The sequence below is a fragment of the Pinus tabuliformis genome, chromosome Q (genome assembly GCF_031772625.1).
Source record: "Pinus tabuliformis cultivar Carrire ecotype Pingquan chromosome Q, CPIR1, whole genome shotgun sequence".
NCBI lineage: Eukaryota > Viridiplantae > Streptophyta > Pinopsida > Pinales > Pinaceae > Pinus > Pinus tabuliformis.
In genome coordinates, this window is record NC_142296.1 from 1,048,333,998 (window position 1) to 1,048,478,176 (window position 144,179).

A 144,179-nucleotide genomic window follows, 5' to 3' on the forward strand; every position below is an offset into this window, starting at 1 on the left:
GTCCAGATTATAGGGAGCTCAACAAGCTTACTATTAAAGATAAATTTCCCATTCCTGTCATTGATGAATTATTGGATGAATTACATGGAACAATTTACTTCACCAAGTTGGATCTTCGTTCAAGATATCATTCAATCAGAATGAAGACTCGAGACATTCCAAAAACAACAGTTAGAACTCATGAGGGTCATTATGAATTTTTGGTCATGCCTTTTGGCCTTACCAATGCACCTTCTACATTTCAAGGTTTGATGAATTCCATTTTCAAACCCTTCCTTAGAAAATTTTTGTTAGTCTTTTTTGATGATATACTAATCTATGACAAGTCTTGGAAGGATCATGTTCAACATGTTGATAGGGTGCTCAAACTATTGGAGGAGGTTCCAATGGATTTTATCACAGATTTACCCAAGTCCGAAGGAAAGAGTGTCATCATGGTGGTAGTTGATAGACTTACCAAGTATGCACACTTTTGTGCATTATCTCATCCATTTAAAGCCAGTACAGTCGCTACTGCATTTATGGAAACAATTCAAAAGCTACATGGAAACCCAAAGATTATTTTAAGAGACAAAGATCCCATTTTCATTGGAAATTTTTGGATAGAATTATTTTCTTGTCTGGGTACTCAGTTAGCTCATAGCTCATCTTATCATCCTCAATCTGATGGCAAAACTGAGATAGTGAAGAAATGTTTGGAAGGATATATACGTTTCTTTGTATATGATAAACATACACAATGGGTCAAGTGGTTGTCTCTGGCTGAATGGTGTTATAACTCTTCCTTCATACTGCAGCAAAAATGGCCCCATTTACGGCACTTTATGGATATCATCCACCATCCACCACATCATCTTTAAAAGAAAATTCTAAGGTTTAAGCAGTGGAAGACCATATCGAGCATCAACAACAATTTCTCAAACTCTTAAAGGATAACCTCACTTTGGCGCAAAATAGAATCAAACGACAGGAAGATCAACATCACAACAAAAGAAGTTTTGAAGTAGGTGACTGGGTATTTCTACGACTACAACCATACAAACAAATGTCCCTCAAGCAAGCTAAGAAGAATAATAAATTATCACCAAAGTATTATGGTTTGTACGAGGTGTTACAAAAGATTGGTACTATGGCATACAAATTGGAGCTTACTGCATCTTCACGAGTGCACCCAATTTTCCATGTTTCATGCATAAAGAAGATTATAGGTGAGAAGATCCCAGTTCAAACAATATTTCCAGAACTTGACGAGGAAGGAAAAATCATATTGGAACCTGAAGCATTCACAGAAACAAGAAATTGATAACTACGAAATCGATCAATTTCAGAGTATCTCATAAAGTGGAAGAACTTACTCGCTGAAGATTCCCAATGGGAGGATGAGAATTTTATACAGAAGCACCTAGAACTACTCAAGCATTGAGGACAACACTTTTTTAAAGAGAGGGGCATGTTAGGTCCCTATACTACTAGTGTAACCCCTTATTATTATTAGTGCAACCCCCTTATTGTATTATTGTGCCCATATAGTCCCCATGTTGTTATTATTACGCCCCATAGAAGAACACTATTGTTATTGTTGTGCTCCTACAATATTATTGTTATGTAGGCTCTGATTGTATTGGGACCCCTTAGACTCCTATATATAGAAAGGAGGTATTGTCATTTGTGTCATCCAAGAGTTGTTCATTTGTGTAATGTAAAGGAGCTTTCTCCCTCAAAGAGGTTGATTTTGAAGTCATTGATCTATCTTTTCTATCTTTTTGTGAGCAGGTTTCATAACAGTTTCATGCTTGGGTCATCACTATATTAGTCAAAGTCCCCATTGTAGACTCCTAAGATTAATATTGAGTTTATAGAGTCATTGTACATTCGAAGACACCCTTCTTGGGATTTCAGGTCATGTAAAAAGGTTTTGTATCAAGTCAAATATGAATTATGTGTCCTCCACATCATGTCAACCTAAGGACCCCCATTCGACCCACAAGAAGCCTATATATTGAAGGAGGTCGAAGTCATTGGGAGTACTCACTCTCTCAAGCAATTAGATATCTCTAGAAGAGTTGGGAAGTGCGAAGTCTACTGTCAGAAGGTGGAAATAAGTGCGAGTTTATACGAGTCTCTAGAGAAGAGGAAAATTGAACTTTTAGTGCCTCTCTCTCTCTCTGTTTCCTGGTCTAGCTTAGGATATCGAAGACTCCTAGGGTTTTGTTGCTGCTGGAAGCTGCATGTTGTTGGCAATTGTTGCCTTGTCAAAGTTGTTGGAAGGGGTCAAAGATCTTGGAGGCTGACATGGTGTGGAGGGAAAGTCTGGTCTTGGTCTAGGCTGAAGAGTCTCAAATAATACTATTGAAAGGAAGAATTACTTTGATTGGGTTTTCCCCTTGAAGGGGGTTTTCCCTGGCATGTGCCTGTATCTTGTGTCTCTTGTTTTGTGAGCTTCATGTATGTATAATTGCTTGATCAAAGATAAGATAATATAGAAGTAAAAGAAGCCAACACAGTCACAAGTAATTATCAAGAAAGGAGAATCAAACCCTAATATAATATCTTTGATTTTCCAACATGGTATTAGAGCTAAGGTCAAGAGAAGTCGAAGATCACTTTGTTGGCATGGATTCTCCCTCTATGGTGAACTACATAAGATTGGGTTTCAACTCTGCTAGAAGATGGATCAAGAAGATCATATTCTACCTATTCAAGAAAGTCAAGAGTCATGGATTCTTGGCTGCCCTTACATGATCTCTTACTGATGATAATGCATGGATCATTGATAGTGGAGCATCGAGACACGTGGTAAGTGAAAGTATGCAACTACACAAACTATCAAAGGAGTCATCCTCCCATGTAGTGGAATTGGGTGACAACAAAAACTATGTTGTAAGAGGCCTGAGATCTACATCATTAAAGCTAGACAATGGATTGAACCTGCATCTCAACAACATTCTCTATGTTCCAGGTTTGAAAAAGAATTTACTTTCTATTTCTTGTTTAGAAGATAAATGGTAAAGGATTGCTTTTGCTGATGGAAAAGTATTGGTTTGGGGAAAGAACTCTAGTATTGACAAATCTAGGGTTATTGGAGTCCGCGAAGGAAGTCTTTACCGAGTTATCACTCCATCTCCTCAAGCTCTTATTCATATGGAAATAAGTCCCATTGAACTATGGCATCGAAGATATGGTCATATTCATTATAGGGTCATCCCTACTCTTAGTAAATTGGTTAATGATATTCTTGATATGAAGCTAGACCATGAAGGTGTGTGCAAGGGCTTTTCTTTGGGGAAGCATACTAGAAATCCATTTTATCATAGTGAATCTAGATCTAAAGAAATTTTAGATCTTGTCCATTCTGATGTGTGTGGGCCCATGTCTGACAAGACACTTGGAGGTCATCTCTACTATGTAACATTCATTAATGACCATTCAAGGAAGACATGGCTCTACCTACTCAAAACTAAAGATGAAGTATTTGATAAGTTCAAGGAGTTTAGGGCTGAGGTGGAAACCCTAACCGAAAAGAAGATAAAGACTCTAAGGTCTGACAATGGTGGGGAATACACCTTTAAAGAGTTATTGAATATTATAAGGATGCAGGAACTAAGAGGGAGCTCATTGTTCCCTACTATCCCGAACAAAATGGATTGTCCAAAAGAAAGAATAGGTCAATTGAAGGCGGCATTAGAACTATACTTCTTGATCAATATCTACCGAAGTTCCTATGGGGTGAAGCAACAACAATTGTCATATATGTTCAAAATAGAAGTCCTCATAAGAGTCTTGATAATACTACACCTAAAGAAGTATTCACAAGAAAGAAGCCGAGTGTGGATCATTTCCACATATTTGGAAGTCCAACATATGTCCATGTTCTGAAGGACAAGCGAAAGAAGTTGGACTCGACAAGCATAAAGGGAATATTTGTTGGTTGTAGTCTTTCCTCAAGCATATAGAATATACATAAAGGAGGGGAGATACATTGAAGTAAGCAGGGATGTCATATTTGATGAGAATCAAGCTTATAAGAAATCAAAGGATATCCCTATTGATTCTGATGACAAAGAAGTTCCTGTATTTGAAGAAGATGAAGTTCATGAGAACTCTACTACAAAATATGAAGAAGAAGGACCAAGTGAGCCTATTCAATCAGTGGTTATCCCAACCACAAGGAAGAGGCCATATTGGTTGAGAGCTACATTAGAAGATGTTGAAGGACATGAAGCTGTGAAAGGGTCCTCCAGGGAAAGTAAGAAACCGAAAAGGTATTCTGGTTATGTTGCATATATGACAAAGTTGATTGAAGTCGAGCCATCTACATTCCAGGAAGATAAGCATGAAGAGGTTTGGAAGAAAGCTATGCAAGAAGAATATCAATCCATCATGAAGAATGGGGTTTGGGAAATCATTCCTAGACCTAGTGACAAATCAGTTGCCACATCAAAGTGGATCTATAAGATCAAACATGTTATTGATGGAAGTATAGACAAGTACAAAGCAAGGTTCATTGCAAGGGGTTTCTCTCAAAAGGAAGGCATTGACTATGAAGAAACATTTGCACCTACTGCAAGGTACACTACCATTAGATCATTGGTTTCACTGATTGCTACAATGGGGTGGAATATCCATCAAATGGATGTTAAGACCACATTTCTGAATGGGACCATTGATGAGGAAGTATGCATCAAACAACCTGAAGGATTTGAAGTGAATGGCAGGGATTCTCATGTTTGTAGACTCAAAAAGGCTCTATATGGCTTGAAGCAAGCACTAAGAGCATGGTATGCAAGAATGGATGCATATCTTCTCAGGATTGGGTTCGTGAAGAGTACTACCTATTCAAATCTATATATTAAGGCTGTGAATAATGAACCAGTCATTATTCTACTGTATGTGGATGATCTATTCATCACCGGTGTAGAACGAAGAATTCAAGAATGCAAGAAAATGTTGGCAGTTGAATTTGAGATGAAGGATCTGGGACAGATGCATTACTACTTAGGTATAGAAGTATGGCAGAGACCTGGGGAGGTATACTTGGGGCAAGGAAAGTACATCATCAAGTTATTTCAAAAAATTGGGATGATGGAATCCAAGCTGATTGTTACTCCTATGGTCACCAACCTCAAGAAGTTGAGGAGCTCCAACTCGAGTCTCGTGGATCCTACCTTCGGTTCCCTGATGTATCTAGTAAATACCAGGCCAGATATATGTTTTGTAGTGAACATTCTTAGTCAGTTTCAGTTGGAGTCTTGTCGTGATCACTGGATAACTGCCAAAAATATATTGAGGTATCTTCGTGGCACTATACATCACTGCCTAAAGTATGATAGTAAGGAATTCAAGCTAATTGGCTTCTCAGACTCTGATTAGGGTGGCAATGAGACTAATGGAAGGAGCACTACCAGAGGATGCTTTAGTCTGGGAGCTATTATGATCTCATGGATGAGTAGGAAGTAAGATCCCATTGCATTGAGTAGTGCCGAGGCAGAATATGTGGCTGCACACGAAGTAGGAAAAGAGGTTGTTTGGTTAAGGAAGCTCCTAACAGACTTGTTTGAAAAGTCTCTGAGTCCTACTGTGATTAACTGTGATAGTCAAAGTTGTATCAAGATGTCTGGAGATCACACGTTTCATTCGAGGATGAAACATATCAATAATAAGTTCCACTTTATTAAGAACTTGATGCAGGATGGGATCATGAAGCTAGAATATGTTCTGACAGACGAACATGTAGCAGACATTCTGACAAAGGCTCTTCCTAATAAGAAGTTCAAATATGTAAGGAACCTGCTAGGTTTGGTAGAGATTGGTAATTGTATTGATGATAAAGGAATGGAAGAGCTTTGTTGAGGCTTTGTGAGTGAAGGATTTCGTAGGGAGACATCAGGTCAACACTATGTGTTGATGTCAGTAATCCCAAAATTGAAAAGGTGGTGTTGTTTATTAAGCTCAGTTTTGGATACACAACTGTATGTTTGGGTTGGTGGTTAGCAAGTAAGCCTAATGGTACCTAGAGGGGATGAAAGCTTGAGTCCACCTTAGTCCCACCTGGATAGATTTCCCTGGTCAGGAATCTAGTCCATGGCATTACAGTGCCTAAATTGTTGAGTGACTGGTTGGATAAATTGCTCTAGTCAGGAATCTAGCCCATGGCATTGCAGTGCCAAAATTGTATAGTGACTGGTTGGATAGATTGATCTAGTCAGGAATCTAGTCCATGGCATTGCGGTGCCTAAAGGTTCTTCATGTTTTCATATAGTTTTAGATCTTCCATTGTATTTGTATATTATGAATACCTCCCTAGTTAAGATGGAGTATTGGAAAATGTAACTATGTTCGGTCTTCAATAATGTACTTGAATCATTATGTAAATGTACTTGTCAAAAAGAAGAAAGAAAAGACTTTTTATTATTGTAACAATAACTTATTAAAGCATGGGTTTCATGTTTGGGTCATCATTATATTAGTCAAAGTCCCCATTGTGGACTCTTGGGATTAATATTGAGTTTATAGAGTCAGTGTACATTCGAAGAGACCCTTCTTGGGCTTTCGGATCATGTAAAAAGGTTTGTATCAAGTCAAATATGAATTATTTGTCCTCCACATCATATCGGCCTAAGGACCCCCATTCGACCCACATGAAGCCTATATATTGAAGAAGGTCGAAGTCATTTGGAGTACTCACTATCTCAAGCAATTAAATATCTCTAGAAGAGATGGGAAGTGCGAAGTCTGCTGCTGAAAGGAGGAAATAAGTGCGAGTTTGGGGGAGTATCTAAAGAAGAGGAAAATTGAACTTTTGGTGCCACTCTCTCTCTCTGTTTCATGGTCTGGTTTAGGAGATCGAAGTCTCATAGGGTTTTGCTGCTGTCGGAAGCTGCATGTTGCTGGGAACTGCTGCCTAGTCAAAGTTGCTGGAAGGGGCTGAAGATCTTGGAGGCTGACATGGTGTGGAGGGAAAGTCTGGTCTTGGTATAGGGTGAAGAGTCTCAAAGAATACTATTAAAAGGAATAATTACTTTGACTGGGTTTTCCCCTCGAGGGGAGTTTTGCCCTGGCATGTGCCTATATCTTCTGTCTCTTGTTTTGTGATCTTCATGTATGTATAATTGCTTGATAATGTAGGTTTTAACCCTGTACAGAAATTACCTGCATACGAATTCTTAAACAAAGAAAATAAACAATGCGAGAGCATAACCCATAAAACACATATGCACAGAGATTTTTCCCTAGATCCCAAAACCGGGACTACCAGCTTGATCTTTCATTATGTTCCTTTCAATGTTATAATACATATTTATACATGCTGAAGCATCCAATACCATGGACCGAAAACCATCGCGTCCAATACCATGGACCGAAAACCATCGCGTCCAAAAAACATGTGCGAAAATCATGCACAAAACCATAGGTGGGTCCGCCCAACCTAACATATGGTCCAAAACCAAAATTTTCCAGGGCAGCGGGTGCCCTTTAAACCCCCTATTAACTACGTGGAAATAATATAACACAACCCAACAAACAAAAGAAAGATAATATAGAAGTAAAAGAAGCCAACACACTCACAAGTAATTATCAAGAAAGGAGAATCAAACCATAATATAATATCTTTGATTTTCCAACATCCTGGAGCCACCTGGATCAATAAGTTAACTTAGGAATTTTTATTTTTTCTTAAGTCTAACTTTAGGAAATAGTTAAATAAATTAATATTCTGCTAAAGTGGTAGTCTTTTAGGTTCTTTTGCTAGTCTTAGCACTTGGATAAGAAAAACCCTTACTTTTCTACTCTAATCAACACATCAAGGTGTGGGACTTCCTACCTCTTCCTTATGATGGAGAAGTCAATTATGACAATAACCCTAAACCCACACCAGGCTTGGGAAGGAAGTTTTCTGAAGAAGGGCTTCCAAGAAGAGAATTCAAGATAGATTTAAGATTGTATGGGTGAGAGCCTCCTGGGGTTGGTGTCGATACAAAGGGGAGAAAGGATAAATGTCCCATAGGCGAGGGAAAACTCAAGGAAGGGATAGTCAGGGAGGATGGAGAAAGGGAGATGTTAATGAGTTCCACAAGGTTGCAATTTATCAGTGAGAAGTTAATTGGGGGAGGAACATCAAATACAGATGGTTCATCTGTAATATTGAAAAGGAAACAAGGGGAAGAACCAAAGACATAGCCAAAGAAGAAGCAACATTCTCCATATTGGCCATATCGAAATCCTCCATCAACTGTGTCACTGGGGCAACTTGTTCATTATGTTGCACAATTGGATGGTCCTCTCTATTGAATGGGCCCAAGGATGAAGAGGGTTCTTTCTTCTCAATACCCATGTCGTCTTCTGCCAAGTTTTGTGATGGGACATTATCTAGATTTGAGCTCGATTAGGGATTTTTTGTCTAGATTTTCTTAACTTTCCTTGGAGGGTATTCCCTCCCAAGTGTCTATCAGAATGACACCTTACACAACGAAAGGGGATACCCTGATAATCCAAGGTTTATTTATGCACTTTGAAGCTCACCTGAATCGATGTGGACTCCAGGAGTCCAACGGACAAGTTGAGTCCAACAAGAATCCTTGCCATTGCCATGTATCTAGTTTGCCTATATGATATATTTGCTTCGTAGAAGAACCCAAGAATGTTACCTATTCCTTTAAATACTTATTGAGTCTAGAAGGGTCAAGAGTCTTACCCAGATAGGGACAACTATGAGTTGCTCTGAATGGGTGTCAAAATTTACGGTCCATCTCTTCAAGAATAATAGTTGTAAGCCCCGAGTCCATCTATGTTGTAAAATCCTTTCCCCATCCTCTTTTGAGTTCAACAACCACCCTAACCATTCTTTAGCCAATATTAAGTAATTTGGGTTATAGCCCAGTAATGGGCCAACTTTTTTTTGTAGTCCATCGCCACAAGATTGCCATCACCTTATGCTTACTTGCAAACCTTCCAACCACTGTCATTTCCTCCATTTTGGAGATGTCATTTAGCTTTACCTCATCCCCCAGGACTAAATTTGTCTTAATGGCCTTACATTTCATAATTTTTTTACTATGCCTAGCTGGCTACTTTCTTGCTAGTTGAGAAAATGGCCCCTGACTCGAGAAAGATGCATTCCCATATAACATTTATTTCATTAAATGTTTTCCAAGGAAATCGTAGGGTGAGGGGGGGATGTTGAGGTTAGAACCTGACCCAAAAATAGGAAGAGCAACAAGGTCTTGTGGTAGGAAAGACTTGTAATTGTGACCTGCGAAAGGCACCATGACAGGGTTTTGTGCATTGGAGTGCGTGACTGTCATACCAATATAATCTGCAAAATGAGAAAGGGGAGTTGGTATGGAGGCGAGAGGAGGGAAAGGCCTCACGACATTCAAAGGGATAAAACCCAAGTCTATCACGCGATTTTTAGATGTGGAGGGAGAACAAAGTATTGTACCTGACGAGGGTGTTAAGTCAACCTTTGGCAACATTTGCAATGGATAGGAGAGATGTGCCCTGACCTCCTCTAACAAGGCCCATATTTGTATGCCCACTAGTGGGTCGTTCGAGTAGTCGACAATGTTAATTTCCATTTGATAGATCTCCCACAAACACCATGCTGCTGATCATGATTGGGGACCCGCCAAGCAAGTCCCAGAGCTAGCAAAAGATAAGAACCTAGATCACATTGGTGCTGCGGGACAAATAAATTTGTTTATAGTATTATATATTTGTCTAATTATACTTGATGCTTTGTTTTTGCATAAAATCTTGTGTTTCTTACTGTGTTTTAAGACACATAATGATTCTATATGTTTTTATTTTCTTACCACAAATTTTGATTTTATTTACATAGTTTATCCACTCTCAACATACCTATACCCTTCTATGCATCACATAATCTTTGAAGATGCGAAACCCCATTGGTAATTTGCCACCTTAGCTTTTTTACCTTATAAGAAAATTTGTAAAGTTTTCATGTTTTTTTTCTTACATAGCTCATACATAGAGCTTATTAGGGCTTCTACAAAATGTGTAATCATCTTATACTTCCTCCACTTTGTCTACCTTGATATTAGAAAAGAGTTGCATGTCGTGCTATATTTGTTTCGTTGCAAACCCACACGTCCCTCTTGAAACTCTCAACATATGTTTTGGTCATAATCTTTATTATGTTATTTATCTTCACAAATTAGCATCAAAATAAACACACATTAATACCAATTTTTTTGTTTTGTTTTGAAATGATGAAGATTTTGAATCAACGTTTTTCATACTTACCAAGTGTAGACCATATGGTTGTTGACAAAGTGCATTATTAAAACACTCCAACCATGTTAAAGGTTGGTGTGACCCAAACTAAGTGCAATTATGAGTGATTTCAATAGCTTACATGTCACAAATAAATTAACAACAACAATTTTTATTTATTTTTAATCAACACTTTTCACTTTAATAACTTAATTTATAGCTTCCATAACATTTTTTCTTTTTCTTTGAAAAAAATTGTTACACATAAACATTCTTCATTTTCCAAAATTCCAAAGCTCATAACTTTCATAATATTATTTTCCCTTTTTCTTTGGGAAAAAGTGGTTACACATAACCATTCTTCATCTTCCGTAAATCTAATGGTTGGTTTTCTTTCTTTTCCATAAATTCAATGGTTGATTCTAAGTTTAAACATTAAACAAAAAATATTGCACCAAGAAGTGTTTTCCAACTTATTATGGAAGAGATGTTGTAGTATTATGTAAACATTAGCTGTTTTTAGACTCTGGATTTTGACAACCCATGGTTTTTCCCACAATATTCTTCTTAAATGTGGCCTATTTAAAAGCACAACATTAACATAAACATAAACATAAACATAAAAAGAAAATAAAATAAAAAATTAAGGTCATAGAGTCAATTTAGTGCTGGCAGTGTTTGGGCTCCAAGTTTTGACAACCCACGGTTTTGCTAATGGTGTATATATATAAATTAAAGTCAATTTATAACATTGGCTGTTTTTAGGCTCCAAATCTTGACAACCCACGGTTTTGCTAATCCAAAAACACTTGATCATGAGCAAGTTCAAAATCAAAAGTTCGGTACCTTATGAGATAATGTTGAGTAAAACAGGAGCAACTTCCATTGAAGCAATTGCTATGGTGCGCTCATAAGATACCTAAAAAGAATTGAACAAATGAGAGTAGGTAGATAGCCTAATGTTATCTTCAATGAAGGCATTAGTGAAAGAAAGAAAACTTGGATGAAACAAAACTACACATGGATGAAAAAATGGAATATCTACCTCAATACCTGTCCCACAAATAGCAAGGAGCTAAAGGATTTTGTTATGGAGAAGTTTCGTAAAAAGGTATGGGGAAAAGAGTTGGGTAGAAAGAAGAAATATTACATTAAGGAATTCAACCCTACGTGTGATTTACAACAAAAAGAGTTCATTGGAGCTAGCATTTTGTGGAGGGCAAAGGTTCTTATTGCTCAATTAAGGACCAACTCACATCAACTTCAGTGTGAAACAGGACGGTGGAAAAGACCTAAAGAAGCTTGGGAAGAAAGGGTGTGTACATTTTGCACGTCTGGGGTTGTGGAATCAGAAAAACATTTCATTTTGGAATGTGTTGCATTCAAAGACATCAGAGAAAGTTATGAGGACATGTTAGCATCAATTTCTTGGCATTGTCTTTTTAGCGAGGGGATTGTTGGAAGGTTGGGTGAGTTCATCATCAATTTGAATTGGAAAAGGACTGAATTGCAAAGAGCAAAAAACAAGAAACTAATGATCTCATAGACTATTTTTAGTCTCGTAAACCTTAAAATATCATTTCATTTCATAATGATAGATATATATATAGACAGATCTACCATAGGGAATCACATCTCATTATCAATAAGAAAAATTGACCCGTCACTTGTTATTAGTGAGGGACCATAGTGAAGTGCCTAAATGATGAACTCCACCAATATATAATAAACCAGCATAGAGTCATCATAATTTCAGAGTTATCATCATAATTTCAGAGTTATCAAAAATTGAGGAATAAACCAGCCTAGAGTCATCATAATTTCAGAGTTATCATCATAATTTCAGAGTTATCGAAAATTGAGGAGGTGGTTATGGTAATGTTGTGATTTTTTTTCAAAGGGGTACGACTTCAAAGCTAAGTTACTCATACCGACGGACGACTTTTAACTCGAAATACAAATATATGTAAAGAATGTCGCTTCTTCCTCTTATTTGTATCAAATCAGACGACTTTTAACTCGAAATACAAATATATGTAAAGAATGTCGCTTCTTCCTCCTATTTGTATCAGATGTGCCAGCGATTCGCACAAAATGCATTAGAGCAGTAAAGATAGAAGTGCCAAAAGTAATTTGAAGCTTCAACAAATTTAAGCGTACAGAGAAATCGGAATCTCCGCGACCAGGTACAGGAAGATTCGTGCATTTTGGGTGCGATCGGCCAATATTTATCCTGCTCCATACAAAATGGTGAGTCTCGCGTCTTACTCCACTTCTGTTCTAAATACCTCAAGATCCTGGGCAATTAAGTTATGGAGTTTACAAGAATATGAAATTTCATGATAATTAAGGTCAGTGCCTGAATCCTTTATGACATATGGCCGCAGCTTACAAATTTGAGGTAGACAAGGAGAAACGTATTTTTCCCAAATTTGAAGAAATATCTTCAAAACCAGATTTGTTCCTTCTCAAATTACAATAGTCTTGTAATTTTGCTAGGATACTGCATGTTATTCTTTCTTTTGGGTCTGATTTATTTTATAGTTATATGCTACAATAAAGTGGCTTATTTAAGAGAAGCCAAAAATCTGGTTGACACCACCAAGTTTTGTGAAATAGAAAAATTGGCATATCATAACTAGGCGGGTAGATTAAACGAGGATACAAAATAGGACACCTAACGAGCGCTTGTTCAACAGCAGAGAACAGTCAAAGCCCCAGCTTTTTGTAAAAGTAACTGTAAGAAATCTAAGCAAGGTCAAGATCTAAATTATGCACGTTTCAACCGAAACGCAGAAGATATCTGGCCCGGTTTAGGGAATGATGAATCTTCGAGAAAACCTATATATAGCTATACTATCATATAAATTCCCTTGCAACTGTGGCTGTGAAGGGATAGGTCTCTTGAAAATGGTGAACCCGGAAGAAAATTAATTGAAACAAATCGTATCTTCAGAAAGTAACTTTTGGATTATAAATGAAATCATGTTCACACGGTCAATTTGAGCAATACAATAATGGATGTGTCTGTCTCTGTTTTTTTAACACTATGTTTCTCCCCCTTTTTCAAAAACGAAGACGGAAAGTCGTAAACGAAAACGAGGGCTCCTGCTAACCCAGAAGAAATGGAATCAAAAGGTGTACCTGCCTTCTCCCGAGAATGCCAGGTCAATAACTAGCTCTGATACTATTTTTGCTCCAAATGATTGCAACGGGCATAAAGCCATATTCAAAGGCACCCTGCAATGAAAATAGAGTTGAATGTTTGAAACAAAAAGATCAGTTTTGCAATACATAGTAGAACCGGGAGTTAATTAAGAACATTCCTGCTATATGCTTCCTCTTGCTTAGGCCAGGAATTGGGTTGGGGGTGGAGGCTGAGGATCTTGATCCAGTTCATCCTATTCCCCAGGCATCTGTAGCACTATTCTTCTTCCTTCTTTTCATCTTCCTTGGAACCAATAGACATTTTGTTATTTGAAGTGGCTGGCTGTGGACTCATAGTCAAACTGGCCACCTGATGGCGCAACGCTTCACATTTGGCTTCGAAACTTTCAATCTGTCTATTTTGATTGAGCTCTCTGAGGAGTTTGTCACCTCGATAAGTAAAAGTTGACATTCTCCCTTATCTTACTTTTTTTTTTCCTTTTGCTTAAATTTTTAACATTACCATTAATTGTTTTAGGATATTTGGGAGTAGTCCCAACATCATTGGACTTCATATGGAAAAAGGCAGAAATTCATATTTCATTCAGAATTCATCAGAGACAATAGTTTTCAGGATTTCTGGGTTGGCAGGATTGTAGTGTTTCCACTAGATTATATTGAGTATGAAGGTATGGGTTTGGCATTAGTAAAGACCACCAATCTATGGGATTTTGCATCAAGTAATCATGGGTTTCCTTCTAAAATGTCATTTATGTTTATCATTCTTATTTTTTTGCTTATTTTCTTGCAAGATAATGTGTTATTAAAAATATTATATATCTATATTTTTTGTATTTTTTATATATTGCATTTCCCTTGCATAGTCGTTTTGGGGGTTCACGTTCCCAAGCATTCCCATTTTGGAAACTTGTACATGTTTTTGGATTTTGTGCATCTTAGGTCTAAACTAAAGAAAATGTTAAACGTGGTGAATGCATGTGCCTCAATCATAGACACCTCCTATAACTGTTAGGACACCAAACTAAGTGCCTCCTTCACCCTTGCAATTGACACAAGGGTCCAATGGTTCTACAGGACCTGCTAAAGTGCAATGTTGTTGAGGAGAACATATCATTGTTGAAGGGAGAATATCTTTGGACCTAACAACAATTCCCTTTTCATATGGAAAAACACTATGTTGCAAGAAATGGCCCCCAACCTATATTGGAAATGCCTGAAAAAATCAAAATGCCACGGAAACACCTGTATAGTTTTTCTTTATTTGGAAATGCTAAAGTTTATTAGTGAAGAGGTGCTCCTGCATAGGTTAGGTGTCAAGCATGCAGGAGTCATCCAAAGTCTCACTTAAGAAAGTTGCTTAATTTATTGAGTAAGGTGGTTTTTATGATTTTCCCAAGTCTTACTTAGGAAAACCACATTAATAAAGTAAATTAATTAATGTTGGCTATTGGGCTAGGAAAATCTAAGGAAATTTAATTTAATTACATTAGTGATTTAGATTTAATTTCAACGATTGATTTCGAGTGAGGTGAGATATAATCTCAATCATCAATCACTTTGGAGATCAGGTTTAGGGATTTAGCTCAATGAAGAATTATAAAAGACAGCTTAAGGAGAGAAGAAGAGACAGATTTCAGAAGAGCATTTTCTCAAGTGAAAGATCTCATTAAAATGTGAGGGAGGAATTTCATCTAGAGGTCAAGGCCAAGGGAGGAAAATATCAAGAGAGATTTCAGCAACAAGAGATCATTCCCAGCAAGACCGTACAACAATTTTAGCATATTAGCGAGGAGCAGCCACATGTGTGAGGCTGTATTCAGCTAGAGATGTCACATGCGTCACACGGGGAAGGTTTAACTGGTACAAGTGCCCAGTGTTAGAAAATCAGAAAGGCAGAAAGATTTTCTTATATAGATAATTACTTGTGATTCTTTTATCTATATGTTCATTTTTTATCTTTTAGTTCATCAAGCAATTACCAAAACAATAGCAAAAGGACAACGGATGTAGGCGGGCAGCCAGGGCAAAACCCCTATCTGGGGGAAAACCCAGTCAACAATTCTTCTTTCAATAGTTTCTCTAGATAATCCAAGATTCTTGACTAGACAAAGACTTTCTCCACACCAAGTCAGCCCTCAATCCTTCTTGTAGATGATAACCCTTCAAAAGCAACTTCGATGTAGCAGCATCAACTTGTAATTGCAGCGTTGACCCAACAACTGGTAGCAATAGTAGCTTCCACTAGACAAAGAAAAACTTCGATCTCCCTAGATACTCCTCTGATGTGAGAGATAGATGGCTGAAAATTTTGATCTTGATGTCCTCTTTCTTCCTTCCAAAACTTTGCACCTTTTTTCAACCCTTTTCCAGCGCTTTTTCAACTTTGCACTTCCTAGCTTCTTGCTTCTAGATATCGAACTTATGAGAGAGAGAATGAATGCTTCAAATGAATTCGAATTGCCTTGTATATATAACCTTCTAGTGAGGTCGAATTGCCCTTCTTGTAGTTGACTTGGTTTGGAGGGGACAAATAGTATATTTGACTCAATATTAATTCTTTTTACATGATTCAAAAGCCAAAGAAGGGTCTCTTTCAATGGACAATGACTCTAATGACTCAGAATAAATCCTAGAAGTTGTTATGCGCTTGACCTGCGAGAAATTCCAGAATACCAAATATGCGAAGAAATACAACCCAGACCACAGAATAAAATGAGAAAAACAACGAGTATTTTGTCATTTAGAGATAAAAGCAATGTTCACTTGCCTCTCTGAGGGGGCAACCTCCAGCAAAGCAGAGCTCGATTACAAAATAAGACTCGATGATCTTTCCCTTCTAGCTACGATTATTTATAGCTAAATGACCTTCAACAACTTAACGACTAGTGGTCCTTTGCATAACATGGGTTAACCACTTTATTTATTAATTATGGCCCGTTTGCAACTAATTGTGGTCCCTTTCTTAAATGCAGGTCAACCACTTACAATTATTAATACGGGCTTTATTGACTCTTTAACTAACTATGACTATGAATCGACCCTATTGGGTTTATTACATAAATAAAGGGGTTAGGGTTGGACCCTAACATGCCCTCCCCCATCAAAAGCAGCCTTGTCCTCAAGGTTGAAGCTGCGGAAACTATTGAAGAATAGTGGCTGGTTCCCAGGTCGCATCTTCTGGAGAGGTGTCTTTCCACTTGACGAGGACTTCCTTGATCGTGCGGCCACGCAGATGTCTTTCACGAGTATTGAGGGCCTGTTAAGGTTGGAGTGAAAGTGAACCTTCCTCATCCAATTCGAGTAGATGGGTTTGAATTCTGCAATTGTTCCCCACCACTTTCTTGAGGCATGATACATGGAACACTGGATGGATTTTTGAAGTTGGTGGCAAGGTCAGCTTGTAGGCTACTGTTTCAATGCGCTGAAGTATTTGATAAGGTCCGTAGAATTTTGGAGCTGCTTTCTGGCAGCCCTTTTCTTTGAGCGATGTTTGCTTATATGGTTGCAGCCACAGAAATACCTGATCCCCTTCTTGAAATGTGTGCTTGGAACGATGTTGGTTTGCCTGTTGCTTCATTCGATTCTGAGCTTGATGGAGATTATCTTTGAGACGAACTAGCATGACGACACAGTTTTGTAGGAGTTGATCAACTGCTTGCACCTTAGAGCATCTAGGGATATAAGAAATAGGTGAAGGTGGGAGTTGGCCATACACTGCTTCATATGCACTGCTTCATATGGAGTCATCTTGGTGGCTTCATGATAGTTAGTATTATGCCACCATTCAGCTAAAGGTAGCCACTATACCCATTGATGCTGCTTTTCTGAAGTGAAGCACCTTAGGTATGTCTCCAAACATTTGTTGACTACTTCAGTTTGACCATCAGTTTGGGGATGATAGGCAGTACTTAGTTGGAGTTGGGTGCCTTGTATCTTGAAAAGTTCTTGCCAAAATTTGTTGGTGAAAGTCGGGTCACGATCAGACACAATGGAAGTTGGCATGCCATGCAGTTTGAAGATCTGGTCCATGAAAGCTTGAGCCACCAAAGTGGGGGTAAATGGGTGGGGTAGAGCACAAAAATGAGCATATTTAGAAAGTCTGTCCACAACCACCATGATGACGGATTTGTTGCCCAACTTCGGGAGACTAGTAATGAAATCCATAGAAACATCCGTCCAGACGGAGGTAGGGATTGGCAATGGTTGTAAGGTTCTTGGTAACTTGACTGTTTCTCCTTTGTGGCATTGACACACATCACATTCAGCTACAAAAGTAAGAATGTCAGTTTTCATGCCCGTCCAAAACTGCATGCACTACAGTGGGAGATGAGTGCAATTCTGCCAAAATGCGAGTTTTGAGGGTGGATGTCGGCGATATAACTACTCGATCCTTGTAGCAAAGAATCTCATCCTTCCAAGAGTAGCCAACTGAGGAATTAGGATCTGCTCTCAAGTTATTAATGAGTTGGGAGAGAGAGGGGTGTGAAAACCATTCCTTGCGGGCTTCTTCAATCCAATTTGGTATGGGAAGAGAGATTGATAGCAGGGTGCTTTCATCCTCAAATTGGCGTGATAAAGCATCAACTACTACATTGTCATGCCCTTTCTTGTAAATTATCTCATAATCATATCCCAACATTTTGGCCAACCATTTATTTTGCTGTGGTGAGGATAGACATTGCTCCAAAAAATATTTGAGGCTTTGATGGTTTGTGTGGATTTGGAAACGCTGCCCCAATAAGTATGGTCGCTAGGTATCTACTGCATGTAAGATGGCCATCATCTCTTTCTCATAGGTAGATTGTCCCAGATGTTTCCCACTTAGTTGTTGGCTGGTGAAAGCCAAGGGTCGACCTTCGTGCATTAATACAGCACCAATACCAGTACCTGAAGCATCACATTCAATCACAAAAGGTTTGGTGAAGTCGGGTAGTGCCAATACTGGAGTGGAACACATGGCTTGTTTGAGAGCCACAAACGCCTATTGTGCTGCATCGGTCCAGAGGAATGAATTTTTTCTTGAGAAGGTTAGTGAGGGTTCTAGCAATGCGACCATAATTGTGGACAAATTTGTGATAGTAGCTGGTGAGACCCAAGAATCGCCTCAAACTCTTCAAGGTTTTTGGTTGGGGCCAATCTTGCATTGCCTGTATATTTTGGGATCAACCTTGACACCTTCATGTCCCACAATGTGTTCCAAATACTCGACTTCTTCCATGCCAAAAGAGCACTTGGACAATTTGACAAATAACTTGTGATTCCGGAGCAGTTGCAAGACCAGGTCTACATGATGAAGATGTTTTTCCCAGGTTAGGTTGTAGATGAGAATGTCATAAAAAAAACCGAGGACAAATTTTCGGAGATATGGTTTCAGTAGGTGATTCGCGAGGCATTGAAAAGTAGATGGAGCATTACAGAGACCAAATGGCATGACCAAGAATTCATAATGGCCTTCATGAGTTTGAAAGCAGTCTTGGGAATGTCTACTTCTTTCATGCGTATTTGGTGATAGCCAGAGCAAAGATCTAGCTTGGTAAAGAATTGAGCACCATGTAGTTCATCAAGCAGATCATCAACAACCAGAATAGGAAATTTGTCTTTGACAGTGAGCTTGTTGAGGGCCTGAAAGTCCGGACACATGCGCCATTCCCCATCTTTCTTTAGCACCATGACCACTGGTGATGAATAAGGACTGATGCTAGGATGAATAACACCTGCTTCAAGGAGTTCCTTGATGATTTTTTCAATTTCATTCTTTTGGGTGAAAGGATATCGATATGGGTGCACATTCGACGGTTGGGCCCCTGGGACCAAAGTGATGCTATGATCATGTTCCCCTCTAGAGGGTGGAAGCTCTTTAGGTTTGTCAAATACCTGCTGGTGGCGGTTTAAGACCTGTTGCATCTCAGGATGAATATGAAGAGTAGTGGATTTTATGGCCTGGATGGCATTAAACTGGGTGATGACTCCATGATGGCCCTTTTTCAACAACTTTTCCATTCGATGCGAGCTAATGATAGAAGGAGCACCTGCCTGGAGTCCACGGAGTGTATGAATGTGGTCATTCTGCTTAAAGCTCATATATAACTCCTGGAAATCCATTGTGATTGGGCCTAGTGTGCGAAGCCATTCAGCACCCAAGACAATGTCACAACCACCCATATTAATTGCAAACATGTGGGTCTTTAGGTGGTAGTCTCCCATCTAAAGTTTAATATTTTCCAGTGTTCCACGGGGACGCGTCCCCCAGGGTCGGGTGCGCGCACCCCTCGCACCCCACGCACCCGGGACGGGGAGTCTCTTGGGGGTGCGTTTCCCCACGCACCCTTTTTGGGGAGTCTTGGGGAGACGCAAGGGGGTGCGTTTCCCCAGTGTGGGAGTCTAGACTCCCCAAGACTCCCCAAAAAGGGTGCTTCTGGGCGTCCCCCTTCAGTATGGGAGTCTAGACTCCCCAAAAAGGGTGCGCCTGGGCGTCCCCCTTTAAATTTGTCTAATAAGACTTAAAAATTCAAAATTCAAAATCAAAAATTCAAAACTCAAAACCATTAAATTTTATTTTTTTTAAACTAAATAACTAAAACTTAAAAGTCTAAAAATAAAATTAATATTAAAACTAAATAGCTAAAACTTAAAAGCCTAAACCTTAAAGTTAAAAGCTCATTTCATTTCAACCCAAAGTCATTTCCATTTCACTCTTAACTATTTTTGAGTTTGAACTTTGAAACTTTGAGTTATATAGATTTAGTGTTCAAACTTTGAAAATATACAAATATGAATGATGGATGATGAATTTAGTTTTTAAATCAATGTAGATTGTAGAATGATGAACCATTGAATGATGAATGATATCGATCAATGTATTTGAATATTTTATTATTGATTTTTTTTTTTTTTTTCGAATCTCATGGTATGTATGAATAATAATTAATTCAATAATGAGACTTGTCACTTGAGTATGTCATATGAATGATGTATGTATCAAAATGAATGATGAGGATGGATCAATGATTCAGATTTCAATTGTCTATTTAATATTTTTATGCTTTCATTATTGAACAGTGAACAATGAATATGAACTTGAATTATATATATATATATATATATATATACACCTCGACGACTCCCCGCACCCCCGAAATTTCCCTAAAATTTGAGGTTACTCCCACACGTCCCCCCTGTGCGTCTCCCCGCACCCGCGTCTCCCCGCACCGGAGTCTTGGTGGAACATTGATATTTTCGTAGCGGCCTTCACATTTCATTGCCCCTCCATCAACAATAAGGACCTGAAAATTATAGACTGCCCTGAAAAAACAATGAATAGCTTCGACGACTCGCTTATGGATAAAGTTATGAGTGTTGCCACTATCAATCAATACTACTACAGGGCAATGTTTAAGAAAGCCTCTGATTTTGAGAGTTTGGGGCGCAGAAATGCCCGCCAAAGCATGTAGCAAGATAACTGGTTCATTTGGCGTAGCTGTGAGATCATTGTCTTGCTGGGTTTCCTCAACTTCGTCCTCTGGTCCCCCAAGGGGTGGGGCTTCCTCAGATGAGCTGTGATCAGTAACATCAATTTGAAAGAATTTTGGTTCCTTGCATTTATGCCCCGGGGAGTATTTGTCATCATAGTAGTAGCACAATCCTTGTTTTCTTCTTTCAGCCATTTCTGTTGGAGACACCTTTTGAACCTTAAGTGTTTGGGTAGGGCCCTGAGCCTAGGTGGAACGCCCCTTGGCTATGAAATTTGGACGAGTAGACTGGGCAGCTAAAGCAAGTTCTACTTCGACAGCCTTTGTGCAAGCGTCTATCCATGTAGGTGGGTGGTGCATCCGGACATGTGCTTGGATGGCTTCTTTGAGACCACTGATGAAACACTCCAAGTAGAATTCATCTCCTAGACCTTCTGTTCGGATGGCCAATGTCTCAAAGGCTGCAATGTAGTCTTTTACTGTGCCTGTCTGTCGGAGCTTAGTAAGATGACCCAAAAAATTAGATTCTCTGTCAAAGCAGTCACAAAGGGATTTTGAGAACACCTGCCAAGTTATGTTCCTGGGATAACATTTCACATGCCACTGCCACCATTGCCATCTCTCTTGGTCCAAGTAAAGGGCTCCCACACGTAGTTTAGTTGGATCATCGCGGATATCATTCAGAATGAAATATTGTTCCATTTGTGCTACCCATACTGCCGGATTAGAGCCATCAAATTTATACATGTCCAGCTTGGGTGGCTGAGGGTGGGAATGTTGGTGATTTCCATGGAAGTGAATATGATGGCTAGATTCTCCTTCAAGGTGTTCATCAATACTATGTGCCTCCTGATGCAACCCCAACATGCTCTTAGTGAGGTGTTCAATGAATGTTGAAATTTTCTCCAGGTGTTCTTGGAGAGTATCCAACCTTGTTTCAAGGCACTCGATCTTCTCATTGGCCATGACTTGAGCTCTGGTTTCTACCATACATAGATCTCGGTCACTTGACGTCACTTCGAAAAAATTTGGGACCGCCAGAAAATTGAAGCTGACAAGTGAATGGTACCACGACGATCAATTTTTTTTTTGATTACTTTGAACGGAGTTTTACTCCCCGCTGATCAATACTGCAGTGGCCAAATTCCAAAAAACTTGATCCTGCCCAATGTCCTGTGAAAATCGGGCCCAAACTATAACAGCAACAAGCCTCACGGCGCAGAGGGTTAGATCTGCATGCGAAACCCCCAATCGCTGAATGTGAGTTGTACTACGACGGCAAAACCCCAACTGGTGGATCTGATTGGTGCGGTTGCGACAAAACCCCAACTGCTAGATCTGAATTGTACTGCGGCGATAGAACCCCAACTAGTGGATTTGATTGGTGCGGCGGCGACAGAACCCCAACTGCTAGATCTAAATCGTACTGCGGCAGTAGAACCCCAACTGGTGGATCTGATTTGGCAAATAAGATAATGGGTGATCTTCAGAGAGTCGAGGGAACTATGGTCACAAAGGAGTGTCAGGTGCTACAGATTGCAATATACATAAGGGTCCAACAATAGTACTCGACCCAATCTTTCAGGGCACTAACTAAGGAGGATCAACCATACCCTTAGCCGTACTACCCAACTACCTTATCGTACACGCGAGTAATCTCCCTGAGTGCTGTTCTCAGTGTACTGTAGCAGCAAGACGACCAACGGCTTATCTAAGGCTTAGGGGGCTTCCCATATACCCATATGGTACGTAGAAGTGCAGTCCGTGCGCGGTTCTGTCTAATGTGCCACTACTCGAAGGGGTACCCACAGGGGTTACAAGGGAGTCCAACAAGCGTGACCACCTCTTGTATTTCTTGCGTGCATGCCTCCCCAAATCCGCAGGTTTATGCGCTCAACGATAGATCCCGTGGTTTAAAGATGCCGAAACACGTCTCTAGCCTAAAAAAAATTTCTTCTAAAAAAGGAGGTACCACCGGCCTTGGAAAGTGCTATGATACCACTTGTTATGCACTTGACTTGCGGGAAATTCCAGAATACCAAATATGCAAAGAAATACAACCCAAAACACAGAATAAAATGAGAAAAACAACACGTATTTTATTATTCAGAGATAAAAGCAATGTTCACTTGCTTCTTCGAGGGGGCAACCTCAAGCAGAGCAGAGCTTGATTACAAAATAATTCTCGATGATCTTTCCCTTCTAACTACGACTATTTATAGCTAAATGACCTTCAACAACTTGACAACTAGCGGTCCTTTGCATAACATGGGTTAACCACTTTATTTATTAATTATGGCCCGTTTGCAACTAACTGTGGTCCCTTTCTTAAATGCGGGTCAACCACTTACAATTATTAGTACGCGCTTTATTGACTCTTTAACTACTTATGACTATGTCTCGACCCTATTGGGTTTATTACATTAATAAAGGGGTTAGGGTTGGACCCTAACAGAAGTCCTCACTAGGGACTTTGACTTAAAACAAAATGACCCAAGCATGAAACCCATGCTTTAATAAGTCATAATAATAATAATAATAAAATATTTTCTTCATTCTTTTAATAAATACATTTCATTGTGACTCAGATACATTTATGAAGACCGAACCTAGTTACATATTTCAACACTCCCTCTTAACTAGGGAGGTATTCATAAGTACAAGTACAAGGAAGATCTCAAAACACATGAACCATGACGAATTTAGGCATTGCAATGCCATGGACTAGATTCTTGACCACGACAATCTATCCAAGGTCCTCCAATAGTTTAGGCACTCACAATGCCATGGACTAGATTCCTAACTAGGGCAATCTATCCAGGTGGGACTAAGATGGGCTTTCAGCCTCTCTAGGTACCATCAGGCTTATTCGGTAACCATCAACTTGTTGAAGAAAAGGGTAACTAGGTTCGGTATTTGTCAATGTAATTTTGATCTTTGTACTTGTCAAGAAAAATAATTATTATTTTTATAAATTATATGATTAGTTTCTTGCTCATTCTATAGATCTAGGAAAGTCAAAGAGTCAAAATTATATTGAAGAGCTCTTCTTGAGCATTTATGTAATGAACATGAGTCAACCTAGTGTTAAGCAGCCCTCCAAGACAAGCACCATCCTTCAAAGAAGAAGCTTGCAAACAAAGCGATGAAAAGACATCATGTCGGCTTGCAAAAATATATTAAATAACTAAAGGATGACATGTCGGTTCTCCTGGATAAGTCGGCTCAAACTAGAGACATAACCTCTATATATACCTAGTTGGGGTATCCGCAAAAGACATAGGAAAAATCTTGGATATCTCTGAAGTTTTCAGAGGTATAGTTCAGGGCTTCGGATGGCACGTGAGACAAAAAATCTCGGATAGCTTAGTGAAGACAGTATCTTAAACTTGTCTGAGATATCTCATAGGATCTTGGAAATGATGACAGGGTCTCCTCCTTGATGGCACAATCTCGGTGAAGGAGAAGATTTCGTTGAATTAAACCACAGTGGCATAAACAATCTTGGCATAAACATGATGGGAAGATACTCTGTCTCAAGAGTGCAGTGATATGTTCTCAATGAAGACTCAGTCATAAGACTATAATCTTAGTTAAGGGTGCAACCATGAGATAGTCATGATCTTGGTGAAGTTAATGACAGACATCGGTCATATATGTGGAAGCCTTGTTGAAGATTTCGATAAAGGAGCATTCCTGAAGCAGCTATGATGATGATCTCAGTAGTAACAAAGGAAGAGGATTGGTGTCTTGGTCTTGGAGTGGCATAGGGGGTTAAGTGTAATGGTCTTGGTGTTCGTCAATTAGAATCTCTATAAGAAGAATTATGTGCGGATTTTCCTCTCCAAGAGGGAGAGGTTTTGGCCCTGGTAGAATGCCAACTTCTTGTGTTCTTGTCTCTTTGTTTTGGTAGCAGTTTGATGAAGTAAACACACACACTCATAATAAGAAGATCAAGATAAGATAAATAGTAAAAGCATTTCACAAATTGTTATCAAGTATAGAAGAATCTATCTAATGCTAACTGCCCTAGATTCTTCAACATGGTATCAGAGCTAAGGTGCTGAAGTCAAATGAAGGGCAACAAAAGAGACATACAAGGATCTGTCTTCAAGGACATCAAAGCAGGGTGAAAGAATTAAAGGAGCAAGTATACAACAAGCAAGTCTACAACAGTCATGGAGTATCAACTTCAGTAATTACAGTCATGCACTCAACTCATGCTCAGTTTGATGGAGTATATCAGTGATCCTCACTTCTTGATCATTGAACTTTCTCCATGCCATAAAAGATAGTCTCAGGTATATATATATATATATATATATATATATATTGCAGAAGTAATCCAAGGAATACCTCTCACAATCCATGATTACATCACTGTCTCAGTATAGTTATTACATCAAGGCAGTTTCAGTGATGAGACAGTCTATCTATACAATGCCACCCACAGTTTAGTTATGTTATTCATTGACAAGTTTGGGCTCTCAATACATTGCCTCTCTACACAATGCACATAGACATCACTGTGCAGTGCCATATCAATATACTTGTCACAGTCTCGAATTCTGTCTATGATTATGATCTCAATAGCATGGTGCTCAGATTAGAACATAGTATCACTAACATGTCAACAATATGTTGAAGTCAAAAGTACCTTAAAAATGAACTAGGAAGGTTGTGAAGCAGTGTCGGTGATGTCAAGACCACAAATGTCATGGTGTTAGAAGGTCTCCAAGGAAGTCATGATGAAAGGATACTAATGATGGGTAGCTCAAGCAAAAGAAGCATCAAGGTGAAGATCTCCTCTTCACACACCAAGTAAGTATCTTTCAATTTTATAATCAGATTTGGTTAAATGATTTCATGATTGCAAGGGGATTTATAAATCGGTTAGATAATCGAAAGTCCTTGCATAGAATAAGGAGGATTGTCATAATCCTCATAGAAAAAAGAAATCATTGATATCTATGAAAAGGTTTATGAAGGTCAAGCATTGTTTGAATCCATCAAGAGATTCATAGGATTCATATGATATCACTCAAAAGTCCTCTCATACCTAAATAGCAGAAGATGAGACATAAAGAGAGATATATGAAATGCTAGATATACTCTTGGAAATTAAAGTAAAGAAGGTCACTTAGACCTACACAATAGTAAAGGTATCAAAGAATGAAGGAATAACTTCATGAAGATCTAGGAAAGATGATAAGAAGGTAGTCATCATTGATGAGCAAGGTAACAAATATCAATGAACAAAGAAGGTTACCTCACTCGACAATTTGTGGTCTCTATGCTAGATAGAGAAAGACAAGTTGCAGTCTATAGTATTAAAGGATAAAAGAATTCAACCATGTGCAAAAAGGAAAGGCAAGGTTGGTCCTCAAGCAAAGACAAAAATAAGTATAGTTAAGATTCAATGCTATAGAAAGATTTTGGAAGCTCATATCACTGAAAGATGGAGGAAGCTAAAGAAAAGGGCCAAGGAAAGAGGGAGTATCAAATCTCTCCTATGAGTAAGATAGTATCCCTCACAAAAGGATCCTATCATAAGCTCCTATATCTTGTGTTATAAGATATGACAATGATAATAAGATGCATCATGGCATCATGAAAGCATTAGAAGCAAGAGCTCATGACATCACCATGGGAATCATGAAGGACAAAAAGGACAAAATCCATGGCAGTCAAAGGATATAGCTCTTGGGAATCTCATTGAACATTAAAGGAAAGAAAGATGTCATCCAAGACAAAGCTCATCAGACATCAAGAAACATCTGCCAGATAGGGATATGTAAGATCCTCAAGATTCTTTGAAGGAATCCTCATCAGAGGGTTCACTAATCTAGAGAGGGAGCAAGTGTTTCATTGGGAAGTCCAACTTATGGAATTCATCATATGATGGTGTGATGACATGAAGCAAATCAAGGGATTGAAGATCTTTTCAATCAAGGGAGCTGCTGGAAGAAGCCTAGATGACCTAAAGGTAAAATGAGGTATGTATGCTTGTATATTATAATGTCATGTCATATGGTTGCAGGTAACATGAATCATTATTTCTATCTTGAGAAGCATGATCAAGAGATCTTCTCCTCTGAAAGAATGCAAGAAGGCATAGTCACACTAGATGAAATCAACATAATATGTCCTCATATGAAGTATGAGGTAGTTGACTAAGAAACTCTGATTAAAAGCTCCAGGAAATGGAATGTGTGAGGAAGGAAGAGATTGTGAGATATGCAACCATGATGAAGGCCATCAACATCTAAAAGACCAAGAAGATTTGACTAGGAAATTTCCTAGAAAGATATAAAGAGGGTATAGAGTTATTGGGGGCACAAAGGGTAATCTATATGTGTTGAAGGCTCAACCAACACATGCCTTGGTTCATGATAGTGACAACCTGTGTGAGCTTTGGCACAGGAGGATGGGTCACTTGCATCACTGAACATTGTCCATACTGAGGGCGATTGTCACTGGTCTTCCAGAGTTCAGTGTGGAGTAGCATGGAGCGTGCAAGGGGCGTGCTTTTGGAAAGTATGCCAAGGTTGCTTTTTTGAGTGGCTAGAGGAGCAAACAGATGTGTGGTCCGATGTCAATAACTTTAGTGAGGGGTTCTAACTATTATGTGACCTTCATTGATGATTTCTCTAGGAAGATGTGGATTTTCTTCATGATGACCAAGGATGAAGTCATCAGTGATTTACGAGAATTTACGACTCTCGTGGAGAATCAAACAGACAAAAGTATCAGACTCTTGAAGTCGAATAGTGAGGGTGAGTACATCTCAAATGACTTCAAATATTTTTTAAAGGATGCAGGGATCAAGATGGAGCTAATGGTGCCTTACAACCCACAACAAAACAAGGTTGTTGAAAGGAAGAATCAATCCATAGTTGGAGTTGCTAAGGCAATGATTCATGACGGTATTTTCTCATGTTCCTTTGTGTTGAAGCATGTAGTAGGATAGAGTATGTTCAAAACAGGAGTCCTCATATAAAATCTTGGGGGACAAGACTCTAGATGAGGCTTTCTTTGGAGTGAAGCCGAAGATTGACCACTTTCACATTTTCAACTGCACAAGTATATCCATGTACCAACGGAGAAGAGGATGATGTTGGAGCTATTAGGAGAGAAGGGCACTTTTTTGGGCTATAGTGAGAGCTCAAAGGCGTATAGGGTCTTCATTCTAGTGCATAGGAAGACCATGATGAACCAAGATGTTAAGTATGAGGAAGGCTTGGCATTCAAGAAGTCTCATGAGCCCATTTTAGTGACAAAAGACAATGAGCAACAAGCTCCGAAGATTGAGGAGAGTTCATAGTCTACCCACAACAAGGACTCAATCTTTAGGTCAGGAGGGGGAGTTGGAGGCTCCTTCTAGTTTTGTGAGGAGGAGGAGTTGGAGGCTCCTTCTAGTTTTGTCAGGAAGAGGCCTTGATGGCTAGAACAAACATTAAGGGATGCTTAGGAGCGCGTGGAGACTTCTAGAGCACATTCAAGGACAGTGGATCTCCAAGGAAATTTTCCAGTTGAGCCTACCAATTTTAAGGAGATAATAGACAAGTAAGTTTGGAGGGATGCCATGATTGAGGAGTATCACTCCATTATGAAGAATTATGTGTGGAACATTGTTCCAAGACTAGAGGGAAAATAGTGGTGAGCTTCAAGTGGATCTTCAAGCTCAAGCATGTTGTGGATGACAACATAGAAAAATACAAAGCGAGGTTTGTGGCGAGAGGGTTCTCTGAGAAGGGGGGGTGGACTATGAGGAGACGTTTGCTCCAGTTGCTAGGTATACTTCCATTTGGGTTGTCATATCTATTGCCTCGGTAATGGGGTGGAAGATACATCAGATGGATGTGAAGACAACATTCCTCAATGGAGTTATTGAGGAAGAGGTGTACATTGAGTAACCCCAGGGCTTTGAGATTCATGGAAGGGATTCTCATGTATGTAGGCTTCGGAAGGCCTTATACAAACTTAAGTAGGCACTTGCCACTGAGGGCATGGTGTGCTTGGATTGACGGGTACTTGTTGAGCATGAGCTTCACCAATAGTGAGGTAGATCCCAACTTGTACTTTATGATTTTTGGAGATGATCCACTCATTTTGGTGCTGTATGTTGATGACTTGTTTCTCACCAGTGTAGAGAAGCTCATCATTATGTGCAAACAAGATTTGGCTTCGTAGTTCGAGATAAATGACATTGGGTTGATGCATTACTTCTTGGGGTTGGAGGTGTGGCAACAACTAGGTGAGATCTTCCTTGGACAAGGGAGGTGTGTAGTTGATATTTTGAAGATATTTGAGATGGTGAACTGCAGGCCTATGACTACATCTATGATCACCAATTTGAAAAAGCTAAGTGCTTTGGATTCAAAATTGGTGGATCCCACGTTGTATAGGTAGCTGATTGGTTGCTTGATGTATTAGGTCAACACTAGGCCGATATCTGCCTTGCTGTAAACACCTTGGTCTAGTTCATGGTGGAACTGAGGCGGGTGAATTTGATTGCAGCAGAGCATGCACTCAGGTACTTGCATGGTACGATGGGGTATGGATTGAGATATGTTGGGAGTGATGGAGTGAGGTTGTAGGGTGTGCAAACTTAGATTGGGCTGGGAGTGTAGTGGATAGGAAAAGCACCTCAGGGTGTTGCTTGAGCTTGGGATTAGTAGTGATTTCATGTTTCAAAAGGAAGCAAGCTTTTGTGGCACTTAGTTCAGTAGAGGCAAAGTATTGGCAGCGAGTTTGGCGAGTTGTGAGGCTTTTTGGCTTTGCAAGTTGTTCATAGGATTATTTGGTCAACAGTTGGATCCTACAATGATACACTGTGATAATCAGAGTTGCACCAAACTTTTGGAGAATCCATTGTTCCATGACAAGTTCGAGCATATTGAGATCATAGATCACTTCATTAGAGATAGGGTCTAGAGAGGAGTAGTGAAGCTTTAGTAGATCTCCACAGATGAACAGGTTGCTGATATTCTAATCAAGTCCTTGGTAAAGAGAAGTTTGTCTTCTACAGAGATAAGCTCATATACCTTCCTCACTAAGAGGGAGTGTTGAAGTTTAGCAACAAACAAGTTCTTTTGCATAGGTTAGGTGTCAAGCATGCATGAATTGTCTAAAGTCTCACTTAGGAAACTTGCTTGATTTATTAAGCTGTTTTTTATGATTTTCCTAAGTTATGAAAAGCACATTAATTAAGTTAATTAATTATTGTTGGCTATTGAGCTAGGAAAATCTAAGGAAATGTAATTTAATTCCATTGGTGACTTAGATTTAATCTCAACCATAGATCTCAAGTGAGGTGAGACCTAATCTCATCCATCAATCACTTTAGAGATTATGGTTAGAGATTTAGCTCAATGAATTTTTTTAAAAGATAGCCTAAAGAGAGAAGAATGTTGATATTTTTAGGGCACAAGCTAGAATAAGTTTTCTTCAACATGATAACTACTTCTAATGATCAGTTAGCATCAATTACATATCCAATATCATTAAGCAATTATATAGAAGAAAATCTTAACCAATAGACATGAAAGAGTAGTAAAATAATCATGAGACAATGAGACAAGGGACACAAAAATTAAGCCCAAGGCCAAGGCAAAACCCACAAGGGGAAAACCCATAAAATTTCTTTCCTTATGAGAGAGAGAGAGAGAGTTCAATTCATCAATACATCCAGAAAACCGAAAACATAATAGTTGACCAGAAACAAGTGCCAAGTCTCTTGAGATTTTCGGCCCCCTCCTTCCTTCCTTTCTTTGTTGGAACGAAGCTCATCATAAGATAGATTGATGTGCCAAATGGGGAGAGGTGGTCTCTCCTTTATATAGTCTTCAAAGGGGCTCCAATGGGTGCCTCTTAGAGGCCCAACTGACTTAAACAATAGGAGGCCGACATGATTAAATTAGGAGGAATAAATTCAAATTTAAATTTTCCTTTTCTTTTCATGATGAAAATACCGACCATGGCTACCATATTTCCAACACCCCTTCTTAACTAGGAAGGTACTTTTCATTTTCTCTCTCAAGATCAAATTCCTCGACCAATCCATAAGTCTTACAGCCACAACCTAAGGCAAAGATCACAAGTACAAGTCTCTCTCTTTGTCAAGATCAATCTCCTCGACCTAATACATAGGTCTCTCGGCCCACAGCCTAAGGGAGAGATCATCAGTCTCATCATAAGGAAAGATACATAGCATCCAACACATCCCATAAGCCAAAATCTGATGGCATCCAGGTCAGTACCCAACTGACCAATGGGATCACAAACCAATCATATGCACAGGGTACATCTCCCTGACCACAAATAAGGTCTCCCGGTCAACAACCTAAGGGAGGAGTCCCTATCTCAATCCCTGACTAAATAGTCTCATGGTCCACGACCTAAGGGAAAAAACTGGTGATCAATCTCCCCGACCAATCCGTAGGTCTCACAACGATTTCCTAAGGGAGAGATCACAAACTCAGTGTCCCCGACCAAATTGGTATCATAGTTATCATGACCTAAGGGATCATTCTATGCCTTAGAATCAATCTCCTCAACTAGGCTCACTGGTCTCACGACCAACTAAACTAAGGGAGTGACAATCTTCCTGACCAATCCATTGGTCTCATAGTGACAACCTAAGGAAGATTCATGATGCTAAATAATCAATGATTCCTCTCCAAGAGGAATTCTTAGCCATTCCAGGCTTCTCAAAAGCAAACATCAACATCCTACTCAACAACATAAAAGTAGCCATGGTGGAATCTAGCAAACAATAAGTGGCTTCTCACAGAAGCAAACATCAACAACCTGCTCAATAGCAGAAAAGTATACCATTGTCGAATCCAACAGACAATAAGTGGCTTCTCACTGAAGCAAACATCAACAACCTTCTCATCAACAGAAAAGTGTGCCATGGTCGAATCTAGCAGACAACGACATCCAACTATTCATTCCGTTTCAGACGAGGCTTCTTATAGAAGCAAACATCATCAACCTGCTTATCAGCAAACATGTATACCATGATCGATTCCAACACAAGATCAAATAGATCGGCAGATAGCTTCCAAAGCCAAATTGCTTCATAAATTAGCTATATTTCCAACTTCAATCGTTCTAAATGCAATAGAAATATCTGTATCATTCAACACAACACCCAAAAGTGCTTTTTCTTTCTTTAATACATCCGGTCCAAATAGAGTCAGCGATCAGGGGGTTCAACGAGCCAAACAAAATGATCAATTAAGTTAGCAACAAAGTCTTGCAGCGTCATCAAATTTTCTTTATGGAGATATTAAAGAACTCATAGTCCATTATGCCAAATTGCAACAACAATTTCATCAGGCTCATGCCTTTACAAAAACAACTCCGTCTTACACTGGACACAAAAGTCCTCGGCGCTTGTCAAAAACATATCACCAATACATAGCAGAAAAATCGCGGGCTAAAATATTGCTCTTCAAAAATTCTAGCCATCTTCATCTCGTAACATATTTCTTTTCGTCATAGTTTAAAACATGCTTCAATCACGCTGATCTTGTCTACTCTCTTTGAGTACATATCTCATCCAACAACGAGTCTTCTTGTCACATTGTTCTTCCATCCATTTCCAATGATATTCCTCACTAGGGGGCCATGGAAGAACAATTACAACCAAGCAAGATATACAAAGACAAGAGACTCATAATGAAACAACAAACAATAAAGTACTTATCTCTTGAGAAAGTGTCAACTCCCTCTTGATCTTAGCCTTCTCAGATCCAGTAAACCTCATCCACATCATCAAGGAGTTGACCTCATTCACATCATCAAGGAGTTGACCTCGTTCACATCATCATCAAGGAGTTGACCTCATCCACATCATCACCAAGGAGTCCACAGCATCAAGGAGACCATATCATCATCATCATCATCATCATCATCAAGGAGTCGACATCATTAAGAGTCCATATCATCATCAAGGAGTCTCATCCACATCATTAGTAACTCCCTCGTAATCTTTAGCCTTCTTGCATGCAACTTGCAAATCAACCTCATCATCAAGATGTCAAATCTTCTAGAAGCTAGGGTTTCTTCTTCTTTTAAGTGTAAGCAATCAATCCATAAGCCCAAGGCTTTCTTCTCCAACCCTTTTTGACCTAACAGGGTTTACAATATGATTAGCTAGGGTTTTGACTCCAAACCCTAATAATTCTTTTAAGTTTAATCTAGGGTTTCATTCATCCTTGCATTCTTTTCCAACTTCATCATTCTCGCTATCAGTCCTAGGGTTTTGCGTAACATACATCCTTGCATTCTTTGAATCAAGAAACCCTTTATTCATAGTAGAAGTATTTTCCTCTTCATAGTGCAATAGACTTTATTATTGTGGTTTTGTCCATATAAGCAAGTCCTTCAGATTATAATGTCTTTAGTCATTTATGACTTGGGTCTTTGATATTCAAAACTTGAACTCAACTTTCATAATCTAATTTCAAATCCTTCAACAAGTCCTTTATAATGCGAAAAAAATCGGTTACCCGATTCCTACTACATCAAACTGATAATATTTCACCTACTTGTTAAATTGATTGAACGAGTTATTTGCAGTTTTTTACGATAAACACTGAAATACATACACTGCAACCTACACCAAGATAAACTGTGGAAACTAAATACAACACGAGAGAAATAATAAGCACACACATCTACACAGTTATTTTTGGAGAAATGTCCCCGGAAAAACCCAATGCGGGAAAACCAGTGCAGCAGCTCTGAGGGTTTTATTATTATGCAGTAGTAAATTCTGAGTACAATTCGTTGGATGCCCAACTGGCTATCCGATACAGAGAGAAACTGGACAAAACAAATGATGAGATGATCTCACCCTGTCACTGGAAGAATCTAACCCTGATCTCGCTAGAAAGAAGCTCTGCGTCAGCCTCTGCGCAGAACTGTGTTAGCCCTACGCAGTTTCTGCATCACCTCTGTTGGGGACTGCGCTGCTCTTCCTCTGGATCCTCTGCTACCCAGAAACTTCGATTTCCAACCTCCCGGTCTCACACCCCGACTCTTGGCTTCTAAAACTCGATTTCCTCAGTAGGAATTCGATCTCCCTCTAGGCTCTGTGTTGCCATTGCCTCAGCCTCTCTCTGGACATCGTTCTACCCTCTCTGCCTTGTACTCTCCGGCCCAGGAAAACTTCCCTCTTCCGGATACTATCTCTGCCCCTCACTGCAAAAGCTCACTTCGAATTTCTCACCGGCAGCTGCTCTGCTTCAGAAATTCGATCTTCTGAACTCTCTGTGTGTGTTCTCCAAGTGCCCATCAAGCCTTCTCTTATAATCCTCTCGCTGATCAATCAACGACCCAAATTAGATTCTAATCAATGGCTAGGATCATATTGACTTGATCTCCGCCTTCTTCTAGAAGTTTCACCCACAGTTTAGATTAATACCCATTAATTATTTTAATTTCCTACGTTTAGACTTAGGGTCCTATTAAAAATAATTAATTATTTTAATAAAACTGTCTTCGGGTGGAATTTCCAAAAACGATTTCTGAGTATTAGAGAATGCATGTGTCTAAGCCTCCCTGCAAATTTTGAGACTTAGAGAACATCCGATCCTACCATAAATCATCACTCCCTCTTAGCGTGGAATGTGCTCTAGCAATGCAACCTACTGAAGCATCACTCTGTTCTGTAACATCTGCTTCTGCGCTGTTTATCTCTGACATCCTGTCCACCAACTACTGCGCAAACGCTGCATCTGTACTGATGCTGACCCTGCCACTGTCAACACTGCCTCCGTACTGCAACTCCCTCTCAATTTTGCATCCATGCTGCGGCTGGCACTGGCAGTGCCAGCTGCATCTGCATTGCAACCTTTTCCAATTGCTGCTGCTACTGCATTAACAATGGAAAAGCATCCCAAATTACTGAACTGGTGTTCAATATGATGCATCTCGCTACTGGAGTCTAACTACTGCTAGTTTCTACACTGACCCTCTGAATCCTCTGCGCTAACCCTCTGAATCCTCTGTGTTGTTGCTAACCTCTCCTCTGTGCCATTTGTGGTCTCCCTAGTTATGTTCATGGGAACACTCGTCTAACCTTCTTGTGGCTATAGTTTGTCATGAGAATTCTTGGTTTATCTCTTCCATAGCTTTAGAAATTCTTCTGCAGCTGCAAATGAGACATGATCCATTGGAAAGGTCCTGCTGTCCAGTCTTGCTTCACACCTCCAAACGGCTGTTTCGAAACTAAGCTATCATAAATCCTTACTAACCTAAGGAATAAGACCCACAGATGGAGCCCTAGACGGATACTTTGCTTTTCCAGGACTAGAAACCCACGCTTGATTGCCTCAAAGTGGTCTAGGCTTCACTCTGCCACAAGGATATCTACTGATTTGTTACGCACAGGATTGGAGAAGGGCTGCTGTTGAAAAAATAGAGCAATGGATACAAGGCTCAAGCACTATTTCTGAACTATGGTATTTACTTTTGAATATATATATATATATATATATATATTCACATGTAATTACCATAGTTAGTTCTTTTATCTTCATCAAGCAAACACACTTCAAAAATTCAACCAATAACCATGAAAGGAAAGTAGAGATCACAATGGTGAAAACTTAGGCCGTCTTAAAAATTTAGCTGCTTAGAAACTTTGGCCTCTTTCCTAGATTGCTTGCCACGTGTGTGAGAGAGAGAAATATATGAGTGATAAGTGAGTGAAAAAATGAAAAGTTCAAGTGTATTTTTATAGTGATTTTAGGGTGCCCAAAAGGCATGCCTCTTTGCAAATTAAATCACATCTCTTTGCAAATTAAATTTTGGTGGGTAGTAACCACTAGTAAGTCTGCACATTTACATTTTTACTCATATTTGTTAAAGTATTGAAAAACATGTAAATAATGGTGGGCAGTAACTCTTGGTAAGTATATTTATTTACAATGTACATCTTGTTCCTTATCACATCTTTTATACGCATACTTGCTTAAATTATGATGGGTGAATATGTTATTTACGTGAGTATGAACTATTTTCAAGGATTTTGATTTTAGGTGGTTTTGTTGATTTTCTTTCTTCTAAATTAAAATATACTTTTCTTTTGCATTTTTACATAGTATTATAAATACATCAATAATTATGAAGATCGACCATAGCTACATTCTTCAACACTCCTTAGCTAGGGAGGTATTCATATTGTCTAACAAGATGTCAAAAAGTTGAAGAGTTTTCTATCAACATTAATAAAATCAAGACTAGATTAACATCATTATCAAATTAATAACAACATTGGCAACATAATCAAACAACCAGTACCTCACAATCATGGTACTCATACATAGTCTACCAAAAGAGACATCAATCAAACAAGTTCCTCTAGAAAGAGATCTGAGCATGATGTTGGGAGGCTACAACTCAGCCTCTAGAACCATTTTCCTAATTCTGGTCAATGTACTTGACACAAGGACAACATCCCTAATTCTGGTCACAGTACATGACACAGGATAACGTTTATCCATTGGACCATGCTTCCTAGTTCTGGTCAATGTGATTGACACAGGGATAACATCCCTAATTCTGTTCATAATACAGGACAAAGGAGGAATATTTGTCCATGAAACCATTCTTCCTAATTTCAAATTGACACAGAGGTAATACCCCTAATTTTGGTCAAGTGACACGGGAAGAATAAAGATGCTGTCTAATCTGTCAAACTGTTCTTCCTAATTCTGGTCAACTTGACACAGGGATAATATCCCTAATTTTGGTCAAGTGACATAGGAAGAACATCATCTCTCAAACCATTCTTCCTAATTCTGGTCAACTTGACACAGGGATGATATCCCTAATTCTGGTCAAGTGACACAGGAAGAATATCATGATGCAGGCAAAATCACTGCTCCCTCTCAGCTAGAGAGGCATGCTCCACAAGTCCCAACTTATCTTTGAAAAACACAAATCTCCCTTTGGAAAGAGGCATAGTCAGGACATCAACTGTCTGCTCATCAGTGGAGATGTACTGAAGCTTTCTTTCTCCCTTCTGCACCATGTCACGAATGTAGTGGTACTTGATACCAATTTGCTTCGACCTGCCATGCAACTTTGACTGTCACAAAATATCATGGTCGATTCCAACACCTGCTCAAATATTCCAACAAGGAATTTCCGAAGCCAAACTGCTTCACAACAAACTGCGCAGGTTACGATATATTCAGCTTCAACAGTACTAATTGCCACGGAAGTCTGTTTCCTGCTCATCCAAGAAACCATTGCTGATCCCAATCAAAAACATATGCTAGATGTACTCTTTCCATCGACAACACTTTCAGCCCAATCAGAGTCAGAGTATCCCAACAGCCTAAGCTCATTTCCTGCCACATACTTCAAACAATAATTAGCAGTACCACAAGAGTATCCAGTGATCATAATTTGGCTTCATTTGATTTAATGTATTCACTGTAAAGCAAATATTCAGACCAAGTTCATTAAAGAACCAATCAATTGCCTATCATCATCAAACTTTTGCAAAGAAGATTTCATCAGGCTTCATCAATTCAAGATCACATTCAGTGGCCAACTCCCTCTTAATCTGAGACATATTCTACTGTGATCATTTCAAGCTCCCTCTGAAGCTAACATAAGTTTTTTTATTTGCCCCTTCTTTGGTACAACATATCATAGTTGCTCCACATGAGTCCTTAAGGGCCTTCTTAAATTATGAGACTTCTTCAAAGTCTTGACAACTGGAGCAAAACCATGATCTCCCTCTTACTTGGAGAATCTTCTATTCTCTCATCTCTAGTCACAGACAAGCATATTTCAAATTTGCTTATCTTCCTGCTCCCTCTTAAGCTCAGATCTTCAAATCTCGATTCTGGGACAGATCCTTTTGTCACAAGCTTTGCTTCACTACCAATTCAAGAATTTGCTGCTTGCTAGGGTTTACAAACATAGATTTTCAATTTCATAATCAAATGTCAGAATCCTAGAATCGACATGCCCTTCACATATCCAACATTGTCAACAATCAATCAAGAGAGTCCAATGATGATCTGCTTTCTCTAAATCATTGTAGCAGTAGTATTTTGTTTAATGTCTTTAGTCATTTGTGTCCTTGACCTGTCATAGTTCAGGGTTTGCAAATGACTTTATCAAGAAAGCCTTAGAACTTCTAAGCTTGAAGAGGGCCCCAACCTTTCCTTCTGAACTCAAGATATTTGAGCCAACTAAGTGACCTTAAAAGAATCATCTTTAGATTTTGTAGGGATAATTTCCAGGCTTCTTCAATTCAATAATTTGATATTTTGGGCTCAGGTAATCTTATGATAACTTCTCCCTCTGTTTCCAAATATATCATCATGATTCTTAAGAGACAATTCAACATCTTTTTCACTGTAAGCAATCTTTCTTCAAAGGTATACTTCAAATATACTTTCAACAATCATTTGCAACGTAGGGTTTATGACATAGTAACATTTTTCAAAGAAAGCATATGTTCAATACTTCAATCTGAGCAAAGGTCACAAACTTTCCTTATGTGGCTATGATCTGATCCACAACTTGCATAATAGAGGTGTCATTACTCTAAAGCATTAGCTTTACGGTTCTTCTTGTAGGTTTGAATTCCCATGACTAATTCAACACTGTGTAGCATCAATTCTTCCTTTAGACATGTACTGGTCATGAGGTTCATAAGGATACTTCAGGCTGATATATCAGTCCAAACTGAGACATTTTCTTAATGCCTTCCAGAACTTCACAAAGGATGACTTTGCTAGCATTTTCAGAGTGACATCATTTCGGATCCTTATGAGATTAAGGGACTCGATTCCAGACCTTCAAAGATCATTGTTGTAGATGGATTTTTACAATGGAATGATAGAAATACAATCACAAGATTGTGCTAGGACCATTTCTTGTAGACAAGGTATGCTATGCATGGAAACCTTTATCAAGCTTGAGTTCATTGCAAATGCATCTAGGATTTTGATTACAAGAAAGTATCCAAGCATCTCCAAGACCTTTATAGACAACTTCAATGATGTTCAAGATTCTTCCATGTTATGATCTCCTCATGGTCACTTTAAGTCAAGATCCTTGGCCTTGGATAGAGAAATCATTATGCTTAGGACTGAGAACAATCTGCTCCAATGACTCTGCCTTTTGAGACATTAATCAAATCACAACAATATTAGTCACCAAAACAAATAGTATTCTAAGGTTATTTTAGAAGACTCTCGGCCTTTGGATAGACTGAGATTTGCTTTGAGGCTAAGGTTCAATCTGAGGTTACTCGACATCTATAGTAGGTCTTCAGACTTCAAACTTTTATTATTGTTGTAGTGTGCTCACAAACACTTCCAAATTTGCCATAATTCTGAGATCGAAGAAAATATTGCTTGTTGACAGAGATTTCTTCTTCTTAGGGCTGCTCTTTCAAAAAATACATGAAATATCCAGGAGATTAAGGCTTCTAAACTTCCTGATGATAGACCTTTCGGCTTCTTGAAATTGCTTGACACTTTCTGAGGCTTTTGGTCCTCTGAGATAGATCTGAGGTCTTAGAAGAACTTTGATTTCACACCACAGATGCACAGATGTTCAGTCTCATTCCTAAGGTTTCTCGGACTCTAGCAGAGATTGATTTAAGGGATTGACCTTGATCTATCTTCTTTGATCCTGAAGCCAACAATTCAGATTAGGGCTTTCTACAGAGCTGCTTACTCATATATTCACAATTCTCGAGCATAGAGAATTCTTTAGTGCGTTGATCAATGTCCAACTTCTTGTGAACTTGTGCCCTAGGCATATCACAGACCACAAGTAATTGTAAGCTGGCCCCTTATTATCACCATTCTAGATTTTGAGGCCATAACTTTTGGAATAAAAATAACTTGTTTATGCTAGATCTGAGCCCTAATCTAAGGTGCCTCGATCTTTAGCTTTGCTAGCAGACAAAGATCAACTCATTTCCTTGCATATGCTTAGATGTGATCTTCAACTTCCTTGCTTCACCAAAGCTCTGATACCATGTTGAAAAAATACTAAATAGAGTGCAAAAGATACAAGCACTATTTCTGAACTATGGTAATTACTTGTTAATATATATATTAAGTTTTTTTTATCTTCATCAAGCAATCACACTTCAGAAATTCAACCAATAACCATGGAAGGAAAGTAGAGATCACAATGTTGAAAACTTAGGCTGTCTCAAAAATTTAACTCCTTAGAAACTTTGGCCTCTTTCTTAGATTGCTTCCCATGTGTGAGAGAGATATATATATGAGTGATAAGTGAGTGAAAAATGAAAAGTTTAAGTATATTTTTATAATGATTTTAGGGTGCCCAAAAGGCATGCCTCTATGCAAATTAAATCACGTCTCTTTGCAAATTAAATTTTGGTGGGTAGTAACCACTAGTAAGTCTACATATTTACATTTTTACTCATATTGTTAAAGTATTGAAGAACACGTAAATAATGGTGGGCAGTAACTCTTGGTAAGTATATTTATTTACATTTGTTTCTTATCCCATATTTTACACTTATACTTAAATTATGGTGGGTAATAACTGATGATAAATATGTTATTTATATGAGTATGAGCTATTTTCAAGGATTTTAATTTTAGGTGGTATGAGCTCATTTTCAAGGATTTTAATTTTAGGTGGTATGAGCTCATTTTCAAGGATTATCTACGTGAGTATGAGCTCATTTTGAAGAGGAAAAGTAGGCAATTGAGAGCAAAGGGCTTAATTACCTTTTCTCGTAAAAAGTGTAGAGAGTGGGGGTTTCTTTAGATCATTTAAAAAAATTAAAAATGAAAAAAAATAGCATTTTAGTATTTTTTATTTTTTCAAGTTTGTCGATATTTTCTCCAATATTTCCAATAAGTTTTTCATTGGACCCTTGGCGATATATTTGTCGACAAAATTTGCAACATTGAAAATTAGCCACGCTTGGCTTTTAGTATTCATAAATAATGAAAAGAATATAAATTTTTCACTAAAACGAAAATAATTTTCTACAATGGCACATTATCTTGCTAATTTTATATAATGATCAAGAAATTTAGTGTGTTCTTAAGAATCATTCTAGACTTAAATATATCATTGGTTTTCTATCTTTAGGCATTTATGTGGTTGTTATACGTCCCATGCACCTTTTGTGGGCTTGAAACACTCCTTGTTTAGGCTAAAAGATGGGTTGTTTGAGTTCAAATGTGTTGGAAACATGGGTTTGCATTTTGAGGACGCAATTCCAAATCCTAAAATGCCCCTAAAGCATTTCAAGATAGTTTTGGCAGTTTCAAAGCACGTTTTCGAGTTTCCCTGTGTTCTCAACTTGAAAATGATGTTGGGATGAAGTTTTGCAACTTAGTTACAAACATTTCACATGGCTTCAATAGAAATTATCTCTCTTTCTCTCTCTCTCTCTCATATTCTCTCTCTTTTTTCTTGTGCTAACTATCTAATATTGAGTTGTTTGCATAGATGGAAGAGTTTCTACATGTTAGTCATTCAAAATAGGCTTCATAATAATCTTATAGGTAGTAAGGGGTGATTTATAGTCACATAGGACATATCCTTGCCCTTTGGGGACTCATGTTTTGACCTCTCCCATCCCAAGGTACTTCAAGACACCTTAAGGATGTCTATGATTGTGGGGGACATCCTCACATCCCTGGGTTGTCCTTGTTGAAAATTGTGGATGGTTTTGTGATGCCCTAGATGTCCTTGATAAAGTTAGGGACATTTAGGCATCCCCATGTATGACAACACAAAGATGGTGCCAAAACAAGTTTATTTTGATGCACAATTGATTAAACATGGTCACTGTGGCCCAACTTGACCAAAAATATTTATAAAAAATGAATTCACAAAAAAAGAGGAATTTCCCTAACTGGACAAAGCAATGCTAACATAATATAGAAAATTTAATTCATGATATGCATATCTGATTCCCAAGATCCAAAAACTAATTGTGAAACAAAAAAACCTTTGAACCAGTGTTGCACGAAGTGGGGATGTTTTTACGAAGTGACGTGTCAGAAGCGTTATTTTCCAAAAATCTTTGGAAACGAAGTTTCTTGGAAGCGTCTATTATTTTTCATTTATATTCGGAAAAAAACATCAAGAATACCAAATTAGTTGCAGAAGATATGAAAATATGAATATTTGATATTAATACATAAATCAAGATAGATATGGCATCCATGGACCATAGTACATCAATGATTAATTATTCAAGCATCAACCATCTAGATTCTAGCAATTACAAACAAACATCAAATTTTTAAGCATATCACAGATAGTAGAAGGTAGAAAGTATCAAATTTTTAGGGCTTGTTGGGAGCAAATTCTAAGGTTTTTTTTTTATAACCCTGCATTTGTTACTTGCCTTTTTCCAAACAATTGTCATTTTAACCTATCTTGGCCAATCCATGATTAAAAAAACAATCTATATCATAAAACATACAATTGTATCCAAAAGTACAAGACTTATGACATGGCCATGATGGTTCAACTTTCAATAATAAAAACAACTATACTGAAAAGTTTGGTAATTACCCTAATGGAAGGAATCACATGAATCTTGTGCATGGTAGTGATTCGTCAGCCAACCTCATAATGGTCACAAAAACCCATGTTACTACTTAGCATCGTTCACAAGGAACAATGCCTTCTACCACATCTAAGGTGAGGAAGACAAGGCAACTCTTTGAAACATTCCAAGGCGCTTAACTAGCCCAATTCCAACATCAAAGATAGGTTGTGTGTAGTAGTTCAAAAATTAATTCTTATATTGCTTGCAACAACTATGAGATTAAATATCCATGGAATTTGTTTAAATTTGTTCACTACCATTTCAGGAAAAGTTTTGATATATTCAAGGAATTCTATAGTCTTGTGTGAAAGACTCAATGACAAGTTGGTGTGAATGACTGAAGATGAGATATTTAGAATGTTCTACATTTCATGTTCGCAGTTACCAATGAACAAATTATGTAGCCCACATTTTAAAAACTTGCCATGTATGGTTAAAGAGAGTAGTTTGTAGATGGTCTGTAATGATTAAAAAATAAAAAGTACTAAGCTTATGCTATCCTCTTACACCAATTGCTGAATGCATTTAAATGTTCCACTCGAGAAGCGTGACAAAACCGCTGGAGAAGCTTGACCAAACCATGCACGGAACCATGGTTCGGCTTGTGGAACTGTGCATGAAACCGTCATAGTTCCCACAGGTCTAGGAATCGTGAAATTAAAGATGAAGCTCGGTTTTGAATTTAAGAAGTGTGGTACCGAATTTAAGAAGCATGGTTCCATTTGCGGTTCTTGCATGGATCCACATGGTTTGCGGTTCTGGCCTATGAGCTCGGCAGGGTGGGCGTTCTTGCAACACTGATTTGAACACAAATAATGTTTGTTTCTTTTCTAAAATAGAAACCACAGGATGATACATCAGAGAAAGACGCACCAAATTTGAATTTTAGAACCGATTCACCAAGTATTTAGTCATATATTTGAGTTTTATACTTGCTAAAAACACAAAAGAAATAACACATAAGATTGCTGGCCAAGCACTCATAAATCAATATTAGCAGAAGGCATTAATTAATTTGAATGAACGCCAAAGGTTACATTTATAGGCTGGGTACGAGGATGAACACATCATCCATGATATCACCCACCACCAAGTAAACCAACAACCCACTAAGCATGTGGATCACTTAAGCCATCTGACCATGACTAAGACAATACAAATCCACGTCTCTTAGTGCACGCAAGACAACTCATGACCCACCAACCCACTAAGCCACCTTGACTTTACTACAAGTGGATTCTCATCCAACAACCCTCTAACTCATCTAACTAAGACATTTATTCACTCACGTGCTCTCATAGGTCAATTAGAAGCAACAGCATGAGCTAATAGGTCACAAATAAAGACATGCATAAAGATGATCACTGATGATTAATCACCACTCTTAAAATAGAAACTCCTGTTGGAATCACATGAGACATGGAGAGAGAAATGATCGAATCGATCCACCAACAAATCCTTAACTTACAATAAAAGAGAGAGAGAAATGCTGAATAGACACTTGAAATGAGTGTGTTATAGCTGTAGTAGAGGTGTGTTAGGGATATGCCAAATACAAGATGTGGGTACTTGTAGGCTAAAAGAATTAATTCCTTAATGGTTGAATATGATGTTATGATTGACTCATGAGATGTGTATAACTATATATCCACAAATTATAAGGTGGGCACCTTCCCCTATGAGGAGGTTATGGGCCCACATAAACGCCTAGGTTAGTCTTTGCCCCCTAGAATAATATAAAATAAAGTTGACTAGGTTGGTTATTAAACATAACCTATTAATACGATAGTGATTGAGCATGAGGTCATGAAGAAAGATAATAAAATAAAAAGGAGTGGGCATGCACAACTCAGTAGAGAGACATCCATAGATATAATAAGAGAATGTGTTCGTGATGACCCAACTCAATACAAATGTGGAAGGTCTTATGAATACCCAACCATAATCAACATGGAACAACTCAACTTTTGAAGAAATGACACCATTAAACTGCTCAGCATTTGGGGAAATGATCTGGATTTGTCCATCTAACAAACAAGTGTTCTAAAGAGGCATAAATATAAGAGAGAATGTATAAAAGTGAGTGAGCATACCCAACACAATGAAATGTCTACTGTAGTTGGAAGAAGAGACGGTGGCTTTGTGATGACCCAACTCAATACAAGAGTGGACCTACTAATTTGTTGGAATAGTGCTGCGAAATTGTCCATCATCTAGGAGACTATGATACTGAAGTCTTGCAAGAAACATCTTTTATAGGAATCAGCTCTGAGTTGCTCCTCCCTTGAAGGGAAGTGACTGGACTCATCTGCTGAAAGAATGTTGCCACCAAATTGCTCATTTTTTGGAAAATATTGTCATTGACTTGCTCATCCTATGTATGCCGGAAGGCACATACCAACCATATTGTGCATCTAATGGAACAATAGCCACTGATTTTCCCATTTGAAGGAGTGTTAGAAGGAACATCCTGTAAAAGAGAAGAGATGGGAGTACTTAACTGTACTAAAATTAATTGTAGCTGAAATGAGAGTAGGAAGACCCAACCCCATATATCTGAAAGAGATTAAACACAATTGAGAGTGCTGAAAAATAACACAATGATCCAAACTTAGATCCTCTTCATTCTTGCATCAAAAACTTGACTCGATGCCTCAGCAGGTCCAACACCATTGTTCATATCCTATGGTGGTGGAAGTGGTTGCAGTTCATCCAATGTAAGCCCATCCATGATAGAGGGGGTGCATCACTAGATGATAATAAGGTTTTGGGGTAGTTGTAGGATTTCTTTTTTTGGTTTTTTCGGGCATGGAGATGCATTAGTAAAAATTGGTCAAATTGACAGCTTTTGATTCGTTTTGTCTTAAACTGGCTAGTTTTGATTGGTTCAGGATTTGTCGAGGACAAAACTTAGTCCAAACTTGTTTGAGTCACCAGCTTAAACTAGAAACCCTGAAAACCAGATGAAACCGACCAGTTTCGATCCGGTGCAATTGGTTTTGATAACATTGATCCAGACATCACAATCTGGCATGGTATAAAAGTCATAAATAACAATTTTTTTTTTGGTACATAACTTGTCAAATGATTAATGATCATATATGATGTAATAATTAAAATAATAAAACAAGGAGCAAGGCACAAACCAAGTACTACATAGCTTGTGCTTAGTTGTATGCAATGACTACAATAATTTTTAGCATCATTAGGCATGCCACCATCACTATCGTTGTCTGACTTTGTCTCCTTAGAGACAATCAATCATCAATGACACACCAACCAATCCTGACCACAACTCTCCACCCTCCTCATTTGAGGCTTCATTTTGATTGACATCCCATAATGTCATTAGTTCCTTTTGATCCTCGTGTGTCTTCCAATATTAAAGTCTTAAAGCACTATGAAATGCATCTAGTTTTTCTGTTGTCCTAGAGGAAGTTTTAAGTGTACTAGTTCCTCTTGTCTGCAAAGGAACTAGCAATCTTATATAGTGGTCAAACAATAGTTAAAGTAGCTTTACATTCCTATTGCTATGCATTGTCCACCACCCAATTGTATCCTGTGGGGCTGTAGTAAGTTGATCTTCCCTTATCTTTGCTTTCTTAAAGGGCTCATTGTGTTCTACAAATAAATGAAATTGTTGCCCAAGTCCTACGCTCTTCAATCATGAACATCTCGGCAATAGTTGTTTGAACCCCTTCTTCACTTCCAAGTCATCATTAAGAGGTACTCTCTTAGGCCATTTGACATACTATATAGGATTGGGTGCATAGGTTGCCATTTGTAGTGGGGTGCTCATGCAGTCACACCTCCATTGAATGATGGTCTGAATTTGTTGTGTGGAACTCTATTGAAGGGTCCCTCTTACGAATGGCAGATCTATCTTAGCCTAATAAGATGTCTAATGTCTCAAATATTTCTCCCATGCTCGAAGAATCCATGTTTTTTTATTGAATTAATTTTACAGTAGGGGCAGTTAATGTTGCGCATTACCTCAAATTTATATGCTTGAGGAGACATGTTTTCAAGAAATATGTTCCTTGAGTTTTTGGTGCCAATTGCAACCTAACTATTTCAACATTTTTTGTAGGGTTTAATTAATTGCATATAACAACTCCTTTTTAGAGATGCGCAAAAGGTGTTGATTGACCCTTGCTATAATTCCCATTAAAATCATCGCTATACCTATTTTTGTGACCTACTATTATTTTTGTCACATATTATACGAGGGGTTTCTGTGGGTTGTATGGGCCCTTTGTTGTTGAGATTGTAGCTTGGAAGGTGATTCTACATGGATCAGGTGCCATTACATGCAACGAGTCACCTTAATTATCTCTTACTGTAGTTTATTAATGAATTTCCTAAGTCAAGACTTCAGTTGACAATTTAATTTAATTGCTGGGTACTTTTTTGTAAAAAGGGAAAATAAGTCAATGACAGATTAAGTCCTAGCCATTGATCTCAATAAAGTGAGATCTAATCTCAAATGTTGAGATTAGGGATTCTGCTTGAGATTAGGGTTCGATTTTTTTAATAAGAGGTTCAAGACAAAGGAGATGCACATTCAATTTGGCACAAGTTGGGATTCAGTGGAGCACAATATTTGGCAGCGAGAGCAAGAAAAGGCTAGATCGAGCTAGCTAAAGCGAGCTCATGGAAAGCGAGATCAATAGAGAGGCCGAACTTTCTTTTTGGCTAAAAGGACGAGTTTCTTTGCACACAAAAGTTTTCTGCTGGGCCGCGCGTGTGGGTCGTAAACGAGTTGGGTTAGAGAAAGAGGGCTAAGATATTTTGTTGGTTATTTGTCGGAGCAAATTCTTGTGTAAATGCTGTAAGAAAATATTTTTCCTGAAGCTGAATAAGAAACCCAACATTTGCTGGTTTTCCCCACACTGGGGTTTTTAGTGTATATTTGTGTTATTTTCTGTTGCATGTGATTGGTTTCAAGTATTTTTTAGTGTATATCTGTGTTATTTTCTATTGCATGTGATTGGTTTCAAGTATTTTTGCTTATGTTGTTTATTTGGTTAAAAACCTAGAATATTTATTGTTACAAATCAGATTAGAAAGCATTGTTTATTTTAGATCTGTGATTATTTGTTGAGACAATAAATTTGTAACTGGGTTTAAAGAAATTAACATGGTATCAGAGCTCTAAACTCTAAATACGAAGCCAAGGATATTTGACACAAGTTTCAGGACAAAAATATTTAGATTACAATTTTCAATCTCTTCGAGGGTTTTATTCTACAATGGTTACCAATGTTCGATATGAGGACAAGCTTGAGGGTTCTTCAAATTGTCTATAGTGGAAGGGTTGAGGCTCAATTGTTCACAAGGAGAACAAGCTGTGGAATTTTGTTAATACAACAGTGGTTCCACCAACAAATGATCCAATTGCTCTTGATTTGCATGAGGTCAAGGAGGCCAAGGCACAAAGGATTATTCTCGATGGGGTCAAAGATCATCTCATACCCCATTTGTTAGAGAAGAATATTGCGAAAAAGATGTGGGATGCGCTCACGAAATTATATCAGAGCGACTATCAGAGTCGAAAGATGATGCTCAAGGACAAGTTGCATGGCATAAGAATGTCCAAGGGCGAGAGCGTGACATCTTATTTGTTCAGGTTGACACAGGTTAGGGACAAATTGGCTATTGTTGGAGAGACAATTGCTGAGGAGGAGATAGCGTGTATAGCCTTGAATGGCTTTTTGAAGCATTGGGAGGTCTTTGTCAAGTGTGTTATGGGCTGGGATCACCTACCCGATTGGGCGAGACTTTGGGATGATTTCGTTTAGGAGGAGATTCGAGAAAGTGGTCAGCGAAGAGATCAAAGGAAGAGATTTGAAGAAGAGGAGAACCTTGCTTTGGCAAGTAAGGGTAAGCAAAAGGCCAAGAAAGGGCCAAGTGAGGGGTCCTCTTCCAAGGTGAGAAGAAGAGGGATCCAAGCAAAGGTTAAGTGCTTTGCATGCAATCAGCTGGGTCACTATGCTAGCCAGTGCCTGAATAAGAAGAAGGGCAAGTTGAAGAAGTAGGTTGCTGCTACCGCAGAGGTGGACGAGTTTGCAGAACTGTTCGAGAATGAGTTTTTGCTCATTGCATGTCTCTCGAGTTCAATTGCCACCAGCGTGTGGTACATTGACAATGGGGCTTCTTGCCACATGACAGGAGTCAAAGAGTATTGCACCGTGTGAAGGAGTCGAATTTCTATGTAGAACTTGGAGACAATGCCAAGTACCATCCAATTGGTATTGGCACGGTCAAGTTTTAGAGGGAGTTTGACAAACCCTTGTTGGTGGAGGATGTGTTGTATGTTTCAAGTATGACAAAGAACCTGATCTCAATTGCTACCTTGGAGGACAAGGGTTACATTGTGACCTTTGAGGAGGGTAAAGTGTATATTTGGCCCAAGAACTCCAAGACAACGAAAGTAATAGGGGTCAGGAAGGGAAACTTGTTTCAATTGTAATTCGAGCTAGTGCATGCATTGGTAAGCGATAGCAAAAGGCTGGGAGAATTATGGCATAGCAGGATGGCTCATATTCATCATGGACCACTTAATGTGTTCAAGGAGATAGTGACGGGGTTGCCAGAACTGAAGTTCAAGTAGCATGAGGTGTGCAAGGGTTGTGCACTGGGTAAATATGCCAAGACTAGTTTTTTGAGCAGCGACACTAGGTCCAAAGGGATTTTGGATCTAGTACACTTAGATGTGTGTGGGCCCATGTCAACAATATCCCTCAGTCAGTACTAGTATTACATAACCTGTTGCACCCGTTTTGCCACAAGTTTGAGGAAGCAATGTACAATTTTTTTTAAATATCAGAATCATCAGCCAACTTCATGTGTATCATTGTAAACCCAAATTCTGGAAGTTATAATGTAAATGATGTTAGTATGACAGTTTAACTTTGTAACAACACCTAGGTAAGCCTTTGATTTTGGCAACAAATTTCATCCTAGGAGTTTTTTTAACCTTATCGCATTATGTGTGTTTCTAAACACGGATAATCAACATAGTTTTTCCTCTAGCTTAGACCCCAAAAGTATGGTGGAATTCATTGACAAGGTATTAGGTGAGTCCTAGTGTTATATCGAGTCTTTGTAAAAGTGGTTTGGGAATAATTTGTTGACACCTAATCATCAGGATTGGGTGAATATAATGTAAATAAATAAGTAAGTAATATGAACAGTCATTTGGAGATGAAGTGAACAGTCTCTCCCTCATGTATATCATGAAGACCTACCTGAAGGAATAAGATATACGAATCAATTTTGCTTTGAGGAGTTACTGCCTGGCCTGACATGGTATCAGAGCCAGCTCCCAAAATAGTTGTAACTCCCTTCTGCCCACTGCTCTCTGTCCACTGCTCTCTGTCCATTGCCTACTACTCTCTGTCCACTGTCCACTGCACTCTCTGTCCCCTCCACAGTCACTGCCACTATGTAGTGACTACCATCCGTTGAACAAAACCAGAAGGTTGAAGAAGCATGCATGAATCAGGTTCCTTTGCTAGGATCTGCGTGCATGAATCAACTGTGTGAAATTTTTTTGAAGGGCTGCTGTGTGCTGTATGCTGGTGCGTTTTGAACGCTGCTCGTGTTGAACACTGTCAATTACACACTGTACTCTTTCCTTTACATATTGCCCGTGTTGAACCTGTGACTGGCTTCTGCATATATTGAACACTGTTTTGGTGTATTACATTGGTGTATTGAACGCTGTCTTAGTGTATTACATTGGTGGATTATATTGAACGCGGACCTATCTTTTAGATTGACTGTCCACAACTCCAATTTCCTAAATTACAAGCTTGTCTTCAATATTACTCCATCATACACTTCACGCTCATCAACTGAACTTCTTGTTCCGGTTTTTATAAAGTCTACTTTCTCGGCTCTCACATGAGAGAGAGAGAGATCCTGGTTTGGTTCATGTCCCAGCAGTAGCAGTGGGAATTTATTTGTCAAACGTTTTCACTGTATACGGCAAACGTTTCTTTCTTTCTTGTAGTAAACTGTTGGATATTCATGATGTGTTTGTCGTATTAAGGGGACACTGTGTTTGTGCTGCTAGCGTTGAGCTCACTAAATTTCCAGCCATTCCAGCGAGCAGGTCAGACCAGCAAGAAGCAGAGATTTGAAATCGCTCCATGATATATCACTGTTGTTGTAATGCAGTGTTCTGGCAGCAGTGTTTTTTTTGTGATTGTTCTCGTTGTTGATGAGATTTTTTGGATGTATACAAAGTGAATATATTTTTTGCCGCTTTTGTTGGCAATACTGTGGTCTGTAATAGGTGAAGATTGTATTTGTGTTGTATCAATGGAGTGATCTTGTTTAATGCTGCCATATATGTGCTGTTTAAACACTGCCATATTCTATACTTTAACGCTGTCCAGATGAATGCGGATTGACATTTGAATCTGCTGTCCCATCATATCAGATGTATATTTTTTCCCATTAAGAGTAAAATTTTGCAGCAGAAGTTTTTGTTACAGAATGCATTCAATCGTATCCATTGTGGGAATAGTTCTCACTGGCAAGGAGAACTATCCTGAGTGGTCTCGGATGATAAAACACACCCTCATTTTCAATGAGTTGTGGAAAGGAGTGTGTGTCGGAGACGGAGACAAAGAGCCAGAACAACCTACCTCAGACAAAGAGCTCGTCATTTGGGAAAACAAGAACAACAAAGCTTATGCATTAATCGCAGCATCTGTAAATGAAGAGGTGAGTCGCCATATTTTGCCATTTTCAACTGCTTTTGAAGCCTTACAAAAGCTGAAAGAACTCTATGACTCACATTTAGCACTTGAAGTTGTTCAACTTATGATTAAACTCTTCACTCTTGAACTGCAAAATAATGATCCTCTTGCTCTTGCATCTGAAGTAAAGTCTATAATGCATGATATAAAATCCACTAAGGTTGAATTGGATATTCCTCTTATCGCTTTTCTCAAGGCACTTTATCCTACTTACTCCAATTATCTTGAGTCATTGCAAGCAAATGGAAATCTCAAAGATATCACCTTTGACTCTCTTGTGAAAAAGTTTACTAAAAGAGAGAAAGCTTTTGGAAAGAAGACAGCCCCTGAATCTTCTAAAGAGGCAGTGTGCCTTGCTCATAAAGAAAAGAATCCTTCTAAAGATTCTTTCAGAAGAAGAGGTGGTTGAAGAGGAAGAGGAAGATATTTCAGAGGCAGGGGGGCAGACACTCTCAAGGAGAAAAGGCAGATTTGCACTGCATACGCTGCAAAAGAAATGGATCACATGATGCCTCTACATGCAAGCTACCATGGGACAAAATTGAGCAGCAAAGAAACCAACAGAAAGGTAAAACTGATGATATAGACAAAGGTAAAGCACCTGAATCCGCTCACTATGTTGTGGCACAATGTAATATTGGAGTAAATGAAGATTTATTTAATGCTTCACTTGCTTCTTGGAAAAATGATTGGTTACTTGATTTAGGAGCATCCTGCGACATGCCTCATAGAAAAGATTTTTTTGAAGAATTTACTGACAATGTTGATGGAGCAGTATACTTTGCAGACCAATAAAAAATCAAACCATCAGGGCTTGGCACAATCAGGCTTCAATTGCCTGGTCTTCCAGACTTTCTTCTGCATCATGTTCTCTATCTTCCATAGCTCAAGAGAAACTTGCTGTCCTTGGTCCACATCCGCCAGCAAGGTCATTCCATTCATATGTTTGATGGCAAGCTTGAGGTAAGAAAAGCATCTGACCACTCACTTGTCATGAGGGGAATAAAAGAAGAAAGACTTCTCAAGTTGCAAGGAACCTCTGCTCGTGCACAACATTTCTCATACAATTCTCATCATGAAGAAGGTACACTTCCATCTAGTTTATTATGGCATGCTAGATTTGGACATTTGAACTATGACAGTTTCCGCTTGTTGAAGAAAAATGGTGTTGCTGGTTTGCCTACAATTCCTAGGAAACTTAAGCAATGTGATGCTTGCATTCTAGGAAAGCATAGCAAACAGTTTTTTCATGATTCACATTCAAGAGCACATAGAAAACTTGAACTCATTCATTCAGATTTATGTGGTCCAATGCCTGCTCCTTCTGCAAATGGAAATAAATATATGATGACATTTATTGATGACTACACCAAAATGTGTTGGGTTTATTTATTGAATAACAAATTTGATGCTTTTCAAACATTCAAGAATTTTCATAAATGGATTGAAAATGATGCACAATCTCATATTGGGTCTATTCGCACTGATAATGGAAAATAATACACATCAAATGAATTCGAAAACTATCTTCGCCAACATGGGATCAAACATCAAACAACTGTGCCTTATAATCCCCAACAGAATGGTGTAGCTGAAAGAATGAATATGACAATCTTAAATATGGTACGATCCATGCTCTTCTTCAAAAATGTAAAGATAATGTTTTGGGCTGATGCTGTTCTATGTGTTGCATATATAAAGAATAGATGTCCATCTAATGCTATTAGAAACAAGACTCCATATGAAATGTGGTATGGACATGTTCCTTCGGTAAAGCATATCAGGGTCTTTGGTTCCACCTGTTATGCCTTGATACCAAAGGTACATAGAAACAAACTTGGTGCTAGAAGTCATAAGTGTATCTTCCTGGGGTATTCAAACACCTCCAAAGCATACCGTCTCTGTGATGAAGTAAATAAAAAGTTTGTTGTATCTAGAGATGTAATTTTTCTTGAATCATCCAAAACTGACAATGTTGTTGAGCGACAACTTGATCGCTTGGATAGATTCGCAAAAGCAAAATCATTTCAAGAATTTGATAATCAGATTCCACATCTTGAAGGGGGGATTCCTATACTAGATCAACATGTGGAATCTTCTTTTGAAGAACACTCTCCCCTGCATGAAACTCCAACAACGGATGATGCTTTAAGTGATGTGATTGATAGAATTGGGAGACTCAATCTTGATTCAGTCCCAACTCAATCAGCGGAGCAGCCTGGACCATCTGAAAAAGGTCCCCCAAAGTGGCTGACAAAGACACTTGAAAGTGTTCATCCTAATGAGGTTGGAAAGATAGGAACTAGAAATTCAAACCGACAAAATGGAGGTGATGTAGATGACTCTGATTCACTGATTGATATGGATGTTTCTTATGATTGTGAATTGAACTTGTCTACAGATTTTGAACCAACTTCCTTCAAAGAAGCTGCTTCTCATGATGAATGGAAAGAAGTGATGCAAAAGGAGTATGATGCCCTCATAAAGAATGGCACTTGGAAGCTGGTTGATCCTCCATTAGGAACCAAACCAATTGGCTGCAAGTGGGTCTACAAGAACAAGTATAACACTGATGGCTCACTTGACAAGCACAAAGCTAGGCTTGTGGCAAAAGGTTTTGCACAGAAGGAAGGGGTTGATTATGAGGAGACCTTTGCCCCCAGAGCAAAATGGGCTACCATCCGGACTCTCTTTGCCCTAGCAGCTCAAAACGGTTGGAAAGTCCATCAAATGGATGTAAAAACTGCTTTCTTGAATGGAGATCTAAAAGAGAATGTTTTTATGTCCTAGCCTGAAGGATTTGCTGTGAAAGGACATGAACATAAAGTATGCAAATTGGTGAAGTCCTTGTATGGCCTCAAACAAGCACCGCGAGCTTGGTATGAAAAACTAACTGAGTATCTTCTGAAACTCAATTTCAAACATTATGATCTTGATGATGCAACTTTATTTGTCAAGAAAGTTGGCAAAATAGTTGTATATCTTGTGGTATATGTAGATGATCTTTTAATGACAGGGAACAATGAAAGCTACATTGCATCCATAAAGAAGGAATTGGGGAAAAGTTTTGAAATGACTGATTTGGGCTATGTTCATTACTATCTTGGTATTGAAGTAACCCAACATCCGAAGTCCATATTTCTTTCTCAAAAGAAATACATTGGAGATCTATTGAACAGGTTGGCATGACAGAATGCAATCCTATTACCACTCCAATGGAACAAAACTTAAAGCTCACATCTATTGAAGGAAAAGAATTTGAGGATGCAACAAAGTATAGACAACTTGTAGGAAGTCTCAACTACCTAACTACTACGAGACCAGACATTTCGTGTGCTGTTGGAATCCTCTCCAGGTTTATGCAAAAGCCTTGTGAGGGACATTGGTTTGCTGCAAAAAGAGCTCTAAGGTACTTGAAGGGAACTCAAGACTTTGGAATCAAGTATACACAGGTGGACAACTTCAGCTTGATTGGATACTCTGATTCAGACTTCGATGGAGACAAAGAAACTGGGGTATCTACTTCAGGATATGCTATGAGTCTTGGATCGAGAGCTGTCTCCTGGAGATCACGCAAACACGTAGTTCCAACAGATTCCACAACAGAAGTAGAATATGTGGCAGCAGTTGAAGCACCAAAATAAATTGCGTGGCTCAGGAAAATTCTTGAAGATTTGCACGTAAAACAAGTACAATCAACTCCACTCATGATTGACAATACCTCTGCAATAAGGTTGGCCAAGAACCCAAAGTTCCATGATCGAACGAAGCACATCAATACTAAATATCATCTGATTCGACATCATGTTGAGGCCAAAACAATCCATCTCCGTCATTGTTCCACTAATGAGCAAATTGCAGACATCTTCACCAAAGCGCTTGGAAGAGAAAAGTTTGAACAATTCAGAATGATGCTTGGACTCACCAACATCCCTTCAGATTAAGGGGGGGGGGATGTTGACACCTAATCATCAGGATTGGGTGAATATAATGTAAATAAATAAATAAGTAATGAACAGTCATCGGGAGATGAAGTGAACAGTCTCTCCCTCATGTATATAATGAAGACCTACTTGAAGGAATAAGATAGACGAATCAATTTTGCTTTGAGGAGTTACTGCCTGGCTTGACATAATTTAAGCTATTTGGCTAAATTATTTTATTACAGATCACTTGGTCTACTACATCATATTGTGTCGCAGAATTGGGTAATTATTTTGAGGATATATATGTAAAGGTGTAAAATGAAATGAAATGGAATGATTATTTAAGGTCCACGAGACTAAAAATAGTCTATGAGACCATTAGTTCCCTGTTTTTCGCTCTTTGCAATTCAGTGCTTTTCCGATTCAAATTGATGATGAGTTGACCCAACCTTCCAACAATCTCCTTGCTAAAAAGACAATGCCAAGAAACTGATGCTAACATGTTCTCATAACTTTCTTTGATGTCTTTGAATGCATCACATTCCAAAATGAAATGTTTTTTCCGATTCCACAGCCTCAGACGTGGAAAATGTGCACACCCTTTCTTCCCAAGCTTCTTTAGGCCTTTTCCACCGTCCTGTTTCACACCGAAGTTGATGTGAGTTGGTCCTTAATTGAGCAATAAGAACCTTTGCCCTCCACGAAATGCTAGCTCCAATGAACTCTTTTTGTTGTAAATCACACACAGGGTTGAATTCCTCAATGTAATATTTCTTCTTTCTACCCAACTCTTCTCCCCATACCTTTTTGCAAAACTTCTCCATAACAAAATCCTTTAGCTCCTTGCTATTTGTGGGACAGACATTGAGGTAGATATTCCATTTTTGCATCCATGTGTAGTTTTGTTTCATCCATGTTTTCTTTCTTTCACTGATGCCTTCATTGAAGATAACATTAGGCCATCTACCTACTCTCATTTGTTCAATTCTTTTTAGGTATCTTATGAGCCGCACCATAACAATTGCTTCAATGGAAGTTTCTCCTGTTTCACTCAACATTATCTCATAAGGTACCGAACTTTTTATTTTGAACTTGCTCATGATCAAGCATTTTTGGATTTTCTCAATTTGTTTTCATTTTGAGACAGGTGTGCTGCTAGCCCACAATTCACACCCATATAGCATCACTGGACAAAGTAGGAGTCCAAAAAGCACTTTAATCGTTTTCCAATCTCATAACTCTGCCTCTCTACATCTGTTTTGAAGAGCATATAATGATTTACGCCCTCGTAAATTCTCTTCTTTCTGCAGTCCTCCAAATTGAGTTTGTTGTTGAAATCAATCCCAAGGTACTTGTACTCCTGTACTTCTTCAAGAATGTTGTCTTCAAAGAAGAAAGTATTCTGGTTATGCTTCCTTTTATTAGAAAAAATCATTATTTTGGTCTTGCTAGTATTGAATTGCATCCCCACTGCTCTACAAAAATGCTCAAGGGCATATAAGCGCATTTGCAATCCATGGGCCGATTTAGAAATCAATACAATATCATCAGCATATAAAAGAAGTTTTATCACAAACTCCCCCAACTGAACACCATCTCCCCCTTGCAGATTTAGCCAGTCTTCCAATTTATCAATATATAGACCAAAAAGAGTGGGGGATAGAGGGCAACCTTGCTTGACTCCAATGTCACTTCTAAAGCTTTCTGAAATACCTACTGAGGTTCTAATTTTGACTTTCACTTCTTCATAAAGTCTATGGACAACGGCTCTATAATGCACAGGAATTTCAAGTTCTTCCATTTTATGCCACAACTTATCCATGTCAAATGCTTTTTTGAAGTCAACAAAGCAGCAAAATACTTCTTCTTTGTCCTCCCAAACCTTTTCAACAATGTGTCTCAACGTGATGCCATGATCCACTGTAGAATGTTTCGGCCTAAAACCCGTTTGTCCTCTTGCCCTCTTTTCTTTTACTTCTGCCCACTTGCTAATTCTGTCTTCTACCATGTTGCCAAAAAGCTTTGCAAACAAAGGATTGATCATAATCGTTCTATAGTTGGATGGATTATTAATGTCTCCACTTTTAAAAGGGGTATTGCTAGGCTAGTTGTCCAGTCTCTTGGGAATCCTTGTTGAATGATGTTGTTGAATATTTTCATGATGTTTGATGCAAGAGCGTGCATTCCCCATTTTAGATACTCTGCTTGAAGTTCAACCAAGTCCTTTGCCTTTCCTGTTCAGCTTCTTAATTCCATTCTCCACCTCCTGTAATGTGAAGAGCTTTGAATTTGTGTTGATCCTAGGGGGGACCCCGCTTCAAATTATTTCTCATAGAGTTGCCTTGCATATTCAAACCATTGATTGGCTGTAATATTATTTTCAATTTGCTTCTTCCTTGGTTGCATTTCCTGCTAGAAAAGCTTTGGATTATTCTTGCTTAAATATATTAACTCTTCTCTCTTTGGTTGTATGAACTCATCTTTTTTTCTTTTTAGTATTTGCTTATATAACTTTACATTCCTCTTCTCTTTTTCTACCTTTTCCAAGGTTCTCCTTGCCATTTTGCATTCCTCATCAAACCAAGCATTTATAGGAAAACAATTTGATTCTGATTTACTATTTTTTGCTCTTTTGTATTACCCCTTTGAGCAATGAATTTGTAATATCTTATATAAAAAATATTTTAGTACATGGTCCCTCATAATTAGACACCATGGCTAAAATATTTGAGGGTGGGAAACATAATAAATCCCCGCTAGTGTCAATTGACTAAATTTTTTGACAAAAATAAAAATAAATCATAATCCAAAAAATTAATTAATTTAGAGTCAAAATTAATTTTAGAGAAATTAATCTTCTCTAAGTGGAAAATGGCCAAAAAATTGGTGGGTCAAAAAGAAGTTAATTTTTGTAGGTCCCCCACCAAGGCAAAAATGGATTTTTGAAGAAAAATTAAGCCCTTGGACCTTGATGGTTAAGTCAAATTCAACATTTTGAGGAAATAAATCCAAAAAAATAATTTTTGGATTAATAAAAAATGGGTTTTATGAGAAATTCGAAATTTTACTCAAAATAAATGTTTTCAACAGTTGAGATTAAAAGATGATCAAATTATTATCAACGGTCAAGATTATTTTGTTTGCTTCTCAAGTCAGAGATGATTTTTGATGATTTAAATTTGTAACGCTGATATTGAGCCATTACTTTGCTGGGAACCTTTGATATCATAATGAAAAGACTTTGGGGTTCAGTTCATGGTGTTCCTGTTCCATTGATCTATGGAACACGCTAGCTATGTGCTTTCCTATATTGTGCTAATACTTTTATGAGCTTGTTATTTCATTTGTTGGTGATAAGAACATTTTATTGGTAAAATTTGGTTTTATCTTAGGTGATCTGATTCACCATATGATCTAACAAGCCCGCTTGAGCAAATATATAGAGATTTGCTGGTATACTAGTCTTTTGGCTCCAAGTTCTCAAACTTTGGGGAAGAGCAAACCTTGTTTGGGCTCGAGGAATTTTTAAATGGCGTTTTTACTTCGCTAAAGGGTGTGGCCAATATTCTAACTTTCTAAAAATACATTGATCCATTATCGTTATTTTCTCAAAAAATTCCATTTTACGAGCGTTGTATATTTGTATATATTTTGTATATAATTTTTTGTAAAATAACTTTGTAAATAACTTCTAATCCTTGTTTGCAGCGATTTGGGTTTGGAGGTTTTATTTGAATTTTGTATATATTGGGGTTTTGGGAAATTTTTATTTTCATTTGTGCAGGTGATTTCTCAAGCCAAATTTGAAATTTTGGAAGGGTTTCAAAGGTTTCTAGATTCCTTGAAGACAATCGTTGGGGTTTTGAGGTGGATCTAGGCCTAGGAAGGCAAGATCCACCCTCTAGCTCAACTTTCAAGCAAGAAAGGAAGTTGGTAGCCTTTGGAGGTGATTCTGTAGCGTTTTTTGGTGATTGTTTGGAGATTTGAAGCAAATTTCATATTTTACAGGGGTTCGAATATTTTTTTTAGGCCTTCTAGGCATAGCGTTAGCCTTCCTTGCCCTAGCCATGCACTTTTCAGCTTCTCTTGGTGAGCCACTACCCTTTTCTGGGCTAGAGACCCTAGTCGTGGCCCTTGTCACCATAGCCGTCAGCCTTTAGTGCCTTCTAGGGCTAGCCGCAGGCCTTCCCAAGGCCTTAGTCCTCCTTCGCTGGAACTTTCCCTCCTCCGTCTGCCCTCTGTGAGCTTCCCTCACCTCTGCCGCAGGCCTAAAGGCCTCTTCTCCCTCGCTGCAGTGCTTAGAGGGCTTGATCCTTGGCCATATCCCCTTGTGGGGCCTCTCTGCCCTCTCAGCCCTCCTTCTAAGCCTTGAGGCGTCCTCCCTCTTTGCCATGGGCCTACTAGGCCTTTTCCCCTAGGCGTTGCCTTCCCTTGGCCTTCTAGCCATCATTGGTGTTTGCAGAGATTTTGGGATTATATTTGTGATTGCAGGTGGTAATTCCATTGAAGAAATTTTGTAAGCCCTGTAGTCTTGTCGTGGCTGCCTCATTCATCTCATTTGCACTCTTGCATGCTTGCACTCATAGGCATTTTCTCACTGTTTGCATTTCATCTTAAGTGCTCTAATTTAAAGAGAAAGAGGTAAGTAGTTGGGATTCTTTTGACACATTTGGCATAAGATTGCATACTGCTGTCATAATTAACTTACTGCTGTCCTAAAAGGTTTTCTCTTGTTCATTTAATGTCATTGGAACATAAAGTGCATAAAGACTCTTGATATTGTTTAATGCTCTATTGTGAGAAGATTGTTAGCATTGGTAACATTGGATTTTAGTTGCTACATTGCTTCGCTACAAGAGATCTAACACTTTGTCTTCTTGTGAGTTTCGTAATCATAATTGTGCACTAAGTAACTTACTCACAAAAGCACCTAATCCTACGATCTAATATATCTTTGAATGGTTAATTGGTCATTGGATTGGACTTGGGCATATTTGTATCTCTTGTTCTTACAAATTAGCATTGGGGATCTAATTGTTATTTATCTAATTGTCATTGTGATAAATTATTGACATGATTTGGAAAATTGCTAATTGTGTTTGAAAGAATATTATTCATCTAAGTTGCCTATCTCTGGAGTAAGTGTTTATTGGGATCCCTTTCACATCTTGTGTTATCTCATATAAGTGCCTTGATTAATTGTTCTAAGTAATACCGTGGATAAGTGCTCTAATCTCTCTTTTTGCCATTATTGTCATTGGATTTAATGTTCATGGTTGGATTGAATATCTATTGTGGATGATAAGATAATCTAATTCTATTTTTGGCATATTGGTAAAATGTTATTGAGAGCATTAATCTTGTTTCTTGTTTATCAATTGGGCAACTATTTCTTGGTTGCATTGAATATATCTTTTGAGCACTTTTGAAATTGAGTACTTTATCTTGTGTTTAAGATTGTCCATCATTTTTCAAGTACTCTTGTGTGATAACTAAAGATGAATTGTAATTAAGTAGTTAAGATCATAAGCAATATTAACTCAAGAGTTCTCATCACCTTGCATTTTGCATTTTAGGCCTAGTCCTGCATTATAATTTACCTCCAAGCCTAGTCTTGGTTGATAGAAAGATAGGAACACCCTTCGTCTCTTAACCTGTGAAGAATAGACCCTCTCTAGTGGTTAACATAGTGATCTTGCAGTCATCAGAGCCACAGTCTTTGCAGCGCCAGAGGCATCGGGTTGTTAGAATTCAAGGGAAGGTATCGTTAACCAAGCCTTTGCTTCCTTCACCTTGAATTCTATCTACAACCTACTTTAGAGACCAACCTCAAAACAACTGAGGATTAAGGGATATATCTAGCTAGGCATATAATTAAAATAAACCAAGAGTTTGCATCTCACCTAGATTATAGGACTTGCATTTCATATAGGATAGCAAAGTATCTAAGCAACGATTGTTCATCTGGTCATTTGGTTTTAATCAATATAAAGCAAGTAGTTGACTCCATAAGGCACTGGGTTCACATAAATAATCCAATTTAATCTCTTAACTTGCTAAAATCAACCAAGTGTCTATGCCATTCAATCGTGTCTCCCGGATTTGTTGGTTGCCAACAAATGTTGCCTTCTCATATTCCATAGGGACTACCCCTAATATTTTGCTGTTGGGAGACAACGAAAACGAAGAAGTCGGGGATCAGAGTGACAACTCCCAACATGAGTCGTTGTTGCACCATGCCTGTACAATTTGAGCCACAACATTTTTTGGCTTCGTTGACGGGGACCAATTTATTGAGCTTTGGCATTGCAACATTTTATCATCATCTTTTCTTTTCATCATCATTCCATATCCTGTCAACGCCACAACATTTTTTGGCGCCGTTACCGAGGAATAGAGTTTTTTTGTCCCTGGTTTTCATGACATCTTTTCATTCCCTCCATCTCTTCATCTTCTCATCCTTCATCTTTTCACTAATATTCTCATCAACTTGTTCACCTTTCAATCCACCTTAGCACCTAGACATTTGGGTTAGTTTCCTGTTTGGGTGGTGACTCCACTTATTCATCTATTCACAAGAGCTTATACTAGAAGAAATCTTGGTAGCTTGCTTAACCCCGCTCTCAAAGTTCGGTTGAACAAATTACATTCTAGTAAGCCTTCTTTTTTCTTAGATAGGAAGCCCTCCTTGATATCCATCTGCTTCTCTGTGACTAACTTTTTGGTTTTTTGCCTTTTGGATTTTGGAGCTAGATTCATGTTCAAGTGGCGACTCCACTTCTTTAAACTTCACAGCAGACATTTTGCATGAAGCCAAGGAGGAAAACAGTTCTTCCCAAGACGACCAACCCATCGAAGAAGAAGCTCACTTCTTGTAGACCTCTTGTTTTTCTTGAACAAGGGATCTCTCTCTTACATCCATTAGCTCCTTTTGCCCGAATAAGTCATCATGGATGGCTTCTTTGCCCCTTGTAACTTTACGAACATTCCAAGTTATCCACATGAGTTTTTGGAAGGGGTCGGCAAGACCATTGATGAGTTGCCTCTTTTTCAAGGTAATAACGCCGAGACTCACCTTGAGAATTTCAGCCATTGCATGAGCAAGTATTGCCATATGCTGACTATGAAGATGTTAAGATGAAGCTCTTTGTTCTTTCGTTAGAAGATGATGTATTGATTTACTTTTTGGAGTTCCCTGATAATACGTTTGATTCTTTCAAATCAATCATTGATGCCTTTAAGAAAAAATATGGAGATAGGCATCCGCTTAAGAACAATAACGAGCTGCAAAGAAGTAGAGTTGAAGAGATCAATGATAAAATTGAAGGAACTGATGGTCAACCTATCAAAGAATTAATTCAGATGGTTAAGGATATGCAACTCAGTCAGGCTCAACTCATTAAAACCATGGAAATGAATCACGCGCAAGCAATAGAAGCCATGGAATCTAATCATTCTAATAAGATAACCACTATCCAAAATCATTTGATTGCGATAGAAACAGAGCACACACAAGTAATTAAGAACATGGAACTCAATCAAGCGAAGTGAATTGCTAATCATACCAAGGAGATGAGTTTCATGCAAAAGAGTCATGCCAAGGAACTAGCCATCTTGGAGAATAGGTTACAGGTTATGGAGGTTACTTAGTATAAGCAGACAATCACATTTCAAAACATGTTAAATAACATGGAAGAAAATCATGCCAGAGAGATCACTGCTATGAGAGTGGAGCATTCTCAACAAATGACTACCATTCAGGATAGGTTGGACAAAATAGAGGAATTTTAGCATAAGCTAGATGGTGAAATAAACAAAGACCTTTCGAATCTCGATAGATCATGAGCCTTCCAAAGAATTCCCATCTCATTGCTAGGAGGTAAATTGTCCCATTGAAGACAGTTTAACTGGAAGTGCCATGGTTGGAAAAGAAACTGAGAAATATCAGGTCATTCACAATGCTTGTGGTACTTATGTCACCTTTGACAGAATATATCCAGAATAAAGTTGGGCATGCCTCAGATTTCTCATTCAAGTAGTTTCAAGATAAAGACAAAAGATCTACTTTGGTCACATTATTATCATCACAACCCACTGGCAATAAAGGTAAAAGATAGAAGAAAAGAGGAAAGAGGTCTAATACATCTAATAGCCATGATAGTCGGATAAGTCAAAATCCTAGTCTCTCCTGAATTCAGCATGGCACATCCGGAAAGCAACCCATGGATCTGCCTAAAAGTCGGTAGACGCTCAACATAAACTACAAGGATGACAAATGATTCCTTGAGGCATCTTTTGTATAGTATCTCTAACCCTACTCTCTGTAGAATTTCATTTATATCATTAGTTGGTTTTCTTTCATGCATTTATGTTTTATGTTTTAGAGTAGATTTTTCCAATCCAGCAGATGTTCTATATACATGATGATTTTGATCATGAACATATATCTACCTTATGTATATTGTTTGCTTGGATATAGGATTCTGGATTCTCACATTGCTCCGATGAAGCAACGTGTCCCCATATGGAGCCATATGCTGTACCCGTTTTGTCACAAGTCCAAGGAAGCAGTGTACAAATTTTTTTAAAGATCAGAATCATCAGGCAACTATATGTGTATCATTTTAAACCCAAATTCTGCAAGTTATAATATAAATGATGCTAGTATGACCGTTTAATTTTGTAACAACAACTAGGTAAGCCTTTGATTTTGGTGACGAATTTCGTTCTCGGGGGTTTTTTAACCTCATTGCATGATCTATGTTTTTAAACACAGATAATCGACAAAGTTTTTCCTCCAGCTTAGACCCCAAAGCTAGGTTGGAATTCATTGACAAGGTCTTAGGTGAGTCCTAGTGTTATATCGAGTCTTTGTAAAAGTGCTTTGGGAATAATTTAAGTTATTTGGCTAAATTATTTTATTATAGATCACTTGGTCTACTAGATCATATTGTGTCGCAAAATTGGGTAATTATTTTGAGGGTCTATATGTAAAGGTGTATTCCCCTTTGAGGGTTGAATTTGTAATATCTTATGTAAAAAATATTTTAGTGCATGGTCCCTCATACTTAGACACCATGGCTAAAATATTTGAAGGTGGAAAAAATAATAAATCTCCTCTACTGTTAATTAATTAAATTTTTTGGCAAAAATAAAATGAAATCCTAAGCCAAAAAATTAATTAATTTAGAGTCAATTAATTTTAGAGAAATTAATCTTTTCCAATTGGAAAATGACCAAAAAATTCGTGGGTCAAAAATAAGTTAATTTTTGGAGGCTCTCCACCAAGGCAAAAATGGATTTTTTAAGAAAAATTAAGCCCTTGGACCTTGGTGGTTAAGTCAAAGTCAACATTTTGAGGAAACAAATCCAGAAAGTTAATTTTTGGATTAATAAAAAAATGCGTTTTACGAGAAATTCGAAATTTTTCTCAAAATAAATATTTTCAACGGCTGAGATTAAAAGATGATCAAATTATTATCAACGGTCGAGATTATTTTGACAGGGATCAAGCCAACTAGTCGTTATTTTCCACTTGGAGGGATTTTTCTATAAATAGAAAGCCATTTTGCTTCTCAAGTCAAGGATGATTTTGGATGATGTAAATTTGTAACGTTGGTATTGAGCCATTGCTTTGTTGGGAACCTTTGATATCATAATAAAAGGACTTTGGGGCTCAGTTCATGGTGTTCTTGTTCCATTGATCTGTGGTACGTGTTAGCAATCTGATTCACCATATGATCTAACAAGTCTGCTTGAGAAAATATATAGAGATTTGCAGGTACACTAGCCCTTGGGCTCCAAGTTCACATACTTTGGGGAAGAGCCGACCTTGTTTGGGCTCTAGGAATTTTTGTATGGTGTTTTTACTTCGCTAAAGGGTGTGTCCAATATTCTAACTTTCTAAAAATACATTGATCCATTATCATTATTCGTAAATTATTTTCTCAAAAAATTTCATTTTATAAGCATTGTATATAATGTTTTGTAAATAACTTCTAACCCTTGTTTGCAGCAATTGGGGTTTGGAGGTTTTATTTGAATTTTGTATATATTGGGGTTTTGGGAAATTTTTATTTTCATTTGTGCAGGTGATTTCTCAAGCCAAATTTGAAATTTTGGAAGGGTTTCAAGGGTTTTTAGCTTCCTTCAAGACTATCGTTGGGGTTTTGAGGTGGATCTAGGCCTAGGAAGGCAAGATCCACCCTCTAGGTCAATGCTCAAGCAAGAAAGGAAGCCGCTAGCCCTTGGAGGTGATTTTGCAGCGTTTGTGGTGATTTTTCGGTGATCTGAAGCAAATTTCGATTTTTTTAGGGGTCCAAATATTTTTATAAGGCCTTCTAGGCCTAGCGTTAGCCTTCCTTGCTCTAGCTGTCCCCTTTTCAACCTCTCTTGGTGAGCCGCTGCCCTTTTTTGGGCTAGATACCCTAGCCGTCAGCCTTTAGAACCTTCTAGGGCTGGCCGCAGGCCTTCCCAAGGCCTTAGGCCTCCTCGGCTGGCCCTTTCCCTCCTCCATCTGCCCTCCGGGAGAGTCCCTCACCTCTTCCACAGGCCTAAAGGCCTCTTCTCCCTTTGCTGCAGCCCTTAGAGGGCTTGATCCTTGGCTGCAGCCCCTTATGGGGCCTCTCTGCTCTCTCAGCTCTCCTAAGTCTTGACGCCAAGCCTTGAGGCCTCCTCCCTCCTTGCTGTGGGCCTACTAGGCCTTTTCCCCTATCCGCTGCCTTTCCTTGGCCTTCTAGCCCTCATTGGTGTTTGCAGAGATTTTGGGCTTATATTTGTGATTCCAGGTGGTCATTCCATTGAAGAAATTTTGGAAGCGAGTTGGTCATCTTCTAGGCCAAGAGGCCTTGTGGTTTGTCTCCTCAAACCTTCATTCTTGTCTCTGTTTCACTAGCAGCCTTAATCATTTGCATAACAGTGGTCTAATCGTCATCTAAGTGGCATACAAATAATTGATAAGTAACCTAACACATTGATAAGTCACTTGCATAAATTGAGCATTCACTGTTTAGCATATTCCATAAATTTTCACTGATTGTCACACTGTTTTGAAAGGCATAATAAGGTCTGATCTAACATAGCAGTGATATTGGAGAAGGATCCTTAATCAATTACGCATTTGTCTTTTGTTGTCCCTTGCATCATTGGTTATCTCTTTGTATTGGCAAAGTGTTTTAAGAGGGCTGCCCTCTAGTCTTGTCGTGGTTGCCTCATTCATCTCATTTGCACTATTGCATGCTTGCACTCATAGGCATTTTCTCACTGTTTGCATTTCATTTTAAGTGCTCTAATTTAAAGGGAAAGAGATAAGTAGTTGGGATTCTTTTGACACATTTGGCATAAGATTGCATACTGCTGTCATAATTAACTTACTGCTGTCCTAAAAGGTTTTCTCTTGCTCATTTAATGTCATTGGAACACAAAGTGCATAAAGACTCTTGATATTGTTTAATGCTCTACTGTGAGAAGATAGTTAGCATTGGTAACATTGGATTTTAGTTGCTACATTGCTTCACTACAAGAGATCTAACACTTTGTTTTCTTATGAGTTTCGTAATTCTAGTTGTGCACTAAGTAACTCACTCACAAAAGCTCCTAATCCTAAGATCTAATATCTCTTTGAATGGTTAATTGGTCATTGGACTTGGGCATATTTGTATCTCTTGTTCTTACACATTAGCATTGGGGATCTAATTGTTCTTTATCTAATTGGCGTTGTTATAACTTGTTGACATGACTTGGAGAATTGTTAATTGTGCCTGAAAGAATATTAATCATCTAAGTTGCCTATCTCTTGAGTAACTGTTTATTGACATCCCTTTCACATCTTGTGTTATCTCATATAAGTGCCTTGGTTAATTGTTCTAAGTAATATCATGGATAAGTGCTCTAATCTCTCTTATTGCCATTGGATTTAATGTTCATGGTTGGATTGAATATCTATTGTGGATGATAAGATAATCTAATTCTATCTTTGGCATATTTGTAAAAATTGTTATTGAGAGCATTAATCTTGTTTCTTGTATAGCACTTGGGCAATTATTTCTTGGTCACATTGAATATGTCTTTTGAGCACTTTTGAAATTGAGTACTTTATCTTGTGTTTAAGATTGTCCCGCAATCATTAAGTACTCTTGTGTGATAACTAAAGATCAATTGTAACTAAGTAGTTAAGATCATAAGCAATCTTAACTCAAGAGTTCTCATCACCTTGCATTTTTCATTTTAGGCCTAGTCCTGCATTAATAATTTACCTCCAAGCCTAAGCTTGGTCAATATAAAGATAGGAACACCCTTCATCTCTTAGCTTGCGAAGGATAGACCCTCTTTTAGTGGTTAACACGGTGACCTTGCAGTTGTTGGAGCCATAGGCTCTGCAGCGCCGGAGGCACTGGGTAGTTAGATTTCAAGGGGAGGTATCGTTATCCAGGCCTTTGCTTGCTTCACCTTTACTTCTCTCAACAACGTACTTTAGAGACTAGCCTCAAGACAACTGAGGATTAAGGGATATATCTAGCGAGGCATATTGTTAAAATAATTCAAGATTTTGTATCTCACCTAGATTATAGGACTTGCATTTCATATAGGATAGAAAAACATCTAAGCAACGATTGTTCATCCGGTCATTTGGTATTTAATCGATATAAAACAAGTAGTTGACTCCATAAGGCACTGGTTTAACATAAATAATCCAATCTAATCTCATAACTTGCTAAAATCAACCAAGTGGCTAGGCCAATCATTCGTGTCTCCCAGATTTGTTGGTTGCCAACAAATCTTGCATTCTCATATTCCATAGGGACTAACCCCATAGTCTGCTGTTGGGAGATAGCTAGAACGGAGTGGGCAGGGATTAGAGTGACAGCCCTTGCCCTGAGTTGTTGTTGCACCGTGCCTGTACAATTTGAGCGACAACATGACCTTCATAGACGACTTCTTGATGAAGACCTGGATCTATTTCATGAAAAAGGACAAGGTCTTGAACACATTCAAGGAGTTCAAGGCTTTAGTTGAGAATCAGATAGGGAAGAAGATCAAGACACTATGGTCAGATAATGGCGACGAGTACATCTTGAATGACTTCTAGGACTTCTGTGCTCAGGAAGGTATCAAAGAGTTGATTGTTCCATACAACGCTTAGCAGAACGGGGTTGCAAGTGTGGAAAAACAGGGCTATAGTTGGAGCAGCTAAGGCCATTCTCGATGATTAGGATTTTCCTTTTGTTCTATGGGCAGCGGCTTGCAACATTGCTATATAATTGCAAAATAGAAGCTCGCACAAGGTTTTGGGCAGATTGACACTAGAGTAGGCGTTTACAAGGAAGAAACCAAATTTGGGACACATTCACATCTTTGGGTGCTTTGTGTATTGCCATGTTCTCGAGGAGAAATGGACCAAGTTGGAGGCTATTGCAGAGAAAAGTATCCTTGTGGGGTACAATGAGACTTCAAAATCCTATTGTGTTTGCGTTCTTGCTCTTAGGAAGACAATAATGTGTAGGGATGTGAAGTTTGAAGAAGAGAGGGCTCTTCAGAAGTTGTCAGCATGAGTTCTACAATTGAAGTTCATGGGTGGCAACCACCAAAGGTCGAGTCAACGCATATTCCTTTGTCTATAGTCATGCAAGTTGGTGAGCAGAGCGCGTAGGCCAAGTAGAGAGATCAGGATGAGGAACAGGGGATTCCTCACACGTAGCCTCAGACTCCAAGAATAGAGAGGAAGCAGGGCAAGTGGGTAGAGCAGACATTGAGAGAGGCCCAAGAGTATGTTTGGTGCAATATTCAGTTAGACAGAGCAAGGCTCCTCAATGCTATTCTAGGTGTATGGCGTTGATGAGTGAACTGATTGAGGTTGAACCTGCCAACTTTGAGGAGGTGTCCAAGCATTAGGTGTGGATGGATGCCATGGTGGAAGAATATTCTTCCATCATGAAGAATAATGTGTGGGAGGTTGTGCCACAACCAGTGGGCAAGTAAGAGATTGCCTCCAAATGCGTGTACAAGATCAAGCATGCTGCGAATGGCAGTGTGGAGAAGTTCAAAGCCCGTTTTGTGGCTAAGGGATTTTCGCAGAAGGAAGGGATCGAATATGACGAGACCTTCGCTTCGGTAGCCATATAGTCATCTATTAGGGCTATCATTTCTATAACAACACAGATGGGTTGGAGGATTCACCAGATGGACGTGAACCTCAATGGTATAATTGAGGAAGAGAACTACATAAAGCAACCGAGGGTTTTTAGGTGCATGGGAGGGATTCCCATGTGTATAGGTTGAAAAGAGCACTATCTAGGCTCAAGCAGGCTCCCCAGGCGTGGTATGTGTGAATTGACAATTATTTGCAAAGCGTGGGCTTCACCAAGAGTGAGGCAGACCTGAACTTGTACTACATTCAGGTGAAGGTTAAGTCTCTCATATTGATGTTGTATGTTGGGTCTGAGGAGCTCATAGCGCACTGTAAGCAGGATCTTGTAGAAGAGTTTGAGATGAAGGATTTGGGGTTGATGCACTACTTTCTAGGGTTGGAGGTGTGGTAGAGAGAAGGAGAGATTTTCCTTGGTCAAGGGAAATATATAGTTAAAATATTGAAGCATTTCAGAATGGAGTACTGCAGATCCATGGCTAGCCATTTGTGATTAACAACCCACCCACCTATGGGTAGTATGTCTAGGAGAATTTTTTTCTCCTAGACAGTCCTTAGCTAACAGCTAGTAGCCCCTTGTAGCCACTAGATAGCTCGATTTTCCATTATCTCCGCTACTTGAGCCAGCCATGTGGTCCCTCGCCCACTTGTTATGATTGTATGTTTGAAGGTGGGCCTCCCGACCCTGAAGGAATGGCTTTCACTGGTGTAGTTGAGTAATTTTCCTTACTTTTCATGGGCACTTTTGGGCATGGATTTGTGGGGAGATTCACCGGAAAGAGTGGGGTAGGTCTGTATTTTTTTCTCCATTCCCCAATTTCGTGGTTACACTTGTATCCTAGTCCCATGGGATCTCCTTTACTGGCATTAGCTTTAGGTTTGACACTACTTGGGAAACCCTGACTTTGGTTGCTGTCTCGCTTCCCGACACTACATACATCGCCCCCTTCCACTCATTTTAGCCCTATTCATCTCCTTTCCCTTTCGGGTCCACATGTGTCCACATAGGGTTAGCCTCCCCCTCCCCTTGTCCATACTTTGGGATGGGCCTGAAACGATGCCCCAGAGGTTGATGCAGCTAAAAAGAAAAGAAAAAGCATAATTTGGTCACTTTCAATAGGAAACGTACCAAAAAATGAAAAAGGTGGTCGGGACATACAAATTTAGCATGTGGGCCAAAGCCAAACGTGAGCTCTACCCATTATCCATGGCCATCACCCTAGTTCCTATGGGCCCTAGATGAGCCCTCTCCATCATTAAGGAACCCATGATTGTCCCAACTCTTGGTGGGCGATGAACCTCCCACCTTAAGGGGGTATCCACTACTATATACTACACATCATGCTCTCATCCCCTGGAGCCCTGAGCAATTATGAAGGGTGGAAAAACAAAGGCCGAGGTAACTCATGTATCATGATTTTCTCCCTCCTATACTCATATACCTAGGTGTGGGCTTCCCTTATTATAGCTACCTTTGTACCATGACATGTGGTCTGGATGATTCCCTTGATACCCATTTTGTTTCATTACTATATCATTTGTCACTTGCCACTGGAGGGATGTACCATGGAAATTCGCCCCCCTTTAAAGGTTGAAACCACCTAATGGGGTCCTTGATTAACCCCCTGTTGAGCTTGGAGACACTTGTACATGTTAAAGCCCACTATGGAAGGGCATTTCACCATGAAATGCCCCTTTGATTCCATGACTAGTAAGATCTTTTACTTGATTATTATGATGGTTTGTTGTATCGGAGGAGGACAAGATGCATTGGATCTTATTCAGGATTGCAGGTGCTTCTCCATTTGGGGCTTGGTCTCCTTATACGGGGTCCTAGCCTTTCAGAGGGCCATATTAGCACTTGTAGGGTGTGTTGAGAGCCATGGGTCTTGTTGTCGCACAAAATGTCTAGGCACTGCGACAATAACTCATATCGAGGGCTGTCACACTAATCTCCAATCACTCTGTTTTAGTTGTCTCCCAATAGCAAACTAAGGGGGGTAGACCATATGGAAATGAAATGAGAGAAGATTGGTTGGGAACCAACCAATCTGGGAGACACAACTAAGCAACCAATACTTGTTTTAGATTGCGCAAGATTTTGAAGGATTCAATTTGATTTGAGGAAAATGATACCAGTGCCTTGTGGAGTCAACTATCTTGCGAAGGAAATGAAGTCCAAGTAAAGGATGGGAAACTGTTGCTGAATGATTCAGCTATATGCAAATGCAAAGTGAAATGTTGTGATGTGTAGTACTAGAGACTTCATAAATTTTAGTTAAATGAGGGCCTAAAATATGAATTATTCTAAGTTATGTTGTGAGTGTTGTTTAACTTAAGGCTCAAAAAAATGATGATCGTAATGTGAAAACAAGTACTTATACCAGCAATGTAAAATGTAAAATCTGCACAAGTAATTACTGAAATGTACAATAGGACTGAAATGTAAAATGCTGGAAATAAAACACTTTAAATTCAGAAATCCATTTGTATGAGGTACTCAATCAAAGATCATTAGATGCATAAGTAAAACTAGATTAGTCCTACTTGCATGAGCATGTAAAAAAAATAAATGTATTTCAGAAATTAAACTAAGTGTTTAAATTTAGATTACATCAATGAAATATCAGTCTAGTAATTTGCTCTTAAATCAAATGTTAATGCCAGCAATATATTCTAAATCAACAGTCCTATAACCATGCAAAATTCAGATTTCTTCTATATATAACAACAGAAACTTCACTTAACAATTCAAAAAATTTCTGAGTTTAACTATTTCTAATCTGCTGATGCATTTGATCTAAAAACTCAGAAATAAATTACTGAACAACAGTGAAACAATGTTTAGAAATTAGCATGCAAAAGTTACTAAAGATAACTTCTATTTCTGCAATGTACAACAATAAAAGATGTAAATTAAATTTGCTGCTAAACTCCAACTAATTTCAAATTTATGCCAGTATTAGCCTTGCTTTCAATTAGATAAATGTAATGAGGAAAGGTTAGAGGGTGTGCACTAGTCAACCCTTAGGGGCTTGAAGCTATTTGGAGACAAATTGCCCAAGTCACTGAAGATCTTCAACTCAGAATTTTTTTTGGGAAAATTTTGTTAAAATTTTTGGGAAATTTTTAGGAAAAATTAGTGAGAAACCTTTGGTGAAGGAGGGGAGGCTTGAGGGTGGAATGCCTTGAGGCTGAGTGATAGAGTTGAGGGGAGGCGAGAATGAAGAGGGGAGGCCGAAAATGGAGGGAGGCCGAGAATGAAGAAGGGTGGTCGAGGATGGAAGGGAGGCTGAGGAGGCTGGAGGTGGCTAGCGCAGAGCCTCAAGGCCCTAAATAAAAGTTTGCCCACGATCTTCTTGAAATTTCTCTTTAACCTGCAAACAAAATGGAGATGCCCTCTGGGGCCTAGATCTGTCTCCAGAATCCACAAAAATCACCTATAATCTTCAGATCTATTTCTTCACAAACAAAAGATAAAAAAACCCAAAGCATGTATATACAGAAATATGAAATACCCAAAACCCCAATAAGTTAAAAATTTGATATTTACAAATCTACAATAATATTCTACAGATCTAGCAGATCTACAGATCAAAGCCCTCTATTAGCCAGATCTTAAACAATTTTGCACAAATTTATAAAGAAACTGGAAATTTTAAATAAAGGTACAAGCCCAAGAAAAACCCTGCAAATAAAATATTTTGTAAGATGACTTCAAAAATTTAAAATAATAGGGTCTTTAGATTCTGTAATCAGAGAATCAATTGGTTCAGCTGAGGACTTCTCCAAACGCCCAAATCTTGAATGATAACTTCTGCACACTTAGATCTGATTGTTAGAATAATAGAGATTCAAAATGACCATAAAATCACCAAGAAATAGAGATACCTACTACCTCTATCAAATCAAAATGATATTTTAATAACCCAGAAATTTGTGCAAGATACCTGTGCACAAATCAATCCTCAAAGGCTATTATTCAGCAAATACAAATAAAAGCAACAGAGTATTAAGAACAATATTACCACATAAATCTGAAATAGGAACAACATGGTCTGAAACCCCAAAGTCTTTGCATTTTATAAACCAGAAAAAAGTTACAAGAGCCTTCTTAAAGCAAGTACACGATTCAAAAATCGGATCCAAATAATGGAGAGAGGCCTCTCATTTATAGAAATTCTCCAACGGCTAGTTGGCTTGATCTCTGTTAAAGAAATTTCAACCGTTGTTGAAGATCAAATGATCTTTAATCATCACCGTTGAAATAAAGTTACTTTTTGAGGAAATTCGAATTTGACTTATAATTTCCTTTTAATTAACTCAAAAATGATTATTTTGAGTTAATTGTCTCAAAAAGTTGACTTTGACTTAACTACTATGGCCCAAGGGTCCAGAATATCTTGAAATTTCCAATATTCCCTTGGCTGGGGACCTATAAAAATTAGTGAGACAAAAAACCTCATAGGATAGAAATCATCATCAGAAAGTTAAATTTACCTAGGTTGATACATACATTTGTCTTACTAGGATCATTTACATTACAAAATGCATAATGGGTTTACAAAACTCCAGTGTAGATATAGTTGATAATGATGAATTTGTGGATCATCTAAGTGCTCGGACATGATGGAAATCCACGTGCGAAAAAATGTACAACTATGGGGTAGTTGACATGGAGTGGTCAACAAGCCTCCACCATAGCAGAGAGTACTTCATGGATCCCCAACACCACTCGTTGATTGCTCGTGTTCTACCTTTTGGATTAGGATTATGCACCTGGTTCACAAAACCAGCTCCACACATGGACCATACACTTGGCAGATGTTCTAGGGTCCAGAGGATGTCTCCCGCTGCAAAGGGGGAGCTTATGTCATCATCCTAGCCCTTATAGATGGTCTACAAGCATTTTCGATCCACTTGGAGACCCATGAGGATGTCCTTGTGCCCCTACACCCACTTGGGAGCACCACAGGTTCTTGCTTAGAAAACAAGGGGCTAACCCCTTGTCCACTATGTTTGGAGTCCAGTATTACATCATGGCACCCCTTGGACTTCATTAGGCCTCCTCAGAGGCCCAATGGCTCATATATTGATCATTCTGCCCTCTTGAGAGGCTTATTCTTATGTTATTGAGATATTTTGGTGGGTTTGTCACCAAAAGTATTGTTATTATGCACATTATTTTATTTTAGTGGCATTATTAGTCCAAATTAGGCCATTCGAATCCTTTAGTGGATTGTATAAATAGAAGAGAGGCATTCTCTCAATCATCATCACTTGGATTAGATTATTTGCTCTTGTGAGATTTTCGCTATCCCTTTTGGAGGAGTTTGGATGTTATGGATGAATTTTGATGTTTGGATATCTTTCTCTTATCTTGGAGCTTCATTATTGGCATAATATGATGATTGGATATCCTCTTTTGCACATGTAAGTAATCTTTTTGTGTTAATTCATGTTATTTACTTTGTCACATGAATGTTGCTGGGATTTTCGCTATACAAGTCTGAAATTTACTGCTTTCTGGTACGAAGTTGTGGGTGTTTTGATCTTTTATAGCGTTGCATCATTGCATGGGCCATGTGTGAATGGGTGAATGTTCCTAGAGATTATTTTGTCAAAATACATCTTGATAAGTCATCAATTATTGCATATCGAAGTATAAAGATCTCAAGTCGCTGCTCTCGTGTCCTAATGCCATAGGAAGTTGCTTGAAAACCTCCTTGATTGGGTAAAACCTCTTCCAAACCATAAATTCTCCTTACTCCATCTCTCCCAAAGGACAACGCACTAATCCTTCCATAAGGGATCACTTTAAAAAACATATTTTTTTCAAAAGACCTCAATCTCTTGTACACTACTACGTTGGGGTTTCCTCAGGCCCTCCAAATTTCAGGAAATTACAAGCCCTAGCTCGAGGATTGTTTCCTTCCCTAGGTTTCCCTTGTTTAGTGACCTCATTTGGATCATTGCATTCTATTCCAAGAAGATTTGTCCTTTGATTCTCTTTTCTTCCACAACTAAGTCAAGCCCCTCCTTGAGTGACCAATTCCACCTACCTAACCTAATTTTGGGTCCACTTGGTCCCGTGTGGTCCCATAACTTTATAACTGCAATTCCACAAAGATCGCATAAAGATCAAGTCTCCATAAGGATTTCTAGGCTTGGGAAAAATCTCTTCAAGATACATTTCCAAACCCTAGCCTCAAGAATCCTTTTAGCCCTTCCTAGAGAGCCTATTGCCTTGAATTTCCATGCAAGAAATCCATACAATTGAGTCTCTCTTGTGAATAGGCCTTAGAAATCACTCTCTATCCATTTATAGATCCATTCTTCCTAGTGATTTCTCCTACACTGGGTCTCCTCCCATCGGTGAAAGTTTGTAAAGAGTAGGGAGCCTTAGCTGAGGTGACAGTGGGTCATCGCTCCATTGCTTCCCTTGACCTAGTAGTTGCTCTATAGAATCTCCTCCTAGGACCCCTGCTAGTTTGAGCGGTAACATGACCTACTAGAAGAAGATCGATACTTCTAGATCATAGGCAATGGACCCTACCTTGTATAGACAGTTGATTGGTTCTCTCATGTATCTGGCCAACACTAGTCCAAACATTTGTTTTGCAATGAACACACTCAGTCATTTTATGGTAGAGTGTAAGTGAGTGCATTGGGTAGCTGCAATGCATGTTCTGAGATATTTCTGTGGTACAATAGAGTATGGGCCGAGGTACACTTAGCAAGATGGAGTGAAGTTGGAGGGGTACACCGATGTGGATTGGGTAGGCAATACAACTGACAGGAAGAGCACTCTTGGGTGCAATTTCTATTTGGGATCATGAGCAGTCTCTTGCTACAATAGGAATCAAACGTCAATTATGTTGAGTTTTGCAGAGGCTGAGTACATTGCTGCCAGTATGGGAGCATGCGAGGTTATTTGGCTTTGGAAACTCCTTGTTGGACTTTTTGATTAGGAGTTGGATCTGGTTGTCATTCGCTGTGATAATCAGAGTTGTATTAAACTCTTTGAGGTTCTAGTATTCCATGACAATTCGAAGCATATTGAGATCAAGTACCACTTCATCAAAGATTGTGTGTAGAAGGGGTCAGTAACGCTGTAGTACATTCCCACAGATGAGCAGGTTGCATACATCTTGACGAAAGCCTTAATGAAAGGCACATTTATATTCTTCAAGGATAAGTTGGGTGTTATGCCGAACACCTTCCTCGCTAAGAGGGAGTGGTGAGATTGTAGCTGGGTAGGTGATTTTGCATGTATCAGTGCCATGACATGCAACGAGTCACCTTAATTATCTCCTATGACAGTTTATTAATGAATTTTCTAAATCCAGACTTTAGACAGAAATTTAATTGCTGTGTACTTTTTTATAAAAAGGGAAAATAAGTTAACAACAAATTAAGTCATAGCCATTGATCTTGGTAAAGTGAGATATAATCTCAACAGTTGAGAGCCAAAGGGGAATGCACATTCAAAAAGGCTCGATTTAGCTAGCTAGAGCGAGATCAGCAGAGAGCCCAAGCTTTCTCTTTGGCCAAAAGGCCGAGTTTCTTTGTACGCAGAAGTTTTTTGTTGGGCTGCACGTGTGGGTGTACAAGAGTCGAGTGAGAGAAAGAGGGCTGAGATATTTCACTGGGTATTTGTGCAAACAAATTCTTGTGTAACTGCTGTATGAAAATATTTCTCTTGAGGCTGAATAAGCGGCCTAACGTTTGCTGGTTTTCCCCACTTTGGGGTTTTCAGGGTATATCTGTGTTATTTTTGTTGCATGTGATTGGTTTAGAGTATTTTTTGCTTACGCTGTTTATTTGGTTAAAAACCTAGAATATTTATTGCTACAAATCAGATTAGAAAGCATTGTTTATTTCAGATCTGTGATTATTTGTTGAGACAATAAATTTGTAACTGGGTTTAAAGAAATTAGCATTCGTAAATGGTTGTGACAGCTTTTGTCCCTCTTGATGACAATGAGAGAGCATGCTTCCTGTAAGTTGTTTAGTTAGAGAAATCATATCTTTCACAGAGAGGGTATTTGTGATATAACATATATACAATTTACACTAGTACAATATAGCGGGCAGGATTCCTGGTCTTCCTGTTGGACCTGGGTGCTCTTAGCAATGGAGCTGATGATATATTTGAAGTCTCTTCTTACATGCCAGCCAATATCACATCACAAATTGCATTCCTCCCAATTATGTGTCTGGATAATAATGCATAATTACCTAATGCCCATTATGCTAGACAACATAATGCTAGAACTAAACACAAAATTAGGTTCATTATAAATCTATAATCTTTTTCTCTCGTGATTCATGCTGGTTTCTGATGGGCGCAATTGATGAGAAAACATACAAGGATATGCACTTTTGCAGGTTCCAAATTTTTTACTTAGATCCTTGTTGAGTATATCCAGGATAATGGATCTATAGGCTGTCTTTCCATTTAAGCATGCTAAAGTCGATACCATATGCTTTGTTTCTTTCAAACTATAGTTCTCTTACTCGTTTCACTAAGAACTGAGCTTTGATGAATAAGAATGTAACTCATATGTTTCTTTATGAGCGGGTATTACTTCAACACAGGAATCATGTCTTGGGTGTCTGGTCATTGAAGGGGATTTTTCTTTTTTCTCTTTTGAATTGGAAGGTTACTTAAATGAATCTGTTATTTATGTATTTTGATATAACAGTCATCACATGTTAGACTCGGTGTTGGAGCTTCAAGGCGTGAGAAACGCAAAGGCCGCAATCATGGATTGTCTGAGCAAAAAAGACAAGAGATTAAGGAGGCATTTGAATTATTTGACACTGATGGGTCAGGTATGGCCTTAGATTTGATTTTGATACTATTTATAGCAAACGATTTGTTCATGGTTTGGCTTGGATTTGTCTCATAAAAATGTTTCATTCCAGGTACAATAGATGCAAAGGAGCTGAATGTTGCAATGAGGTATGATTGTATGATTTTGGCTTTATGGGGAGAATAGATACCATTACAGTGTTACTCTAGTTAACCTTAACATTGATATAGATAACAATTTTGTTAACATCAAATATTGGTTGCAGGGCTCTCGGGTTTGAGATGACAGACGAGGTAAGCTAACTGTCAACGACTCTTTCAAGCTTTTCCTTCTTAGCAGAGTCACTAATTTTGAGGTTTTTATCCTTGAAACTACACCATTGATGCTCGTTGGCTGTTAAACCTTGGAAAAGGAATTGAACAGAGCCTTACGGGCATAATGTGCAATAATTTTTTTATGGTCTTTGTAATATCACGTTTAGTTTTTTCCACTGGAGAAATCGTAATCTTTCATTATAATTGAAAAATTACATGTAGTAGATGCCTTTCAGCATATGCTGTACTTGCCCTTAGCCATCTCTGTGATCCATAATAAAAAATGGTGCTCAGTTTTTGTCAAAAAGGATGCATGTATCATTCTTCACCACGCAGGGTGTTCGGTTTTTTGTCTGATAAAAATATAAACATAGCTGTTATCTACAATAATTTACATACACCACGCAGGGCGATGTCCTTTCTGTATGGTCTGGAGATAAAAACAAAATAAACACTGAAAATAAATATATACATATGTATAGTCTGTGCATGATTCACCAAAAAGCGAAAACTCAAAAATTAGGGACTCTCTGCCTTGTGATAAGTCTGATCATTGTATGGCTTGTGATAGTATCGGTACTCATTTGTACCCCTTTGTTCCTGTATCATCCACTCTCCTCGGGGAAGTATCGTGGCCTCCTTGGAAAGCCCGTCAGCACTGCAGTTATGTTCCCTATAAATATGTTGACAAGAAATAGAATTAAACTGTGCTTTGAACATGTTTACTTCATCCAGAATATTACTGAGAGATGTGCATGAAAAACAATAATATTATTGAACCAGTTAATAATGATTTTTGAGTCTCCATAAATGTTTAGATCCATGCAATCATGACCAAGTGAAAAATGCAACAGATGGCGAAGAGTGATAAGTTCTGCGAAATTATTTGTCCCATGTCCTAGCCCCATCTTGACTTTAAAATAGTGTTGATCAGAGAGATGTAGAATGAAACTGCTGCCACATCCTTGGTTCTGTGCAGCACCGTCAAAGTAGGCCCAGGGAGTGTTTTTATCAATGGGAGTAGGGGCATGCGGTCTCCTAGACCGAGGTCTGGAGGGCTCAGGCAGATCGTGAAAGGCAGATATAATCTGGGCCGAGATATGCGTCCATCTAGTTGCTCTGTCATCAAATATAATCTGGTTTCAGGCCAGCCAGATATGCCAGCGTATTAGTAGGGGAAGGCATAATTGTTTTGTACCTCGATGCAGATTGCAGCAATGTTCCCATGCTCAGAAAATATTTTCACCCTCCCATTTTCTAGATAGATGAATCGAGGAGGAGATAGTTTGCCAGAGATTGCTTAGAGTTTCACAATGAAGAAATAAGTGTTCTGTCGATTCAGAAGATTTTTTGCATAATACACACTAGTGAGGGCTTTGGAAAGAGCGATGTGATAGAGATTCCCTCTTGGGGACCTTGTTCCTGAGAACACACCAAAAGAACAATCTTGTTCTCGGGGGAGAACTGAGCTTCCAGATGCTCTTCCACCACTCTGGTGTTTGCTCAGGATGTTTGTGCGAAATGAGACTGAGGTAGCCGGCCTTTGGGGAATAAATTCCATTCTCTGCTAGGCACCAAACAAGTTCGTCAGGTCCCTCCTTAATCCAGATGTGAGATTCACACAGAGTATTTATATATTCTTGCCACTCCCGATGCCATTGAGGAGGAATATCAAGCTGTTGGGCAGATTTCCATCCTTGTGAGAAAATGGTGGTGTTCCTTTGATCAGCTATGTGTGCAAAGACCTTTATATAATGTGAATTGAGGTGTTGAACGAGTTCTCTCGGCAGCTGAAATCTTCCTCCCCCCGCAGTCCAGGGATCTAGTCCTATGCGAGCTTTTGATCCATCATTTATTTTCCAGACAAGATTATTTCGGATGCTTGGTAAGGAATGCAGAAGAGCCTTCCAAACTGATGATATACCTGTTCTTGGCCAACTAGGCCTGCGAACCCAATCCATGATTGGGAGAGGCTAAATGTACTTGTAATAGGAGACAAAGGTCCATAGATTCTGCCCTGTCAATAATATCCAGCCCATTTTTGCAGCTAGGGCTTGTGCAAAAAGAGCTAGGTCTTTTAGGCCCCAACCTCCCCATTTTTTGGGCAAAGCAATCTTGGTCCAACTGACCCAAGCAAAGATATTTTTGTTTTGATGACTATTCCAAAGGTATCTGCTACAAATCTGTTGAAGGCGGGTGAGGATATCCCTGGGAATCGATGCCAATGCCATCCAGAAAACAGGAGTGGCCTCGAGAACAGATTTAATGAGCACCAATTTGCCTGCTCTGGATAAGTATCTATGACACCAATTTGAGAGCTTTTTTCCAACTTGGTTACCAGCCAAACCCAGTTTGCTATTTTTTGACCGAGTGGCTTGATCCAAAATCCTAGGTATTTGAATCCACGATCAAGGGGGTAGATACAATAAGGAAAGTGGCGCTAAGCAAACCGAGACTCATGGATAGAAGTATGGGCTAAAGTAATGGTGGATTTCCCTTGATTAGCCTGCATGCTAGTAGCCTTTGAGAAGAGGGAAAGGACTTTTGAGAAGGTGATTGAGTCTCTAATGCTTCCATCAAGAAAAATGAGTACATCATCCACAGAAAGGAGATGTGTAAGATAGAAGAAGTCATTTATCTTGAGGCCACATAGTTTGCCATCTCTTTTAGCTTGTGCAAGTAATCTGTTGAGCCCATCCATGACAATCGAAAAGAGTAAGGGCGAGACGGGGCAGCCCTGTCTGAGTCCTCTCTCGACATGAAAAAAATGGGAGGCAGATCCATTGATGAGGACACTGAAAGTTGGAGTGGAGATGCATGCCATAATCCAGGTGATGAAAGCATGGGGGAAGCCAAGATGGATAAGCAACATCTTGATGTAGAGCCAACTAACCTGATCAAAAGCTTTTGCCAGGTCGATCTTTGGGATGATTCCTTTTAGATTTTTGGTCCGGATCGAATGTATAGCCTCTTGAGCCGTACCTATGGCTTCGTGAATCTGTCGATGCTCAAGGAAAGCAAACCGTTCAGGGGCTATATGGCGAGAGAGGATGGCCCTGATATGGTTTGCAATGATTTTGGCAATGATCTTATACAGGCAATTGCAAAGGGAGATGGGCCTAAAGTCATTGAAGGAGGAGGGGGAATCTGATTTTGGAATAAGGGCAATGAAAGTGGTATTGACAACATTGTATATGGTGCCAGAGGTTTTGCACTCTTCCACAACTTTTAACAGATCATCCCCCAAGAGTTCATAGAAAGCAAGATAAAATTCGATCGACCATCCATCCGGTCCAGGACTTTTGTCTTTTTTGAACCATTTCAGAGTCCCTTCAAGCTCGCCAGGAGTAACAGGGGAGTTTAGCTCTTCTGCCTCATCTTCGTTTACAAAACGAGGGAAATGACCAGCAACATTGATGATGTCTGCAAGATTAGACCCAGGTGGGGATTTGAAGAGTTGCTTGAAGTGAGAGGTGCCAAGCTGGGAGAGTTTGTTGAAGGTGTCTGCTACTCCCCCATCAGGTAGGGGTAAGTTCCAAATGGTGTTGGAAACTTTTCTACCTTTAGCATAATTCTGGAAAAACTTTGTGTTATCATCTCCCGCTTGTAACCAGATAGCCCTACTCTTGAGTCGCCATGATTCCTCTCTCTCCTTCAGAATCCTTGCCTTTTGGTTTTCAAGCTCGATTAGGTGAGATTTTTCATTCGCAGATGTAAACCCCAAGTTGCGGTCATCTTGACAGTGCACATATTTCTGATTCAATCTGAGTTAAGGTGAGGTTGTCCCTCTGATTTTTCTCTTTAGCCCAGGTGATGGAGAGGTGCTTGAGCTGGGTCAGGTTATGACAGAAACCCTTTGTTAAAGATTCATGTCTCGCAATAGGATTGGCTTTCCAAAAATCCGAGACCAAATTGATGAATCCAGGGTCCTGTAGCCAAACATGATTAAATTTGAAGGGACCTTTGGGTTTGGTATGGGGTCCAAGGATTTCAAGATATATGGGGGAGTGATCCGAGATACCCCCTGAACCCACCCATTATCTGTAGTGATGCAACTGATTTAAGAGGGGGACCTTTATTAGAAAACGATCTAACCTCCTGGCAAGAGCTGCTTCTCCCACCCTTCTGTTTCTCCAAGTGGGGAGTGGCTTATTCATGGGGACATCTGCAAAATTGTGCTGTTCCAAAAGGTTCGTCATGAATCCTGATAAAGTGTCCACTTGAGCTTGAGATCCCCAAGATTCCCCAAATCCTATGGAGAAATTGAGATCACCCCCGAGAATTATGTGGTCTGGAGATACGAGCGAGAGATTGAGCAGGTGCTGCCAAAAGATCTCTCTCTGTTGACATGGACCATATATATTGATAACCCTAAGGTTCAGTCCGAGCTCCGCTGAGAAGATATCCAATCCTATAAACCCAGATCCTCCCCAGGATGCTAACACTTTGATGGTGCGAGGATTGTGCCCTATGGCTAAACCCCCCGATCGCCCCATAGCATCTATGGCGAAAAATTGCCATCCAGGTTTGAGGGAGGCTAGTGTTCTGGAGATAATTTCGGCCTCGCCCAGGGATTCTTGTAGCATGATGATATCAATAGGTTCAACTTCAAATAATCTGCGCAGGGCTAGTTTTTTGGAGGCACTAGCCATGCCCCTGCAGTTAAATGAGAGGCACTTCATGGGGGAACCCTGCCCGGGGTATTCAGTGCTCTAAGAACCCCTTCCAAAGTGGATTGTCTACCAGAGGCAACCTCTGCCCCAACCCTTTGAATGGCTATTGAAAGATGAGATTTCCTCCCACGGGATGAATGTATGACAGAACTAGGAAGGGAAAGTCCCAATCCTGAGAGGAGAGACGGATGACCATCAATGTGAGAACGGGAGCAAAGGTTGTAATTATGGGGTGGATTCATCCCATCTGAGGATGGAGAGGATGAGATGGTCGGTGAGGGAGGTATGGATGGAACAGTGGTGGCGATGGTGGGAGGTGTAGGTGCAAGAGTACAGTGAACCACAGAAGTATTGATGGCAGATGAATCAAGAGGAGAGCTGCATGAAAAAGAGAAAGGGTGAGAGGACAGAGGAATACCCGAAGTTTTTGCGGCCTCGACAGCTGCACGAGCTCTTGTTAAGGGAGGCGATGGTGTTTTGCAATCTCCTGCTATAGTCCTCAGAGTGCTGTTGCGAACAGGTGCCAGAGGTGCCAATACAAGAGTGCGATTCTGAGTAGATGCAGTAGGCCCCATTGATGTAGGAGGTGCACTCGAAGGATCCTTTGATTTTTTGATTAGTGGGCAATCCTTGAAGATGTGCCCCACTTTGTGATATTTTTTGCATCAAAATGGGACTCCTTCGTAGTCCAGGATCTGCACCCGAGTGTATTTCCCCCATTGTAGAGTGATTTTTTCTTCCAGACCTTCACGCGTGTCCAGGTGGACCAGAATGCAAGCTAGGGTTTGATTCTTAGATTGAACGAAGGTCTTATCATGGTCCAGGTATGTGCCAAGGGCATTCCCAATTCTGACGAAAACCTCCTCACACCAATACTGTAAAGGGAGTCCAGGCAAGCGAACCCATAGAGGTCCTGCCCCAATCTACTCCCACTCTGGGTCGAAAAGGGGGCTGCATCTCTTGAGAAGAACCGATGCCATCTCAATATGCCAATACCTAGCCAGGACCAAGTCTGTATAATTTCCTTTGGCGAAATGAAGTGCGAACCAGCCTCTAGGAAGTACCTGCACCTCTGGCAGATCTTTGAGCATGCTCCCCCAAATTTCTCGCACCCACAGGGTTAGTCTATCCGCTGAGTATGTCCTGCCTCGGACATGTCCAACCAGCACTGTACTTGCCATATAAACAACTTCCCCAATAGCAGAACCTTCGCCAAATCGAATGGTGATGTCCTTTGTAGTAGCCTTCACACACTTAATTTTTCACTTTCCTGCTCGCGGCGCAGATGGATGATTCGATAGCGGGTCTGGTGAGACAACCCTGTCCTGAAGTAGATGGGTCGCTGATTTGACCTTTACCGCAGGTGTTTCAAAACAACCCGACGGAGAATTTGCAGAGATGGGAGGGTTTTGGTCGCAAGATGTTGGGGTTTCCTCAGGCTGTGCCAGAAACAGAGTCGAGCTCGATGGACAGAGGTGGTTTATCGAAGGGTTCGGCTCAAAAGAGGGCGAGGGCGGCGTAATTGCAGTGAGTATGTGTATGGTTCCTGAAGATAAAGGAGGGCATTCAAGAGCAGGAGAATCAATAGATAATGACCCGAAGACGAGCGAAGATGCACGTGTCCAGGGAAAGAGACCATCAGAGCAGTACAAGACGAAACAATAACGGATGGAAGAGGTGAACCTGAGACCAGAGGATTAGGGTTAGGGTTACCAAAAATCACTCGGTCGGGAAAAGGGTCCTTGGTGTAATCAAGCTTCTCAATTTCCATGACATCGCCCATGCTGGAAACAGGTAACCGCCGGCAGATGGAGACAGCTGCGAAGGAAATGGAGGAACGGAACTATCGGTCGTCCGGGTGCCTGCAGTTGGTGAAAGTCGGTGTTGCAGTAAAACACTAGGGTTTTACCCTAACCCTCTGCTAAGCCTCCTCCATAATAGCACGTTTAGTTATATTTTTGTGTTGTCGAATTCTTAAAGAGAACCATAAGGGAAGGATTGTAACGAAGTATCCATGGGGCTAATAGACAGTGAAAAAGGATCAACAAACCATAGATCAACGTAGAAAAAGGTTTTCATGTACTCATATTCATGACTTCTGTTAAACTAGGAATGTAAAGAACATTTCTGAAAATGAAGTTCTTACCACATTGTTCTATGGTTTGAGATGCTTAGCTCAAATACTAGTCACTTGTCTCAAGCCCAGAAACATTTGCTTGCTTCCACTTACCATACTTCCAAGGATTTGATATTTTTCTATTTTTCATGCTGGTCTTTCCTAATCAAACAACTTTGAAAAACAAATTCTACTGTTGAAAAGTGAAAATAACTTAAAAACTTGAACTTTGAAACCTTAGGCAATGCCTGCCTAGGAGCGATAGCTTCCCAGCACTATGGTTGAATTGACAATCCCAACTCTATGGCTGACCCTATGTTGTCTTATCTCCTTGCCAGTAATATTCCCAAGAATATTACTCCTTCGCTATCCTTTACCTATCTATCCTTCGACATGTCAATGGTTCTCCTAGCACACTAGACTAGTTGACTCCAAGCGGCAATGCATGCTTCCTAGATCTTCTTCTCACAGTTCTTTACATGTTTCTAACACAATAACAATTCTGTTTTTTTACCCTTGTCATAAACTGCTACACACCTGCCCAGCTGTCTACTAACTCTTTTGATGAACACCCTTTGTCCTTAACACCTTGGACTTCTATTCTTTGTGAATTACACACACCCTGCATATGTGATATCTTTCCTTCCCAGGTGATGTTTTCTAGTCTATTGCCTTCACACTCTAATCATAACGAATCTGTGTGCATGAAATGTTGTTGATTTGTAAACTATCTGACTTTTGAAACACCCAAATTTTTTAACGGTATACCACTGTATTTTGGTGTAATTTTTGTTGTATGATCCAGCTTGCCTATGCTGACCTGTCCATTTTACAAGTTAAAAAAATTCGATTGGACTCATGTTTAAGTGAGTTAATATCTTCTATAGCATAGATTTCCCATGCTCATCCTACTCATGACAACAGAATTCTTAAATTATTGTGTTGCCTATCTTAAATTCCAAAGTTTCAAAATATTAAGGTTGAATTGTTTTGTATGCTATTGCGGTGCCTATCTTAAATTCCAAAGTTTCAAAGCATTAAGGTTGAACTGTTTTGTATGCTCGTGAAGTGTGGATTTAACCTGTGAAAGATTGCTGATTTCTGTAAGTCGTGATTCAAGGCACTGTAGGATTGGTGAGCTCCAACATGTTAGGTCTCAGAGAATGTGACCGATTAGAAAGGGCCTCGAATTTCATGCCTTGGAAGTGCAGGTTACAGATGCTCATGGAAGAGCTTGATCTATGGGGCATGGTCCAGGGTACCAAAACTGCTCTCCTATCAATGCTCAACAGTGAACACAATAAGTATGTTACTAACGCTAAGAGGGTTCCTCTGGACTCTCTGAAGAATCCCCTAATTCCTCATGTAGTGGGGAAATCGATTAAGGAGATGTTTGAGGCATTGATTCCTGTGTATTGAAGTGTCAACATTCTAGGGATGTGCTTTTGAAGAACAAGCTTTTTTACACATGCATGAGTGATTTAGAGACTGTGACAAGTTACCTCATGAAGATTACTGAGCTTAGAGATCAACACTTTGCCCTTGATAAGAAGAAAGCTGAGAAATTAGTGCCTATTTCAGGAAATGGATTTTCTACTATTAGGATGCTTTTGTTCAAGGTCTTTGCACTCAGGATAAACTCCCAACTCGTGATAAGCTTTTGGGATATCTTTATCCAAGAAGAAATGAGGGAAATAGTTTCAGCGTGAAGTGAAGAGGCACAAGACATTGCTCTCATCAGGAAGATGAAGAAACATGGGAAGAAAGGGAGACCCATGAAGGGTGAGGGGGAGACATCCTCTTCTGATTTTGGTGTGAAGAATGTGAGTGATGTGACTTTTTAGAAGTGCAACAAGAAATGGCACTATGCTAATCAATTTTTAGAGGAAAAATGAAAGAATAAGTGTCCACAAAAGCAAATTGTAGGAAGCGTAGACATGAACTATGTTCACACCTAATCTGAAAGGATTATTGTAAATATTGTCAACTATTTATTTGAGCAAACCAAGAGACCTTGGAATTGGAATCCCACGAGTCTCTGCACTCATGTATAAATTCATGATATGGGTAATGCAATAAACAAGTTCATTTGGAGTTACCCACCTGGCCTGACATGGTATCAGAGCCATCCCCTTTTTAGCTTCCTCCAGCTCCCAATATTAGTTGTTTTTGCTGTAACTCCTGCCATTGTCCTCATTTTTTTCCTGTGATTATTCTCTGCCCTTCTGCCAGAATTCAAATCCCGTTGGTCGAAACCTCTCTCTGCCTTGACTGCTTTAGACGCTGCGTTAACCTACTCTCCAATTTGCTGTTGTTGAAGGGCTCGTATTTTTGCTGTGTCAAGGGTTTGTAAACTGTTGTGTTAAAAAAAAAGGAGTTTGAATCTCTGCTTTGAAGACTCTCCTGCATATGAGACCTGAACGCTGTACACTAAAGCCTTTGCCGGTGCATATGACTGCTGGTTCCTATGCATTGAAAGGAGTTGTAGCTTATCTCTGTGCGTTGAATATTGAGACCATGAAGGCGTCTGACATATGGTATGCGTTGATTACTGTGTTGGTAAATTGACTGTTCATTAGCCATTTTTTTAAAGGCCGTGGTATAAGTCGAACAGATTTTAAGAACTGCGTTGAATATTTTTGAAAACAGTGTGTGTGTTGAATGACATATATGTGTATGAAAGCCTGTTTGGTATACGATGAAGAGTTGATTTGATGTGCTGCATTTAGCCCTCTTTTATAAAGATCGTGTGGTGCACTTCATGAAAATTTTATATGGTGTGCCGTGAGTCCTCTTTTATGAAGGCCATGTAGGGAATTTCATGCCATAAGTGTGTATAAATGGTATACACTTTATTTTGGAAGGTCATCTGTGTTTTGGTGGCTGTATATTAATTAGAATGGCATATAAAATTGATTGAATGGGTATACATGTATCAATTATGATGACCATACATTATACATAATTCCTTTTATGTTAAGCCATACATTCTCCCATTATGAAGTATGTTGTAAATATATTATGGAGATGTTTAATATATGGTGTGAGTAGTAGTGAGGGTTGGATCATATATTTTTATCTTTGGGTTGAGATTTTTTTGGTACATAATGCACTCTTTAATCTCTATAGTGGGAGTAGTTCTCACTAGCAAAGAGAACTACCCTGAGTGGTTCTGGAAGATAAAACACACCCTCATTTTCAGTGAGTTGTGGAAAGTGGTTTGTGAAGAAGAAGGAGACAATGCACCTGAAAAGCCCACTTCAGATAAGGAGCTTGCCATTTGGGAAAACAAGAACAAGAAGGCCTATGCCTTGATTGCAACATCGGTAAATGAAGAGGCGAGTTGCCATATTTTGCCATTTTCAAATGCCTTTGAAGCTTTAAAGAAATTGAAGGAATTGTATGACTCACACTCTGAAAAATGACAACCCTCTTGTCTTAGCATCAGAAGTAAGATCCATTATGCATGATATAAAAGCCACTGGTGTTGAGATAGATATTCCTCTCATAGCTTATATCAAGGCACTATATCCCACCTATTCACATTATCTTGAGTCATTGCAAGCAAGTGGAAACCTTAAGGAGATTACCTTTGACTCCCTTGAGAAGAAGTTTGCTGAGAGATAGAAAGCTTTTGGGAAGAAGACAACTCCTCAGTCTTCTAAAGAAGCTGTATGTCTTGCACATAAAGAGAAGAATCGTGCACAAGATTCTTCTAGAGGAAGAGGTGGCCGAAGAGGTAGAGGAAGGAATAGTTTTAGAGGCGGGGGGTAGACAGTTCCAAGGAGAAAAGTTTGATCTTCATTGCATACGATGCAATAGAAAGGATAATAAATTATCACCAAATGTCCCTCAAGCAAGCTAAGAAGGATAATAAATTATCACCAAAGTATTATGGTCCGTACAAGGTGTTGCAAAAGATTGGTACTATGGCATACAAATTGGAGCTTCCTGCAGCTTCTCGATTGCACCCAGTTTTCCATGTTTCATGTTTAAAGAAGGTTATAGGCGACAAGCTCCCAGTTCAAACAATATTGCCAGAACTTGATGAGGAAGGAAAGATTATATTGGAACTGGAAGTAGTCACAGAAACAAGAACTCGACAGCTACGGAATCGTTCAATTTCAGAGTATCTTATCAAGTGGAAGAACTTATCCGCCGAAGATTCCACATGGGAGGATGAGAATTTCATGCAGAAGTATCCAGAACTACGCAATCGTTGAGGACAACACTTTTTTGAAGGAGAGGGGCATGTTGGGTCCCTATAATACTAGTGATTACCCCATTACTATTGTAGTTATACCCCTTATTAATATTGTTGTGCCCCTATTGCCCCCATATTGTTACTACTGTGCCCCATAGAATCCCTCTATTGTTATTTTTGTCGCTTTATATTATTATTGTTAGGTCGGTTGGATTATATTGTGACTCCTTAGACTCCTATATATAGAAAGGAGGTTTTGTCGTTTGAATCATCCAAGAATTGTTCATTTATGTAATGTAAAGGAGGTTGCCCCCTCGAAGAGGCTGAATTCTAAGGCGTTGATCTATCTTTTCTATCTTTTCTTGAGCTGGTTTCATAACAGAGATCAACTCCCTTTGTCATGACTGCTCCCTCTATCACGGAAGCAAATCGTTCTACCATTGTTGCTCCTTTTGACAAGTGAGTTCTTCCATAGTCATTAGAAACACGATCAACCAAAATTTCTCAGATATCCATACCAAGCTTGAGGTTCGTACAAAGCTTTTTCTTGTTTGCAAACATAAGATCCCCTCTCACATACCTCAAAATCCAAAGGTTTTTCGTTGTACACTTCTTCATGACAATTGGAGCAAATGTTTCCTCATAGTCCTCTCCCTCTTCCTTGGAGAATCCTCACTTTGTACTTCTCTATACTGCCATATACCAAATGCTTGATCTTGTAAATCCACTTTGAAGTCATCATTGACTTTCCATAGATCTCGGCACAATGACATCCTTCAAACTTGCTGGCCTGCCTGCTCCCTCTGAACTAGGAGCCCTTCCAGTGATCAGGTACGATTATAGATGTTAGTACAATTTCTCCCTCCACGAATCACTGACCCTGGGAGAATCCTCTTGCCACAAATTTTGCTTCATTCTTCCAATACTTCCACTCTCTGCCAGAGCCTTGGCAGCCTTCACAATGTACCTGCAATTCTCACTAAGAGGCCCATGGAAGAACGATTATAACCGAACAAAAGAAACAAAGACAAAAAATGAAATGATAACAATCAAGGAAGAAAGATATGTAGTACTTATCTTTGAGGATTGTAGGGAATTGACAACTCCATCTTGATCCTTGCTTTCTTGCAGAAATGAAATCCATCTGCAAACTCATCATCCTCATCCTCATCATCAGCATGTTGCTTTCCTTTTGCTTACTTGCATGAGCCAGGGTTTATTCTTTTAGCAAAAACATTGATCTATGTCTAGCTCTAGGGTTTTATCCATAAACCTTTGGGCTTTTCAAAACTTCTTGTCTTCTAGGGTTTACAAACCCTTAGGCTTCCAAATTCCATTGACACCCTTTGTAAGTCCAACAGGCTTTGCCATATGTAAATTTTCTTTCCATATCCAAATGCCCAAAACCATAGTGTCCCCATGCCTCTGCATATGTGATGAAATCCATCATGTCATCAATCAGTCAAGGATGTTCCATCTTGGTACCAGTCCAAGCAAATGTATCAAGATTAATGGTCCATCATAGCTTTTGTAGGCTTTGTATTCTGCCTCCAGCACTGTGAATCAAGCCATATCTACAAATCTTCAAGGTTTCTCTAGAACATCCTTATGATTACCAACAATATCTCCAGTAAATACTACTTTATAAAACTAAGATGTCTTCATCAAAGAAAGGAAATATAGCAAACCCTCAGCATACTTTGTTACTGCTTATATAGGCAGTACTGGCAATCAATTATGGAATTCTTGCAAGCTTAGCATTGCAACTATGTATTCTCAGCTGAACATTTTCGGCCCTTCCAAACCAAGTAGCTCAACTTTCTCAGAACATTGTAGTAATAGCAATAATTTGTTCTTTTACAAGGACAACTTTAGTTCTGAAAATGACTTGGTCTTCACAAGAGAATTTCGATCTCCAAACTTGATGAGGAATTCGGCCTCTTCTTCATTGTAAACTCATGAATGTCCTTTCAATTACCATATCAAAGAAAATAAACTTTGCCCCATAGCACATTGATAAATATTAAATCATAAACTCTATTGCTTTCAAACTCAAAATTATGAGCCTGTATTCTTTCGATCTCCAAACTTGATGAGGAATTCGGCCTCTTCTTCATTGTAAACTCATGAATGTCCTTTCAATTACCATATCAAAGAAAATAAACTTTGCCCCTGTGCATGATTAGCATAGCACATTCATAAATATTAAATCATAAATTCTCTTGCTTTCAAACTCTAAATTATGAGCCTGTATTCAGTCATCAGTATGTCCTTTCATTCCGCCTCAATTGGTGAACTCAAAGGTCTGCTTCAGAGTAGCAAAGGTCTGCCATTGCCATTTTGTAACATAAATCTGGGTGCTTAAATGTTGGCTATCTGATCCTCAGTTAGAATATAAGCCAACTCAATGTGCTGCTCTGTGATTCCTTAAGAATGAAACAGTGATATATCTGCGGTAAATCCTTAGTCCTAGCTTAGTTCTTCAAGGCTGCTCTTTCACCATAACTCTGATGCCATGTTGATTTTTCAAGATTTTCAAGCCTGATAATTACTTCCAATGATTACTTCATTAATTTGTCTTGTGTCACATTCATCATTAAGCAATTACACAGAAAATCTCAATGGTATAAACAATAAAGCCAGTAATATCATAGAGAGACAGCCAAACAAGAGACACAAAATTTATCATGGGAAAACCCTAACCACGGAAAATCCCAACAACCTTTTCTTAGAGAAATTGTCCAATTCAACAAGAGATACAATCTGATCTTCCACTCAAGATCTATTTCCAGCTTATTAGAAACTTCTGACAGACTTATGCTCCAAAATAATCCATTTAGGAAAAATTCATAGAAAAATAAAATAACAGATAGAAAAAGGTAATGTGGGGAACCCAAAAACTTAACTTTTGCCTATAAAATAGCCCCTTCCCCATTCTAAAACACAAAATTCTGAGTTTCCTATAGCACTCTGGATTTGTAAGTTTGTGACTGTGATTTAGAGTGAAATTTATTTAGATGTTTGATTTTTCTACGTTCCTGGTTCATTGTGTTCTTTGTATGAAATATTTACCTATCTATCTCTCTCTATATCTCTATATATCATTTTCCCATATATGGATCTTGAGTTTTCAGCAATCTGGTGGATTTGCATCTGTTTCCATGCAACTTGGTTGAAATTATAATCAATATCAGAAAATTAAATTAACAGTAGGCTACTTTTCATATATGACATCATTTTTGGGATTATCTGCATAAACTTTAAAGTAAGCAATTAATGAATGACTCATATCCCATGAGCATTAGTCGGAATGACCAAATATCTCAGAATATTGGATATTCAATTAGATCTCACTGCATCTGATGATGCTCGCACAGGTGAAGTAGTAGCTTCAATCCCACTTCTTCACCCTGTGAGCATGATCTGATGCAATGTGTGCTAACATCTAAGGTGGACTACTAGGTATCATGGCAAATTTGGTCATATGGGCCATGCATTGATGACTTACTCTACATAGATAATCCCAAAAATGATATCTCATATGTTGCACTGCAAAAGTTGTTCCCACATTTCTTAAATAAAGAGTCAAGGGAGCTTGCTTTAATGAATGGTTCATAAAGCACAATACTTGCTAAGGTTTTGCAAATGGAGTAGGAAACTAAGTGGGCTTGATTGTAGGGAAATACTCCATGGTTAAGCGTGCTTAAGCTAGAAGGGTCTTAGGAGGGGTGATCTTCCAGGAAGTCCTAATTATTGGGTGCAAGCTACGGAGGTGATAGTTAATGCTATGTGATTCATTTCGCTAGTTCCAATTGCAATTGTTCAACCCTGTGAGCATCACAGGATGCAGTGAGTGCTATGTCGACTATTCAATATGATTAGAAATTTGGCCATTCTAATTAATGCTCAAGGGAGATGGGTCATGCATTAATGACTTACTCTATACAAATAATCCCAAAATGATATATTGTATATTGGATTGTGAAAGCTTCTGAAATGCTTACTTTTCATGTAGTTAAAGAGCTTGTTTGTTGATTTCCTTTTACTGTCTCATTTACTTTGATATATGGTATATGAGATTCTTTATATTGTTTGTGCAAACTCCTTTTTCCTCGAATTTTAAGGAACGTTTGCTTTCCATTTTCATAACTTGTAATTTGGTTCCCGCAGCAAATAAGGCAGATGATTGCAGACGTTGATAAAGATGGGAGTGGCACTATAGACTTTGATGAGTTTGCATACATGATGACTGCAAAAATTGGAGAGCGAGATACGAGGGAAGAGTTGACAAGGGCATTTCGTGAAATAGATCAGGATAAAAATGTAAGTATTTTAATATTTAGTTCTCTTAATGCATGCTTTCATTGCTGGAAGGATTTATGCCATTGGTTTTTCCTCGATGTTTGTTAGGGAAAGATCTCTGCTGCAGACATTCAACGAATGGCCAGGGAACTGGGCGAGAGTTTTAGTGCAGAGGAGATATATGAGATGATTGATGAAGCGGACCGTAATGGTAAGAGCTCCTTTATGATTAATTAAAACACAAGTTACCGGAAGTTAGTACATTTCTTTATTTCAGTCTATTTGCATTTTGAAATATTGCTCGAGTACTTAATTACTACTAATTTTATATAAGTCCTACCAGCTGGCTCCGGGAGGACACTTTGATCTCTCTATCCCTAACAGGAAATTATGTTATACTGTGTTTCATGTAGGCGATGGTGAAGTTGACCCAGATGAGTTCTTCAAAATGATGAAAAGAACCAGTCTCTACTAGTTACTGTGGTTCTAAAGATGTTCTTCATTCTGCTAAGATTGCTGTAAAAATAGAATCTATGCATATAATCCTCATGTTGACTGTGTGTCTAGACTCGAAATTGGGGTTTGAATCTGTATGTGCTTGTTGTAAAATATTTGAAGCAAACAAATGTATCGTTCTCTAATTGGTGATTTGTTTTTTCCTAAACTAAGTGCAATAGAGCAATCTGTTTTACTGGGGACAATTCCATGGGCCTTTTTCTCTATACCTCTGTTTAGATTCTCTTCCCCGCATCTTTTTTATTTGACCGTGAAAAATGAGCACCAATACGTCTTGAATAGCTAAATTTCAGAAGCACTGCTGTTAAAACTCTTCTTACCATATTCAAACGAAAATGAACTGTAATTTTTCTCATTCACTTGTAGTCTATTAAGTATTGTGCCTTGGAGCTTTACGGAATTGTGCCTTCCAATTACAGGTATCATGCTTGATGTTATCTAATGATATTATCAGTAGTGTGGCATCCTTAGTTATGATATGGCTATTTGTCCTGCAAAACATCTATTGTAGGATGTGCAAGGATGTCACTATTAATGTGGGAGAAGACGAGAGGCATGATATGAAGGCCTTCTGTGGGCTAAAAGTAAATAATCAGCTATTTTAGTCATGGGGTAGCTCATTTGAGTATCACCATGTATTGTCTAACAGGTCTTTCTGGAGTTTGTGTTCTTTTTACTTTTCTGTTTGTCATTTATCTTCTGACGTTATGGGGTAAGTTGTAACATGTCTCAAACCTTGGGATATCCAGGTTGATTTAGAGCATATCTTGAGAAAGAAATCACTTGGTAGTAAGAAATCGTATTATATTCTCTCCCAATATCCAATAACCCGATTGTCATGAATAATCTACATGGTACTCTTAGGTTGTTGGAATGATCACACTAGAACAAACTATTTTGTGGTTTCTTTCTTTGTGGCCTTTCATAGTAAAGGTGAAAGTTAGAAATATGATTGTAATTTATTGATATTGACATCTAAACTACCATCCTTCCCTGAGAAACCCTTTATAATGTGCATTTTCCCTTTGAATTCAATGATTTCCACTCTCTTAAATGCATGTCCACATTCATTAACTGTTTGTTTTGTGAAGCTGGATTCCCTTTTATTTGGCAGAAAACAAGTGGTTGAATCTGGATATGTAGGTGACATCAGGATCCACTTTGTAAATTGCTTATTCTGTCTACGTGAATAAATTCTTATCCCTTGAAATTATCATTGATTCGTGATAATTATCAAGGCTTTCTATCAAGCATCAGAAGTGATTCACTGTTTTTTGGAAAGGATTTAAGAAATATAATGTTTGCCAATGCAATATCCATTCCAGCAGGTTGGAGAGGATATTTTGTCCTTTTATGTCATTTATCAATCTGAGATTCCATGATTCAAAGAGGAGAAATATAGTGGAATTTGGATTCTGAAAAGCTACCTCAACATTACAAGAAGCCATATGTATTCCTACAGTTTGTGAATTTGCACTAAAAGTTGATTCTCTCATCTGTATGTAACAAGGATAATGAGGCATAAGGAAATGCAAACCAAGATCATTGAAAAGTGTCTCCAGAATCTGAGTTCCTTTCCTGCAGCAGTACCTTTCTGAAAAAGGAAATGTGACAGAGACTTCAAAGATTAACTTCCTAAACTGTCCCTTATATGTACACGTTAAATAAGCAATATTAGGCATTTTCATCAGTGAATTGGAGAATTGATTGTCTTAGGATTGAGAATTTGCCAAGCTTAAGGAACAAGGGATCCCTGCATCTGAGGATATAATCAATTCCGTAAGGTAAGAGTTCTTGCAAAGTGTTCTGGGATACAACTTACAAGACTCCATCTCAATATCTGTAATGCTTTAGTCAGTCTCAATATTTCACAAGGTCAGTAAGGCACAGCCACTGTAGTTGGCTTAGACGCTGTCATCTGCTGGTCCAGATTGAGTGGTTAGGGTCCTATTACTAGTTTACTCTTTTCAGCTTTGGATGTTAGAAGAGCTCTTACAAGTAATATCAGGCTACCTAGGTTTACCTAACCTGGTCCCAATTGGTCTTGACTATTCAGTGGAGGACATTATTAGTCTTTGCAATGGTATCTTCATGATGATTGTGTTAGCTTCTATGGTTACTCAAAGTGTTTTCACCTAGCTCTGAGAGCACTAGGTCTCCTAGTTACTTGGTGATGCTTGATGGACATATGGATGGCCCAGTTAGAGTCGATGTTTGACCTTGGATAGGGTGCTATCATAGTGCACTTACCTAGGAGCTTGTTATCCTATATGGCAAGATGATTATCCCATTGGGTGCACACTATGGACAAGTCAATTGCTTGATTATGTAAGGTACCTACCTAGGAGGATGAGCACTAGGCACTTGGAGGAGGGCACTTAGCTGTAAGAACGGGGGACCTTATGACATACATGATGGAGGTTGGATACCCAACTTGAGAACACTTGGGTTGGGGAGCATACTTCATGGAGGTTGGTTGGACCTTGACACACATGTTGAGGATAAGCATTGAAGTAACTACCTTGACACATGTTGAGAATTGCTTTATTTGAGTGAACATGTGGTGCACAACTAGAGGAACAACTTGCATGAGGAGACGAGGGGCACCTTGCATGAGGATACTCGGAGAAACAAACCACCATGTAAGAGAGAGCACTGGGTTAGGGCCAACAACTTGTTGGATAGCACATTATCTTGGAGGAGGGGCATTGGGCCTAAGGGGCATCATGCTTGGAGGGTGCACTTAGGTTGGGTAAAACCCTAGCACAAGACTTGTCATCCTTGTATTGTAGGGTGTTCCATGTGGGGTTGCCTTGTTGACTTAGGTCTAGGGTTACTTGTGTGCACGTAGTCCACATTTTATGTTGGCCTCCCTCACATATTCTATATAATGGGAGGCAAGAACCTTGTCATAACACATTACTAGTGCACTCATTCTATCTTTTTAATTGTTTTGGGGAAGTCTTATAGGGAGAAATACATAGGGTTTGTGATGTAAATCTTAGAAGAAACATGAAGACAAATGATTGCACTTGCAGGTGTTCTTGGAATCCTTGTGTGATGCAACAAGATGCTAGGATTTGTTGAGAATTATAGTTTGGATATGAACTTCTGCATATGTTGAGTGTGGACATACAAGAAGTAATTCGAGATATTTTTGAAAAACTTATTCTCAAAAAATAATTCTAATTTTGGAATAATAATTCTATTTTGTAATTCATTTTTGTGAAAAATGAAGTCTTATTTTAGCAATTGAATCTAAAATTGTACTTAGACTAGGAATAATCTTAAAAATTGATTTTTTTGCTAAAACTATAAAAACAGGGCAAGGTTGAGGCTATTACACACACTTGAGTAGTTCGGAGAGAGAGAGAGAGAGAGCAGGTGGTTAGGGAAAAGACATTCTCAAGTACCATGCAATACGAGATAGTGGTCCATATAGCTCCATACAGTCGAACAAAATTATGTACAGTCATATAGATAGGCTTGTACAACCGTACAAACATATTATACATGCTATCTTGCAGGCATACAACAATTTTTTGCTGTTTTTGGGTTTTTAACATGTAGAAGGTTAATTATAGCATTTTTTGGTATTTGTGCATGCTGTCTTTTTTGGGCAACATGTGGAGGTTTCCTTGTAAGTTTTTTAGATGGAATGAAAAGCTGATTTGAAGGAGTAATTACCTATATGTGTGAGAATGTAATTTTTATGCTTTTGTTGTATTTTTCAACCATCCGTTGATTGATGCACTCTCAGGTTTTTTATTTCCTTATTGAGTAAATTCAAGATTTGATTTATTTAATAAAGGATAGGACAACAATCACCTAGGGTTTGAAAAATTTACAAGGTTTTTGCTTATCCTAGACAAGAACATGAGCATTAGAGGAGTTGAAGACTTGAATGCAAGCCTTGCTTCTTATTGTTACTTATTCTTTGTATTGTCATGGAGAAGCATTGAATTTTTTGTTGATATAAGAGTGGTAGTGCTAGGGTTTTTACCATATAGAAGACATGAAAAAGACATCTAGTGATCCAGGATATTTTACTTATAGATGCATCAGAATTACATAAAACAAAGCTTATTAACCATGGAACTTAAAAGCACATAAAACAATGCGGAAATAATGTGATAAGCAAGAAACCATGACACAAAGATTTGATTATGGAGTTTGTCCAATTTAGCATTGAATTTTTTGTTGATGTAAGAGTGGTAGTGCTAGGGTTTTGACCATATAGAAGACATGAAAAAGACATTTAGTGATCCAAGATATTTTACTTACAGATGCATCAGAATTACATAAAACAAAGCTTATTAACCATGGAACTTAAAAGCACATAAAACAATGCGGAAATAATGTGATAAGCAAGAAACCATGACACAGATTTGATTACGGAGTTCGTCCAATTTAGACTACGTAATTAAATCTTTGTGTCATGGTTTCTTGCTTATCATGTTATTTCCGCATTGTTTTATGTGCTTTTAAGTTCTATGGTTAATAAGCTCTGTTTCATGTAATTTTGACACATCTATAAGTAAAAGATCTTGGATCAAGTTTGGTATCGGAGCAGGTCTTTGTTGATGCGAATTGCATGAGTATATGCTAACCCGGAACAAGCTGTGAAAAGGAGAAGGAACACTTAATTCCTTTGATCTTGAAGCAGGACGTGCACAACGAAGAAGAAACATGGCAAATGAAGAAGCTCGTTGGGAAGATGAACAAAATTTCTGCAAGGTATTTTGCAATATGGCAGAGAAAGTGGACAAGCTGTTTTTAGAGTATGAGAAGGCACTTGGGCACGAGAAGGAAGATGCTGGTGACAATAGATCAACGAATCATGAAGGTGATGGAGAAGAGCCTCCTCCCTCTCCTTCTTCAAGTGATAGTTCTCATCACTCTAATCGCAATTCCAAACATACATATAAGAAACCGTTCTCCAAGCTAGATGTAAAGTTTGACTTGCCCATGTACAATGGAGAGTGTAGTGCAGAAAAAATTAATAACTGGATAAGACAAATAGAGGTTTACTGCCGAATCCAGCAGATCGAAGAAGATGAGGCAAAACTCCAGTTAGCATCTCTTCGACTGAGTGGCACTGCTCTTGTTTGGTGGGAGAGCAAGTTGCAGAAGGGCAACAAAAAGTTGGGTAACCTTCTTTCCTCTTGGTCTAGTTTCATTTATGCATTGAAAGACCAATTTTACCCTTTGGGTTATAAACAAAAGGCACTAATGGAATGACAATATCTAAGGCAAGATAAAGGCCAAAATGTGCAGAGCTTCACTGAAGAATTTCAGAAACAAGCATTGAATTTAGGCATCTCATTAGATTCTCCCGAGACTGTAACTAAGTATGTTGGTGCGCTACATAGTTACATAAGACACTCACTGTTATTGTTCGAGCCTACTACCTTTGATGCGGCCAACGTAAAGCCCATTCATCTTGAAAGTCGAGGCAAGAATGACATCGATGGTCAAGCTAAGAAAACACCGTTCAACCCTCAACATGGCAAATTCCAGAACAAAGGCAAGGGGAAGGCTAAGAAGATCGTCGCAGCCAAGAAAGGGGACAAAGAAATGCCATCTTGCACTCATTGCAAGAGAGAAGGTCATGATGAGGACCATTGTTGGAAGCTACATCCGGAGCTGAGACCAAAGAGATTCAATAGAAAGGGCAAGCAAAAGACAATGGCAACAACACAATAGGACCTTGGATCAGATTTCGATGATGAGACATTGATCACAGCCGTGGGCGCAAAAGGTACTCCTTCTGTTAGTAATAATTCTGATTCAATGGCAAGTACTAGTTATTTGAATGAGCCTGTAAGTAATGAGCGAAAGAGAATTGAATTATTCCACATTAGAGTTATTATAAAACACACAAAGGTGGAAACTTTGTTCGATTCAGGTTCCCAAGCAAATTTAATCTTAGAGTCCTTAGTGAAAAAGTTAGGCCTCGAAATTAAGCCTCATTCGAGTCCATACCCACTTGGTTGGGTAAGTGATAAAGAAAAATTACAAGTAACCAAGCAATGTAGGGCCATATTTGTTATTGCTTCCAAATTAGTTGATGAGGTAGAGTTAGATGTTGTGCCTTTGGATATTTGTGGAATTATCTTAGGAAGTCCGTATCTATATGACAGAAAGGCAGTTTTCTTTCGACACGAAAATAAATACCACCTCACGAAGGATGGGGTAGAATATATAGTCAGAGCTCATCATACGAAAGTCAGTGCTAGCCTTGTAAGTGCAGGACAAATTAAACGACTGGTTAATTCCAGTAAAGGGTGCATGCTCATGGTAGTGAGAGCGAAAGAGGTCGAGACGAATGACGCTTTCAAAGGTTGTGATCCTGGTCATTAGAAAGAATTGTTTGAATTATTTCTGACTATCATAGATTGTTTTAGGAACCGAGAGGATTTCCCCCAAAATGAGAAATCCAACATGAGATCCATTTACAACAGGATGCTCCTTTACCGAATATTGGCATGTATAGGATGGCTTCTATCGAGATGGAGGAGATCAAGAAACAGGTGCAGGAATTGCTAAATCAAGGGGTCATCAGACCGAGTTCTTCTCCATGCGGCTCACCGATCGTGTTGGTGCCAAAGAAAGACGACACATGGAGAATGTGCATAGACTACAGGGTGCTAAACAAAATTACGGTGAAGAATCGATACCCTCTCCCTCGCATTGATGAATTATTAGATCAGTTGAAAAATGTTGTCTACTTTACAAAACTAGATTTGCGTAGTGGATATCACCAGGTTAGAGTTGCAGAACAAGACATTTGGAAGACTGCATTCAAAACCAAACAGGGGTTGTTCGAATGGATGGTGATGCCATTCGAACTGTGCAATGCTCTGGCCACGTTTATGAGGGTAATGAATGATCTGTTTAGGCCTTTTCTTGATAATTTTGTGCTTGTATATCTGGATGATATTCTTGTGTATAGTAGGACATGGGATGAACATGTATGTCATGTGAAGAAAGTGCTTGATGTTCTGAAAAATGAAAAATTGTATGTAAAGCTGTCAAAGTGTGAGTTTGGGAAGACCTCTTTGGTTTATTTAGGTCACATAGTTGGTAATGGGCAATTGAAAATAGATCCCTCTAAAGTAGATGTGATTATGAAGTGGCCTGAGCCCACAAATGTTACAGAGGTCCGAAGCTTTTTGGGTGCGGTACAGTATTGGAGAAGGTTCATTGCGAACTTCTCTGTTATTGCAACCCCCTTACACGCATTGACAAGTGTGAAGCAGGCCTTTCAGTGGGGAGGAAAACAACAGAAATCCTTCGACACACTGAAAGAGAAGATCAGCACAACACCAGTGCTAGCCTTACCAGACCTTCAACAACCTTTTGAGATTGAAATAGATGCCAGTAGATATGCCATGGGTGCTGTATTGATGCAACAAAGGAAGCTTGTATGTTACCATTCAAAGACTTTCTCCTAGGCTATTGTGAATTATCCCACGTACGACAGGGAGTTGTACGCCTTGGTCCAGAGTGTAAATAAGTGGAAACACTACCTGATCGGTAAGGAGACCATCATCTATACGGATCATCAACCCTTGTAGCACCTTCAGTTACAGACCAAGCTTCAACAAGCCCGTCATTTTAGATGGATGGGAATCCTCTAGCAGTTTCATTTGGTAATAAAATACAAGAAGTGCTCCAACAACAAAGTAGCATATATGCTTTCTCACCCTCCTATTTCTGTATCTGTAGTCTTGCAAAATGATTATTTATTGTTAGAAGGTTATGTTGAACAATATGCTAACGATGATGATTTTAAAGAAATTTATGAAAAACTGACTCGTAGATCGCAGGTGGACAATTATTATTTGCAGGGAAAACTATTGTACCACCTTGGCAAACTGTGCATACCCATTGCTGAAAGGGTACATGTAATCTGGTCATTTTGGGGTTGAAAAGTCTGTCATTTACAAAGGTTTTGTTTTTGGCCTCATATGAAAAACATTGTGACTTGTTTTGTAAAGGGTTGTGTGTTGTGTTTTGTTTCAAAGCCCTCTAATAGAAAACTTGGGCTCTACACACCACTCCCTATTCCGAGTCGACCATGGGAAAGTGTGTACATGGATTTTGTAGGTGGCTTGCCTACGTCTAGGATAGGTCATGACTATTTGTATGTCGTCGTGGATCGGTTTAGTAAAATGTGTATTTTAATACCTTGTAAAAAGCAGATCACTGCTGAGAAGACTGCGTATCTTTTCTTTTAGCATGTTTGGGTCCATTTTGGGTTGCCCACATCTATTGTGTCAGACCGGACTCTCACTTTCTTGGAGAGTTTTGGACCAGCTTGTGGAGAATCGAGAATGATCGACACTAAGCTGAAAAGAAGTACGACATTTCATCCACAGATTGATGGGCAGACAAAAGTCGTCAACCACACCATGGTACACTTGTTACGAGGATATTGTGGAAAACATCCCAAGTTGTGGGATGAACAACTTCCTTATGTGCAACATGCATATAATTGAGCAACACATTCATCCACACAGAGCTCATTGTTCAAGACATGTTTTGGCTACCTACCAAGGGATCCCTTAGACATGATCTTTGGGAAAGATGAGGATGGCCATGGACGAGATGATAGGGACAAAGCACACAAGTTTATTTAGCGGATACAGGTGATTCATTAGGCAGTATAGGAGCAATTGGAGAAGAGTCAGGCTTGGTATAAAGCTTGACATGATAAGCACCAAGTTGACCATCAGTTTCAAGTTGGGGACAAGGTATGGCTCCACATCAACAAGGATAGAATGAAGGGAGAAGGGAAGAAATTGAGACCCATTCGATATGGTCTCTTCACTATATTGGCAAAGATTGGAGACAATGCTTTTTGTCTTGACTTGCTCGCTTATATGCAAATGTATTAAGTAGTAAATGTTGAAAACCTAAAGCATTATGAACCTCCATTGATTATGGATACCGAAGAGGTTGCACAAATTCTTACAGTGGACGATTTTGCACCACAGTATCTAGACAAGTTGCTCGAAGATATCATTCTCGACAGGAAAACCACACCTTCATGACGGGGAGATGTGGAGTACATTCGTGTTGGCTTCAAAAGAATGCATCTGAGTAAAGCTCAATGGATGGAGAAAGAGAGTGAGGGAGCAATTTCTTCACTTGCCAATTGTTTGAAAAGGCTTTTGGCTGTACAAAAGCTCTTAGTGGGGAGGATTGATCTAGGTGGATCTCTAAAAAGTACTAGTGGCATGGTCAAAAGACTCAAAACTCAAAGTGACAAAAACTCTATAAACATAGCATCGGATCGAAGTGCTCGTCAACTTGATTCCAACGGTGTGAACGTCACTCAAATCCGAGTTCATATGAAGAAGTTAGAGCAAGTCAAAGACCAAGTTTGACTTGGACATGGGGCAGGTGGAAGTGACGTGGAAAAACTCTCATCGAATGGGGAAGCGCCAAGTGGCAAGATGCCTTTGGTTCTACATATCGCTGATTGCAAGAGGCAGAGGTTTGCGGGTTGAGGAATCGGACCCTAGCATTACCGGGTTGCAATTGCGATATCACAATCGTAGATCAGAGGCAAATAAGCGGTTTCAATCGACCCCAGGCAAGAAAAGTTGTGATGCGATAATCGCATATTGCAATCGCAGAGGGAGTGGCATTACATAATCGACCCCGACAGGATCAGGTTGCATTTACAATATCGCATATTGCACATCACATTGCGCAGTATCCCGATAACAAGTACCACCTTGGTTCCCACCGATTGTGATTTGCGACGAGGCTTTAGACCTGATATATTATGAACTGTGTTTAACAAGCTTGTCGGGTCTGTTGTTATCACAAGGCGCCTGTTGTAAAGGCTTGGGTCTGTACTTCAATGTAAAATGGTGATTGTGATTTGCGATGAGGCTAATTGCGGCGATGGATTATTCTGCCGTTTGAGGTTTAACACGAAAATAGTCCATGGACTTTTTTCTATGTTTGACAGGGGCCCGAGAATCTCTGCCTGAAACAAAATCGCCATCTAATACTTGTCATCTGTTGGGAACTCCCTGGGAATTGAGGGGTTAGCCACCAAGTATATATATATAGGACTATCAGCACTAGAAAAAGGGAGATATTGGCTGATAGTTCAGAATATCGTACGCCACAGTAACCCGACCTGGCAGCAGGGGGATGGAACCTCGCCTTGAGCAGCAGGGAGGTTCCAAGAGGGTGCAGAAAGCTCGATTATCCGAATTGGGTTTTCGGATAGGCTTTTTTGGATGATTTTTCACGAGGATTTCGATGGTATTGTTTGTTTCTGAAGCTTGGCTCTCCATTCTTCATCCATCTTCTAGCTTGGAGGTATAAGGATTGTAAATGAATGTTGTTTGTACTTTTATCTCTTTTATGCCACTTAATGAAAGAAGACCTCCCCACTATTGAGCAGGGCTCGAAGACGCAGTCCAAATTGGACAAGGTCCGTAATCAAATCTTTGTGTCATGATTTATTTCTTATCATGTTATTTCCACATTGTTTTATGTGCTTTTAAGTTCCATGGTTAATAAGCTCCGTTTCATGTAATTTTGATGCATTTATAAGTAAAAGATCTTGGATCATCTAGCACTTTGGGTGATATTATAGCATTGTTCTTTTGTGATGCATGGGTGCTAGGAAAAATCATGCAGTGCTAAATTTGTAGCATTGCTCGTTGAGTGGAGTAATCTTGAGTTTGGTGTGATGCCTTTTTTGGAAGAAGACTTGTGTATTATACTCTTGATGTTTGAGGGAGGTCTTGGTGCTTGTTTTGATGTGAAATTGAATATATAGATTTTGGGGACTCAAACCATAGGATGGACATGAATACTTGGAGGCTATTATTAGAGTTGTATTATAAGCCTTGAACTTGTGTGATGCAAGTTGGCTAGGGTTGGTAAATCCTAAGGAAGTCAAGGGTGCTAATGTGGAGATCTAGAGCATGGTGAGATGCGTTGCATGGAGCACTTGGAGCTTGATATGGTGTCATGCTCAATGGAGCTTGAATTATCATGTGATGTTGATTTGTAAACTGTCGTGGATATTCCACTAGATAGTTTGTTACAACAAATATGATAAAATTAAGCTTCAAATATGAAATCTACAGTATGAGGGTTTATTTCTCCTTATATTTATGGATCTGTTAATCACTGTTTATTATGTATGCATGCAAATTATAATTATGTAGAAAATAGAGAACAAAATAAAAAATTGCAAACTACAATTAACACAAGATATAACATGGGAAACTTTTTTGGGGAAAACCTATTTGGAAGGTGAGGCTGCGTTGCTCTCTTTCTTTGAATGGACAATGGATGCAATTACAAAGAAGTGAGGCTTGTGGCTCGTGCGCTGCTATAGTGCACAAATCCTCTTTGTTTTTTCTCTCTCTATCCAACCTCCGACTACTCTGTTCATCTATGGAACAAAATGCATTCGAATGGAATGAAACCCAATTTCTTTCTAGTGGCTTGGTTATAACATAATCTAATAGCCCTTTGGTGGTTAGATTTGACTCCAACTCTGAACTAGAGTTACAATGTAATGAACAAAGTTCGTATGCACAAAAGTTTAAATATTCCAGAAGACTTGGAATATACAACAATATATATATATATATATATTAAAATGTATGAATGATAATGATTACAACGGGGGTGAGGGTTTGCTTATAACCCTAGGCAGATACCTCTTCACCAACGGTTATGTCCTTAGGGAAATACCTATCTATTAACTAATTACTAGTTAATTAATCATTATTTATTATTATTGTTGTTTACATTATTTATATTATTATATATATATATTTTATTCATAGCATTGTCTTCCTCTTCAAAAAGCTTTGTCTTCAAAGCTTATCACTGACAAGGCGATTATCTGTTCTTTGTCTTTGTAATATATTCACATCTTTTGGACTTATGTTCGATTTATCATCTTCGTTGATACAAGATAATAGGATCCTTTGAGTGATAAACAAAATTGTCGCACTGAAAAGGTATTTAGCCATCTTAAATCAATCTTCTATGGAATCTTTCGATTATGGGAAACTTGTAATGAATTGTTATTATAAGACTAAATGGTGTAGACATCAGTTTTCTTTGGAACATAACTCGGTTCTTTATGTTCTGAGTGCTACAGACTTATAGATTCACTGAGATGTTTGTTCTTGTGATTCAGGTGTATATAAGGAGTTCTTTTGGTTTCTCTTTCCCTTGTCATGTGTGTGGCAATGTTCTGATTTTCTCTATGTTCTGACGTTGTTGAGTTGATTACAAAATCTTCACTCAGAATTTTCATTGTCTAAATTGCAACAGTGCAGTGTGTTTTTTTTTTCAACTGGCTTATCATCTTTTTGAGTTGTGATATTCACTGTATCGATATTCATTGTTTTTTCTTCAACTTGAATTTCTACATTCAATGCTTCCTTCTCGATAAGTTGTTTTTCTTTGTTTTCCAATGACTTCTTGTCCTTCTTAAGCTTTTTAACTTGCGTCAATAATTTTTCACTATGGTCTTTAAGTTGAGAAACTTTTTCATTCTTGTCAGCGGTGACTTTGTCAACTTCCATTTTCATATTTTGTATCTCTTTTTGACTTTCTTTAAGAATTACTTTTGAGATATCTTGTATGCCTTTTGGCGTCACTAATGCTAGCTTCAATGTAATGTCTTGTAAAGTTATTTTATTCTTTTTGTATGAAAATGTATCTTTTTTTTTTTAAGGATGAAGGATCTTAGTGTTTCCATCCAGGGTGATCCCCGAATAATGTCACCTTGATCATTCCATAGGGATTGAATAGAGAATTGCGACATAAATGTATAATCTCCATTGTTTAACTGTAAATCAATTATTTTGTATTTTTTTTGTCTAAGAAGTCTAATTTTTCGATTATATTTGACTTAGGAATCATTAATTGGTTTGTGATTTTAGGTTTTATATAATTTTTAGTTTTAGCAGGGGAGATAGATATTGTAACATCTTTCACTACAAGTCCCTTTTACTTTAAATAGCATTGAAGCACAGTTATATGAAGTTTATAGAAATATTCCTTCTTTACTTCCAAATTAGACTATTTTTTTTTTCCTCTTGCGAACCCTGCTTCCTATCTCTTTTTTTTTTTTTATATATAATATTTTTAGTTTATATGTTTTGAATCAAAAATTTCCTTTTGCTTTTCTTACTTCCACTTTTCTTTTTTAATATTATATCAAAATATTTTATTCTATAATATAATATATTTTTAATAATATTATAATAATATTTTTTTTCCCATATATACAATGGCTTTTTACTCTTTTTCCTTTTATATATAATGGCATTGGTATCACTGCCTAATTTTCTTCAACTCACTTTAAATAATATGCTTTTTTAATGATATGACTGAATGAAGTGCCAAGACTTAATAAATCGTTAACCTAGTGCATTGCCACGACTTCTAAAGGTGGTGACTTTTGGCATTCAAAATGGCATACACACACGAATTATAACTTGAAATAATCCTAATTTAGGTGCGATAGGATATCATGGACAAATGCAACAAATTGTATGGTTGATGGATTAAGAGCAGAAATGAAGGGCTGATTGAAAATGGACGAGTTGTGATATGTTGGCCACTGAAGACAATTGAAATGGCATGGGAACAACACGAGTTCAATGGTGACAAAAATACAGTGATGCACAAAGACAGACGCAAACATAACGAGTTTAAGCGGCACTGCGTAGGGTGGTAGTGGCACTGAGTGGCCACGACTGAGTAGGGCGACGACACGAAGGTGGTATGTAAGACTGTGATGGAGGTGCGAGAGAATTTCAGCAGTAATTCAGACAAGATTCCGGGAGTCGTGTTTTTTGTTTGATCGGGTGGCAAGTATCTTCGCCGCTGCAACATTGTACGACACAACGCTTTTTTTTTTTTTATATATATAACTTTTATATTATTATTATTATTTTTTTCCTTTTCTTTTTATATTCTTTTATTATTATTATGATTATTTTTAATTTTTTTAAACCACTTTTGTTTTTTTGCCACTTGGTTATATATATATATTCTTTTTTCAATATATATTTTTAAATGGCCAATGGCTTGGTGTTAACCCTGGAGAATCTCCAAAAACATCTTGTGGCTAAAAACTTGAATTCCAACGGCAATAGACGAAGGGTTGATGGCCAAAGGCCTGATGATTAACCAATGTGGCTCTGACACCAATGTAGTGAACAAAGTTCGTATACGCAAAATTTTAAATACTCCAGAAGACTTGGAATATAAAGATCTCCATTAAAGATACACACACACACACATATATATTAAAATGTATGAATGAGAATGATTATAACAAGGGTGAGGGTTTTCTTATATACCTAGGTAGATACTTTTTCACCAATGGCTATGTCCCTTAGGGACATACCTCTTCATTAACTAATTACTAGTTAATTAATCATTATTTATTATTATTATTGTTTACATTATTTATATTTTTCGATTGGGTATGGCTCCCACCATTCCCAAAGCTAGACAATTAGCGAATCATGGACATATCCGGGTCAATGACTTGTAGGGTAGGTATCGATAAGGGAGGGCACTGAAGGTATTCGATCTAGCAGCAGGTTCCCCTATGACTACCTTTTTATGTCAATACGACTACCTACCTTATGCTGGAAACACGTGGATTCGAACCATGAACCTCGGTTTCAAAGTCAGGCCGAGTGTAACCGATCATAATTTCCTTTTGGTCAGGTGGTTCGTTGGGGGTTACCCCACCTACATCCTCTGGCACGAAAGGTATGGTGCCGGAATCCAGCCAATAGTTTTCAGTCCCAAAGGAGGGGGGGGCAAGTACACCAACCTTGTTCTGATGTGACTCTGTGCGGAGCATCATATCAGCGTCTCTGATCGTCCTCGATCGGAGACATTCTATCATCAATATCATTAATCTTGAGCTCATAATCTGCATTCAAATTGGACCTTTCAAAATCTGAATCAGACCTAGACCTGTTGGTTGGAATCATAATCTGAATTAGACCTGTCAGAATCGAAATCAGGCCTGGATTATGGCGGAAACAAATGCATCTAAGCGAAGTATATTGAGATCGTCCGCCCCCCCCCCCCCCCCCCCCCGCCCCTTCCCCCTGTGAAACCTGTGTCTGCTACTCGACAAGTGTTAGGCGTACCAATAGTGAGAAGAAGGCTAGCTGAGGTCATCTCATGGTATGTGTGAAGGGAGGTACGGTGAAGCTGACTCATTATCATGTAGCGGGTGTTAGAGTGAAGTGCAGAGGAATAAGACGGACGAGGAGGATCGATATAGATATAGTGGGCTATGGGTGGATGCGACTTTGATTGTATGAGTGATATCCAATGGATTTCTGTCGCTGTGGCCGTGCCTTCGGTCCCTTTTTCCTCGCTGAAAGGGGAGATGAGTCAGATCGGATGGCTATGTTCTTCCTAGGTCGATGAATAAGTCCGATCGATGGGGCATTCCCACCACTATAGTTTCTCTGAAGCCTCCCTTTTCTTGGAGTAGTGGCGACGAGCTGTACTGCCGTGATGGGATTATAGAGCCGCTCCCTTGTCCCAAAAGCATTCGTTGGCTCGCCAACCTAATAACAGGAGACATTTGACAAGAAAGCCCCATTTGTTGCCCAAACCAGGGAGTATTTGGTGGGCGCAACACTTGATGGGGGGCATTCCTCTTGCCCTTTTGCCCCCATATGTCAAGTTCACTGTGATCGAACCAATTTTGATGTTGTAGCTAGTGAGACTTTCATGCATTGTAGGAATCAATGAATTCTTTTTCATTCATTATATATGTCATTATGGCGAATGAAGGAGATATGTAATTCCGTGATGAATTATATATGTCATTACGGTATCAAATCCATTCATGACTCGATATATGTCATTACACATTTCTATTGTAATTATGCTTTAGTAGACAATACTGCTATTATATACGCGACATTACGACGCTTTATCATACAATGCATATATTATATATGTAATTACGTTCTCAAATCCAATCATGAATTATATATGTAATTACATGATGCATTACCAGAGATTGAATGACTTAGAGGTGATTTCCAGACCATATAGATGTGATTTTGAGGAGAGATATTCATGAATTATATATGTCATTATGCATGAATGAATGAGATATGTGTAAGACCTGATTCGATCGATAGAGAGTGAATGCATATATTATATATGTCATTATGCATGAATGAATGAGATATGTCATTATGGTATCAAATCCATTCATGAATTATATATCTAATTACATTTTATATATATTTTATTTCTAACATACAATATTGACTCTTCTATAGTCTTTTTCATAACTATCATGTGGCTAACCCATTTTCTATGAGTAATGGGGGCTAACGTAGCATCCTCTCGAATTATGGTGGTCAAAACATGAAGGTCAATTTCCGAGTGGCATAACTTTTGTATATAGATTTTGATTGAGGTGATTCTTACTCCGTTGGAAAACTTTATGTGTAGAGTAGCACAAGAATATGTTGCACTTAAATGACAAAGTTTTACTCCCAAAAAACATCGTTTGATGCCTAAAAATGTTCCAAGAAGGTTTTAGACCCCAATTTGTGAAACTGGGTCCCACTAGTAAAGATGGTGTTGTGAGTGATTCCTCCACTCTAAAAGCATCGAGATAGATGAAAAACAATATAATGATCCAATCCGAATCACATCTCCCTATTTTGGGAGGCTTTTGGTCCCCAAAAGATTCTACTGAATGAGGTGGGTGTGCCCTCTAACCTTGCTTAGAAGCTGTCCATTCAACCCAATCCACCAAATGTCATGTTGGCCCTGTCTTGTTATGGCACTCTTCTACAAAAATGTATCATTTGTCAACTTTTCCTGAGTATCTGGTGCCAAATCCTCTATAGAAGTTAGGACTTGTTTTTCTTTTTGATCTAGCATGGAAGGCTCATAGAGTTTCAAATTCTCTACATTCACCACTGAATAAATTCACATGTATGGGGGTAACCTGAGCTTATAGGTGTTATCTCCCACCTTTTCAAGTATTTCAAAGAGATCACATCACAGAGCCTTGATTTTCTTACTAGGACCCTATAGCTGCTCTTTTTTCAACTGTAACCATACTCTGTATTCCTGTAACAATACTTCAAGTTGTTTTTGTTTCTTAATACACCCCTCCATGGATGCCTTTGCTCTGATTGACTCTTCTACCTACTATTTTTCTCTTAAAAGTAATTTTTGCTAGAACTGATTAATTTCTTGGCTTGGTTGGCATTTTGGACTTGCCCTTGTGCAGGTTGATGGTGTTAGGTCCCTATACTACTAGTGTAACCCCTTATTATTAGTGCAACCCCCTTATTATATTATTGTGCCCATATAGTCCCCATGTTGTTATTATTATGCCCCATAGAAGCCCACTATTGTTGTTGTTGTGCCCCTACAATATTATATGTAAACTCTGATTGTATTAGGATCCCTTAGACTCCTATATATAGAAAGGCGGTCTTGTCATTTGTATCATCCAAGAATTGTTAATTTGTATAATGTAAAGGCGGTTTCCCCTTCGAAGAGGCTGATTTTGAAGTCGTTGATCTATCTTTTCTATCTTTTTGTGAGCTGGTTTCATAACATTTGGTATTAGAACTTTGGATTCTAGGGTTTCGTTGCTCCAAACAGGGCATCGTGGAATTTTCACTATAACTTTTTCTCTACAAAGTTTGAGAAGTTAAAAAAAAACCCATTTGAGATGAAAGCGTTCTAAACCTTGGGTCTGAATTTCAGATCTCGTCTCGTTGTATTTTCAGACATATGATCTAAGGAAGTTTGTGTTTTTGCAAGTTCCAGAATTCCATCTCAAATAGGTCATTGTGACGTTTTCGCTATAATTTTGTTTCTACTAGGGCTCAGACTCTGAAATTAAGCTTGGATCCGAATTTCAAATTTTGTTTCGCTATATCTTCGGAGATATGGTCCAAGAAATTTAGGGTTTTTGTAGGCTCCCGAATTACATCCCAAACAAGTGACATTGGGAAAATCATCATAACGTTCTCTCTGAGCATCCGATCGAAATTTTGTAAGAAGTTATAGAAAGAGAACATAATGTACTTTTCTGTGTATCATTTTCAGGTCCGAAAGTTGAAACAGTGACACGTGACACTTCGTACAACTGTGCTCTACTGAAAAAGTATATAATCAGGTCATCTTGGGAGATTGGGCATAATTATTTCTTGGAGAATCCAATTTCAACCAGACTAGTGGCATTGGAAAGAGTACGCAGAGGGCTACCACAAGTCACAATTTCAGACCTTGGAGATATGAAATTTCATAGATACAACAGATTTAAGATCGAGCTCCTAAAAGCAAGAAAAATAATGACTCAAATCAGGAAATTAGAAACACCTAGTAAGCAAAATTGGTGGGATGACTTGAAGAATGTGATCAAAGATATGATCAATAAGATAAATGGTATAGAAGAAAAATTGAATGGCAACATGGAAGATTTGAAAAAAGACATGGACGATTTGAAGGAAGGCGGGACAAAGTCACTACAAGAAAGGCTTCCTAACGCCGAAAAGGTAGTAGAGGAAACCCATGATGAGAATAAAAGAACTGTTAATCATGATTTCATAGAATCTAACATTGGATTGAAGACCCACCATATTCCAAATATAGATATGAGGAAATTTGATGGCAAGGATCCGGTAACTTGGATACTATAGATGGAGCAACATTTTGATCTACATGATGTGCAACCGCCGTAAAAGGTATGTATTGCATCTTTATATTTAGAACTGAATCAGTTTGTATGATGTAGAGATATTTGTTCTCGTAAACAACTTGTCACCTGGTCAATTTTCACGGAGGAAATGATATCACATTATGATGATACAAAAAGCAACACCTTCTTTAGCCAATTGATAAATCTCAAACAAAAGGGTTCAATTGCATAGCACTTCCAAAAATTGAATATAAGGGTAAATGATATTCCAAAGAAGCATAGGATTTAAGTCTTCATAGGGACTTAAATGATAACATCCAACATGAGGTTCGCCTTTGGGAACCTGATTCATTAGAGAAGGCATACAAGTTGGAAAGAAAAATTGAAAGCAAAATTATGGCAATGAGGAAGCTTACCATTCATAACTATAAAGATGGAAGTATTGTTGCTCCTAACTTTTCACCACTTACAAGGTTGACACCACAACAATTGGAAGAAAAAAGAACAAAAGGGCTTTGTTACAATTGTGATAGAAAATACATTAAAGGTCATAAGTGTGTTGAGAAGAAATTAATTTACATAGATGGGGAAGATGAGCAAGAAAATGAACAAAAAACGTCAAAAGAAGATGATATACATCATGAACCAATTCCAAAGAAAGAAGAAATGAATCTGACCATATCTTGTAATGCATTGACAGGAATTACCACTCCTCAAACTCTCAAGATAGAAGGGCATGTCAAGAAGAAAAAGGTAATAGTGTTGATTGATTCAGGTAGTACCCATAATTTTATTCATTGTAAGATAGCCAAGGAATTGAATTGCTTCCTATATCCAGCACCAAAGTGTCAAATAATGGTTGCAAATGGAGGAACCATAAATTACTCTGGAAAGTGCCATAATATTAAGCTATCCATGGGAGAATATGTCTTGAATAGTCCAATGCTTTCTATTCCAATGGGTAGTGCTGATGTTGTACTAGGAGTCTAATGGCTACAATCTTTGGGTATGATAGCTTTTAATTTTCAAAAACTTTTCTTGAATTTTTTTGGAAAGGAAACGAAGTTGAATTAAGGGGTATCACAGGGAAATTGGGAAAGATAATCACTCTAAGTGCATAACAAAGCTTCTAAAGAAAGAACAACGGGGCGTAATTGCACAGTTATGTTCACTAGAGGTTCCCACATCAAAATCATCTATTTCTCCACATTTCCAAAATGTTTTGGACAATCATTCCAAGGTATTTGAGACTCCCAAAGGCCTCCCACCTATTCGTGATAATGATCATGCTATTCATTTGATTCCAGGAATTGTTCCCCCAAACATCAGGCCTTACATATATCCATATGTCCAAAAGAGTGAAATTGAATATATGGTCGCAGAAATGCTAGAGGTTGGTATAATTCAACCTAGTCAAAGTTCATTCTTTGCTCCAATGGTATTGGTACACAAGAAGGATCGATAATGATGCAAGTGTCTGAATTATAGGGAGCTCAACAAGCTTACTACTAAAGATAAATTTCCCATTCCTATCATTGATGAATTATTGGATGAATTACATGGGGAAATTTACTTTACCAAGTTGGATCTTCATTCAGGATATCATCAAATTAGAATGAACACTGAAGACATTCCAAAAACAACATTTAGAACTCATGAGGGTCATTATGAATTTTTGTTCATGCCTTTTGGCCTTACCGATGCACCTTCTACATTTCAAGGTTTAATGAATTCCATTTTCAAGCCCTTCCTTAGAAAATTTGTGTTAGTATTTTTTGATGATATAGTAATCTACAACAAGCCTTGGAAGGATCATGTTCAACATGTTGACATGGTGCTCAAACTATTGGAGGAGAAACAATTATGTGCAAAAAGCTCCAAATGTTTCTTTGGAGTACAAGAGGTGGAATATTTGGGTACTCAGTTAGCTCATAGCTCATCTTATTATCCTCAATTTGATGGGGAAACTGAGATACTGAACAAATTTTTGGAAGGATATCTTCATTGCTTTGTATATGATAAACATATACAATGGGTCAAGTGGTTGCCTCTGGCTGAATGGTGGTATAACACTTCTTTCCATATTGCAGCAAAAGTGACTCCATTTATGGCACTTTATGGATATCATCCACCGTCCATCACATCATCTTTAAAAGGAAATTGTAATGTTCAAGCAGTGGAAGATCACATCGAGCATCAACAACAAGTTCTCAAACTCTTAAAGATAACCTCACTTTGGCGTAGAATAGAATTAAACAACAAGCATATCAACATCCCAGCGAAAGAAGTTTTGATCTAGGTGATTGGGTATTTCTACAACTACAACCATACAAACAAATGTCCCTCAAGAAAGCTAAGAAGGATAATAAATTATCACCAAAGTATTATGGTCCATACAAGGTGTTACAAAAGATTGGTATTATGGCATACAAATTGGAGCTTCCTGCATCTTCCCGAGTGCACCTAGTTTTCCATGTTTCATGCTTAAAGAAGGTTATAGGTGAGAAAATCCCAGTTCAAACAATATTTCTAGAACTTGAAGAGGAAGGAAAAATCATATTGGAACCAAAAGTAGTCACAAAAAAAGAAATCGACAGCTACAAAATCAATCAATTTTAGAGTATGTCATTAAGTGAAAGAAATTACCCGCTGAACATTGCACATGGGAGGATGATAATTTTATATAGAAGCATCCAACACTACTCAAGCGTTGAAGACAACACTTTTTGAAGGAGGGGCCTATTAGGTCCTTATACTACTAGTGTAACCCCTTATTGTTAGTGCAACCCCCTTATTGTATTACTGTGCCCATATAGTCCCCAAGTTGTTATTATTATGCCCATAGAAGCCCACTATTGTTATTGTTGTGATCCTACAATATTATTGTTATGTAGGCTCTGATTGTATTGGGACCCCTTAGACTGATATATAGAAATGAGGTATTTTGATTTGTATCATCCAAGAATTGTTCATTTGTGTAATGTAAAGGAGGTTGCCCCCTTGAAGAGGTTGATTTTGAAGTCGTTGATCTATCTTTTATATCTTTTTGTGAGCTGGTTTCATAACAGATGGTGAAGGATTTTCCATCCTTAATGAAGTGGTATTGGTTGGCTCTTCGCATGAAGATTGCTTCTCGCATGTACATATAGGGATTTTCGAACACCACTCCACATACATCAAGGGGAACTACATCTAGTTCTATTTCATCAATAAAATCAACACTAATAACAAATCTAATTTTGCATTGTTTGGTTACCTTTATTTCCAAATCCTTATTTACCCATCTCAATGGATATGGGTTTGAATGACCACAAACTTCCAATTCAAGTTTGTTGATAAGCTCTACTGTAATGAGATTCACCTATGATCCTAAGTTGAACAGAAGATCAATATTTGTCTTCTTGACTTGTATCTTTACATAAAAGAGTTTGGTGTTTTTGTTCTATTCATGTTGTTGAAGGCTAATAAGATTCATCTCCTTTTGCACTAATGTGCAAACAACTTCTCGTCAACATCCAAGCTTCTTTCAACTTAGTTGCTCAAATAAGTAGCCATGAGATTCTTCTTCTTATTATCTTTCTTTTTGTTTTTCGGGTTAAGCTTTGGAAGCAATTTCCAACACTTTTGCTCTATATGACAATCTATGTTATAGTGATGGCAGTGGTTGCTGGGATCTTTGCAATGGTGTGCTATGGTTGCTGTGTTGTTATCTTTTCCTCCTTTCCATTTCTTCCCCCTCTCCCTAGAAGCATATCAATGCTCCTTATGTTTCAACCCACTTTGATGTAGGAGCATCCGGACTTAGCCAACAATGTGATTCTATGTTCACATGTTGTGGCTAACATGAAATGAATTTCATTGACCTGAGTGGTCAAAATCATTTTTGGTAGAGAGGGTTGGATCTCTCGAATTTATATTTACTTTAATTATTGTAATAATCAGAATATTGTATTATTTTTAGACTAAGAGATAAGTTGTTAGTATAGGTGTGTAACAGAGCTTGAGAATAGGGATTTAATGATTGAGTTGATAAAAATAGAGATTGAGTTGTCAATGCAGTTAGGATAGGATTTGATCCATAAAAGAGAAAAAAAATGTAATGACAGAGAGATTAGATGATCAGAAAGAATAGAGTGAGTAAACGAGAGATTGAGTGACAGAGATAGTGTTTGAAGAGTGGAAGAAACAGAGGTCAGAAAAATTGATGTAATCGAGCCAAGAGGGCCAAGACTCTGTGAATTATATTTTAGTGAATAAATGGTTAAGTGTGGTGTTGCGTGTTAATCCTGGTGCAGAAATTCTCTTGTAACTGTGTATTGGTGTTCTGGACCCTAATCGGGTAATTTTCTCTGTTTATACATTTTATTGATAAATCACAGTCGATTAGTATTAAGGGTTAATATCGAGCTTAAGCGCTAAACCTTTCCTTAAGCGTCTTTTTTAAAAATATGAATTAAGAACGTGGGTAGTATTCAAAAAGTGGTAAGCGGTATCTCGTGCGCCCTAAAAGTTGTAAACGATATTTCTGAATTTCACGCGATTAACCTTAGCGCGCGACACATAGCACGAGAAAACCACTTTTCTCGCGTGCTCTTAACCTGATATTGATTGTGTAAGAATTCATGCAAAATTGTGCGATAACTGTTAGATCGAACGAGACAAATCGACGGTGGAGATCGTCCAGACTAGTTGGCGCGTGATACGACGTGATATTCATTGGATTTGGAGAAGCGAGATCAATGGTGCAGATTGAAACACTCGGGCAAAGGAAAAGTCAAAGTAGGATCGATAATGATAGGTCAGGTAAACGGGACCCTTAGAAGAAAATACACGTACAAATTAATGTTTAACATGCAGCTGATTGGTTTTTAAGTGAACCATTAGTCTAATTGCAAACTACCACATAAAATTCTGGTAACCATCCACATCACACTTGATTTCCCTTTTTTTAGCCTATGTTCTCCAAGTAGCATGCTTATACATAAGCCTCGTCCATCGATTTGGGCTTGAACAACATCCCTTGCTTTCACAGGTGGTTGTGTAGACCCCCCAAATACTTGTGGAGTACGTCTGGGGCCTTTGGAGGGATACCCAACATTATGACCATCTTTCTAAATTCTGTTGTGTACTTGTGTACACTTTGCCCCTACTTTTTCTTGAAATAATGCCATTAGATCCACTGGTTCTCTACGTACTTAATAGTGTAAAATTATGAATTTATGAGGGTTTTCAAATCCTCCCACTTAATCACTAGATGATCTCCCTCCAACCTCAATGTTTCCACATGGATTTCCCACCAAGTCAGGGCATGGCCCTCTAATTTTAGTCGAGCAAACAAAGTTTTCTATTTTTTCTCTTTATAATGAATACTAAAATAAATTTCTAATTGTTGCAAAAAATGATTTAATTTTATAGCGCCAGTCTCACCTTGATATGGATTGCTGTCAAATTTCACTTCTATTTTTAACTGGGACTGTGAATAGTTCATCACACTTGAACTAAGTTTATCTTTTCTAGGTTCTTTCTGGAAGTCCTTGGTTTCTTCTCGATCTCCCGATCTCCCCTTTGATTAGATCTCTGTGTTAGAACCCCAATCTTCGAATAAATTGATCTTATTGTTCAGGATTCCATGAGGAGGCTCACATTATAGTTCATATCGGCAACTTGTGCTTCCAGCTACACGAACCTCTCCTTTGCGGGACCCTAAGGGTTATTGATAGATTCGTTGACCATGGTTGGCTTTTGTGACTTTCGGCTTAACCAATTTGAATCCCCTACAACTCTCACAATCTATCGAAATAAACCCACTTTGATACCAATAGGATCTGTAAATTTCCATGGATATTCCACTGGATAGTTCATCACAACAAATCCGATAAAATTAAGCTTAAAACATAAAATCTACACTATGCGGGTTTATTTCTTCTTAGATTTCTGGATCTATTAATTACTGTTTATTGCATATGCATGCAAAATGTAACTATGAAGAAAATAAAGAACAATGAAATAAAAACTCACAAACCACAATTAACACAATATATAGCCTAGGGAACCTTTTTGGGGGAAAACCCACTAGAAGGTGAGGTTGCTCTACTCTCTTTCTTTGAATAGATAATTGATGCAAGTACAAAGAAGTGAGGTCTATGGCCGTGGATTGCTATAGTGCACAAATCCCTTGTTTTCTCTCTCCCTTTCCAATTTCTGTCTACTCTACTCGTATATGGAACAAAATGCACTCAAATAGAATGGAACCCCTTTTCCTCCTAGTGGCTTTATAACACAATCTCATAGCATACTAGTGGTTAGGTTTGAGTCCTTCAACTCTTAATTAGAGTTACAATATCGACTCTTATAAAGTATTCTTCTTCATGATCATGTGGCTAGTCCATTTTCCATGAGTAATGGGGGTTGACACGGTATCCTATCAAATTATGGTGGCCAAAACAGGAAGGTCAACTTCAAAGTGACAAATTTTGCATACGAACACCGATTGAGACAATTCTTGCGTCATTGGAAATCCCTGTGTAGAATAACAAAAAAATGTGTTGCGTTTGAGTGACAAATCTTTACCCCCCAAAAAATGTTGTTTGATGCCTCAAACTACTTTTGGAAGGTTTCAGACCCCAATTTTCCAAACTGGGCCCTGCCAGTAAAAATGGTCTTGTGAGATGATTCCTCTAGTTTTTCTAATTTGAAAGCATAAAGATGGATGAAAAACAATACAATTTTCCATTCCATCTCAATGTGATGATCTTCTTGGAGGTACACTTATGTTGCAAGTAATGGATCAACTAACTTTGGTCAGGAGGGATTCCTAGTTTGTGGGAGTTGGAGGTTAGGGTTTGATAGTGGATTTGATGTTAGCTTCTGGTGGTTACCCTAGATAGACCTAGAGAACATTATGGAGTAGTCCAATCTTGTGACAAGCTAGTGCACAATATGTACTAGCTTAACACACATTATTATGCATATGTACTTCATTCTTATGTTAATTTGAAGTGTACATCATTGTTCTAATTTTTTGTACTTGTAGATTTGTATTACAACTTATTTTTCATGGTGATTTAAGTAGTTATTAGTGTTGGTTTTATTATGCTAATTTTATATAATAGTTGGTAGATTTACTTGGAACATAGTTACCGATCAAACGAGAAAATTACCTAGTACCCGTTTTTTTGAGGTAGCAAAAAGTTACTCGATTTTGAAAAGTGGTGATTCATAATACACATTTTTTTTGGAGCATATTCTTGACAATTAAAATTTTCTTATGTATCAAGTATGAACATTTTTTTTAAATGTTAGTGATTTTCATGCTGATTTTCAATAGTGTTGAAGCAACATCAACACATTTTTTAGAGGGTTTATTTTTGACACTTTAAATCTTTTTTATGTATCGATTATGAACATTTTTTTAAAAATGTTAGTGATTTTTATTTTGATTTTGAAAATTGTATTTTCATCTTGATTTTGAAAATTGTTGAGACAACACAAATTTCTTTTGTTTAGAGGGTTTATTTTTTGCACTTTAAATTTTCTAATGTATTAAGTGTGGATATATATATATATATATATATAAAATGAGAGTGATTTTTATGTTAGTAATAAAACATAAAAATAAAATAAAAAACATGACAAAAAATAACTCAAATAAAAAAAATTAACAAAATTAATTTGTAAAAATAAAATTCAAAAAATATATAATTTAAAGAAAAAAAATTGAAAAAAAATAAAATAAATCTATAACAATTTCTATTTTAAGTTAAAAAACGCATACTAAAAAGAATTAAAAAAAAACTAAAAAAAAAATTTAAAAAAAGGGTAAAAAAGAGAAAAATTATAAAATTAAAATAAAATAAATTAAAACAAAAAATTAAAAAAATAAAATAAAAAAAAACATAAAAAATAAAAGATAAAAAATAAAACAATTTATTTTATTTTCTGTAAAAAACAAAAAAAAACTCGGCCCACCTCGCCCATGGGTGGTAGGCCGATTCTGGTGGACAGGGTGGGCCGCGACAGTGGGCGGGGAGGCGTTGCATGCAACAACGTCCCCACCCACCTCGTCCACAGGTGGCAGGGTCGATTCCTGGAATCAACCCTGCCACTCTTGGGCGAGTTTTTATTTTTATTTTATTTTTTTTAAATCTTAAATTTTAATTGTTTATTTTATTTTTTTGTTTTAATTTGTTTTTATAACTTTTTTTTAATTATAAAAAAAAACACCAATGCTTTTTTTTTGGTTAATTTTTTTCCTTCTTAAATTATGTTTATGTTTTTAAAAATTTCCCTTTTATTTTTTTGATATTTTTTATGTTTTGTCTACATTTTTAATTTTGATTTTCTTTTGGTCTTTTATATATATATATAATATTTGAATTTTTGTTTTTTTTTGTATTATTTTTTGCGTTTCTTTTTGTTTATATATATATATATATTTTTAATATTTTAATTTTTGTTTTTTGTTTTTGTATTTTTGTGTTTTGTGTTTTTTTCAATATTAGAATTTCTGTTTTTATTTGTATTATTTTTTGTTTTCTTTTGTATTATTAATATTATTTTTTCAATATTTGAATTTTGTTTTCTTTTGTATTATTATTATTTTTTATCAATATTTGAATTTTTGTTTTGTTTTTGTATTATTTTTTGTGTTTTTTTTTCAATATTTGTTTTTTTTTTTTGAAAATTTCATTTTTATTTCTTTATACATTTCTTTATTATTTTGGTTTTTGGATTGATTTCATTATCATTATTATTATTATTATTATTATTATTTTTTCTTCAGGGTCCGTGTCGATATTCGTCTAGCAACCCAATCCCATTATGTGCAATTTGATAGTTAATTTTAAAATTTTTGTTATAATTAAGAGTCTGCCCTCACAATGTGTCAATTTCATGGTTGGTTTTTAAGTTTTCATTACAATGGGTTGAGTTCACCTACACTGCGTGCCAATTTGATGGTTGATTTTTAAATTTTTGTTGCAATGTATTAAGTTGTTTGAGGCTAAAATTTAAAATCGCTATATATTTAGCATTTAAAAAATAAATTACTCGTGGTATAAAAACTCTTTCATTCAGGTGTTCATTTTAAAGTTTTTTTAGTCATAATTTTTTTCCATAATGACATGCTTGAAATATTTTGAAAACTTAAGATTTTTTTGTAGTCATAATCTTTGGTTTTAATTGCACGGTTGAAAAATTGTCAAGATTTAAATGTTTTTCTAACTTATGATATTTTATCTTTAATGCTATGGTTGAAAACAATTACAATTTCAAGGTTTTTTAGAGTCAAGATATTTGATCTTTAACAACATAGATGGAAATTATTGGAATTATCAGGATTTGAAACATGATATTTTAACATCATGTCTGAGAATTGCTGGAATTTTACAATTTTTCAAAGCTTTGATACTTTATCTTTAATTCCATTGCTAAAAAGTATCAAATTTGTAATCCTATTTTTTTTTGTTCCTGCATCAACACTTATTTTTTTAAGGGTGTTTTTCTCATCCATTTTGCGAAAAAAATGGTGTTTACTTCCATTTAGAAAAAAAATTGAACATTTACCCTAAAAAAGAACATCGTTCTGGCATACACAATTTTCATTTTTTGGGTTATTTTTTCATTTGTTTTTGGGGTTTTTGGGCTAAACTACCTGTTTTGAGGTAATAGTTCCCGTTTTCTTGGTAATTATGTTTTGGGTGAATTGAAAAGTAAATATAAAATAACAATGCAATATTGTAATTAGATTTGGTTTGTACTTACGGGAAGGGAAAATTTTAGGGGATAAATTTCGTATATGGGTGAATTTTCCATGATATTTCCCCAAAAAAAGATTTGTCAATTTCCATTAAAAATTATCTTCCAAAATTTTATAGGATAAAACTATTCTACCTTAAAATTTGCCAAAATTTTAGAGATACTATATGAAATCATTAGAAATTTGAATGTTTTCACAAAAAAATTGCCAAATATTTTATAGTTTACATATTAGGGACTAGTATCCTAGAAAATGCTTACCAACATTCCAATTTTCAAAAGGATTTGAAAAGTTATTCCAAATTCATATGTTGGAAGGCTTTATTGGCTCGAGGTAGGGCCATTTTTCAAGATGTTAACCTAGCCAATGGTGGTAGCATATTGAGCCAAATCCCTTTTGGTCAAGCACTTACGATCTTGACTAGTTCAACTTTTAGAACTCCAGACCTTGGATTTATATGAGGAGCATAAGTTTTCCCACTTCAATGTCCAACCTCATTATGAAGGTGTCCCTCCTCATAGTGAGAAATGGTAGCTCTCCTTCCCACCTAGCTAGTTTCACCAATGGCTTAAAGCTCAAGTTGCTAATGTGTTATGCTATGATGATGATTCTAAAAAAACCCAAAGGTGATAGGTGTGTTGGGGTGGGGTGATTTATAACCTTGGAGGAATAATAGAAACAACCTTCTCTTGGAGTATAAGGCACACCTCTAACAACCAAGTAGAGGCCTATGCCTTTCTCCAATGAATTCGTATAGTGGTCTCACTCCATATGGGAAATCTAATTATAATAGGGGACTCTAAAACACCATAAGAGATGTGCCTTATGGAGCCTCTCCCCTCAACCCCTATCTAAAGTCATATTCCAGTGTATACCATTAGGATTGGAATCCTTCCCGAAGGCGATTTATTTTTATGTTGTCCACTCCAACAACTTGGTAGGGGATAGATTAGCCACCCACAAAATAGGGAAACCCACCAGAACCTTGCGAATCAATTCAAGAGTGTTATTCCAATTGATTTATTGATGATGCCACATGGGATTATGCATGTTCATTAGAGGGTATCTTGAGTCCCATCAACACCTTGGATGCCATGCATGTTTAAGCGGAAATTTAAAATTTGCATCATAGTTATTGCTGGTTTTCCTTGTCTCCTTGGTATGGGGTGCAATGTTTCATACTCTGTAGTCATGGTGACTGCTTGGTGTATGATTTTGGATCTGATCTTGGTGGCTTCTCATGTGCAAAACCCTCCCCTTATGGCATTCAAGTGTCTCCATCAATGCATGCAGACTTGGGCTTGTTATTTGGAAGCTAATTGGATTTACGACAAGACCTTTGTAATGGCCTCTAACAAGAGTAAGGTTTCCTAGGAATCTTTCATGGACTCGCATAATTGTAGGAGAATATGTGCAAATTACATGTTAGAGAGTATCAGTTGGAAACTTAGTTAGCAATCATGATGGAAATTTTGATTGATCATAGAGTTAATCTCAAATGCAGTAAGGAAAAAATGGGTTTCATTCAGCCTCAAGTGGAAGATTTATAGCTTGATGGTTAGGAAAGAAATTTGCATTCATCAACTATTGTACCGATCCACACACTTTGACCTTGGTCAATTCATTCACACAACCTAGGTCCTCCCTCCCGGATTTGAACATGACAATGTCTCAACTAAACTCTATTTCAACTAATGGGCTATTTCAAGGGAATTTATTTTATTAAAACTACAACCAAGTTAAATTTTGTCTCATTTTGGGGTTTTTTTACTATGTATACATTATTATTCCTCTGGTTTGCTATAGTTAAGTATAATTATAGAATAGATGGTCTAGATCTGGACCAAGATGATGTTTTGCCTAAAAATTGTGTAACAACACCACTCATTTCTATGTAACTTTGTTGTGTCTCCATGCATAGATTTTGCTTAATATAATTTCCTAGTTACCATTAAGAAAAAATATTAGGCAGTAGTAAGATTCAACAATGTTTCTACACTTTAAGATAAATTTCCATCCTTAAATTTTTTCTTGCTTGGGAATGTGCTCTTATTGGGTGGGAATTATCTCCCAAGTTTGCATATGATTTTGTGTTTGTTTCCTTGAGTTTCTGAGTGGTTTGGTTTTGTTTCCTTAAATGATTTTTATGTTTTCTATAAATTTGAAATCAAATTCAACCCTAGGCCAATAAGTTCATTAGGAAACAGACCTAAGAAACCCTAAGTAGGGTTGAAATATGAGTTAGCAAAAAAGGTTGAAATTTCCTAAGAAACACTCAACTCATGGATTCTTAACAAGGTATTAGAGTGGATTGGATGAAGAATTCCTTCTTGTTGATTTGAACATTGGATATTTTAGTTTTTGAATTTGGGAGAGTTTCTTGGTTGGTGAAATATCAATGTGTTTGAAATGAGCCCCTACATATGTGAAGTGTGGATTGGAATAATATTTCCTTCTTTTGATTTGAACATTGGATATTTTTGTTTATGAATTTGGGAAAGGTTATTGGTTGGTGAAATTTAAATGTGTCTGAAATGAGTACCTGCACATGTGAAGGGTTTGTTGGATTGAAATATTGGTTGGTCTCGTGATGAGAGTGTGTCTAAATTTGTAATGATGAATATTTTTCAATTTGTTTGGTTTTGTCCCCCGATCGGGGTGAGAGAAAGGGAAAAAACGTTCAAAAGGACAACGAAGGGGAGAGGCTGGCAAGGCCGGCCACCAAACGCTCTCATAATAACTCAATGGGACGTGGGGGCATCATGCAGGCCTGATGGAATCCCGAGGCATCGAGGTGACAGGGGAGTGGGGGAAGAGGTAGTAGGAAATGGCGGCGGAAGGGTGATGGGATGCAGGACAGGTGGGAGAGGGTTAATGAGGATGGCTAAGGGTGGAAGCGAGATCAGTACTCAGCGAAGGAAGGAGAAGACCGGAGCTAGGTGAGAACTGGTTTCTTCTGCAACTGAGCGAAAGTCCGGGTATGTTTTCTCAGTGTCAATTCTTGCATCCCTTTCAACCTTTTGTAGTATGATGGAGGAGGGGGGGAGATAGGAATTGCTGAGAGAGGGAGAAGTCCGCATGAGTCTACAACCCTCCCTGCAGCGCGCAGTAAGGAGGCGGAGGGGGGCAAGAGGAGGAATGCAGAGGAAGGGTCTAGCATAGTAAAGAACCGCGAAGACCAGAATAAAGGCCTGCCGGGGTTCTGCAAGTGCTGGGTACAGGGGCAGCCCGAGGAGGTCAAACAAGCAGTTTGGGAGGCAGATAAGACTATAGAGGGCATACACTTGTCTTGCCCAAGGGGAGGGAATCCTGGGAGTGGCCAGACCATCGGGAGAACCTGGAGTGGGGAGGGCAAAATCTGGGATAGGGATACTCAAGAGATGGGAATAAGAGTAACTGCAGATAATCTAACCTTTGTTGTTGGTCATGGTAAACAGGCGGCTGTAGAGAGCAAGATGGCGTGCCCAAGTTGAGGAAGGGGTCGTGGTGGAAGAGGCTGGCAAAGCCAGCTAGGACGTAACGACCCCATGACCTCTATGCCTACACTTTAGAGGCGTAGTCAAAAAAACCATGAGGAAAACAGTGCAAGAGGCTGCAAGGGCATATAGAGAAGGAACTAATGCTGACATCCGCAAGCTCATTCAGGAATTGGAAGAAAATGTCATAGAAGGAGACTCGGAGCCCGAAATGGAGGAATGGGGAGATCTCATTCCTGACCCGGGAAACACCAGGGGACGAATGACTCTATACAAGCAAGCCTTGCACGTTTACTGGGTGCTGAAGCGTTTACTTGCCAAGGCGCTGGAACAAGTAGCAGGTGAAATGGCAGAGCTTGCCCAGGGCATGCCAAACATGAAGAAAGAGATGAAAAATCTACAAATCATAATGATTATGCAGGACAACAAGCTGGAGGAAATCCAACAACAACTGAAGAAGTTAACTCCAGCAACGAGGGATGCGACAACAACACCTGAGAATGTGGAAGACTGAAAAGTTTAGTTTTTGTAGTTGTTTATTATGTTTGTTTTGGAGGACAATATTCTCTTTTCTTTTTAGTAGTTTCATGACTGTCTGGAACATGTTCAACATTTGCTGTTGCGAATTTTATTTAGCGTGGATTGGTAGACTTATTAATTTTTGCTACTGGATGGCCTATAATAATTTGAGGTGGCCAACAGATCTGGTTTCCCATCTGGGCAGGTTGAGGCCACCAAAACGATGTATATGGTTCAACTTGTTTTTATATAAATAGAAAAAGAAAGGCACTACTGCAGCTTACAAAAAAAATCTGTTTGGTTTTGTGGCTCAAGGGTTTACAATAATGCTGACCTTGTTTAGTTCTAGTGATTGTTACAAATCAGAGGGAGCTTCTAGTGTTATTACTTGGAGGCAGTATTTATTGTACAACTTGTACATTGTAATTGTTGAGAGATTGATTATTGTTGTGATAGCTTGTATGATACTAAGCTATTGGTGAATCTTAGCATGCTATTTTGTGCATTTGTTGTTGAATAAGGTTGTCATTGATGTCAATATGATGTCTAGCATTGTTGAAGCAAACCCTAGGTGTATGGAAGAAGCCCTAACAATCAATGGCATGATCATAATAGGGTTGTCATGTGAAAATGGAAAACTTAAGAATTTATGGGAGTGTGCCTGATGATCATACTTACAATACATTGATTAATGTCTTTTGTACCATATGGGTTTTTGAAGGGTGTCTGTCCAAACATGCATATCTACTGTGCTCTAATAAATGGGTTCTTGAAGAAAGATCGCTGAAGCCTATGCTTATTTTGAGGTAGAGATGAAAAAGTAGCATGACAATTGAGACAACTAAAGAAAGAGTGAGAGAGGATTTCTTTACTATACATAAAATGCAAGTCTTGGTTCAAATTAACTCACATAGTTCTTTAAAAAAATTTAATTATTTGAATTTTATAAATATTCTAGGTCGACTCCAACTAATATCAAGTCAACTCCTCTGATGGTTGTGTCCCTTCAAACTATGGTCAAATGAGTATAAATATAAATAATTCTCACCCATTTTCATCACCAATCTCAGTCAAGAATACAGGGAAGATTCAAATCTGAGGCAAGGAGGATGAAGACCATCTAACATTTGGAATTTTTTGGAGAATCCTTTGTACTTTTGTTGTGTTTTCTATTGAAAGAACCATGGGAAAATATATCTATTTTTAATTGTAACTCGGGTTCTTTTACAGATCTATTCCACCTTTCTTTGAAACAAAACTAAAATCTCAGAATTGTGACCATTAGACCTCGACCTAGTCTCTTATAGCATATCTTTGTGTCTCAAATCCTAAAGAAAGTTTGGATGTAATTTAGACCTGTGATCTAATTCAAATCTGAGGCACTATAGCTCGGACATGTGATACTCAGACCTATGGCATTGTGGCACTGTAATTCGAGCCTATGATCTAATTCAAACCTATGCATAAAATCTCCAACATGTGGACCCGTGGCAATACAATTCGGACCTGTATAATCTATTAAATTCAGACCTATACTCTCAACAAGCTCAGACCTGTGACACTTGAAATGTGGCCTAAATGTTTTAGGCTTGTGGCACTTGATTTTCAAGTTGGCATCCTTTGAGAGCACATTATTAGGCATTATTTGGAGCAACCTAGTAACAATGTTTTGGGAGAGTTGAGGACAAAGTTTTGGGAGTCTTAAGGACAATGTTTTGGAATCATATGAAGATAGACTTGAAGGCACCTTTGTAGCATAATATTGCAGAATAGAAGACCTTGGAGAACAATTTTTGAAGAGCACCTTTAAGCTTCCCTTGGTGATACTTGGTGACTACCTTAGGGCATACTTTTGAAGGCTTCTATGTAGACCTAAAGAAACTTGTTGAAATACCTCATTGTAGACTTGAAGTAGCTTGTTGGAAGACTTCTTCGTAGACCTAAAGAAGCTTATTGGAGACCGTTTTGAAGACCACTTTGGAGCAGGTTCTTGAAGCTATTTTGAGGAAGCATTGAAGGTATCTAAGAGTAATATTTGAAGACCATCTAGCAGATGTTCTGTTAGCTGATGACAAGACAACCTTGGAGACACTTCCATAGAGCTACATTGAAGTTGAAATTGATAAATCATTGAAGACATCTTGGAGACCATTTGTGAAGTAGACCTTTCAAGCAGCCTGTGTTGAAGTTTTTTAGACATCCTTGAAGCATATTGGAGACCACTTGTAGTAGTGTATTGAAGATCATTTGAAGACCTATTGATGATTTATTGAAGCAAATTGAAGAGAATCTGTTGTAGCAACATTGTTGAAGCCCCGATGAAGTAGATTTGAAGAGGATTGTTTGTGCAGACATGAAGAGTCTTGGATTGTTGGATTTGAACTTGATGAACTAGAACTTGAAGTATTTTGGAGATTATTTGAGGCATTTGTTGAAGCATATTTTGGAGTTATTTTCAGGACTTGTTGAAGAAGATATTGGAAGTCCTGATTTAGTACCGAAACCCTTTTTAAAGAATTGAAGCAGAGGGTTGGAGCCCTAGAGGATTGGAGTCCTCACACAAGGTTGGAGCCTTGTGGAAAACCAAGTCAGAGCCTAAATTTTGAAGAGGATTGGAGTCCTCAAGTAGACCAAGTTGGAGCTTGGTATAGTACAGGTTGGAGCCTGGTTTGAAATCAAAGATTGGAGTCTTCGTCTAGGGTTGGAGCCTTGAAGGAATTATAAGTGTTATTGTACAAATTATTGTTGTAAAAGAGGATTGGAGTCCTCATTATTCTTGTTAATAAAATTATTCTTTTGTTGTACATCTTGTGTTTTGTTTTTATTAAGCGATCTTAACTTGTATAATATAATAATTGTAAAATAAATACTGATTGACCCCCCTCTCATTATTTCCAACATTTGTATCGTGTAGAGTTTGTAATTTGTACTTAAACTTGGAGATAGGTTCAAAACCTATGGTGGTGGAATCAAGGATTGATACCAAATTTGCAACTTATGGGGGTTGTTTTCAATACCAATGATAGGGTTGTTGAATTCTCTTATGATGAGGCAGCAAACCTTGTTATTACTCTTGCTTCAGGATTTTTTCAAAAAGAGGGAGTAAATATTGTTGAGGTTGTTGGACGTTTTGAGGTGCACAAGAGGGATGTTCATGTTCATATGTGATGATAAGTTTTCACAAGTTGCTGTTACTTTTACTGTGAGTTGTATTTTAGGTTTGATGTAATGACACATATGAAAAATTTTATCTTGTACTTTTGATAAATTTTATCCACTTTCCTTAGTCTTGTTTGGACATGTGATTGTCCTTGTAGGTTTCCTTAAATAACACAATGTGGTGGAAAAATATTTTTGGCCTATGATGTTGCCTTGGAGTTTTGAATAGTCACTATTTATTTCTTCCATGTCTTGAAGTGCTTTCAGAATTTGGTAAGAAGTAGTGATTCAGGGTTATGTTCCTTCAATTTCACAAGAGGTAATTGTTCTTTTGGAATCCCTAATAGAGGGAAATTTGAGATTCATATCTTGAGTTGCAAATTGTTTGGTTGATTGTATAAAGTGAAGCATACTTTTATGAGTAGTTTTTGCATAGATGATAAGGTGTGTGGACCTATACTTGCGTGAGGGATTTTTATGGATGCTTCCAATGTAGGTATAACATTGATGTCATGTTGATTTATGGAGGCACATCATTTACGAATCAAAATATTCAGAGGGTGATGATTAATATTATGGAATATAATTTTCTCATAGAGAGGGAGTATAAAATTTTGGGGTTATTACAAAAGAGTTTTCACTTAGCTGGTGCTAACTCTCTTAGTCCTTTGACATGATCTTCATGGACATATGGACGATTGAGTTTAAGTGGCTGCTTAACCTAGGATAGAGTGTTAGCATAACACACTTACGTAGGAGGTTGTTATCTTCTATGGCATGTGTTGGGTAATTTATTCGTTGGTTAAATTACTTAGCATTAAATTATCAATCCAGGTTCCTATATTTGTTCAGTGCACTACACTATATGTGCTCGGAAATCAATTTTCAACTTCAATTGTAAAAGAGGAATTCTAATTTATCAACAACAAGAAATGAATGGTAAGCCTATGCAAATGAATCAAAATAATGCGATGGAGTGAAAATGAAATTTTAATCTAAAAAGTAATTGAATTTGAAAGAACACAAATGCAAGAATGAAATGACTATTCTTGAAGGTAGTAAAAGCAAAGGCCATTGTTCTAAACTAATGAAAGGAAGGACAATCTATTCTAGGAAAGAAAATAAATTTTGATCTAATGAAAGAAAAGACACTTATGCTAATTAAAACAGTAAATGTAATCTAATGGAAGCATTTGAACTTAATCCATCAAACCATGAAATCTTAATCTATGAAAATATTTGAATTTTAGTCTATGAAAGCATGAAAATCTTTAATCTAGGAAGGCGCGTAAATCTAATATATGAAATCTTGTAAATTTAATATATGAAAATGATACAATTAACTATGAAAGCATTGAAGATTGTAAATCAATTCAGAAATTCAGTGTGTGTTCAAAGCTTAGAGTTCATTCATAAATTAAAACCATGATATGCCTATGAATGCAAATGAAATAAGTGTGTAAAGAAGAAGCTAAAGAAGTAAATATTTTTGGTATTTTAGATGTAATTTAAGCTTTTGATCTGAAAAAGAACATAAATGGAATGAGAAACAAAGCATCTAATCAAAAGACTTGAAATAAACCTTGTAGAAAATGAGCATAAAAGAAACTAGTCTATCTTGTAGAAATGAAACATTAAAATACACTTGTACTCATCAGGTGGCCATCCTGAAGTGCATGAGAGGTGGAAAGTTTAGGAAACTATTGTTCAAACACCTTATATCATCATGAAGGCACAACCATATCAAATTATTATATTAACTGAAGTGAACTTCAATAGTATTCATAACATCAAGTATAATCATAGCTAATCCTTAACATTCCAAAACTTAACACACCTTTTAATGGAGAAGACACTCCTATTTATACAAAAACTAAGATAACTAATTAATGAATGTAGATCCAAAAATGTCTCATAGATCCACATATATCTCCTAAATCCACAACTATCTCATGTGGTTACAACCACGTGTTAACATTTCTTCATATACTCTCAAAAATCTCTAAAATATTTGATAAGAGACACTTATGAAAACTTCCATGATTCTTCTCCAAATGATCTCAATTATTCAAGAGTTTGAAGAGGAAATAAAAATTTGAGATTTAGAAGCCAAATATGACTTTTTCGGAATCTTCAAATACACATACAAACATCACAAAACTCATCCAACTTTTACATACAAGTGAATACATGTTATTTTTCTAATATTTAAACATAAATTCATTCAAAATACTAAAATAAATACTTTGGAAAATAATAAGTATAAACCCATATATGATCATGAAAATGGTCGTAGTGTAGGATGATGGAGCTGCAAAATATGGTAACTACTGAAGGACAATGAAAGAAAAGGAACTTTGGAGACCCAACATCATCATGACTAGCCCACTATGAATAGAAAATTAGGGAATCAATGGTTGGAATAAGGGAGGTACATACGTAGGAGGATGAGTGTTGGGAACTTATCCCTATGAGCATGGAACTAGGTGAAATACACTTTCAAGGTTGGATAGCCGACTTGAGGATGCATAGATTAAGGAGCATACTTCGTGGAGGTTGGTTATAGACCTAGGCATATATGCTGAGAAGCATTGGAGAAAGTAACTACCTTGGCACATAGGTTGAGAAATGTTGGGCATAAGAGGACATGTTGCACACAACTATAAGAAGAGAAACTCACATTAGGGCACTTGAAGAACGAACCATGATGTAACAGGGGGTGTTGGGCTAACAAATTATTGGATAGTGCACCATCTTAGAGGAGGGGTGTTGGGCCCAAGGGACATCATGCTTGGAGAGAAAACCATGTTGGCGTTGAATAAGACTCTAGTATCACACTCATCATTATTGTATTATAGAGTACTCCATGTGGGTTTTCCTTGTTAACTTCGTTTTGGGGGTTTCTTATGGAACTAGTTTATGTTTTATCTTGGCCTCCTTCACCTATTCTATTTAAATGGAGGAGAGAGTTTTTGTCATAGCTCATTACTATTGTGTTCATTATTCTAGTTTTGTAATTATGTTGGAGAAGTATTGTCGGGAGTAGGCCTCAGGGTTTTTGATGTAAACACTAGAAGACATATGAAGATATATACTAGCACTTGAAGAATTTATAGGAGTCATTACTTGTATGATGTAAGATAATTATAAGGCTTGTGATTATCTTGGAGAAGAACATGAGAATTGGAATTGAAGATTTGAATGCAAGCCTTGGTTATTTTTATTATGCAATCTTTGTATTGTTGTGGAGAAGCCTTGACTTTTGCGTTGATCCAAGAGAGGTAGCACTAGGGTTTTAACACAATGAGAAATACTTCATTTATTGAGGAACATACAACATAAGGACAATAGTAAAAAAATCCATAAAGGGAAAATAACATATAAATGTTTGAATAAAGATTTGATTGAATTAATGCAATGTGACAATGTACTTGTAGTGTTGACTAGACATAATGGTTGATAACTCATTTCCTTCGATTAGGTCATGTCTTTAAGTTAGAGTGTGCCACTTCATTTATTATTATTAGTTATTTTATATAGTTATGTTCATTATATTATTTATCCCTTCAAAGATGATTTGTTCTCAAATCACTTTATGGAAAAGTCAAGTACTTTGGCCTGTTATTGTATTTCTGCAGTTGTGGACCATAGTTGGCCTAGGCAGTGTTTTTCCTCTGGTGGATTCATAGCGCTAGCTTAGGGGTGACATGTGCCTAAGAGAATATGAGTAATGTGGTTTATGGTTAGGTGGAACATCTAAGGTCTGTAACTAGTTGGTGCTTCATTTATAGGACAAGTGCTTATTTTATTTATTTTTTTTTAATTTTTTATTTTTTTTCTGATATGATTTTTTATGAATTTATACATGCTACATATTGATAGAAATTCAAAAGGCGTGAATTATACATTGACGTTCCTATAGATAAGAGCATTGCACATTAGAATGCATTAGACACACATGAAAAATGTTACACGAATTTAATTCAAGGGAATTTAAAAAAAAATCAAGTTACATAGGTATTAATATGCCTCAATGGGTGGCTGAGGGCCTTACAAAGTGGTATCATAGCCCATGCTGCAATCCTAGGCATGGGAAAAAGAGAGCAGGAGAAATAGTTGCAGAGTATTTTTGAAATAATTTACCAAAATATATAAATGGTTCTTTGGATAGGGCCATGGAATTCTTTGATTTCATGACTAATGAGATAAGGTCTCAGGGAAATGTATAACAATTCCTGGTATATGGAATTTTCCATCAAGAGTGTTCAACAAGATGCCTAAATGACATATAGATACTTAGAATATGGTTCGAGATAAACACCAAGGATAGTTAGGAGTGTTTATTTTGGGCCTTAATACCTAATCGTATTCCCTCAGTAAAAATGAAAGGCACCTATTTAGGTTATGCCCCATTTTAAATTTACGATCATGTGATGTATTAGATCAACAATTGACATTCATTTTGACTAGATAAAGTGCACGATAGCTAATGAGGAATGGGGGTTTGAAATGAAAGCCATAGTTTTAATGGGAAACGATGTGGAAAAATCATGTTCATTTCAACCTCCTTAGGAAGTATTTAAAAACCATTTTATCACCCAATATGCAGGAACATGTATGTAAGTAATTGTATATAAGTAATTTTTTTATTGAATAAGAACTAAATTGAATTAGTGATTACATGCCTTCATGGCCATTTGCTTATATAGGCATGGACTGGCCATGAAGGATTAATGGTCACGCCTTTTGACTTTGGCCCTTCACAATCAATGTATTTATTAATAAATAAATAAATACTTAATTATATATATATATATATATATACGTATTATTTTATTCATAACATTGCCACCCTCTTAGAGGTGCTTTGTCCTCAAAGCATACACATGACTTTATCTAGTTCGAACATGCTATTATGGAATGACATCTATTTTCTTTTATGTATGTGAATTTGTTTGCACCTTGTGTGCTGGTGAAGTTCTTGTATGTATTTGCACCTTCCTTGAAGTTGGGAGTGTCAACACCATATAATTTATATTGTTGACATTTCCAATTAAACTCCATGAACTATTCTTCAAGGTTTGTAGCGTAGTTTCCCAATTGCATTAACCATTCAACACCTAGCACAATATCCATTTCTTTGAGCCGTAAGGCATACAATTCTGTCTGTAGTTATAATTCTTGTATCTGGATTGAAACCTTATGACATTCTCCCTATTTCTTCGAACTTTTGCCTGGTAGCGACAATCATGGTTAGGTCCTTGATTGTGAACATGCAAAGATTATTTTTTTTAGCAAAATCAATCTTTATACAATTATGAATACTTCAAAATATACAAGTATATTGACATTTCTGCCACTTATGATCCCTTTAAACTTTAGGGTTTTAGGGAATAATATCCTTGTCATGTTGGTTGGTGGTGTTGTAAACTTAGTGTTATTTCTTCTTGAAGACTAGGTTCTCTACTTTCGAAGGTGAGGTGGAATGTATTTTGTAGTTGCTTGTTTTTGATCCTTTGAAAATTTGCTCTCTTCACCTTGGTTTTTCCAGACACATGAGATTGAAACTAATGCTTCTTGTTCTGATGTTTCCTTAGGGTTTGAATCTGCATTATGCGTTATAGTGATTTCTTCATTAGGTTCTTGTACTTTAACTTGCCTTCCATCTACTATTTTATAGTAGTGTAATTTCACATTTATGTCTTGGTGTCCAATTTGTCCACACTTACGACACTTGTTTTTCTTCTTTATCACTTTTTTGACTCATTATTTGAAGTTTTTGACTCTTTCTCAACTTCATAAGTATATAATTCCTTGTTAAGGCATCTGTGTCTCGATGACCATTTATATCCACAATATCTGTATTTGTTTTTCTCTTTCTTATCTAAGTATTGTTGTTTGTTTTCATCTTCCTTTGATGAACGATGGCTTGTTGAACTTATTTTTTTGTTCAATAAGCCTGGTTGGATGCCCAGATTCATCAATAGTATGGGGCTTGAATAGTTTCAATTTAGCACGAATGTAGTCTTTTAGTTCACAAATATACATCTTCAATAATTGATCTTTAGTAAATCCATTGTGTTGTATCGCCAAGACTTCCCATTCATTGGTATAATCACTAATAGAACATGTCTGTTCGAGATGTATAATTACGTTATACAGGTCGTCCTTGTCTTCGTCATGAAATCTCTTTAATAGTGATGTAGTGAATCCTTGCCAGTCAAAAGAACAAACGTCAGACCTTTTCATCCACCAGAGAAACCAATCATATGCTTTTCCCTCTAAAGTATTAGATGCGGTCATTACCCCCTCTCTTTCACCTAATGGTGGATTTTCTCCAAAAGTTCTGTCCATTTTGTTGACCTAGACAATTTCTCCTCTATGGTATTTTCCGTCATATTTTGGTGACTCATTTTTAATTTGTTGATGGTTCCTTTCTGGAATTCTAGTATGGTATTGGCTGCTTGAAAAATATATTTTGGGTTGCTCTAGTTTCTCAAGTTCACTTGATTTTAGTGGAATATTCATAAGATTCTAATAGGGAGAAGACTGCAACATTAACGTTTCCACCTTCTCTATTAATTTATTAAATTTTTCACCATGTTCATTAAGTTTTTTTGTAGTCTCATTAATTTTTAAGTCTTTCTGTAGTATTTTCTCCATCAGCATCGTCATCTTCTTTTTTCCTTCATTAAATTATGTTTGTGCTTTTTCCAAGTTACCGAGATGATACCACACACTATTAAATTCGTCTCTATAGCGGTTAACATTGGCTTGTAACTCCTCGTTGCTCACCATTTTGTTCTTATTTTTCCTGGCGGAACCCACTTTCTTTTTCTTTTTATTTATTTATATATATTAATAATTATTAATTCAAACTATGTATGGTAATTAAACTTTATATCAAAATTAAAATTATGTAACTATATAATACGATAATGGAAAAAGACGGCAGGTGATGTAAACTACAACAATGGTAGGAAAAAAAATGACGAAGAGGGTCGAAGCTAAGAAAAGGGTGGCTCGAGGTTTGATTGTTGGAAAAGAGGGCGACTCAGAATAGGGCTACGAGTATTGATGACAGTCGGCCACAACGAGCAAGAGCAGCAATGTGAAGTGTGGCAGCTATGTTTGGACAACAAGTGTGAATGGTCGAGTTTGACGAAATCAACGACTTAGAGCAGTGAAATGTTGTAGAGTATGGTGGCTGTGTTGGACATAGTGTGCAGGGGTTTCAACAGGGAAAAGGTGATGATGTTTGGTAGAGGGTGCATCGGGAGTTATTAGAGATATGACAATAAGAGAACAATGGTGTGACGATTAACTGATATTGGTGAGGAGACAGGGGTTGTTGGACAAGGGATGAAACAAGGAAGGCAACGATTGTGCACAGGAAGGTGGAAACATTGGTAGGAGCATGATGCAGTGAAACTGATGAGAGACCGACAGTGGAAATGGGTACGAACAGACTGTGCAGCAGAGCAGTTTTGGCCAGAGGATCAAGAGGCTCTGATAACACTATTAAAGATAAACCCAATATGTAGGAACATGTATGTAAGTAATTGTATATAAGTAATTCCTTTATTGAATAAAAACTTAATTGAATTGGTGATTACATGCTTCATGGTAGTTTGCCTATATAGGCATTGACTAGCCACAATGTATTAATGGTCTCATCTTTTGACTTCGACCCTTCATAATCAATGCCTTTATTAATAAATAAATAGTTAGATAATTAATTAATTATTTATTTTATATATATATATTAAATTAGCATTTACATATTATTTTATTCATAACAGAATGACATCATCAAATATTTGGAAAGTTGATATGTTGGATTTAATAGACCTATGATTGTGGTTTATTTATTACACGAAAAATAAAATAAGGGGTGGGGAGGGGGACAACGATAGGTACGAAAATTCCAAACCATGGTTTCCCACTTTACAACATGTTGGCCTTGTATCCATTCTGATACCCATGAGCGATATCACAAAACCATTGTAGCTCACCCCATAAATGATCCAATGAAGGACATGTGGGTGACGGGTCATGCGGGACAAAAAGGGTGGCATAATACTAAATCTCATAGTGGCAAGTGTCCATTGCATGGGTGCCAAGTGCATAGGGAAATACATGCAATCTTAGTTCATGTCTAATGAGAACTGAGGATATATAATACTGTACTTCTATTTGTTAGGGAGAGTACACAAAGACAATTAAGATACCTATAAATCATTATATAACAAAGTTTCATAACAATCTAGATCAATACAAGGAGATACAATAAGAGAAAACATGGTTACTTCTTAGAATTTTTGTCAAATTTTCAGGTCATTAATTTGCATGGAGTTTTTGAGGCGAAACAATATTTTTGGGTAGATAAATCCCATGACACTGTGTGTAAATTTGGCACACAAGTATCTACAACTTAAATGAAAGAGTTTAGAGAGATATTTCCAATAAGATATTACAATTGTAAATTAGAGTCAATATAAGGAAGTTATGCCTGAAACAATAAAGGGAAAAATTAGACATCAATTTACTTCTAGGAGGCATAACACTCTAACCAGAGCTCAGATAAGTAGTCAATATAATTACCTTGGATGGAAAAATATAACTATGGAGTCAAATTTTAATTTAGATATATAATGTCTTAAGAAATTAGCAAAACAATGTTGTAGCAAAATAGGGAAATTGACCAAGATTTGCCAAAAAATTCACTGGCCATAACTTTCAACCCATAACTCAGATTTGGGAAAAAAGTAGTCAATAGAAATATATTGAGCAGGAGAATACATATGTCAAGCCAAAATTCTATTTTAGGTAGCCCTTTTTCTTAGGAAATTAAAAGAAGACTGATGGTATCTTGTAAGAGTAGAGTTAGTATGAGGATCAGAAGTATGGCAGATGCTTAGGAGTCCTACTTCCATGGAGAAGATGTCGTAGGTAAGAATGTTAGCATGGGTAATTGAAATATATATTGAAATGGACATGGAAGGGATAGATTAGAGAATATAGACTTAGAGGATACCATACGGAGTCTAAAAATGGAGGTGCTACACTATAAGGATGATAATGAAAGGTTGATGAAGGAACAACACTAGATTAATACTTAGATTCTACAAATATTAATTCATTCATAGAGGAAAATCAATATGAAATTATATTAAGGCACATCGAGGAACAATATTCTCAACTTAAGAGGGAGGATGCTGGAAGTTCAAGGTTTTCTAGGAGTGCTAGTAGGAATCAACGTCACTCACCAAGAAATTCAACCAAGAGGGCTTATGTTTCCTAAGGATATGGGAGTAGTCCAACCATATATTAGTTAAATAGAAAATGAGGAAATCTGAAATGGATAATTTGCAAGGAGAGCTCAATAAGACTAAACCTCCTACATTTGATGGTGAGAATAACAAGGGTGAGGAAGTTGAAGCTTGGATATTGGAGATAAGGAAGTATTTTCAGTTGTATAATTACTTATCCAACTTGGAGGACTAAAATACAATTTATCATTTGAAGGGAAAATATAAGATGTGGTGGGAGCAACTCAAGAAGTTAATCGCTTGGATGAGAAAAATATCTGATGGAGGTAGTTCAAGAGGTATTTTCAAAATAAATAATTTCAGAAAACTAATATGAGAGGGAAATGTATGATTTCTTTGAACTCAATCTAGGGAGAATGAAATGGAGGAGTATGGAATAAAATTCAATGAATTACTGAGGTATGTTGGTTTTATTAAATATGAGAACATCAAATTACATATAATTTTAAGTGGTTTACCATCATTATATAGTGAAAAAACTACATTTTATGAGCCCAAGATTTTGGATGAAGCTATGAGGAAGGTAGAGTACCTTTATGAAAATAATAAAAATAAGGCATCTTTCTAGAAATATTGGGTGACAAGAAGAGGTCCAAGATGGAGAATATGAAGAAGGGATATAAAATTTCATTTTTCAAGAGTAGTTCTCAATAAAATCAATAAACCCATCTAGACCAAAGTGAACCAAGGAGAGCTATTTAGTTGGGAAAATGGCCAATATTTCAGCCCATTAGGTGTTGGGGTCATGAGGGAGAACACATGTACAAAGTTTTCCCTCACAAAAGGAGACACAATAATGATTGTATACCATATTCAAGGAGATGATAATATGGAGGAAATGGGCAAAAGCATGCCCAAAATTTATGCATTGTTGGACAATAAGCATGTTGATCACCAAGCTCACATGATTGAAGTTGAAGGAAGATAAACAATTATGCCATTTCCATTTTAATTGATTATGGAGATGGCCATAGTTATATTGATCCTAAACTTGTTGAAAGATTTCATTTGAAGAAAACCAAGCATTGTACGAATTGGTTGGTTTAGCTAGCTATAGGGGCTAAGAGAAGGATAATTGAATTAGTGAAGGCTTGTCAAATTGACATAAATGGTTTGAGTACAATTACAAATATAAAAATTATACCTTTGGGTTCATATGGTTTCCTAATTGGTATGGACTAGTTGGACAAGAACGATGATGTCTTAGACTAATGATAATAATGCCTTCACTTGTCTTGACGAAGAAGGGAAGCATAAATAAGTGCAAGGGGTTCCAAGGCCTATTTATATAAGGGAAATATTAGCCATGCCATTAAAGAACAATTTTAGAAAAGGTTGCTAAATTTATGTCTCTCATATGGAAGAGGTAGCCAAGGACAAGGTACCAACCATTAAATATCATTTGGTACTTAAATAATTTGAAGACGTCTTTGCTAAAATCCTAAGTTTACCACTTGAAAGAGATATTGTTTTTTCTATATATTTGGTACCTTGAGGTACCCTAGCGTAAAAAACACCTTACCATATGAACACACCAAAACTTAAGGAATTGAAAATGCAATTGGAATAACTTTTGGAGAAAGGCTACACATGCCCAGGTGTGTCACCTTGGAGTGCCACAATGCTCTTTGTTAAAAAGAAAGATGTCACCCCGAGGTTATGTATATATCTTTTAAGCTACTAAACAAGGTGATAGTGAATAACAAGTATCCTTTAGAGAGGATAGATGACAAGTTTGATTAACTAAGAGGAGATATGATGTTATCCAAGTCTGACTTGAAGTTAGGGTATCATTAGGGGAGAATTAAGGACATAAAAAAGATAACGTTTAGAAATTGGCATCAACATTATGAGTTTGTGGTGGTGTAATTTGGGATACCCAATGCACCATGTGTTTTTATGTGCCTTATGGATGGCATTTTTGGAATTATTTGGAAATGTTTATTATTGTCTTTCTGGATGACATCCTATTGTACTCAAAATATAAAGAAGAGTTAGAGAATAATTTGAGGATGATGTTTTAGGTACTTAGAGAGAATCAAATTTATTCCAAGCTATGTAAATGTTATTTTTGTTAAAATTATATTCATTATTTGCATCATATTATCTCAAAGGATGGGTTGATTGTAGTGGAACTAGAGAAAATTAAAGCAATTAGAGATTTTACAACACCCAAAAATATAACATATATAAGATCCTTTATGGGATTAGTAGTCTATTATATAAGATTTATTGAGGGGTTCCTAGAAATAGCACATCCTATCACTTTTTTGCAAAAGAAGGGTGTGAAATTTGAGTGGTCTCATAAATGTGAATAGGTCTTTCAACATTTTAAAATGCTATTAACAAGTGCACCAATATTAAGGATAATCGATCCAGATGCATATTTTATTATGTGCACTAATGTACACATGGAAGGGCTTGGATGAGTACTCATGCAAAACAACCATGTAATATGTTATAAGTCAAGGAAGCTCAAGGAACATGAAAATAATTATGCACCTCATGATTTTGAGTTGGAAACCATCATTCATGCCTTGAAAATGTGGAGGAATTACCTCAAAGGAAAAATATTTGAATTGATAATATACCACAATGGTCTAAAGCATTTGTTTGGATAACCAACTTAGAATGCTAGACAAATTCGATGGCTATAATTTTTGGCTAACTATGATTTTGAAATAAATCATATATATAGAAGGAATGTAAAATAAGGTGAATTATGCATTCAATAAAAGGATGTGTTGACACACCTACCTAAATTAAGTGCAGTCCATTGCGTGTCACGATTGATTTTATGCCTAAAAAATAAAATAATAATAATAAATTCAAAGTTAATGATAGGCGGGGCCCTCCCTCTTTGGGTGACGTAAGGTGAACGTATGATTTCAGATTCAATCTATGTATGCTTTTTTTTAAGTCTGCAAGATGACTTAAAAAAGAAAAAAAAAAGACTTAAATTAAATTTAAATCATTCTTTAAACCAATCCATTCATGTCTATTAATAAAAATTAATTAAAATAAATCAATAATGACCTTTCGAAACAATTGAACTCCCCAACTGTACCAAAAGAATACAAAAGGGAATGTATTCTATGAAGGAAAAATAGATTGCAATGTGAGGAGAGGTATTCACTAGTTATAATAGTTGTCATTATTCCTCTAATTTTCTTTCCGTGATTTAAATGAGATAATTTGTTTATGGTAGGAGACTTAAGGGGAGACAAGGGTTGAAAAGAAAATCCATCTTGTTCTTCTAAGTATTTTTCAAGTACTCTTGATTTTTTGTAATTAGATTTTTCTGATAGAAGGTATGGCTTTCTAATCTATTGCTAATAGCCTTGATTTTGCAGAGAAAGCAATATATCTTAGCCATATTAGGTAGCGAGAAGGATTTCTCAAGGTTGTTTCACATCTTTCTACTTCTATGAATGTTTATATATTATTTCTTGACATTGTAAGCATTTTGAATTAAGATATGATCAAGATTTTTCATAGAAACTCACATGACATAAAGCTATAGTCACAAATTTTAATACAAATCAGTGAATTTTCTGCCATATTTTGTGCACGTATCTCTCTGAATGTTTCATATTTTATCAACAAGCTGTCTTCAAAGTTTTATTTAATTTCTGCTAAATTTTCAACAAATTATCTTCAATGTTTATGAATTCTTGTGGATTTTAGAACACTATCTATGGGCCGTTAACAATTTTTTTCTTCATTTTTAGATTGTTGTTATATTTTTTTTTTGCATGCTACATTTTACATAAGACCGCTATAAATATTGTACAAACCTTTTTAACACTTTATTTCAACTCTATACTTGTACATTCACTAAATCACTTACTACATTTGGGCATAAATCATTTGGGCTCAGTCCCATTATCTCACTTTCCCAGTGGGATCTAAGGGTTTGACGGAGAAGTATAAAAAATTCCCTTTTCAACATCTTTTAGTGATCATACTGGGGATCAATTTGAAATCCATGTTTTCTTTAATCCTTGTTGAATCAATGACCATTCAATCGACTGAAAAACCTAATTTTAGACATGAACTGGGAGATCAAAGAGACATTTCTCATTCTCTCTTCGATTTTATTCTTGACAATGCTATCTCAATTGAACAATTTACACAAAATTTGGCCGTGATTTCCCATGATATTGAGTTTTAAGAGAAAAGAGAGTTTTTAGAAAGACAATTTTGTGAATAGGAATTCCAACATGAATGCACTGCTCACAAATAAGTGGCTTATGACCATTGAGTCTCGATTTATATTTTTCTTCTTTAAACATCAATGAATTTTCTACTCACCTGATCATGTATGAATCCGGTTTAAATTTGGTTTCCATCGTACCTTTTGATTGGTTGTCCCAATTTCGATGGTAATTCATGGGAGTCCTCTATTGATCACGTTGAAGACTTCATTCTATTTTTTCAATCTGTTGGGGTTTATGACATATTTACTTTGATTTATTTCCCCATTCTTTTCATGGCAAAGAAAAAGATTGGTACATGTGTATAACACCTAATCCAAGATTGGTAGGATATATGCATACCTACCTAAATTAAGTGCAATCCATTGCATGTCCCGATTGTTTTTATGCCTAAAAAATAAAATAATAGTAATAAATTCAAAGTTAATGGTAGGCGGAGCCTCCCTCTTTGGGTGACGTACGGTGAACGTATGATTTTAAATTCAATCTATGCATGTTTTTTTTAAAGTCTGCAAGATGAATTTTAAGTTTCATCCCCATCTACTAAATATTAAAAAGACTAAAATTAAATTTAACTCATTCTTTAGACCACTCCATTCATGTATATTAATAAAAAATAATTAAAATAAATCAACAATGAACTTTCAAAACAATTGAACTCCCCAACTGTACCAAAAGAATACAAAAGGGAATGTAGTCTATGAAGGAAAAATAGATTTCAGTGT

At 37.7% G+C, this 144,179-nt stretch overlaps 1 protein-coding gene across 1 annotated transcript; it reads left to right on the top strand.

Annotated features, from left to right (window-relative positions):
- Positions 1-12,215: 12,215 nt before the first annotated feature.
- LOC149223097 (putative calcium-binding protein CML13) lies at positions 12,216-94,446 on the top strand. The gene is made up of 7 exons (XM_089385760.1): positions 12,216-12,483; positions 78,026-78,155; positions 78,249-78,285; positions 78,402-78,429; positions 93,614-93,766; positions 93,854-93,956; positions 94,159-94,446. The coding sequence occupies exons 1-7, from the start codon at positions 12,481-12,483 to the stop codon at positions 94,218-94,220; spliced, it is 516 nt and encodes a 171-aa protein (XP_089241886.1). The 5' UTR covers positions 12,216-12,480; the 3' UTR covers positions 94,221-94,446.
- Positions 94,447-144,179: the final 49,733 nt, after the last annotated feature.

Bases quoted from the DNA above. Each gene is read 5' to 3' on its own strand.
- LOC149223097 (XM_089385760.1), top strand. The intron at 78,156-78,248 runs GTATGGCCTTAG...GTTTCATTCCAG, and splicing joins ATTTGACACTGATGGGTCAG to GTACAATAGATGCAAAGGAG. The intron at 78,430-93,613 runs GTAAGCTAACTG...TGGTTCCCGCAG, and splicing joins GGTTTGAGATGACAGACGAG to CAAATAAGGCAGATGATTGC.